We start from the raw sequence: 144,179 nt of genomic DNA, 5'->3' as shown, positions 1-144,179 counted from the left end.
GGCCAGGGAAGAGTCAGAAAGTATTTGAAGCATACGTTGCAGTATAATTTCAAGCCATCTAACATCATTGAGTCAGAGAATGTCAGAAAAATAACCTAGTTTTGACAGAAAGAACCACAGAGACAAGACATCTGAGGCCCCAGCGAGATCTGGTTTTGTCATCAGAAGCTTCACTGCTGTCTAGCTAAGCATTCGGGCTGGCTTTCACATGCAGTAGATTGTGTAAGATGGAACATTAGGTCATGGTCAGTTTGCCAGTCAGTCAAGTGTGTTCTACATTTAGAAGAAGAGGAAAAATTTCTGGGCCCCCGCCCCCTTAAAAGGCCATAGGACAGTCTAAGGTCAATGAGAATGACAATGTCTCGTTTTTTACTTACCCTTTTATGTACGGAAACTATCTCCAGCGTGATATAGGCCACATTTTTATTATCTAACTCCAAAAGCATCAATAATAGCAGAGTATTTTCTTCACTCTCACAAAGATGAATATTAAAGACCTGCTTAATTGTGACAATTCACATACATAAGGGTACCTTTCATCAATGTGAATTGTTTGCTATATATATACTAATTATAAAATGCAAAGATGTGATGAAGGGGCCAAAGAATAAATTGGTTAAAACATAAACATGCAAAAGTAGAAAGGTTTTTCCTAAACACCAGAGGATCTGCAAATAGCATTTTAAAATGTGAGGGGACATGTGTACCATCACATTGATAACTAAAGGTGTGTGAAATAAAAATGCAATGAGTTCATTTTTTTACTGCTAATATTAAAAAAAATTATAATATCTAGAGCAATAAAATATACAGTGAGCTTTCTCATACTTAGCTGATAAAAATAAGAATTGCTATGAGCTCTCTGGAAAGTAATTTACTAGTATATTATGAAAGGCTTAAAATATTCATACTGCCTTCAAAAGTACTCTGGGGTGGGGTCAGGCAACCTTGCTTTAACAAGGTTACCAAGAGATTCTGATGCATAAGTTTGAGAAACACTGCCCAGGGAAGTCTCAACCACTCCCATGGTTTAAAGACAACATGTAGGCAGATGACTCCTGAACCTACATTTATACCCCAGGTGTACATTCTAAATTCCAAGCCCCGATAACCAAGTACCCACATGACATATACTATTGATATTTCATAGATGCTTCAAAATAAATTACATTTACGTTCAGATATATTGTGCCCAAATCTCGCTGCCCTCCAGTGGCACTGATGATAAGTGATAAATGGCATTAACATTCTATTCAAGTCAGAAATGCAAGTATCATCCTTGACTCCTCCCACCTTCTACCACCTCATCCCTACATCCAATCAAGCATTATTTCCTAAAGATTTAAAACATTACTATGGATTGAATTGTGTTCTCTAAAATTCATGTGTTGAAGCCCTAACTCCCCAATGTGACCGTCTGGAGACAAAGGTTTTAGGAGTAACTACAATTAAACGAGTCCAATAGGACAATGCCCTTATAAGGAGAAGAGATGGAGTTTCTACCATGTGAGGACAGAGTAAGCATGTGGCCATCTGCAAGCCAGGAAACCAACCCTGTGGACCTTGAGATGGGATTTCCCACTTGCAAAACTGTGAGAAAATTAATTTTTGTTGTTTAAGTCACCAGTCTCTGGTATTTTGCTATGGCAGTCTACTACAATTATCTATAACCTGGCCATTTCCTTTTATCTCCATTGCTACCATCCTGTACAGACTATTATCATCTTTTGCCTGGACTATTGCAATATCCTTCCTTCTAGCCATTTTCTATCCAGATTTGTCTCACCTCCTTCAAAGCATTCTCTACATTGAACTAGGGTGATAACATCATATCATGACTATTTAAAATCCCTCAATGGTTTCCCACTATCTTCCACATAATGCCAGGTACTTAACATAGTTTTGTCAGGATGAAGTAAGAAATATTAGCTTAAGGATTCCAAGCCCACCTCAATATACTGCTCCCTGGCCCATTCTTCTATAGACTCTTGCTGTCCAGTATGTATATTGCCTCAACAGCACCCTCCTGGTAGGCTGCTCTTAGTGTCATTTTTCAGCCATGCTAGAAAATATCTGGTAGCCCCCCACAGCTCCCTGAAGTCACCTTTATCTATGAGGTTGTACTCAGGTCCCACCTCTCAGGTACCCCCTGCAGTCCTTGGGTGTGTACTCTCACTTGGCAAGTATATTTCACAATTTTTTCTAATGCCCAGCTTGTTAGTTTGCTGGTTTATATTTAAAAGTCAAGAATTTGAAGTTTTGGGCCTCCCTGGTGGCGTAGGGGTTAAGTTTCAGCGCTATCAAGCTATCACCACTAGGACCTGAGTTCAATCTCAAGGCAAGAAGTTAACCCACACGGCACAGCAGAACTCTCCTGTCTGCCTGCCGCTCCCCTTACCAGTGTATTTCATTGGATCTGCCTGTTTTGCTCCCCACTCTGTCTCTGGTAGATCCTCTCATCCCTTGCACCTCTGGCCTGCATCCCAGTTCATCTATGCATAAATAAATAATTTTTTTAAAAAAAAGAATTCGAAGTTTTTGTTCTTGGTTTTCGTTGTGGTACCCTCTCTACTTCTTGGCGGAATATCTCTTGGCTTATAGTCCAAGTGATGGAGGGCTAAAGGTTATTATAGTACTAGAAAACCATCTAATTGAGAAAAGATGTGTGAAATTAGTGTGACTCCCTTTCTCAATATCCATACCATCTATACTGTGTTGGTAAGTATTCTGGTGAATTACAGAGACTTTTCTACTCTAAGCTAATACACTATAGGGTGAGAGATCAGGGTCAGAGAGGGTCTTTTTCTTTAAAAGATAAGATAATGGGGCAGATGTGTGAAAGAAGAGGTAAAAGTATGTCCTGGGATAGATCTTTTTTTAAAAATTTTTCCAGCTTTATTTAGTGTTATTGACAAATAATATTGTAAGATGTACAACATAATGATATCTTATATGTATACACAGTGAAAAGATTTGTCCCATTGTGTTAACGAACACATACATCACCTCACATATTTACCTTTTTGTTTTGTGAGACCACTTAAGGTAGTAAATTTCAATTAAACAACATAGTATTATCAACTATAGTCATCATGTTATACATTGGATCGTTAGACCTTATTCATATTATAACTGAAATTTTGGTTGGTGATATTTGGTTGGTGATATTTGAAAATACTTTTGGTTGGTTGGTGATATTTGAAAATACTTTTCTACTCTCTTTTCTATGAATTAAACCTTTTTTTAAGAGTCCATAAACAAAGTAACATGCAGTATTTGTGTTTCTCTGTGCTTTGTTTGTTTATAAAGGTAATGTTGTTTTACAACACTATGTATTTTTTTTTTTTTAAAGAGTGTTTTTTTTTTTTTTTTTTTAGAGGCATGCTTTATTTATTTATTTATTTTGTTTGTTTATACATGCACTGGGTACAGTCAGAAGCGCGGGAGGGTGAGAGAATTCACCAGAGCCAGAGCGGGGAGCAGTACAGGCAGAAGGACCGAAGTACACTGCTGAGGGGAGCAGCGGGCGGCAGGAGAGGTCTGCGCGCCATGTGGGACCCTCTTCCGGTGGCCAGGGAGCAGCCGGGGATCGAACCGGCGCCGCAGAGGCCGCGGGCAGCTTCGCAACCCAGCGCTCAACCGCTGTGCCACCGGGGAGGCCCTACAACACTATGTATTTTACAGGTAACGGTTCACACCTCTACCATTGTATGTTATCATACCACACTCACCACCAAAGTCCCAGTAATTCTCCACCACAGTCCATTTAGCGGCCTCTACTATTTGTTCCCACCACCACCATCCCCTCCTGGTATCCTCTTCCTGGCTTATACCACTTAGCATAATACCCTCCAGGTTCACCAATGTTGCTGCAAATGTCAGGACTTCGTTCTTTTTCAAGACTGAATAATATACATTGGGGGCGGAGAGAGAGAAAGAGAGACACTACATTTTCTTTTCTATTCCTGTCCACCGACACTTAGGTCTATTTCATACCTTGGTTATTATGAATAACGTTGTGGTGAACATGGGAGCATAAATGTCTGTCTGTGACAAAGACTTTGTTTCCTTTGGTTATATCCCCAAATATTGGATTGCTGGCTTATATGATAGTTCTAGTTTTTAAATACTGAGGAATCTCCATAGTGTTCTCCATAGTGGCTGCACCAATTTACATTCCTACCAACAATGCACAATGGTTCCCATTTCTCCATATCCTCTCCAACACTTGCTATCTTTCGTCTTTTTGATAAAAGCCATTCTAACAGGTAGGAGGTAATATCTCGTGGTTTTGATTTGCATTTCTTTAATGATTAGTAATGTTGAGTACCTTTTCATGTACCTGTTGGCAATCTGCATGTCTTCCTTAGAAAAATGTCCATGCAGGTCCTTTGCCTATTTTTAAATTGGGTTACTTCCCTTTGTTGCTATTTAGTTGTATGAGTTCCTTGTATGTTTTGGATATTAACCCTTTATCAAACATGTGGTTTGCAAATCTTTCCTTCCATGACATAGGTTTCCTTTTCATTTTGTTGGCGATTTTCTTCACTGTGCAGATTTTTAGTTTGAAGTTGTCTCATTTTTTTTTGCTTTTGTTGTCTGTGCTTTCGGTGTCAAGCCCAACCTTACTAACATGACCAGTATCAAAGAGTATATGTCTCTTTGATTTCTACTAGGAGTTTTATGATTTTAGCTCTTATGATTAATCAAATTTTTAATCCACTTTGAGTTTACTTTTATGTATGGAATAAGTTAGGAGTCCAATTTCATTCTTTTGTACGTGGTCACCCAGTTTTCCGAAACCATTTAGTGATGATACTATGTTGATTAGCTATAGTTTTGTGGGTCTTGTGGATGCAAGCCCAATTTGTTTGCAGATCTAGGTATAGTATGAGCCAGCTAAGTAAGAGTCTTAAAAGTTGCAAACCCTTTCTTTTTATGGAGAAACTGGGAGTCAGGGTTTCCCTCTTTACTGTTCAGGGCTGTGCCACAGATAAGGTTTACTGTGAGAGTGTGTTTCAGCCTTTCCTACCAATTTTGATGTGGGTATTTTCTTATCTGTCTAATGTATAGGAGTTGATGGACAAGTTTGTGGATCTCTTCAGTGGGAATTGCTCCCTGTATAGGTGTAGTTCCAGTGTGTTGAGTGGAGAAGGGGTACTCAAGAGACTCCTGTGTTGCTATCTTGGTTCTCCTTTCAGAAATCATTTTTACAGATCAGTTTCAAGGACTGTAAAGGATTCCTTTAAAGGCCTCCCTAGTCTTCATATCTCTAAATCTTCCCATACCATACCATAGTATATGTATAGGTATGGTCTAAAGATGGCTATCTTTAAACAGCACAACTTGCCTACATAATCTCTCCTTATCACCATACAATACCCACAATGTGAAAAAAAAAAAAAAAGTGTTAAAGGATGAGAATGACTAACTATTTGAATCTGTATTTTAAAAGAGATTTTTATTAAGTAAGTTGACAACTGGTAAATGTGTATAATGTCACTGTTTCCTTGATTCTAGAACTAATATTTTTGCTTTAATAGTTCTAAAATTTTGGGCCTCCCCGGTGGCGCAGCGGTTGAGCACTGCCCGCAGCCTCTGCAGCACCGGTTCGATCCCCAGCTGCCAGGCAAGGGTCTCACATGGCGCGCAGACCTCTCCTGCAGCCCACTGCTCCCCTCAGCGGTGTATTTCCTCACTCTGCCTGTTCTGCTCTCTGCTTTGGCTCTGGTGAATTCTCTCACCCTCCCACACCTCTGACTGTGCCCAGTGCTTGTATAAATAAATAAATAAATCTTTAAAAAAATTGTTTAATAAAAAAAAAAGTTCTGGGCCTCCCCGGTGGCGCAGCGGTTGAGCGCTGGGTTGCGAAGCTGCCCGCGGCCTCTGCGGCGCCGGTTCGATCCCCGGCTGCTCCCCGGCCACCGGAGGAGGGTCCCACATGGCGCGCAGACCTCTCCTGCCGCCCGCTGCTCCCCTCAGCAGTGTACTTCGGTCCTTCTGCCTGCTCTGCTCCCCGCTCTGGCTCTGGTGAATTCTCTCACCCTCCCGCACTTCTGACTGTACCCAGTGCATGTATAAACAAAAAAACAAAACAAACAAACAAACCAGCAAACAAATAAATAAAGCATGCCTCTATAAAAAAAAAAAAAAGTTCTAAAATTTTACCCCGAAATGGAAGGTTTCTTTTAGTATGAAGACCTATTGCTAAATCAATGTGTATCTTACAATTTAGAAAGTCCCCTTCTAAAGGGTAGGAGAAAAGTGGGGGTTTATTGGCCCTACCATTCCATGGATAAAGAGAATTACCTCCCATATTTAGTAGTTAGTCATTAATGTACACTAGAACCCTGTTTCCAGGCCTCAGCTCCAGAGATTCTGATTCAGAAAGCGTGTGTGGGGCAGGGCGGGGGGGAGGTTTGGGGGAGTGGGGAGGGGCAGTATTTCAAGCACTCTAAGTGCTTCAGACACAATTAGTCTTTTGGTCTAAATATTGAGGAACCTCCACACTGTTTTGGGAAACATTCACCTAAAGAGAGAAATGTCCTAGAAAAATGTATAATTTCAAATTTGCAGAAGTGATCTATAAATCAAAAAATTCAGTACTAGGAGTGTGTTAAGTTGTATTTGGAGCCTGCAAAAGCATTACAAAGTGCAAAATGTGGATTAGAATTAAAAAAAAAAATCCAAATATTATGAGTTTAGGGTTGACATTAACAGGAAGAACACACCTTGCCTGCAGTAACTGTTCATGCCCTAGGACTCTCTGAGCTCCCCTACCTGAGCAAACCCTGGGCTCTGGAGTCTGTGGGCTTTCCCAGGGAGGATAAAGACCACAGAGTCAAATTGCCATTCAAATAACAAAACATTTCATATTCTGGAAAGGGGCTAAAGACATACCACTATACAAGGTACATTATAAACTAAGCAAATTGAACTAAAGAGATGCCTGATTTAAACAAGATTTTACTGTTCAAAAATGCCTGGAGGTGGGGGCCTCCCTGATGACACAGGGGTTAAAGTCTCAGCACTATAAAGCTATCCAGCCACTGAGGCATGAGTTCAACTCTGGCCAGGCAGCTAACCCACATGGTGCAGCAGACCTCTCTTGTCTTGCCTGCTGCTCCCCTCAGCAGTGTATTTCAGTAGATCTGCCTTTCTGCTCCCCACTCTGTCTCTGGTGAGTCCTCTCATCCACCTGCACCTCTGGCCTACACCCCAGTTCTTGTATGCATAAATAAATAAAAATAAATCTTTAAAAAAATGACTGGAGGTTTAAAAAATATCTTTTTTAAATAGGTGAAGGATAGCACTATAAAGAGGGCAAATAGGGCCTCCCTGGTGGCGCAGAGGGTTGAGTGCTGCTGTGAAGCTTTCTGCAGCCTCTGCAATGCGGGTTCGACTCCTGCCACTGAGAATCCCACATGGCACAGCAGACTTCTCCTGTCAGGCCCACTGCTCCCCTCAGCAGTGTCTTTGGTCTGTCTTCCTGTTCTGTTCCCTGCTCTGCCTCTGGTGAATCCTCTCACCCTCCCGTGCCTCTGGCCTGTACCCCAGCTCTTGTATAAAAAATAAATAAATCTTTTTAAAAAAATTTTAAAAAGAGGGCAAATAAATCAAGAAAACTTGATATCGTATAACAGAAAAATATCTCCATATTTACATTTGATAATATTTATTCATTAGTGTTAACAGTGTTATAAAAATAAAAATCAATGAATAGTTAAAATAAGAAGTGATGCAATCTTCAGAGTAAAAGGCAGTATTTTAATAACATTAATTTATTAGACTTGTAGTGTGTTTTGTTGCCTAGTAATCATGATTTATCTACTTAATGAATGTAAGTTAAAATTCTTTATAGAAAAACATTTTAGAAGTTCTTATAAAGAACTTAGATTGTTCTAAGCCTAAGAGGGCATAATGAATGGGTGGGTTAAAGTGTCCTATATAGCTTTATATTTGTGGCAAGGGTTATTTCTTGCTCATTTATGAGTACAAGATGAAGTCTGACTGTAATGAAAGGAATTCTTTTTAATTTTCTATTATGCATTCAAAGATATGCACAAATAGATTACTACAAGGGACACCATATTTCTATCCACTAGTATTATTTCATCTATACTATCCATGCTGCCTTCTCTTCCCAGAACTTAATTATTTTTTTTAAGATTTATTTTTATTTATTTATGCATGCAAGAACTGGGGTATAGGCCAGTGGTACGGGAGGTGAGAGGATTCACCAGAGACAGATTGGAGAGCAGAACAGGCAGATCTACTGAAATACTCTGCTGAGGGGAGCAGCGGTTGAAATAGGAGAGGTCTGCTACACCATGTATGGGTTAGCTCCCTGACTAGGGATTGAACTAATGCCACAGTGACTGGTGATAGCTTGATAGTGCTGAGATGTTAACCCCTGCCCACCAGGGAGGTCCCCCAGAACGGAATTATTTCAATGCAATTCCCACGTCATTTCATTCTTATTATTTCAGTGTGTATCTCCCCCCAAAATGACTTAAACAACAAAACCACAATATCAACATAATACCTAGAATATTAAGAATATGTGACTATTTCAAAATACACTAGAATTTGTAAATCCAAAGTAGTATTCTCTTGAGAGAATCATCTTAAAAGACCGTAAGTGATGCTAGTATTTCTCAAAACATTTTTTGAATACTTCTCGGGATTATTTTCAGGACTTGCAATATCTTTATTTTATTTTTTAAATAAATTTTATTTTTATATTCCCCATACAATTGCAACCCCCTTATTTTGACCCCAATCCCTCCACTCCCCGCCCCCCACCCCCCATAGAGTGTCTCTGGTTCATAGTTTTTTGTTGATTTTGATTTTCACTTTCCTATAGTTATTCATTTTCCTGGTCCTTTATTTAAGTTTTCTAGATTCCTGCTATGAGTGAGGCCATCTGGTATTTTTCTTTTTCTTTCTGGCTTATTTTGCTGAGCATGATCCCTTCCAGGGCCATCCATGTTGCTGCAAATTGCATGTGTTTATCTTTTTTGAATGCTGAGTAATATTCCATGGTGTATATGTACCACATCTTCTTGATCCAGTCATCTATTTTTTGGGTATTTGGGTTGTTTCCAAAGCTTAGCTATTGTAAACAGTGCTGCTATAAAAATAGGGGTGCAGGTGCTCTTTGGAATTGATGTTTCTGTGTCCTTTGGGTAAATACCTAGGAGTGGAATTGCTGGATCATATGGAAGCTCTATGTTTAGTAGGTCCAGAAATCTCCACACAGCTCTCCATAGTGGCTGGACCAGTTTGCACTCCCACAAACAGTGCAGGAGAGTTCCTTTTTCTCCACACTCTCGCCAACATTTGTTGTTGCTAGTTTTTTTAATATGTGCCATTCTCACTGGTGTAAGATGGTATCTCATGGTAGTTTTGATTTGCATTTCCCTGATTCCAAGTGATGTTGAACCTTTTTTCATATGCCTGTTGGCCATTTGCATTTGCTCTTCAGAGAAGTTTCTTTTTAGCTCTTCTGCCCATTTTTTGACAGGATTATTTTCTTTGTTGTTGAGTCTCATCAGCTCTTTGCAGATTTTTGTGATCAGTCCTTTATCATTAGTGTTGTGTGACTTGCAATATCTTTAAATGTCCCAAATGATGACAAACTTCAAGGATAGATTTGACTTGAAAATGGTCAGAATTCTTTAGGAATAAATCCCAGTAAGGAGAGGACATAAGCAAACTGGGCAAGACTGGTTTTGTTGAAGAAAGTTAATGTACATAGAGTAGGTCAAGGTGTGTCTCTTTCATGAAAAGAGTCTGATGCTCATAAACTAGCTGAGAAATTACCTACTCATGGACCAAAGATGCTGGGTGAGAGAAAGAGAACTCTGTTGTATTAGGAGCTGAACAGATGTGAAACTAGGAGGAGAATGTGAGAAGCAGCTGAGAAAGCCTGTCAACTGATGAAAAGAAGTTATGCTTAAACTTTGTACCCTAAATTCCAGTGATTCCAGCCCACTTTAAGGAATTATCTAGCATTTCAGGCTTCTGTGCCTTTGGTAAACAATGTTCCCTGTGATTGGAATGCCTGCTCCCACTGGGTGGACCCATTGGGCGAATCTCTGGTCATCCTTTAAGACCTTCATCAAATATTACCACATTCCTTCACTCTCTATGGAACAATTATTTGTTCCATTGTCTAGTCCTAGTTGTACATTGTAGATAATTCTTTAAACATTGCTGTACTGAGCCTTCGCGGACAGTCGCCGCGGTTTCCTGCTTCAACAGTGCTTGGACGGAACCCGGCGCTCGTCCCGTCGTCCCCCCCCCCCCCCCCCCCCCCCCCCCCCCCCGCCGCCCGGCCGCTGCCGCCCGCTGCTCCCGCCCACAGCGCCGTCCGATCGCCCCCAGCTCGCCGCCGCCATGACGACCGCGTCCACCTCGCAGGTGCGCCAGAACTACCACCAGGACTCGGAGGCCGCCATCAACCGCCAGATCAACCTGGAGCTCTACGCCTCCTACGTCTACCTGTCCATGTCTTACTACTTTGACCGTGATGATGTGGCTTTGAAGAATTTTGCCAAATATTTTCTTCACCAATCTCATGAGGAGAGGGAACATGCTGAGAAACTGATGAACACAACGAGGTGGCCGCATCTTCCTTCAGGACATCAAGAAACCCGACCGCGATGACTGGGAGAATGGGCTGAATGCAATGGAGTGCGCCTTACACTTGGAAAAGAGCGTGAATCAGTCACTACTGGAGCTGCACAAACTGGCTACTGACAAAAACGACCCCCATTTGTGTGACTTCCTGGAGACTCATTACCTGGATGAGCAGGTGAAATCCATCAAAGAACTGGGTGACCATGTAACCAACTTGCGCAAGATGGGGGCCCCCGAATCTGGCATGGCCGAGTATCTCTTTGACAAGCATACCCTGGGAGACAGTGACAAGAGCTAAGCTAAGCCTTAGGCTGGCTACTCATAGCCAGGGGGTGACTTTCCTGGTCACCAAGGCTGTGCATGCATGTTGGGGTTACCTTTACCTTTTCTATAAGTTGTACCAAAACATCTACGTATAGCTTTCATTTGTACCATTCCTTCAAATAAAGCAATTTGGTACCCGTAAAAAAAAAAAAATAAAAAAATAAAAAATAAACATTGCTGTACTGTTTTATAATTATTCAGATACATATATATATTTTCCTAATTAGACTAGTAGTTTTTCTATCTTTGGTACATAGACAGCGACTGTCACAAAGTAAATCCTCAGTAATCATTCATTTATTACAGTGATATGATGAATAATCTGTATAATCTTACATGCTTTAGACCCTGAGAAGTCCTCATCATGCAGCAAAGTTGTGGAGAATAAAGTAAAAAAGAAAAAATCTTAAACAAGAGCAGTTTTTATAACAGAAACCCAAAGAAATGTTAGCAATTTCCTTCCCTCCTTTTAAAAATAAAAATTTCAAAACCATTTTTTGAGAATCATAGTTGTTTTGCCTTTCTTTGAATGATTAATACCCAAGAAGTTAATTACCTATATGTTAACAATGAGTTCAAACTTAGTTGATCCACATTTTTCTCAAAATAAATTTGAAGGCAAAACACAAAGGATAAAAATGAATCACCCACTTCAAAGGAAATAAATGGCTGACTCTGAAGGTCCCTGGATAAAAACTAAAGAAATTTGAAGAGATTAAAACTAGTACTTAAAAGCTCTCTTGCCAGAACTATTCGAATATTCTGGTTTTCTCTCCCACTCTCTGCCCCAGAGCAAGAGCAGCTACATCTGTTCCTATTCTAATGACCTGGCGTTGGGCCTTGGTGGGAAGCAGAAGTATATGTTCCAACATTATGCCAGTGGCAGAGTCACACCCAACACACCTGTGGTGCAGTCCTAGGTTGGGAAATAAAGGAGTTTGTGAATAGCGCTGGTGGGTAGAGAGTCACCAGTAAGGAAAAGTTGCATTTGATGTCACCTATTCTTGGTTGCACCTGCATTTTATCTAGAGTAAAGCCTGTTCTTCAGATTGCCTTCTGAGCTCCATCTGATTAGCAGCATATTTTCAAACAATTTTTTTTTTTTTATTCAGTAGGTCCACATAAATTTTTACAATCCTTGTCAGGAGGTAAATATTCTAATAAACCATGTTTGTATGGAAATAACTTGATTTAGATACAGAAGAAACAGGATTAGAGTAGTTGAGCAACAGGTTTGCTTGGTTTTAATGGTTACATTGCACCACCTGGGCAAGGCATCCCATGATTTGAAAGACTGTTCTAATTCAACCCGGAAATCCGGCCAGACCACCCAGAGACTTACGAAAGTCTCCACAACATAGGAACAATTTCACTGACCTCATGACTCATAGCCTATTAGATCTTGTGGCAATTCTCAACCTGGCAAATAGATGAAATAAACTAACACTTGCTTTTAGCTAGTTTTACAAAGGCAATTCATTTTTTTAAAGAAAAGGAAAAACAATCAAAATTATAGCTTAAACTAAATGTATACACATGAAGTTGAGAATATAATAATGATGCTAATACAAACAACAGTAACATTTTATGTTGCTTGAAAAGAACATATTTTGATTGCTATCACATAAAGAATTTCACATTTCTAACAAAAGAGGGGGTAAGTGAAGCTTTCTATTTTGAAATATCAAAAACCAACAACTAGAATTTAACCTTGTTTTCAGATTTCAGAGAAAGTTATATGAGAGATACTTTCTTAAGTGCTCAGAGAAAACAACTTTAAAATATTTAATTTCATTTTCAAAAATGTATATGTCAATAGTTTGCTCTGAAAATCAATGTGCTAAGTTGAGACATCTCTCACATAAATTAATCTTAATTAATACAGGAATCTTAACAGCATGCTAAGGGCAGACCCTGACTTGTTTTTATTAACTTTTTCTATGTAAATTATACTTAAAAATCGGGCCTCCCTGGTGGCACAAGGGGTTAAGACGCAACCTATGAAGGTATCCGCAGTCATTGCAACAAGAGTTGAATCCCAGGACAGGGAGCTACCCACATGGCGCAGCAGACCTCTCCTGACTCGCCCACTGCTCCCTTAGCAGTGTTTTTCAGCCAATCTGTCTGTTCTGTTCCCCACTCTGTATCTGGTGAATTCTCTCACCCCCCCACACCTCTGCCCTGTACTCCAGTTCTTGTGTGAATAATAAAATAAATCTTTAAAAAAAATCAACTAATTGCATAAAGACGTAGTACTATCTATGAAACAAGATAAATTATTTTTGAACTTTTTATTTTTAAATTATTTCAAATTTATAAAACAGTTGCAAGAATGGGATACAGAATTGCTTGACAGTCTTCACTCAGATTCACCAGTTTTTAAGTTTTTGTGCTTGTTTGGTCTGTCTTGTTTGGTCTATCTATCTGCCTATTTATCAATCTATCTATGCACATATGTATGTATTTATATTTGTATGTGCTCACTTATATAATATAGAATTTTAACATTAGTACAATATATTAGTCTAATGTCCTTATACAAACTTCACCAACATCCCAATAATGATTGTTATGGCACAATTTCCCCTTATCTACTATTCAATGCAGGATCACACATTGCACTTAGTTGTCACAACTTTTATCTCTTTTAATCTGGAAAGTTTCTCAGTTTGCCTCTCTCACAACATTTATATAATTTTTAAATATAGTCCATTTGTTTTTTACAGAATATCCCCCAGTACTATTTCTTTGAAGTTTCTTCACCATTAGATCAAAGTAGGTATTTTCAGCAAGAACTTTTTTTTTAAAAGATGTATTTATTTATGCATACAAGAACCGGGGTGCAGGCCAGAGGTGTGGGGTTGGGGGAGAGTTAGAGGATTCACCAGAGACAGAGTGGGGAGCACAACAGGCAGACTGACTGAAATATACTGCTGAGGGGAGCAGCGGGAGAGACAGGAGAGGTCTGCTGTGCTGTGTGGATTAGCTCCCTGGCTGGGGATTGAACTCATGCTCAGTGACTGCCGACAGTTTCATAGTTTGACACTTAATCCCTTGTACCCCCAGGGAGGCCCTCAGCAAGAACTTTTTAATAAGTGATGTAGTGCCCTCAGTGCATCACATGAAGGGCACAGGATAATTTTCTCATTAGTGATGCTAATTTCATCACTTGGTTAAGATGGTGCATATTAGCAAAACAAGATAAATTACTGGTTGCAAAAAGAAATAATTAGATGAAGATTTTGAATTATTTTGTTTGAATTGTTTTCTAAATATTAAAATTTCATGTTTAAAGACAAAATATCAAGCACACAAAATAAGGAAATACACAGCCCCTGCTATTAAATGAAATGCCACGGATCCAGACAAGAAATATTACTTATTATGTCAATGACTAATTGGACTACATGATCTAATAAAAAATGTTTTGATTCATTTTATGCATAATACCTGAAAAAAACTGAGGCAAAAGAATTTATTGATTCTCTTGGGGTTAACACGTAAACTGAAAGCGATAAAATTTGAATCCAAATCTACCTGGACCTCAAACTCCTGCTTGTTCTAGCATATCAGTACTGTAGTTCTTTTAAATGAAAACCCTGTTTTTATGTCTTAGCCAAAACCAAATGTAAATATCATTAATTTTTATGCATATAAAAATACATTAACATTGAAAGAAAAAAATTTAAATGCTAACAGTAAATTTGATCTGATGTGCCAACAGTAAGATCTGTTTTGTACATATACTGAAATTTTATTTAGTATTGAACTTTGATCTACACATATCAACCTCTTTAAAATAGACTTTTCTTCTTTTTCATATTCTCTTATTTAGCCCTATTATTTATCTATTGTTATATATCTTTTTAGGTATTTGGATCTCTGGAGATCTCTCTCTCTCATTCTGGCATCTTTTCATTTTCAAGTATTCCCCCCCTTCCAATGTTTCCTCTTTCCATTATATATTTACAGCAAATTGGGATTTGGACACTGAAGATGATTTTAAAGGATCAGTCTGAACTCTAAGTCATTTTGCATTTCCACTAATAACTTGAATAATGATAATTAAGAGTAATTCCAAATTGGTTGGGGTACCTACAATCTAGGAAAATTGCATTAATTCTAAAATTTCTGACAAAATATGAAAATGAGAAGATCCTTTGTGGCCAGTAGTGTAATTACTTTAGGGAAGAAAAACAATCTGTCCAAACACAAGTAAAACAATCTGTTCAAGGATGGGCTTTATACAATTACATTAGGAAGGAATAGAAAATTAGAGTGATTCCCATTTTAAATATGACTCAAGAAAGTAGCACATTTAAAAATATGTCTAATATTGTCATGTATGAACAATGTTACAAAATTGACTCTGAGGTTAGCTTTCCTTTGTGTATAGCATTGGCTGGTTCTCACAACAGTGCTTCTATTTTGGTTGTTCACATTTAAAAATATATGTATTTTATGGAAATGTTGGAAAAATAAATGTTTATACATATATTACAGATTAATTAGTCATTCCAGGAAAAAACAACCCAAAACTTTACAAGATATACACAAAGTACAATCAAGCTTATAAGGACATATTTAAGGAATCGAACTTTATTAGTCAGAACTGTTGATGTGGAGTGTATTGAGGCAGAAAACTTTCCAGATAAGGCATGGAAATACTATTATAGCATCAAAGACTATTTGGACTATATGCTTTAATAATAATATATACTACTCATGTTGTTGAGACAACATGCATTCTATTACTATTTCTAAACTTTACATAGGACTGAAAAATATTTGCTTCAACTTCTACTATCTTTATTAATATGCATTTTATTCCTTAATTAATAGGCACTTTATTTTTTAAAAGATTTTTATTTATTTATGCATACAACAACTGGGGTATAGGCCAGAGGCATGGGGGGGAATGGTCAAAGAATTCACCAGAGACAGAGTGGGGAGCAGGAGCAGATCTACTGAAATACACTGCTTAGGCCACTGACCCTAATTGCTTTAGACAACAGAAGTACTTTCATTTGGAAATAGGAAAAGGGTAGACAAAATTTGAGGAACCTCATACTACTAAAATATGTTGTTATAACATCTCTAAAGTCCCATATGGGGCCTCCCTGGTGGCACAAGGGGTTAAGACACAACCTATGAAGCTGTCCACAGACACTGCAGCATGAGTTGGATCCCCCAGATGGCAGGCCACATGGTACAGGAGACCTCGCCTGACTTGCCCGCTGCTCCTCTCAGCAGTGTATTTCAATCTGCCTGTTCTGTTCCCCCACTGTGTCTCTGGTGAATCCTCTCACCCCCCACACCTTTGGCCTGTACCCCAGCTCTTATATGCATAAATAAATAAATCTTTAAAAAAAATAAAGTCCTATATGCTCTCAACAAGTTTATAAGCACATGACTGGAAAACTGGGGGGTGGGGTCAGATATGGGTGGGGATTACAGGAAAGCTTAAGCACCTGGATTTTGTTCATTTAGTTCACTGGTGATTGTCCCACTCACTGCCAGCAACATTCTTTTCTCAAAAAAGAAAAAAAAAAGTAAAGCTAACAATTATTACAGTGCCCTCTGGCTTAGTTATTAATATGTGAGTACCTATGGCATACTAGGCAAAGAATTAAATTGTTCCAATAGGGCCTCCCCGGTGGCGCAGCGGTTGAGCTCTGGGTTGCGAAGCTGCCCGCGGCCTCTGCAGCGCTGGTTAGATCCCTGGCTGCTCCCCTGCCACCGGAGGAGGGTCCCACATGGTGCGCAGACCTCTCCTGCCACCTGCTGCTCCCCTCAGCAGTGTACTTCGGTCCTTCTGCCTGTTCTGCTCTCCGCTCTGGCTCTGGTGAATTCTCTCACCCTCCTGCACTTCTGACTGTACCCACTGCTTGTATAAATAAATAAATAAATAAATAAATCTTTAAAAAAAATTGTTCCAATAATTTCACATCTTATCCTCTTTGAAAGATCATTAATACTGTTATACTTCAGTTTCCTCATGTGTAAAATTGGTGTGGTAGAGGACATTGAACTAATTAGTTGATCTGTGAATTTATTCAAATCTAGAATGGTATGTGTCAGTGGTCTCCAGGCTGACAGTGTTGCTTATAGAGTATGGAGTCAGATCCTATCTCTGCCACATACTTAGGGTGGGACTTTAGGCAGGTTACCCAACTTTTTGGAACGAACTTTCTCATGCTATTGCCATCATTACAACCTTCACTTGGTGACTTTATCAGTCAAGTTACTTATCCCACATCCACTTCCCCATTTATTAGATGGCATGAACAGGACATATGAAAACGTAATACCTATAAAAAAGGCCTAGCATAATGCTTCACAATGCCTCTCACAGAGGAGCCTCAATAAAGTTAATCTCATCCTTTCTATGGTCTTCAGAGAGGTTCACCCATTTTAAACTAATGCCGCACACAATTTCCCTTTATAACAAAGGACAGAAGTTGAGAAAATTGTTCAGTTTGTACTTTAGAGTCTGACACAGGCTTTGCAATCTTTTTACTGTTCTTCCTTTATCACCTTCTATGATCAAAATCATCTGGCATGAATACTTTGCTGTCTGTATTACTACAGCCAACTCTCTAAAACAAATGCATATGAATTAAACCAGAAACACCTGCTTTTATCAGAAATACAAATGGCTAAACAGTCTGGTAAGAGTCTACATAGCGTTAAAGCATTAATCCCTTGTCCATTATTTTGTTTGTATTATTAACAATTTTTAGTATCCTCATGGAAATATGATAAGTTTCTTTTTTTTTTAAGATTTATTTATTCATGCATACAAGAACCCGGGTACAGGCCAGATGTGCGGGAGGGTGAGAGGATTCACCAGAGACAGAATGGGGAACAGAACAGGCAGACTGACTGAAATACAATGCTGAGGGGAGCAGCAAGCGAGACAAGAGAGGTCTGCTGCACCACGTGGGTTGCTCCCTGGCTTGCCGGGGATCGAACTCAAGCTGCAGAAGCTGTGGACAGCTTCACAGAGCTGCGCTCAACCTCCTGCACCACCAGGGGAGGCCTGAAAAATGATGATTCTATACAACTTGTCCCAGTCTCATGGAATACTTTCCTTGAAGTTTTTTTTTTTAACTGCATAACCTCACCTTACTGTAGGTAAAAATTACCTCTCTATAGATCTCATGAAAACAGTATTTGAATATAAAATTCAATATATCTGCATCTGAAGACATCACTACTACGGAGAGTGAGTTGACATTAAGTACAATCTTTCCTTAGAATCAAGTGAATAAATACAACTATCACATAGATACTTAAGGACCATCTGAAGATGAGATGTTCAAGAAAATTTCAAGGGCACATATAGAACAATTATATGAATTGGACATATTTCTGGGTGTGGGCTCTGGAAATCTTATCCCCTTTGACTTTGACTAGCTAAATATTTGAGGCCATTTTGAAATATGAGCCTTGTCAGTCCAGGAGCTATGTAAATTTCATACTGTTGTCCTATTAAGAAAGCCCTAATGAAGATGACTGTATTAGAGCATTCTCATCTTACCCTTAATGATATGCATGAATCAAAAGAGCATAGGTGTGGAAGCTGCTGTTTAAGAACTGGCATTCCCATGCTTCCTTCCGTAGTCATTTCAATTGTACTCTTTGGTTCTTACAGAACTAGGAATCAACCATCTTTTAGACATCATTATCTATGAACTCTGAGTTGGTGACATATGTGTAAGAAAATATCAAGCGTTAATTTTCAGTACTGGGAAGGATAATGCCAAGAACAAAAATGAGGGAAAGTGCCCTCAGAATGCTGCCACCTGGTAATTTTTCGTCTCTGTGAAATAAACTAGGCCTCTTCTGGATTATTTTCAAGTATAACAAGGAAGAAAACCAACTCTAAATTAACATTCTGTTAATCATTTAATCACTTCATGAAAATTAAGAAGGAATGAATGAGGTGCCTTCTCTTCCTTTTTGCCTTTTATTCAGGAACCTACGTTATTGAAGCAATACCATATTTACATGAGAAAGTTAATCATAACTTTTAGAAAACAACTAGAATAAGTACATGTGCTGAGAAGCATATTCATGGGAGATTATCTGAAGGATGGGAAGTTAATTCATGCCTCTGGATAAGCAGTCACAACCTAAGATCAGTTTAGCTCACAGGAATATTTTGTTTGGCCCACATGGGTTTTTTTTTTAATTGAGCCAACATAGAAAAATTGTGAATTTTCAAAAATGAAAGATCTGGCAATACTGTATGGTGTCCACATATGGCAACATCAGCTGGAGCAAAGAAATGGTTGCTGCTCCCTTTTGAGGGCAGGGACTTCGGAGATGATCACAGGCCATACCCATCTGCATTTACAATACCTACAAATATTCTAAAATCAGTACAATGGAGAGCTGGATGCCAGTTCACATCATGCTGCTTAGTGTCGATTTTGCTTTTACTCCGGTGGCTGTGATCAGTATACATTTAAGCATGCTATAAAACAGCCTCAGAAACTGTATTGAGCTGCAGTAAGAATATGGATTGCACATTCTTGACAAAGCAAAACCTTGGTGAGGACCAGTAAAAGAAATTTTCTTTTGGCTTCATAAAAAGGACTAGTTATGCTTGATCTATGCAGTTGGCTTGCTTTCCTCTCATAAATTTGATATCATGTGTATATTACTGGCTTAGTTTCTTCTTATTGATTGCTAGGAAGTCTAAAGACAAATCTGCAGTCCTTTGGAGTAACTTCACAGGGCTTATTGTGGTATGTGCACTCTTAGCTTTATCTTATTTATGCTTTCTCTTGTCCTTTGCCACAGACCTCTCTATAACTTTATTTAAAAGAATATTTTAAATATTCTCTGGTGACCTGGGGTTAAGTCTCAGCACTGTCACCGCTAAGACCTGGGTTTGATCCCTGGCCAGGGAGCTGACCCACATCTGGTGCAGCAGGCTGTTATTTTCTTGACTTGAATATTATAATTCTTTTATAATAATTCACAGTACTAGATTTTCTTTCAACTAAAAGAAAAGTTCACAAAAATATTATTTATAGGACAATCAGGAAAAGAAAAATGACTAGATGATGATGCTAAAAAGTTACTGTGTTTTGAATCTATGATGATTTTCTGATTATATTTAAAGGGTAAGGTCCTTATATTTTAAAGTCATGTACAAAACATTTACAAAGGATAAAAATATACTTAACTATAAAATTATCTGAGGTATAGAGAAAACAAAAATGGTCAATTGATAATTGTTGAAACTGGGTGACCGATACATAATTAACTCCAAAACTTCATATACTGTTATATTTACTTAGAATATGATGAAAATGAATTTTGAAAATATCACCTACCACCTCCCTGAGTCTAAACTTTTTGAACATTAGCCAAGAGAAATATAGTTTCTCAAATTACAGAGGCATTAGTTTATCATTCTAGCATATAATTGTTTTTATAACAGTTTTACTGAAATATAATTCAAAAACCAAAAAAATGTATAAAGTATACCCATTAGAGAAAGACAAATACTGGATCGTTTCACTCATGATTTTTTTTAAAAAGATTTATTTACTTATACAAGAACCGGGGTACAGGCTAGATGAGCGGGAGGGTGAGAGGATTCACCAGAGACAGAGCAGGGAACAGAACAGGCAGACTGAAATGCACTGCTGTGGGGAGCAGCAGGCAAGACAGGAGAGGCCTGCCATGCCACGTGGGTATCTCCCAGGCCGGCAGGGATAGAACCCACACTGCAGAGGCTGCGGACAGCTTCACAGTGCTGTGCTCAACTGTCTGTGCCAGCAGGGAGGCCCTCACTCATGATTTTTTTTGGCAAAGATACAGATAAAATTTTTTTTTAAAAAGATTTATTTATACAAACAGTGGGTACAGTCAGAAGCGCGGGAGGGTGAGAGAATTCACCAGAGCCAGAGCGGAGAGCAGAACAGGTAGAAGGACCGAAGTACACTGCTGAGGGGAGCAGCGGGCAGCAGGAGAGGTCTGCGCGCCATGTGGGACCCTCGCCCAGCGGCCGGGAATCAAATCAAACCAGCGCTGCAGAGGCTGCTGCAACCCAGCGCTCAACCGCTGCGCCACTGGGGAGCCTGATACAGATAAAATTAAACTAAAACATAACTTAGAAGTCTGACTATAGAATTCAGGCTACCAGAGGAGGAGTGGTAAACGGGGTGGTAAACAGGGAAGGGGTCTGGTGGACTGTGTTAGATTATTTCTGTTTTGATGGTGGGCATGGTGTGGTAACAGTTATTTGAAGAAGTGTGAACCTATACCCCTAAGTCATATACAGTGCTATACAGTGCTGTAAACCAACATTAACTCAATAAAAAATAATGCAATTTGGAAAGAAAGGATGGGAGGGAGAGAGTGGGAGAGGGCAGGAGAAAGGGAGGAGGGAGGGAGTAGGAGGGAGGGAAAGAGGGATAGAAAGACAGAGAGAGAGAGAGAGAGAGAGAGAGAGAGAGAGAGAGAGAGAGAGAGAGAGAGAGTATTCTCTCATTGCCTTCTAGTATCTTCACAGAGTTGTGCAACTATCACCGGTATATAATTTTAGAAAGTATTTATCACTCCAATAAGAAACCCAGTACCCATTAACAGTCCATCATGCTAGTTGATTGCAGACTCACTCCACTATAATCTAGCTCTTTCTTTCAAGATGTCAATACAAGCAAAGCCTCTATTTTTCTGTGAAGATGGCTATTTTTAAACACTATTCCTATCCTATCAGCAGAATAAGATCCCAATTGTGACACTTCCTTTCTTCACACCTCCTTATCACATCCAAAACATGAAAAACACAGTCACATTTCACAGTAGACAGGACAAGCAGTGCTTTTCCCCAAGTATAATCTTCCTGAAAGAGGATTATGTATCTCCACCCACTGATGTTGGGTTTGACCAAAGGAATGTGAGCAGATAGGATATATATGTCTGCGCAGAAACTTTAAAAGATATTGTGAGTTTCCACCAGCCATCTTTTTTCTACCCTCTGTAATGAAAAGGGAATGTCCCAAAAAAAAAGAAAGCTCTTTCAGCATTAATCCTTAAATGAGGAGTCATGTGAAGCCTACTTGAAGGTTGGTAGAGGCTCCATGGTACCCCTACAACCTACATGCAATGTGAGCAAGTTAGTGAATCATAACCTATTGAAATTAGTTCATCTTCACATGGCATTCAAAGGCTGAATAACTGCCAGCACAATGTTGTTTTACTCAATATTTCTGAGTGTTCACAGAGAAAATGAGCTATTAATAAGGAATCACAAAACAGAAGATTCCCTGCCTTCTGAGAACTTACAATATTATAAAATAATATAAACAATGGCATTTTAGAGGCATTTTGACACTTATTTTCCAAGAGCCTTCCTAAGTCAGTCCTTTGATATCAGGAGTGATCGGAAAATCCTGCTCAGACACACAAAAAGCTAACAGACCTAGGGATAAGGATAGTGCTGGACAAACTAAGAGAAAAACCTTTGTCTTTGCCAGAAAGTAAGTTTTTCTGAATCCCTTGACTGTACCAAGTACTACTGAGGCACTTAGACGATCCAGGAGAGTTATCTCTAACCACTGATGCCAGTGAGCTAAAAGAGAAAAATAATAGTTTCCCATAATGTTGTTTAAAGCAATTGGATAATTTTAAAATAAAGGCTCCAATTATTCTGATTATAGGATCATACACACAATTATTATGAGAAAACAGATGTTAACAGAATGAGAAAATACACTAAGATTGATTAGCCATAAAGTTCATTTAAGAATTGAACTGTCCTTGTAAATTTAACATACTGTTCCACTTTTAAAACTCACCCAAACACAAGTATTCAAACAGACAATTCTTGTATAAATCCAGGTGAACTTGCTGCCTTAATACAGTGCTTACACTCTAGTTTGGGGCTGGCTTCATTTTGGTTAAAATACCAACATTAGTCTTACCGGTGAATGTGGCTAGCTACATGTGGTAGTCTGCTTATTTATTTACTTGATTCCTCCTTTTTATTGACAAGGCAGGGTAAAGGGTGTTTCTTATGCTTTTCTCATTGACAATAAAGGGAATTGTGTTTTATCCTGGTTCTATTTCCTGTTTATAGGCTAAAGATGGAATCATCATTATGCTGTGGAAAAAGCTTATATTCTTTTCCTACCACTCTCATGAACAAGATATAACATGGAGGAATTTGTGATTTGTCCTGGCATGTTTGAATATTTATTATGAACAACCATGATCGGGAAAGCAATTTGGTAGTACCTTTTAAAATTAACGTATATGTATACATATCCATTTATGTAACAAATTATAGAAATTTATCCTACAGAAAACTTTCATGTTTATTCAAAGATGTATAGAAAAGTATGCTCACCAAAAAAGAAAAGATCTGAATGTCTTTCAATAGGAATATGGTTAAATAAGTTATGGTATATCCATTCACATTGTAAAATACTGGTAAACTTTAAAAGGCATAAAGTAGTCATCAGGCTAAACATGACCAATTGATCACACTAAAATCTCACTGAAACAACAGCACAGGAATAAGACACCACGTAAACCTATGATGACAAAGTAAACAACAGAAGAGGTAAAACTTTTTTAAAAAGAGACTATAGAAGATAGAGGACAAATAACCAATGTAGCAACTTTAAGGAGAAATGACAGCTTAGAGTAAGGGATACGGCAAGAAGGAAACAAGTTGACTGCCTCACCCCCCCCAAAAAAAAAAAAAACCAGCACAGAGTATGAGTTAAAACTTCCCCCTACTCTATCTTAGGAAGCAATTTGAATATATGCTCAAAAAAATTAAAAAGTAAAGTGAGAAAGAGAAGAGATGCTGGACTTAAGTAACATGGGAGCTACCAAGGCAGAATAGGCAAATCTCAGGATGGCAGCTGTGCAGCAGACCTTGAAGCAACTAGTTGTCAGAGAGATCTGGGAGCAAAATTTCCAGGAAAAAGATGAGGATTCAACAATTTAACTACTATGTTGGAGAATTTAGGAAAAAATAATTAGGAGATATAACTATATAACTAAATAAGTATATATAGCACAGTATAAAAACAAGGAGGGAAAGGACAATTAGAAACTCCAGGAAGTGATATTTTTTAATCAAAGGAGGCAAAATAAAATTTGTTGGTAAAATGGACTTAGGATTTACAATGTATATATGGTAACACTGAGAAATGTTTTAGAATTAGTAGTTACAATAACATGCTCACAATAGCAGAATAATAATAATAGTAGTCTTTTTTTATAATCAAATATTAGATTACTAATTTCTACATTAAAAATAATCAATGCATAGTGAAGGCAAAGATAAACAGCTGGGACTACATCAAATTAAGGAGCTTCTGCACAGCAAAAGAGACAATAACAAAAACAAAGAGAAACCCCACCGACTGGGAGAACATTTTTGTACACAACACTAATGATAAAGGACTGACCACAAAAATATACAAAGAGCTGATAAGACTCAACAAAAACAAAGAAAATAATCCAGTCAAAAAATGGGCAGAAGAGCTAAAAAGAAACTTCTCTGAAGAGGAAATGCAAATGGCCAACAGGCATATGAAAAAATACTCAACATCACTTGGAATCAGGGGAATGCAAATCAAAACTACAATGAGATACCATCTTACACCAGTGAGAATGGCACATATTAAAAAAAAAAAAAAACTAGCAACAACAAATGTTGGTGAGGTTGTGGAGAAAAAGGAACTCTCCTGCACTGTTTGTGGGAGTGCAAACTGGTCCAACCACTATGGAGAGCTGTGTGGAGATTTCTTGACCTACTAAACACAGAGCTTCCATATGACCCAGCAATTCCACTCCTAGGTATTTACCCAAAGGACACAGAAACACCAATTCCAAAGAGCACCTGCACTCCTATGTTTATAGCAGCACTGTTTACAATAGCTAAGCTTTGGAAACAACCCAAATGCCCAAAAATAGATGACTGGATCAAGAAGATGTGGTACATATACACCATGGAATATTACTCAGCATTCAAAAAAGATAAACACATGCAATTTGCAGCAACATGGATGTAGCTAGAAGGGATCATGCTCAGCGAAATAAGCCAGAAAGAAAAATGAAAATACCAGATGGCCTCACTCATAGCAGGAATCTAGAAAACTTAAATAAGGGACCAGGAAAAAGAATAACTATAAGAAAGAAAATATCAAAATCAACAAACAACTATGAACCAGGGACACTCTATGGGGGGTGGGGGCGGGGAAAGGAGGGATTGGGGTCAAAATAAGAGGGTTGTAATTGTATGGGGAATATAGAAATAAAATTTAAATAATAAAAAAAAGTAAAAAAAAAATCAATGCATGCTTCTTCCATATCAGTTGAGCCAAGAGAGGACAAGTGGGGGGAAGCTGCAGTTCTTTTTATGACATAACGTCCACAGTTACACATTGTGAATCATTCCATTTGTTTGAAGTCATTAAGTCTAGCCTACACCCATAAGGCTAGACTGTAATTCTTTTTTTATTTTTGTTTTTGTGTAGAAGAACTGGGGTATAGACCAGAGGGGTGGGATGTGAAACCAGAGACAGAGTGGGAGCAGAACAGACAGATCTAATGAAATACAATGCTAAGGGGAGCAGCAGGAGAGACAGGAGAAGTCTGCTGCGCCATGTGGGTCAGCTCCCTGGCCATGGATCTAACTCAGGCCATAGAGGTGATAGCACTGAGACTTAACCCCTAAGCCATCAGGGAGTTTCCTAGACTGCAATTCTTGAAGAAAGGAGTATCAAAGAATTAGAGGAGACAGACTTACATGAGCTCGTAGGCATTCAATTTGAATTTTAAAAATTCCACACCAAACAAAGAAAATCTGTGGGCAACAATTTGTACAAATTTTCTACAAATTTGCAAACCTTCTTTATTTACTTTCTGATATCACAGACGTAGATTTAGTGTTCCTACACCCCCACTGTTGTCTGTTCTTCTCCCATCTACTCAATAGAGTTAGATTTCTTCCTTTGATTAAATATAGAGTCAGTGTTTATACTGTTATGATCATATAAGTAGTGTTCACTACAGGGCCTAGCAGGAGCCTATGACTACATTTTTATTATATAGTGTTAATTTTTCCAAGACAACAATATAATTTTTATATCCAGTGACCATATGCCCCAGATTTTCCAAAACACTTCCCAGTTTAAACAATACATTTCATTGTTACCATCAGGATATTTCAATATGTCATATATGTATCTTAATTTGTGACATAATATGTCACAATCTTTATAGGCACATAGAAGACAGTTCTAAAAGCTTGGTGATTCCATGTAGGTATCCCTGATGGCCATGAAGTGAATGAACTCTTAGTAACCATGCTGCAGTCTTTCCCAAGGAAGTTTATGATTTATATATCAAACAAAACTTTCTGTTTTTTCCATTTTGGGTAAATGCCAACATCACTCATCTACTAGGAGGAACCTGGGGATCATGATTCTTGCCTCTTTCCCTGCCTCCTCATTCAGTAAGACTCAATAGTGTACAGCGTGTCACCCTGTGACCTCACCATTCACCATCCACAGTAAGTCAGAATGGTCTTCTTGAAACAGCAATCCATTCCTGTTATCTCTGCTTTAAAATATTCTTCAGTGATTCCCCAGTGATGTAGAAGAAATAAACTCAAGTGTCAGCAGACATAGGAAATCTAAACATGTGACTAGTTGGGGCAATTATAATATGGAGAGGTGGGCTGAAAGAGAGAAGACAGAAAGATTTACATTTGCTCGTAGGTGTTCAACTTCAATTTTAAAAAATTTACACCAAACAAAGAAAATCTGTGGGCAAGATTCCACCTGTGGGGTGAGAGTTTTAATCCTGTTTACTTACTATCATGGTATAACAAACCTCTTCATTATCTGGTCCCTACAAGCATCCATCCTGCTCTTCAGTTATTCTTAGCTATGCAGAGCTCTCTAAAATTGCCAAGCACAACCCAGTAATTACACACCTGAAAAAATAAAAAATACTAGTTGAAAGGAAACGTGCACTCCCATGTTTACTGCAGCATTATTTACAAATGCCAAGCTACGGAAACAACCTAAGTGCCCCAAAACTGATGAGTGGATCAAGAAGATGTGGTATACATACACAATGAAATAATTTAGCAATCAGAAAAGGTAAAAAATGCCATTTGTGGTAACAAGGATGGAGTTGTTATCTATGATTCTCAATAAAATGGTCAAAAAGAGTGTTACAAATAAATTGTGTAACACCATAGTCCCCACCATATGGGATATGTTCTAACGCCTATAATTGTGGCTAGTACCGAAACCTATTCATCTATCCAATGTTGTTTCCTTACATACTTATGATAAAAGTTAATTTATAAATTAGGCACAGAAAATGATGAGCAACAATAGTGAACAACAAAATGAAACAATTATACCAATATACTGTAAAAAAATAAAATCAAATCACCAAGCACCTTTGCCCAGTTCACTTCCTCTGTCCAGAATGTCCTGCTAGTGAGTTTCTACCCTTCCTTGAAGGTTGAAATGTTACCTCTAGGAATTTTTTCCTGATATACCTAAGCTTAGTATTTCTCTTTCACATTCCAGAACACATAGTTCATAAGCTGTTTAGATACAGAGCTTATCTCACTGCTATAATTACTAGTTTTTATGTCTGCACCATCCAAACAGTTTATGCAGAATATTTATCTTGGTATTCCCAGCATCCTATACAGTACCTACAGCATAGGAACTTGGAAAACATTTGCTGAGTAGAAGACCTGCTTAACTAAAGGTCTGCTTCAGTCAGTATTTTAGAGCTGTAGTTTTAAAATTTTCAAGCACACAGAGTAGGTCTGCCAAACTACAGTCAGAAATATTTTAATGAACAGATCATCTTAGTATCATTTGGCATATTCATTCCTGTGAGCAAATGAAGTGAAAGGAGAGCATCCTTAGACCCACGTAGAAAGAAACTGAATGGTAAAGGTCAAAAGCCTGGGCTTCCCAGACAAATACATTCCTGGTAAGATCCCAACTTTGCCACCAACAAGTTTTGAGACCTCAGGCAAGTTACTTAATCTCTCTAAACCTGAACTCCTTGTTGTAAAAGGAGTATAATGATAGTAGTTTGTTCATAGGTTATTGTAAGGATTCAGTTAGATAAAATATTTAGAACATTCATTATAGCATCTGGTACAGCTTAAGCACGTAACACATATTGATAATTTTAGTAGGGTAGTATTTTCAGATATTCACATTTATTTTTCTCCCCTCCATTTTTTTCCTTTTTCCTTCTCCATAACGCAAAGCTCAATCAGAGAGCCTGTGTTCACTGTAGCAGGGATGGGATTATAACATAGTACAAAGCACAGAAACTTCCAAGTTTTCTGACTTTCATTTTTAAAAGTCCTGGAGAAAATGAGAAGATTGAAGTACAAAGTATTATGGCTATAAATGTGGAGAAGGATTTCCCCAAGATAGGAGTAAATACATCCAGGCTAAGGATGAAGAATAGGTCTACAAACAGGCTTACATTTCTAGGAAAAGAGGAGTCTATTGCTTTGTTTCCTGAAAAGAGAAATTAGGAAGGAAAAATTCCAGTGAAGGAATAATGATATGGTGTGTTGGGTAAACAGGGTCATAGACAACCCCACACAATATTTTCCAAGAGCCTCAGAAAACAGCAGGAGAATCCTGGGCTCCTGCAATATCATGTAAGCAAAAGACAGTGTTTAGATGTGACTGAGTCACGCTGTATTATATGTTATGTATTTTGTATAACAAATTATGTCTCCAAAACTTAGTGGGTTAAAGCAACAATAAACATTTATTATCTCACATAGTTGCTGTGAGTGAGGAATTCAGGATGGCTTAGCTAAAGCTTCTGGCTCAGGGTATCTCCTGGTTGTAGTCAAAATATCAGCTGTGGTTGCAGACATCAGAAGGACTGATTGGGGCAAGAGAATCCCCTTCTTTCTTATCTTACTGAGTGGCACCATACTCCTAATGAGGCAACACAGAAAACAGGAGTCATCCTACAACAGGGCTACAATCCGCTGATTTTACTGAAGTTGTGGATTTGTGTTTTGCTCGTCTGGGTTTTTTGCTGTTGTTCAGGCAGAACTTTCTTAAAACTTTGAGTCTACATTTAAGATTTAGGACATATCACGTAGAAGTAAATTTTGAGCTTCTCTTTTAAAATAAGTTGAGGCAACACCAACATGGAACAACTGAGTAGAGCTAGGCAGCGTCCCATCTAGACTCAGCTGAATTCTTGGTTCAAGTAGTATTCGTAATGGCTGCAATGCATGTGAGGCCCCTTCCATTCGTGTCACTGTCTAGCTTTTGCCGCATATGAGCTTTTGAGTCTTTTCCTAACTCCTTTTTCTCCCTATTCCTCCACTGCAATCAATCAAAAAGTCCTAAAGATTCTAGAATTTGTCCATTGTCTCCCTTCTCTCCATATGAATGGCTACATTCTTACTTCAGGATCTCAACCATTGCTCACCTTGACTACTGTTAACAGTTTCACTATCTCTAGTTCCACCTGTCTAATCCATTATTGACACACCAGTGAAGTGTTATTGTCCTATCTATGGGACTTCACTGGCTCTCCACCATCTACAGGATGAAGTTCAAATTCCTTTAGAATATGGTACCAGGCCATCCATGCCCTGACCCCTGCCCACCACTCCAGGTCTATCTCACTTTACTCCCACAGTGGTAGTCTGTGCTCCAATCTTGCCAAGCAGGTCTGCTAATTAGGTGGATGATTTCAGACCTCTGGATCATGGCTCTCTTTATGCCTAGAATATCCTTATCTTGTTCATTCAACCCAAAGAACAGCATTCTTAACCCTTGAGATTCAGCTCAAGAGTTACCTTCTTTTTGAATTATTCTCTGCCCCATCCCAATTCTGAAGGTAGATATGACCACTACATATAATCACTATTCCCTTCTGTCCCCCAGAAGACTGCTATCTTGGCAGTCTTACCAATTTGTTTACTTACATGTATTCCTATTTATTAGATGGTAAGTCCTGTAAGGGTTGGAACTCTGTCTTAGTTGTCCTTATAGTTCCAGATCCATGCTCGCTGCATATAGTTGCTCAATAATTTTTGGTTGTATGAATAAATATGACTGGGTCAAATGATTACTAACAAGTATGATATTCTCTTAAAAAGGCTGATCATTTTCCTATAACCCTCCTTGCACTACTTTGCTTTTATTTAGGGATTATGGAAGGGTTAAATATTTCAGCTCAGTGCAAACAAATTAACTCAATTCCTGAAATAATAGTGACTTAAATCAATGAGGTTTATCTGTATTAACAATGTTACCCCAGTTTTGTTCTTAAGATACCATATATTACCTCTGACACTTAGGGGCAAATGATTGATAAGTAATTTATGACTCAGGTTAATTATACCATAAGTAAGACACACATCAGTGTGCCTTATGGGTATGGCTTATAAATAACACTAGGTTATAGCTGTCAATCCTCTTAATGAGGAAAAGAATACAATAGAATCTTTAGAGAACCAATTATGAATCAACCAACTTTTATAACATAGGGAAAATAAATGGCACTTCTCTAGGAAATAGTCTGTTTTATTTTCTAGAAAATCATGTTAACATAGAAGTAAAAAAAAAATCAAGTTTTCAAAATTTCAGATAAAATGATACAAAAACATCTTCTCTGGAGTTCTAAAGATATTCATTCATTCAATAAATGTTTATTGAGTACCTACTATGTGCTAGGAACTGTTCTAAACTCTAGAGATACTGCTGCCCTTGTAAATAGGACTAAAGGAAGCCATTACAATATGTCAAGCTGGAATATAAGAAGGAAGCTCAGGGTTGACTATGTAGCACATCAAATAAAACAATTTTTTTCCACCAATACCAATCCACATTTTTTCAAATGTCCTCATGAAGTTTACACTCAAGTATGGTGAGCAGAGAAAGAGTAGAGGACAAGTCAACAGACAAGAAAAAAATAAGTAAAATATTAAATCTTTCCAGAGGGTAATAAGTTCTATATGAAAAATAACAGGGGGAGGGCCTCCCCTGGTGGCGCAGTGGTTGAGCTTGGGGCTGCGAGGCTGCCTGCAGCCTCTGCAGCGCCGGTTAGTTACCGGGCCATGGGCAAGGGTCCCACCAAAAAAAAAAAAAAAAAAAAGAAAAGAAAAGAAAAAGAAAAATAACAGGAGGAGTGGAGGGAAAGCTTCCCTGAGAGGGTCGCATTTAAACAGAGCTGAGGCGGGCCTCCCCAGTGGCGCAGCGGTTGAGCGCTGGGTTGCGAAGCTGCCCGCAGCCTCTGCGGCGCCAGTTCGATCCCCGGCTGCTCCCCAGCCACCAGAGGAGGGTCCCACATGGCGAGCAGACCTCTCCTGCCGCCCGCTGCTCCCCTCAGCAGTGTACTTCGGTCCTTCTGCCTGCTCTGCTCCCCGCTCTGGCTCTGGTGAATTCTCTCACCCTCCCGCGCTTCTGACTGTACCCAGTGCATGTGTAAACGAACAAATAAACAAACAAATAAATAAATAAAAAATACATGCCTCTTTAAAAAAAAAAAAAAGATTAAAAAAAAAAAATAAACAGAGCTGAGGGAAAGACACACATGGACACCCCAAGGAAGGGCATTCTATCAAAGGAAACAAATGAGATCCAGAGGTGGGTATATGCCTGGAACGTCCATGGAACAGCTGAGGAGCCAGTGTGGTCAGCGTGCTAGAGCAAGGGATCAAGAATAGTAAATAGTAATTCACTCAGACAGGGACCCCAGGGAAGAAAGGGAAGGAGCAGAATATGGAGAGCAGTGCTACTCTAATCAAACAGGCCCATTGCTCTTTTTATAGCAAATATTTTGTATTCTGAAATTAAATGTAAAGATGATACAACCCATCTACATACTTAACTTCAAAAGAACCAATAAGATGCTGGATGTGACATAAATGAGAAATAAAATATTATCTTTCAATATGTAAATGTTCATATATGAACACTGCAAAAGACATGATGAAATGGTTGAAATCTTTATACTGAATCACGTAAATGGGACAGTTACAAATACAGATTGATAGAGTTGTTTTCTCTCAGAAACTCAGATACCACAAATGGTGATGGTGGTGCTGTCTCTGACATGATATTCCAAAATGGCAAACCTCTGGTAAAATTCTGAAAAGAATTCCCCTCAACCTTCATTCAATTTATGTGATAGTTGTATTTCTGGAAACCAGGAGTATATTAAAACCATACCCCCCAAAATCTGTACTTACATGTAAATGAATTTATAAATAAATAGGCTCAGATTATTATAAACAGGTTTTTCACCCTCAAGAGTATCCAAATGGGCAGTCAAAAGTCATTCAAAGGCACACAAAGGAACTTTTTGTAGTGATGTAAATACCTTGATTGATGTGGTGGTTTCACAGGTGTATACACTTGTTAAAACTCATGAAACTGTATGTTTACAATGGGTGTATTTTCTTTTCTACAAATTATACCTTAAAGATTGATTTTAAAAAAGAAATGTATGCAACAAAAGAGGTAATCCTTTATAGTGAGGGAACTTGCAGGATGGACTAGTGTGTAGCTCAGGCTCCACACTCTAAATGCCACTCCATCATGGTACAACCCAAAATATCGTCACAAATTTCTAAAACACACACTTGCTAGCAATTCTATTCCTATTCCCATTGAGAACATTGCATGCCACATCTTTGTAGGATGTGAAACTACAGGAGGTTTCTGAGCAGAGGAGTGATGTGATCTGACATGCTTTAAAAATTGTTCTGACCTGAGGGACAAAGGCAGGCAAGAGCTGATGCAGAGAGTCCAGTTAAAAAACTATCATAAAGGCTCATGAGAAATGACAGTGGCGTGGCCAAGGGCAGCAGCAAAGTGGTAATCATGAGATGTATCATTGAAGATTTTTGTAAGTTTCAAACAGAATCCCAAAGGGCATGTAGAAAATAGAAAAAGCTTCAAAATGTCAATTATATTATAAGAAATAAAAGAGCAATAACTTTCAATATTCTCAACAATACTCATACACTACTACTTCATTATTCAATATAATTTAAAAAACACTTAAAGGTTCTGTCATTTTATATCTAAATATAATATAGCATTATTTTCTGATGAAGTGAGATTCAACAAACACGTTTTTTTAAAACTTTACTTCAGAAAAGTATATTTCTTGCCTAACTAAAATATTTTCTCTTAGCCTTTTCTTTGATAATTTAGATCTTGCAATAATACCTTAGGCTCACTGTAACAAATACCAGTTTGTCATCTGAGACTTTTCCTAAGTGCAGAAATCCTAGAGCTTATGTTGGATTTGTTTTAAGACTAGCACCTACTAAAATGAATTTTTTTAGGCTCTGAGATCACAAATAACTTCTCAAGTTTTGTCTTATTTGCTTAAAATTGAAGGATTGTTAATTGAGGGTTATCATTAATAGATCCCAGATAAAGTTTTATATTTAATGCGCAAATATTTCCCTTAAAAATGCCAAAAATGTATACATCAATGAAGTGATTTCTAAAGTTTGCTTCAGAATAATCCAGTGGGAGAGGGAGTGGAAGGGAGTTAGATGAAACAAGATTGGCCCTATGTTGATAATTATCAAAGCTAATTGATGAGGAATGGGGTGTCATTTAACTATTCATACTTTTATCTCAATTTAAAAATGTTTATAATAAAAAGTTGGAAAAAATATCCAGGATCTGAAGATTCATTCTATATCTGTTGAATAACAGCTATGTGCCAGATGTTTACTAGGAGCTTGGAGGAGATTTATTAGCTATAAGCATAAGATCTCTACATGAAGAAGTTAACCTCCTAGATACATAAACAAATAATGATAAGGCAGTGTACAGCCTATAATATTGGTTTAATGGCATAAAGTGCTCCAGGAACAAAGAAAGGGTGAATGATTCTGCTTGCTGAAAGCAGAGAATCTTCCCCGAGGACTGATGTTCTGATAGGCTCTGAAGATTAAGGAGAACTTTTCTGGGCCTAAAGAGGGACAGGAAGCCGACAAAGAGAAGGCATCATAAATTGGAAAATGATAATAACAAGGCAATAAGAGAAGGATAGAGAAAAGTGAAGAAATTAAAAGGTATGAGAGAACAAGTAATATTTGTATTTTTCTTAGCAGTACCTAAAACGGCGCCCGGCAATGTACAGGGTGCTCAAAATCAACCTATTGAGTACATCAACTATTTGAAAGAAAGAGAGGAGGAAAATAGCAGACAGCAGTTTTTAAAATGCAACGAAGGAAACAACTTATGGAATGACAAAAAAAAAAAAAATTTGCACAATTCATACATCTGATCAGAGTCTAATATCTAGAACACAGAAAGAATTCTTATAACTCAACAGCAAAAAGATAAAGATCCAACTAAAAAATGGGCAAAGGACTTGAATAGATATTTCTCTAAAGATATACAACTGGCCTATAAGCAAACCAAAAAATGCTTAATATCATTAGTCATTTGGAAAATGCAAGTCAAAACCACAATGAGGTATCACTTCACGCCCACTAATGTGGCCAATTTTTTTTTTTTAAGTTAAAAAAGGAAAACCACCAGTGTCAGTAAGGATATGGAGAAATTAGAACCCTATGCATTGCTGATGAGAACACAAAATGATGCAGCCACTATGGAAGACAGTCTGGGGGGGTGTGTTCCTAAAAATCCTTAACATAGAATTACCATATAACCTAGAGCTATTGTTTCTGGGTATATAGCCAAAATAGCTGAAAACAGATAAAAAAAAATACATGTATACACAAGTTCAGTGTACCATGATTCACAACAGCTAAAAGGTGAAAACAGAAAGAAAATAGAAAGAGATAACAAAATATGATATGTCTATATCTATCTATCTATATATAAATGGAGTACTATTCAGTCTTAGGAAGAAAAGTCCTGTCACATGTTGCAACATAGATGAATCTAGAAGATATGCTAGTGGAACAGGCCAGTCACAAAAAAGACAATATGGTACAATTACACTTTGTGTGAGGTATCTAAAGTAATCAAATGCATAGAAACAGAAAGTAGAATGGTGCTTACCAGGGGCTTTAGGGCAGGGTAAAGATGTTTTTGTTTTCTAAGATGAAAAAGTTCTGAAGCTATGTTTCACAACAATGCTCATATACTTAACACTATTAAACTGTATACTTAAAAAATGACTAAATTTTATGTTATGCATTTTTTTAATCCCAAGTTTTAAAAGATACTACTCAATATAACACTGAACACTGAAACAATAAAAATTCAAGATAATATTTATGGGAGAGAAAGGAATTATAAAGGCATCTACATTGTGTAATCTTTTGTATTTAAATAAACTCTAAATATAGCAAATATTAAATAAAATATAAGCAAATATAGCAAATATTGAGAATTGAAATAACCCCTCCTAAAAAAAGTTACTCTATGTTAAAGAAACTGATAAAAGAGTCATATATGATTCTACTTATATGAAATAATCAGAATAGAAAAACCCATAGTGACAAAGCACAGATAGTTGTTGCCAAGGGTAGAATTACTTATGGATAAGGTATTGGATTTACTTTTTCTGGGACAACACTGTGACAGTACTAAATGCCACTGAATTGTTTGATCAAAAATGTTTAATTTTATGTTATGTCAATTTCACCTCAGTTTATAGAATACTTTATTTATTTATTTTTTTAAAGAGGCATGTGTTATTTATTTATTTGTTTGTTTGCTTGTTTATATAAGCACTGGGTACAGTCAGAAGCGCGGGAGGGTGAAAGAATTCACCAGAGCCAGAGCGGGGAGCAGAGCAGGCAGAAGGACAGAAGTATACTGCTGAGGGGAGCAGCGGGCGGCAGGAGAGGTCTGCGTGCCATGTGGGACCCTCCTCTGGTGGCCGGGGAGCAGCTGGGGATCGAACCGGCGCGGCAGAGATCGCGGGCAGCTTCGCAACCCAGCGCTCAACCGCTGCGCGACCGGGGAGGCCCAATTTCACCTCAGTTTATAAATAAAAAATGAGAATGAGAAAATTTCAAGAGGAATTCATTAAAAAGGGTCAAATACTGCAAAAAAGTCATAAACGAAGAGGTCATTATATCCAGCAAGCAGGCGATCCTTTTAGGAGAAATATGCCATGTTGCAGGTCACAAACAATGGGTTTGTGGAGCAGTTGATGGGAATCTTGAGCATTTTATAATATTGGGAGTCAGAAGAGAAGGAATGCTGAAGATATAAAGGAGACATTCACACAGCAAGAGAAGTAAGAAAAGAGGACAGAGAGGAGACACGAAAAGAGACTAGCCTCAGAAAGGATTAAGTAGCTTACATGTAAGTATAGAAGTTTGTGATTTCCATATTTTGTTTGGAAAGAGGAGAGACTGAATGAGTTGAAACTTGGTAACTCCTATATTCTCTAGGAATGAGGAAGTAGGGTGTAGGGCTTGAGGAGTCATGGGAGTTTATCAAGAATGAATAATAGGGCTGCCCAGGCAGCTTTGAGGGCTTTAGTGGACATCATAAATCAACCACACACTATCTCTCCCTCTCTCTCTCTCTCTCTCTCTCGTACACACACACAAAACCACAAGTACAAATTCTGTTAAAAGTATTGCATAATTAATATTGCTCATCAGAAATAAAACCTCTGCATACTATTATCTGTATGACACATGATAGGAGATACGTGACATCTTTATGAACATACTTTTAAAAGTCTTTATGTGCTATGTAACCAAAAGATCAGTTGGGTAATTGGAGAAAGAGAGCAAAGTGAAATCCAGTGAAGACACATTAAATATCAGATATTCAACTAGGAAAAGAAAGTGAAAGTTTCACAAGTTACTGGTGAAGAGAGAGATAAGCAAATACTTCATAAGAATTTTGAAATAATAGAAATATTTAAAAATTGATGAGAGGGTAGATAATAATTGCTGTATTAAAATATATAGCTCATAACTTTGATAAAGAAAATACATAAACCTTAAAGTTTAAAATGAGCTATTTTAAAAGTATACTTTTAAAAAGTAAACTGCTGGATACAAAAATCAATACACAAAAATCAGTTGCATTTTTATATGCAAACAATAAATCAGAAGAGAATTTTTTTAAAATATCATTTACAATTGCACTAAAAAGAATGAAATACCTGGAAGTAAATTTAAAGAAGGAGGCGAAGAACCCATATACTGAAGACGTTAAGATATTGTTAAAGGAAATTTAAAAAAAATACAAAGAAATGGAAAGATCCTGTGTTCACCGATTAGAAATAAAAACACTGTTAGTGTGGGCATGTTATATAAAGCGTTTTACAGGTTCAGTGCAATACCTACCAAAATCCCAACGACTTTAAGGAAACAGAACAAACAATTCTAAAATGTGAATGGAACCACAAAAGCCATGAATAGCAAAAGCAATCCTGAGAGAAAAGAAGAAAAATGGAGGTATCACATTCCTTGAGCAAACTATACTATACAGAGAGTAATCAAAACATTATGGTATTGGAACAAAAACAGAAACAAAACCAATGGAACAGAGAGCCCAGAAACAAACCCACACAAATATGGACAATTAATCTGACAAAGGAGCCATGACCACACAGTGGGAGAAAAAAGAGCCCCTAACAAATGGTGCTGGGGAACACAGCCACACCCAAAGGAAAAAAGAAAAAAGAAACTAGATCCTTACTTAACTCCACACACAAAGATTAATTCAAAATAGATGAAAAATTTGAACGTAAGACCTGAAAATATAAAATACTTAAAGAAAATACAGGTGATACATTCTTGGGCATCAATCACAGAGAAATATTTGGGGATACAACTCCTATGGCAAGGGAAACAAAGGCAAAAATAAATAGCATTATAACAAATTAAAAAGTTTTTAAACCTCAACAAGAAACCACCACAAAAAAACAATAAAGCACCCTATGAACTGGCAAAGATAGTTGCATATCACTCATCTGATGAACGGCTAATTTCCAAAATACATAAAGAACTCCTACAACTCAACAACAAATAATCCAACTCAAAAATGGGCATAAGAGGGGTCTCCCTGGTGGTGCAAGGGTTAAGTGTCAGCACTATGAAGCTATCTTGGCATCCACTGCCACATGAGTTTGAGCCCCAGCCAGGGAGATAACCCACATGGTGCAGCAGACCTCTCCTGTCTTGCCCGCTGCTCCCCTCAGCAGTGTATTTCAGTAGATCCACCTGTTCTGCTCCCTACTCTGTCTCTGGTGAATCCTCTCATGCCCCACCCCCCGTCCTCGCCGTGCCTCTGGCCTGCACCCCAGCTCTTGTATGCATAAATAAATAAATCTTTTTAAAAAATGGGCATAAGAAAGGCCTAAATAGACACTTTTCCAAAGAAAACATTCAGATTGCCCGCAGACTCATGAAACAATGTTCAACATCACTTATAATAAGGGAAATGTGTATCAAAACTGCAATGAGATACCACCTCACCCCGATGAGAATGGTGTATATTAAAAAAAAATGGAATCAATGTATGATGGCAAGAATGTGAAGAAAAAGGAACCCTGATACGCTGTTGATAGGAAAGTAAATTAAATTGGTACAGCCTCTTTGGAAAACTGTATGGAGATACCTTAACAAAACAGAAGTGAAAACACCATATGATCCAGCAATACCACTGCTAGATATTTTACACAAAGAATATGAAAACGGACACAAAAGGATCTATGCACTCCTGTGTTCACAGCAGCAGTATTCACGATAGTCAAGTGCAGGAACCAACCTGAGTGTCCAAAGAGAAAATTGGATGAAGAAATTGTGGAATACATACTCAATGGAATACTACTCAGCTGTTAAAAGAAAAAAAGCTAAAAGCATGCTCTGGGGGACAAAATGGATGCATCTTGAGGTGATTATGCTAAGTGAAATAAGTCAGAAGTAAAAGACAGATCCTGAATGCAATATACTGGTTGTCAAAGGGGAAGGTGAGAATAAGGAGGTTCAGTTAGGGGAAGGTAACGTACCTGGGTGGGAATTTTGGTGGAGGATGAAAGAAGCATGTGCACACATGGCAGTGTGAAAATGTACCCCCAAAAGATATAATTATGTAAATTAATGACATTAATAAAATTTAAGAAAACATTTAAATAAAAAGTAACTAGAAGAGCATATTAAAAGGAAATTTATAATTTTAAAATAATAAATGCTTATTAGTTGAAAGCTAAGAAAAATGAGCAACTAGCTATTAATAGTAAACACATTTAATTAAATTTTCAGCTAGTGGATGAACTTGAATAGGGCTACAAAATGGACATCTTAAAACGTGATAGATACTGATGAGACAAGGTATTTGTCTAATGACTTCACTGAATAACATAATACAGTGTGCATGATAGTACCTTGTGGGATTCTATGGGCATTAAAAGATTTTTGCATAATGTTATGATGAATCTTGGAAATGAAATTTCCCTCCATAGATTAGTTTAGACTTGAATAACTCTATAAGACCATCAATTACTTATATTTGACCATGGGCCTAACAATCGAGGGGGTCAGTTGCTGAAATATGAAATGGAAAGTTTTTCACAGAATAGTGAATGTGACAAAAAGATAAAACCACATTGGAACTTTAAAAACAATATATATTTTTTACTTTGATAAAATATCCCTAACATAAAACTTACCATTTTAACCATTTTTAAATATACAGTTCAGTGACATATTAAATCCATACACACTGTTGTATAATTATCATTACCAGCCATCTCCTGTACTTTTTCATCATCCCAAGGAACACAATTGATGTATTCATATGACAATGAAAAACACAAAGCACAAAATTTGCCTTCTTATCCATTTTTAAATGTATAGTTCAGCAATGTTAAGTATATTCACATTGCTGCGAATCAGATCTCCAAAACTTTGCCATCTTGTAAATCGAAACCCTATATCCACTAACAAACTCTCCCTTTCTGCTGTCCTGCAGCCCGCCACTGGTGACCACAATTCTATTTTATGTTTCTATGAATTTGAATACTTTAGATACCTCATATAAGTAGAATCACAATTTATTTTTAATTGTAAATCTTAGCCATCTCTCAATGAAAAGGATTTTTGACTTGTTTTGGTTAGAGTTTTTGCTTGATAGTTTGATCTGAGCCCAATCAATGCAGTGGATGGCTTTTGTATGATATAATATTTCATGGCATAATATTTCATGGCATATCATATTTTGTATGATATAATATTTCATGGCGTATTTCTCCTAAAAGGATCGCCCTTGTTAATAATCCAGTTCTGCATACAGCAACTAAACACCATTAAATTGAAGGATCACTGATTAGATGCTTAGGTAGTACTTGACTTTGAAGTTATTTATAAAATTTTAATTTTTCTCTGAATATTAAACCAAACAGCATAAAAAATGAGATGGAAAAGTTAGAGAAGAGGGCGGATTTAACTACTGCATTCTCCGCAGTAAGCATGTATTATTATACTAGTTAGCTTTTTTTTTTTTTTAAAGTCTCTGCTAATTTTTTTTAATCTTTTTTTTTTTTTTTAAAGATTGATTTTATTTAGACATGCACTGGGCACAGGCAGAAGCGCGGGAGAGTGAGAGAATTCACCAGAGCCAGAGCGGGGAGCAGAGCAGGCAGAAGGACCGAAGTACACTGCTGAGGGGAGCAGCGGGCGGCAGGAGAGGTCTGCGCGCCATGTGGGACCCTCCTCCGGTGGCCCGGGAGCAGCTGGGGATTGAACCAGCGCCGCTGAGGCTGCGGGCAGCTTCGCAGCCCAGCACTCAACCGCTGCGCCACCGGGGAGGCCCACTAGTTAGCTTTTGTTGTGTAACACTCTGAAGTTTTCATTCAGTGAAATGTCACCTTTGTTTTGGTTCCAGTTCTGTATGACCTTGGGCAAATAATTTAATTTCTCCAAGCTCAGGTATTATTATCCCCACCAATATTCTAATGCAAAAACAAAGATGGGGATAATAATACCTGACCCACCTACTTTAGGGTATAGTTATTAGAAAATGGAATATTATGTGAAAAAGCTCTAAAATACGGAGATCTAGAATTATATACTAGGTCTGAAGCTATCTCATTCTTTGCAAATGTCTCTCCATTTTTATGTATTTCTAAAAATCTTATGCTCTTCTAAACTAAAAAACTATGCTCCTTTTCCCCTTGTCCCCTGCCTATTAGAATACATATTTCAACAATAAACACACAGATTAAAAAATGTTTAACAGCTTTTTTGCTGTGACCAGATCTAGGAATGAGGGAGTAAGGGATACCAGGAGTGAACTAGAGAAGAATTTCCCTCCCTTCTGTCTTATTCACCCTCCCATAACTTCTTAGCTATGAATCCATTAGTTTGAGAGTAGAGAGAGGACTGAGGGATGTAGGATGAAATGACAGCTTATTTTTAGAAGTGCTACTTTAGGAGAATCTCAGGAATGGCTTGAATCTTCATCTGTAGTTTTACTTAAATTACAACAGGTATAAAAGTGTTGTGACTCAGTGGTTTATGCAACAAGCTGGAAACTCAGGACCTGTGGGTTCTGGCTATGCGTCTGACATTTGTTTTTTTACAAGTGAACTAGCCATGTTCACTCCTACATTTTATTTAGTTTTTCATCTGTTAATGAGGACAGTGATACCAAACTGCTTCCCAGGATTGTTAAAAAAAAAAAAAAAAACAGGATCTGTAATGCTATGAAATGCGTAACAAAGGTAGCTCTTAAGAGAGAAAAGCTGTAAACACACTCTGTTTTTCCACAGATTTAAAGTATTACTTTAAAGCATGACTTTCACCTTGCTGGGGGGAAAGGGATACTGTGAATATAAAACCAGGTAGATAATCCTGAAACTTCTTTTGGATTATTTGCTTTAAACTTTCCCACAAGTATTAAGAGGAGAGATTTTTTTAAAATGGTATCTGGCTTTCTTCTCATGTATTCATCATGTATTACCCAGAGCAAAGGCAGTGAATAAGAAAAAAGCCTCAAGAAGACACAGGAGGTGAAAAAGTAAAAAGTCCAGAAATCATTGATTCTTTGTTTAATCAGTTCTTATTTTTATGTTTTTTTTTTTAAAGATTTATTTATTTATGCATACAAGAGTTAGGGCACAGGCCAGAGATGTGGGGGGTGAGAAGATCCACCAGAGACAAAGTGGGGAGCAGAACAGGCAGACTGACTGAAATACACTGCTTAAGGGAGCAGCGGGTGAGACAGGAGAGGTCTGCCTCACCATGTGGGTTTCTCCCTGGCCGGCCAGGGATCAAGCTTGGTGCTGCAGAGGCTGCGGATTGCTTCATAGTGTGGTGCTTAACCCCTTGCACCACCAGGGACAAGTGTGATGTGTAGTATATTACTCTCAAACAGCACATTGAGACACCACCAGGCAGCTTCCCTCTATGGAAACTAACTCTTAGAGATGTTAAATGACTTGCCCTGAGTAAAAAATGGAGCAAGTTTTTGAACCTTCATCTCTCTGAGTTCACAGCCCATGCTTTTTATTATTTCCCCAGTCTGTTTCAAGAAAAGCAAAATTTATTCATGGAATAAAAGTCAACCAAATCTATCCCAAAAGGCTATGAAAAAGTCATAGGTTGCTCTGGGTATCCTCTTCGGCAATCCCATGGCCACATGGTAATAGCCTGACATCTCTAACTATCTCTGCATGTGTGCTTAATTATCTTTTTCTTTTTTCTTTTTTTTTTAAGATTTATTTATTTATTTATACAAGCACTGGGTATAGTCAGAAGCGCAGGAGGGTGAGAGAATTCACCAGAGCCAGAGCAGGGAGCAGAGCAGGCAGAGGGACAGAGGTACACTGCTGAGGGGAGCAACGGGCGGCAGGACAGGCCTGCGCGCCATGTGGGACCCTCGCCTGGAGGGCCAGGGATTGAACCAGCGCTGCAGAGGCTGTGGGCAGCTTCGCAGCCCAGCGCTCAACTGCTGCGCCACCAGGGGAGGCCCATAATTATCCTTTCTTGACTCACCAGATTCTTTACACTTTCTGCTCTTTCATGAGAATTCAGTGTGCCAAATCCCTCATTCCACCCCACGACACTCAGCTTCAGTCCTTGCCGTTTAATGACTTTTTCCCTCCAGGTTTCTAAGTTCAGATTCCCAACAGTGAGAACTGATTGGTCTAGATCATATTTCGACACCAGGCCATGGGTCACTGGCCAGGCTACATGGATTGGTTAACTTGGGTCAAGTGCCCAGACCCTTGGGTGAGGCTGAGGTTAGGCAGAGCAGTCAGGTTCCTCAATAATTTGGGTAAAAGTAGGGAAGCATTATGAAACCTAACCTGTCATGTGCCATTTTTTTAAATTTCCCAACAAGATTTACTTCCCCCTTTTTTTAAATTTGCCTGTTTCTGTGAAAGGTACTGCTATTCTTCCTACCACCTAGATTGAAAGTCAAAAAGTTTTTGATTAAGATTTATTTTATTGGAAAAGTAATACTTGGATATAATAAAATATTTAGCATATTAAAAAGTATACACATTGAAAATTGTTTATTAAAAATTTTCAAGGCCCTCTAAAGGCAAACCCAGCAGTTTTTGAAACTTCCTCCAGGAAAACTGTTATGTTCAAGCATTTTATCCACATTCTGATTTTTCATAAATGGAAAAATTCCATAAACATAATGCCTGGCCACCTTCTTTCATTTAATAAATAGAGCATGGGACCTATTTTATATCAACATATATCTTTTTCATTTTATAATGGCATTATAGAACTTAGGTATGTATATCATCTTGCTGCTTAATACCTTTTGATAGACAGATGCATTGTTTCCACTCTTGCCATTACAAGCAAGGCTGTAATAAGCAAATATGTTTGCACACAGCTGTAAATATATCTATACATTTTTCCATCATAGCATGCATGATGTTTCTATTTTGATACCTTTATGTCCAAATTGATTCCAAAGATGTGTCCATATCTCTTTCCATCTGTGTGTGAAAGTGTTCAATTGACTATGTCATGCACACTACCTTGCATTTAGTCAAACTTCCTGACCTCTCCCGATATGGTAACTTCAGTCATTTTTAATTCTACCTTCTTTCTTGCCCTCTAAATCAGTTAGTCACCTAATTCTATGAGTTCCTTCAGACTCCTCTCCATCTATATCTTTGTAATTGTAGCACTATCAGCTTTGTGTCAGTTTTTTTTTTTTTTTTTAGATTTATTTATTTATTTATACAAGCACTGGGTACAGTCAGAAGCGCAGGAGGGTGAGAGAATTCACCAGAGCCACAGCGGGGAGCAGAGCAGGTAGAAGGACCGAAGTACACTGCTGAGGGGAGCAGCGGGCGGCAGGAGAGGTCTGCGCGCCATGTGGAACCCTCCTCTGGTGGCCGGGGAGCAGCCGGGGATTGAACCGGCGCTCCAGAAGTTGCAGGCAGCTTCGCAACCCAGTGCTCAACCGCTGTGCCACCGGGGAGGTCCTTCGTGTCAGTTTTTGATGCTTCATATATTGACTTCCAGTATTTCTCATTCCTTTTTCCCCATTTAATCACCTTTTATCCCAAAAGTACTAGATCAATATTTTCCTAATTTTGATTCTATACTCAAAAACACCTTTGGTATTTCCCACACCAACAATATCTAGTCCAAATCCTTACCCAGGCCTTCTACACACTCCAGATTCTAGCCAATCTACTCGAACGCCTTCACACATAATCAAAAGTTCTGCTCCAAACTTCTGATTTGTCACCTTCATACTTTCAGTTACATCACTTCCCTTGCCTAGGAGTTGTTCTTCCTATTTAAACTTACTTAATTTTATTTATACTTGAAGGTCCATCTGTGTGACCATCTCATGTTCTGACAATTTGGTTCAATTTTTTCTTCTCAAAATTGTACCACTCATTCATTTTCTGTATTACTTATTTGACATTTACAACTTAACTAAAAGGTTGTTTTTTCTGTCTCCTGAACTAAGGTATCCCTAAAACATATTTGTATATCTTTCACACATACACGTATATCGCAATCGTTCTAAATCTGTGGCATGCTTAAAAAATATCTGTAGATTGAAGCACGACCTGAAAACTAAATATTAAAAAGTAAGTACTGCTAAGACTTTCCAAAACAGCTGAAATCTATAACATCAGATGCCAAAGGTGGCTGCTAAGAACTCAAAAAATATTCAAGAGTGGCAAGAAACAAAAAGTTTGCCAATAGGAGAAAAGACTAAAGAAAAAGATCACTGTTACAACACTAGTCAAAACAGGACTCTAGTGCAAACAAGTAACACTTCCCACCAGATTGTCACTAGACTGTTAAACAATTTGTCTAGTATATAGCCTTTATTAGTTACCATCTGGTTTGCACATTCTTAGTCATATTAAAAAGTCATATTCTTAGTCATATTACAAGTGGCACACTCCTGAGCATCTACCCATTTCTTGGACTAGAGTCTAAATTACTCCCAGGTCTGAGAGAAAAGGGGTCTCTTCAATGAGCTATACTGGTAGGCAATCACGCAAAGAATTTAACCCTTTCATTCATGCAATGAAATTGAGTCTAAGTATCTGGTTCAAGCAAAATACTCCAGACCCGTGTTTCAAATAAACTATTGGAAATTAAGCTATTCCTTTAACTGAATTTTTAAAATGCCGAACAAAACTTGATCTATTTACACACATACCTGTACATAAATGCAAAGAAGAGACTTGGAAGGTCACATCCTGAACTGCCTATTTCTGAGGAGAGGAGTGAATTGGTATACATTAGTTGTATTAAACAGAAATATTGTTAAAGAGCAAATTGTATCTTGCTAATCATATGTATTTACCATATACATTTTATTTAAAGAGTTTATCATTAAATCCCATGGTGTTTGCAAACATTCATTTAGGGGAAGGGGGACCTACCACTGATATTCCTGTCTAAACCAAATTCCCTGATCAACCCGATCTGTAAGTAAATATTGGCCGTGGGTAAAAGTGACCAAAATAAGTCCTCGGATCAAATCCTTCACTTGTCATTTTATCCCAAGTCTACATTCCTCAGTGAGAGGCAATAGGGTATTGTCATGAGTTAAAGGTTTTGATTTCTAGTTTTGGGCTGGGGGACCCTGGGCAAAGTACTTCCTTTGCAAAATTAGCGAATTAGTCCATCCTGTGATAGAAAGTCTTTTATTCAGTTCTTAAGTGTTGCCAATCTAAAGGGAACAAGAAAAATTCCCTCCCATCCACCAAATACTAAGTCCCTCCCCCCACGTATATGTATTGGGGCGCGCCTAAGAAGCTGAGGAGCTCACTTGCCAGGGTTTAGACGGCTTCGCAAAAGGCAAAAGTCCTTTCACTCAAGAAGTATTTCGTTTTCTTGGCCGCCGTCATTCTCAGACATGTCAAGGTCTAATTGCCGCCAACCCTCAATGAGCCACGAGCAAGACGAAGACACACCAGCGGCGACCGTCAAGACGCTACTACAGCTCCCAGCATGCCTCTCTCTCCACGGCCGCTCCCCCGCCCCCCCCGGTCGCCCCCCCGTCACCCCCCTCCCCCGTTCCTGGACTCCTGCCGGCCGGGACTTCTAGTACCAGCCCACAACTAGGGGCGGCGCGGGAGCTCTAGAAATACGCTCTCCCTCCTAGTAGGCAGAGACTTCAAGTGTCCACGACAGTCCTACTCCGACACACTAGCGTTTCCACCGCCCAAAGCCGAATCCCCTGCGCCCTCCGCCCCTCAGAACGTCGCGCTGCCCACACAGGGCCACGCCCCGGAAATGGAGTCACGTCGCCCAGCCTAAGGCCGAATTACGTTGGGGCTGGGACCGGCGGGACGGGCTGGGGGGCGTGGCCGGGGGCGTGGCGAGCGGGGGCGGATCCGTGCGGCGTTGCTTTTTGGGGGCGGGGCCGCGGCGCGGGGCCGCGCGTCTGGTGGCGGCGGGGGCGCGCCCGTGGGGAGAGGCGGCCCCGGCTGCTAGTGGAACGGGGGGGCGAGGAGGAACCGGGAAGGGGGGGCAGGGCGAGCGGAGAGCCTTGTTCCTGAGGCGGTGGCTGCGTCTCCGACCGTGGAGGAGAGGGCGGGGAAGGAGGATGGGGCAAGCTGGGGGCTGGGGCTGGCGTTAGCCGCAGCGGCTCGCGTCGTCCTGTGGCGCGGCGGCTGCCCCTGGAAGTTGGAGTGTCGGGAGCCGGGCGGGTGCAGCCGCGGCCGCCGCCTTGAGCGGCGGGGAGCAGCGGGGCGCAGCGGGGTTGGCGGGGGTCGGGAGGGGGGGGCCGGGCTGGGGGAACGAGCTGGGGAAGACGGAGCGGGCTCTGCGCCGGGCAGGCGGGCGGCGGCGGGGGGGCCAGCGACCGCAGCCGGGGGGCCGCGGGAGGATGGAGCAAGTGGAAATCCTGAGGAAATTCATCCAGAGGGTCCAGGCCATGAAGAGTCCGGACCACAATGGGGAGGACAACTTCGCCCGGGACTTCATGGTGAGTCCCTCCCCTCGCCGGCACCGGAGCCCCCCGCCGCCGCCTGGCCCGGCCGGCCCCGGCCGCCTGCGCTTTGTGTGCGGCCGCGAGCCGCGGGGCGGAGGGGGCGCACCCCAAGCCGGAGGCCGGCGGGAGCTGAGGCCGCCTCCGCGCCTCGGCCTCCCTTCCCCTCCTGCGGCGTCCGCGGCCCCCTCCGCGGGCGCTCGGGACGCCCTGGGAGCGGCCGAGCCCGCACCCGCAGCGCCGCCCGTGACCACCTATTGTTTCTCGGGCCGGGAGCTGCAGGCGTGTGAGGTGCAGGCCGGAGGGGGCTCGAGTCTCCTCACGTCCCCGTGCACCCTGCCCCTCCTGGGAGGGTCGAGGCGGGGTGTCTCCCCCGGGCGGAGCGCGCTCGGGCTGGCGGAGGAGCGGGAGTGCCCCGGGTGGCTGGAACTCGTGGGGTCCCTTAACGCGGGCTGGCCGCAGAGGTGGACCAGGTGGGACGTCTGCAGTTTCTAGGTTCGAAATGATCCCCAACCTTTGGGAAAGCATTGCCCCTCAGGAATCTTGTGGTTTGCCAGATTACCCTTTCTCTCCGTCCTGGCTCTTCTCTCCTGAGACCGAGGCTAGAAGTGGTGTTGGGGTGAACGTGACTTCAGGTTGGGGGGGGGATGGGGGTCAGTGTGAGTCTGTGGGGAGGGGGTGGCGATCCTGAGCGAAACCTACTTAGGACTCCCTAGGGAATATTGCCGAAGGCGGAGGGGATGTGACTATCACTTCCTATCCGGGGTGGGGGTGGGGAACATGGGAACAATAGTCCTGGTGGGGCGGAGGCGATGATTCGGGCCGAAGCCCTGAACTAGGAGATAACCTTCCCAGCCTCCCCCCGCCCCCCCTTTCCGCCCTCGGCTTGTGCAGGCTAGCAGGAGAGGAGGTTAAAAGTCTTGTTCGTAAAATTGCTCTAGACACATTATTGTGAGAGGGGGTCAGGTCCGAAGGCGTGGGACCAGAAGTCGACTTCCTACATTGCCCCCCCACCCTTTATTTTTCTACTGGACAATGTTCCCTTTAGGGTTGTTTCCCGGCTTAGGAGGCGGTGGTTGCGGCGGCTGCTCCTACGGATATTGCGCAAGACTGGGGCGTTGGAAACCCTGGAGGTCTGGGGAATGGAAAAGGAAGTCGGACTTTGGGAAGTGGTTGCTCCTTCGCTTTGGCGGCGTAGGGAGATGGGAAATAAGCAAGGGCAATTTTTGTACCGGAGCAAGATACACCTCCAAGAATAATCATTTGAGTCTGAAATTCTGGGTAATGGATAAAAATGAATGGGCAGCAAACATTGGCTAGTTTTTGTTTCAAAGTACAGTAATTGTTTACAAGGTGCAGGTGACATGACTGCTGGAATACTTTTTCACATTTTAAAGAGACTTCTGTCTAGTAAAGGTTTAGCACTAAAATTAACAGCTTATAAAAATAGATCATTAACCTTACACAATATTCTGATAGTATTGTTGAGCTTGTGATAAAGGATAGGAGGGAGGTTTTGTTCGTATCTTTTTTGACGATGGAAAAATATAGATTGAATGATTTGTGCCTTATTTGAAACACTTTCTCTTGGTATTTAACGCACATATTTTTTTAATTTAATTTTTGACCTGAGAAGGTTAAGGAAGTATTTCCCTTCCTACTATTGAGAATTTTGTGTTGGTATCTTTGAATGGTGTCATTTACCATAGTTGTAGGGAGTCCCCTTTTTACTACTCTCTAGCAAAAATAGAAGTAAATGTTTACTTAAAATGTTTAAAGCTGGTCTTTATGTTCTTATTTAAACTGGAAGAAGAGGTGGTGTGATCCCTGGCCGCTTCTTGTTTGCATGCTAGTCATCTTGTTATCCCTAGGCATATCCTGTCAGGAAAGAGCATTGTTTGGTGATGCAGGCTATCAAGCAGGTGCCCAGTCTCTGAACTCCTGTACAGGGGAAGTAACCTTAGATTCGTGCTTTAGGGATGAGTCAGGGATTCCTGTTGGAGATTTCTTTTCTCAAGGATCATTAAGAGTTTCCTTTTCCTTCCATAATGCCTAGGGATAGCTAGGTGATTCTACATTCAAAATTTGATGATTAAGGGTATTCTCTTGCTGTCCTTGTTTTTTTTTTTTTCTTTTTTTTAAATTCTGTGACTTGGTAAGCAATAGCTGTAATTTAGATTGCTGCTTGGTGCCACTTTTCCCTTTGACTGGAAGGCAGGAGGGAATCTGTCACCTCTGCCATGGAAAGAGAATAGAAAATCAATTAATAGGTTCTAATTGTACTTTTGTTCTTAAATTCTAATGTGAATTAAAAATGCAATTTTAGAACTGAACCTTCCAGATAATCTGGCTATTACAACTGTGTTCGGTTGTAGAATAGTAATGCCTTGCCCTGGGAAACTAGTGGTCATCCAAACTCTACATTATTCTCTCCAGCCTTTCTACAATCCCATCACTCCAAAGCTACTCCCTCTTAGTGTTTTTAATGCTGCTTTGTGACCATACTGCTTATATCATTTTATATTCTTGGGTTTTTTTGTTTTATTTTCAATAAGTGCTTTTTGTTTGTAAAAATAAATGGAAGTGGATGTATGTAGTATTTAGCCTGGTAACTTCTATAATTTAACCATTTCCTGATGGTTGAATGCTTAGGCCATTTATTTTCTATTATATATCATAATTCTATTATAAACATGTATGCAAGGAATTTCTTTATTTTCAATTATTGCATGAGATTTTTTTTAGTAGTAGAAGTACTAAGGTGGAAGGACATAAACATTTGACATGTGTTATAAATAACCTTCCAAAGAAGTGTCCATTTATACAACTGTCAGTAACGTATGCGTTTTCATAGAATAATTATCTTTGATCATTTGTTGGTTGAAAAATGTTATTTTAATTTGAATTTCTTGATTATAATAAGGATAGAAATTTTTCTGCCAGTCACTAAATATTCTGTGAGTTATCTATTTTGGACTGTGGTGTGTTGTGTCATTCATTCTCTTAAAGGGTAGAAAACTGAGGTATGCAGATAGTGTAAATTACAATGCAGAAATGATTACTTCTATGTTATAGACAGTGATCAACACAAATAGTGTGTGCTTGGGTGGTATACATTCACGTGTGACGGGCCTGGGCTGTGGTCCCATTGCTACCATTGGCCAGCTCTCTGACCTTGGACAGGCTGCTTAAAGAGATGAGTCTGTTCATCTTTAAAAAAAGAAAAATGCTACTTACGTCCAAGGCTACAGTTAGAGACTAATTTTTAAGTCATGGCTTACAAATTATTGTGCTAAGGTCTGCATATTCTTATATAGCCAATTTATGTAATTAATAGAGATGGAAAAGAGCTCGCAATAGGAAAGAGCTGGCAATCTCTTTTCATTTTAAATCATCTTCTTTTCCTTTATTAATGCTTTATCACATCTAATTAAAGTGTTGAAATAAGTAGAGTCAGTCTAATCAGGCTAAAATTTACTTAATGTGCATTAAACACTTCTTCCTAGAAAATGACACTTAAACTGCAAGTAAATATATGACAGTTTCAACTTAAAAACTAGTTCTTACTCTATTTATGAAGGTGAAAACAAAAATTTAATGAGTGGGCTCAGTGAAGTATTAAACAGGATGTGACAGAAGTATAAATTATAGTGTTTTTTGGTAGAACGTTGGCGGACAGATGTACGGACATTTACAGTCACACCCGGGTATGATAACAAACCATCCTTTGTTAAAATGCTATTTTAAATAACTTGATGTTTTAAATTAATCTGACCAGAGAACTACCATAGAAGTGATGCATTTCAGGGGATTTATTATACCATTAATTCAATATTACACAATATTCAGTATTACAATTACAATAGTGATCTTGACCAAGCAGCTCAAAATAGCCAGTTTGCTCGGCTAAGAAATTGTTATATGTTTTTATTTTGCTATACACTAAAGTTAGTGACTTTATAATTTATTTTAAGTAGAAAATAAGTTAACATTTTTCATCTCTACTATATGGTAAAAGCTGTTTCAGATATTTTACACTGTTATTTTAACATACCAACAATTTATGAGTAGATGTAACCTGTAATTTACAGATAAGGTAATATATTTTGAGAAGCTAAGTATCTTACCTGATTTCAAAATCTTTATTTATCCCATTTCTCCAAAATAGAACTGAGATTTTTGAGGTGGATTGGACTAGGCTATTGGTGGGAGGTGCATCACCATGCAAAAGGATGGAGATTTTAAAGTTAAAAATGGTTAATGAATAGCAGATAATCTACTATAGTTAATGCAGCACTTCTCACACTGTTTGGTGACAAGAGTCCTTTACTCCTAAAAATTATTGAGCATATCAAAGACCTTCTGTTTACCATATTAAAATATATTTTTCAAAAATTTTTTTAAAATAATGGAAACCATATAACCTGTATACAGAAATAATTAGAAGCATTATTTCTGTATTTTTGCAAATTTCCTTAATGTTTGGTGGATTCTCTTACCTACTACAGTCAGAGTGTTGCAATGTCATGTTTCCTACATTATCATCTGTCATGTCCCCTCTAGTCATTGTGTACGCCTAAGAAAATGAAAGTGATAAAAACAATTAATTACACTAAGGTCTGTACTTTTTCATATTTACAAATGAGGACACATAGTATTATAAGGAAAAGAGTTTTAATTTCATAGACACTGAAATGAAATGATAAGGGGATGTCCTGACGGGATAGGAGGTCTTAAGACATCTTTTGTGAACATTAAGGTAATGTATAGTAAAGCCTAAAGGTGAACTTGAAAAAATTAGGTAGTGGTCAGTTTGGGAAGGGGCTTGTATCTGTGCTGTATTTTATTCTATGGACTAATAATAGCAGTTTCGGAACAGTTTTACACTACAACTCTTAGAGTCACAGGAAAAGCCGGCAGGTGTTAATAGATTTGCTAGCTGTATACTCCAGCAGTGGTTTCTTCCCCACTTCAGCCTCACACTTCCCTCCCTCCAGCCTGCTTTACTTTAAGTTTTCTGTTATCATTCGGCTCGGTTATGGTAGAAAAACTGAAAATTGCTACTGTGGGTCTGTGGAGAGCCATTTCATATTTTATGAAAAGTAAGTAATTATTTGATAGATTTATGTTATATGTATAGTTGATTATGATGGCAGTACAAAGGATGGACTAGGGGGGGATGGAGAGGATTTTGGAAGCTGTTGACATTAAAGAAAAAGTGAGATATGGGGGCCTGATCTAAACCAGGACAGCAGAATAGAGTGTATTAAAGGGTCCAATAAGGATTAAAAAGAAAGTCTGAATGGTTTGTTAAATGTGGGTAGTAAAAAAGAAAAATATTGTAGTATGAATCCAAGTTTTCTAGCTTGGTACACTACCACACAAATTACAATGTGCTATTTGGTAGAGAAAAGGAGTAAGGGAGGAAAAGAACCAAGGAGAAGATGGTGGGAGGAAAACTTTGAAGGGAGAAGAGAATGAATTTAGTTTTGTACATATTAAAACTGAATTGCCTTTGAGACATCTAGTAGAAATGTAGAGCTCAAGAGAGCGGAGAGGATGGAGTTAAAGACTTGAGAGTCATCTAAGAAATAGAAGTCATGGTGGTGGATGAGTTTTTTTAGGCAAGCAGATAGGGCCACCAGCTTTTAGCTTGAAGAGCATCAACGTGTAAAGAACATCAGGAAGAGGAAGTGCTAGTGATCATTTTAGAAAGTGTGGTCAAGGCGAGGAAAGGGAGACCAAAGGATGTCAGAAAAAGCCTGGGAGAGTTAGGAAAGGAGTAGGTATCCAAGTCAGATGACTCTGGGAGGACTGGTAAGGGAAGACTGAGAAAGTTCCCATTGTGTTTGCCAAGTGGGAGTCATTTGGTGACTAGAAAATGCAATTTGGAGTTGGGGTATGAGAAGAAGCCAGATTATCATGGGTTGAAGAGGAAATAGGCGCGGTGGATATAGGATTCCTTCTGTTTAATAATTTGAAAAATAGATGGCAGAAACTAGAGGAAGACACATATTAAAGGAGAGTTCCCCTCCTGTCCTCTTTTTTTTTTTTAATGTTAGAGACAGCATTTCCTATATTTTTTATATATACCTATGCCCTCTTTTGAAATGACTACTGTTTAAATATAATTTTAAAAGATAAAGGAGCATCGTCTTTTTGTTAAGTAACATCTCCGAAGTTTTTTTACATAAAGTTTGGGCTTGAAATGTTAGAAAGCAGCAGGGGAGGGAAAAACTGCAATCCTGGCAAGAGCTTATGCTGCAAAGACTAGATAAGGATAAAAATTTTCATTGTTTGTTAAACTATTCAATATTGTGGCTTATAGGTATTCATTTAGGTTGTATAATTTAACTTTTTTTATATTTCACAAAATTGTGTGGCCATCACAATTTTTTTTGAGGTATAGGTGCCAGATTACATTTTCTTACCATATTTGCTACTGATACCCAGTCACCATCCACTGCCATCCAGGCCGCCCCTTTAACCCATCCTCTTACCCTATGGAAACCACCATTCTGTTGTTAGAGTCTAAGGGTTTGTTTTTATTTGCTCTATGTTAAACAAGTAAGTGAGAACTTATGGTATTTCTCCTTCTCCTTTTGTTTCACTTAGCATAATCCCCTCAAGGTCCATCCATGTTGTCAATATGGCAAGATTTCATCTTTTTTTTTTTTTTTATGGCTGGGACGTATTCCATCATGTGTCTATACCACCTCTGTATCCTTTTGTCTGTCCTTGGATACTTGGGCTGTTTCCATATGTTGACTACATAATCAATTTTTAAAAAGATTTATTTATTTATGCATACATGAATGGGGGTACAGACCAGAGGTGTGAGGGGTGAGAGGATTCACCAGAGACAGAGGGGAACAGAACAGGCAGATTTACTGAAATACACTGCCGAGGGGAGCAGCGGGCGAGTCAGGAGAGGTCTGCTACGCCATCTGGGTTGCTCCTTGGCTGGAGATTGAACTTGTACTGCGGTGGCTACAGTAAGCTTCATAGGTTACGTCTTAACCCCTTGTGCCACCAGGGAGGCCCTACATAATCACTTTTTATTACCCCAAAAAGAATCCCCATATTAATTAAATAGAAGTGTTCCTCCTCCCTTTCTCTCCCCCCAATTCTAGGCAGCCACTAATCTGCCTGTCTCCATAGTTTGGCTTCTTATGGTCATTTCATATAAATGGAATCATGTTATATGTAGTGCTTTGTGATTGACTCCGTTGACTGAACATGTTTTCCAAATGTTGCATAGATCAGAAATACTTCATTCAGGGCCTCCCTGGTGGCACAGGTGTTCAAGTCTGCGGGGCTCAAGTCTCGGCACTGTCAAGCTATCACCAGCCACTATGACGTGAGTTCTGTTCCCTGGCCAGGGAGCTAACCCACATGGCACAGCAGACCTCTCCTGTCTTGCCTGCTGCTCCCCTCAGCAGTGTATTTCAGTACATCTGCCATTTCTGCTCCCCACTGTATCTCTGGTGAATCCTCATTCCCCATACCTCTGGCCTACACCCCAGTTCTTACATGCATAAATAAATAATAAATAATCTTTTTAAAAAATTCTTCATTCCTTTTATGACTGAATAATAATCAACTTTTATGGAGATACCATTTTATGCATTGGCTGATGGATATTTGAGTTGTTTCTATTTCTTGGAATATTTTGTATAGTATAATTATGTTGCTATTTTTGAACATTTGTATACCAATTTTTATTATAATGTATATCTTCTGTTATCTGATATATATATCTAGGTGTAGAATTACTGGGTCATATGGTAACTCTGTGTCTAACGTTTTGAGAAACTGTCTAGCTATTATCCAGAGCTGCTGTACATTTTACATTCCTATCAGAAGAATGCACATTTTATATTCCCAATTTGTATACATCTTCACTAACACTTGTTACTGTCTTTTTGATGGTAACTATCATAGTGGGTGTGAAGTGGTATCTGGTGGTTAGTTTCAAAATAAGTTTTCAAAATATACCAACAAATTTATATAAATAGTATTGTATGTCTATCTTTCAATGCTGAAGTGATAGGAAATATTTTCTAATCCTTGCATTTGAGCTAATCTAATCTTTGTGCTTTCCCAATGCCGCTAGTGCAGTTAAGGTTTTCTTATCCACCCTTTGATCAATGTCCAGTCAAACATATTTATATTTTAAATAACTTCACAAATGGGAGTGACCTTTTAGGTAACTCTCTAGACATGACTCTGAGACCGCACACTAAAAATTTACCTGAAGTGTTAAATCTCAAGAATGTTTTACTGTATTTGCTTTTAGAATATTGTCTTTTTCCTTTAGTACTTGACATTTGGAAAAGGTTTTGGAAAAGGTTTTTGAAAGGTTGAAACTGAAAGTAAGACATTAACATTTAGATAGATTAAATTTTTTGTTCATATGTTAAATACTTCTGTGTTTCTTTAGCATTCAGTTCATTAGTGTCATAAACATTTACATTTTGACTTCCCCAGATTGAAAACCTCCATGGCTAGAGATGGAACTGTAATTATCTCTTTATCCCCATTGCTTAATACAATGCCTACCACTTACTAGGCATTAACGGCCATTGCACAAACAGAAATTATAGGCAAAGCTTAATGCTGTAAGCAATTTATTCTTTAAGTAGATTCTTCAGATGGTCTATGGGACTTGTCACACCAGCATGAGACATGCTTCTTCCCATCCAATTGCAGATATGCTTATACAGTTGTGGTTGTATTTTTGGTACCCACCAAAAAAGGAAAATAAAAGATAAAAAAAAGTACCAGGCTGAATTCAATAAAACGTTTAAATAAATAGTTAATTAATTGTAATATCTTCTACATAAATATGAAAAATACTGTAGTACAGATATGTCTCTACACACTAGTTGACGTGCATAAGGAAGGATTCAAGGAACCTCTTAATTTCTCAGTTGTCTTCCCTGCACCCCATGCATTGTACTTTAGGGAAGTCATCTGAGAATATTACTTTTAATAAAATGTTCACTTTTATTTTTTTTTTAATATTTATTTATTTATACAAGAACCAGGGTAAAGGCCAGATGCATGGAGGGTGAGAGGATTCACCAGAGACAGAGCCAGGAACAGAACAGGCAGACTGACGAAATACACTGCTGAGGGGAGCAGTGGGTGCAATAGGAGAGGTTTGCTGTGCCATGTGGGACCCTTGCCGGCTGACGGGGATCGAACCGGTGCTGCAGAGGCTGCAGACAGCTTCACAGCGCTGTGCTCAACCGCCTGCGCCACCAGGGGAGGCCCAAATGTTCACTTTTAAATGTGTTTCGATTTAATAAAATCTAGGTATTGTGTCACTGCCATCTCTTAAAAAAAATAGTGTTTCTTTTCACTGGTGGGTGTTTGGGAATGATTACAGCAATAGCTGTTGTTCTGTTGGTGCATCTAGTTTCTTGCTTCATCTAATCCATTCCATATAGCATACTCACTTTCCTAAAATACCACTTTCAAGTGTTGGCATCTGTGGGATAATGGGAAGCATACTGGCTATAAAATCAGAATGTGTGGATTTGAGTCTGTATTGCTGTTTAGTTGTATGTTTTCTTTGATACATTTATATAGAGCCATGTTGGAAACATGGTTTTATTTTTGCTATCAAAAATTTAAGTGTAAAAAAGAAAAACAACTACAGACTCCCTTTGATGACTATTAAAGTTATTGGAATTTTAAATGTCTAAGCCAACTCAGAGCATCAGATCCAAATTGTCTTTTGTCAATATGTAATTATATATCTCTCTTCCCAACTTTCCTTTCCTTATCCTCCCCCCTAGTTTTGTGACTTATGCTCCAGTTAAGAATCATAGGCCAATAGAATAAATGCTACTTCTTAGCCTAACATTCCAGAGCCACTTTAAAGTCTCACATTACCTTACCAGAGTTAAAACTCCTACACTCGTTAGTATATAGCCTCTCTTCCCTCTGGAATAAGCTATTTCTTTCTTTTCTTTTTTCTTTCTTTCTTTTTTTTTTTAAATGAGCAGAAGAGTTTTTTATTTATTTTTATACAAGAGCTGGGGTACAGGCCAGAGGCGTGGGAGGGTGAGAGGACCCACCAGAGACAGAGCAGGGAGCAGAACAGGCAGACCAGTGAAATACACTGCTGAGGGGAGAAGCTGGCAAGACAGGAGAGGTCTGTTGTGCCATGTGGGAATCTCCCTGGCCAGCCTGGAATCGAACCCACGCTGCAGATGCTGCGGACAGCTTCACAGCGCTGCGCTCAATCTGCTGCACCACCGGGGAGGTCCTATTTCTTTCTTTTCTTTTTCCGAATGTTTCAGAATTTATTTCAGGTCATACCAGAGATAATGTGTTGGATGACTTTTTCTGTTAGCTTTTTTATTATTGAGATAACTTTTGTTTACAATGCTGTATATGATTTAGGGGAATAGGTTCATACCTCTTCAGATGTGTATCACCACACTCACTACCAAAGCACCCTGATCCTCCACCATTTGGTCCCCTTCCCCTTTTTCTCCCCACTTCCCAATCTTCTCCCCACTCCCCACTCTTCTCCCCACTCCCCACCCTTCTCCCCTCTAGTTACCACAATTACGCAGTCTCTTTCTAGGGTTTAAGTTTTGTTACGTCTGTTCCTTTACTTTTATTCTTTATGGAATAAAGCTGTTTATTATCCTTAAATATACCCATTGATTAAATGAAATCTTTCCTGTGGTTGTACTGTTGAATATATTTTTCCCTTTCCTAGAGAACATTCTTTATGTTTTGAAGATTGAACACAAAAATTTAGAATGACTTACCACCTTCACCCAGAACTCAGAAGCAAAAATATAATTAATTCTTACTTTCTGGGTTTAAGTATTTAAGCTAGTTTATCTTAAAGTACTTGCTCTCCATTTTAAAATTTTGTTTTTAATACCATGGGGGAAAAGCCTTTTGTTAGATTTGTTTTAAAGACTTGCTAAGGCAAGTCCACTGATACACAATTGTTCTAAACAACTAGTCTCTCCAAGTAGGAGTTTAACTCCTTTGTCAGCATTTCATACTTCCTGTAGTATTTAAATATTTTAGATTCATGCAATCAGGCCTTTGACAATTATATCCTTCCTTGTCAAATCACACAAAAATCTTGTTTTCATTTGTACAATATTAGAGAATCTTTGAGCTGGCTTCTGGTAGATAGAAGTAGCTGCTCCTTAAAAGTTTTTTCTATGGAATGTGGATCATGTTAATCTCAGAGGCTTTGAGATGTATGCTAATATCTATATTGACTGTAATAACTTTTGAGATGTAATCTACATTTGAAAAGCTATTTAACAACAATTTGACTAGCTACTGTGGTCGTCTCTGAAGGAATGTAAAAATGTGTCACTGTCATCAGTCCTTGGTGCCTACCATCTACCATTCATACAAAAGATATTCTTTGAATGCCCACTATGCCCTTGGCACTGTGTTTACAATTGGCATTTGAAAATATGATAGTCATTTTCCTCAAGAAGTTTACTATGAACAGATTTATGAGATAGTAGAGGGGACTTCTGGGCTTTGAGGGGACAGTTTGCCCTTTTAAAGTCTATATAATATTTTGTGTATAAACCCTGGGGGCTTGGTGAAGGTTTGTAACTCTTTGTTTCTCAAGAGGCTTGTGTTCTGAACACCTTAGAACCTCTAGAGTACTACCAAGATAATGAATTTTAGAGCCATAAAGAATTAATTTCTATCCTGGCCTATTATGATTAAAAGCAGTGGAAATTTGGGATGTAATAGTTACTTGACAGGACTAAGACCAATATAACATGTATGTAAGTCCCCTAATTTGATACGTAGGATATATCTCAATAATTTAAGATGTCTTATTACTTTAGTGGAAATGTATTCAAGATTTAAACCATAGTGGCAGGAGAGTATATATCACCTCAGTAGATATGAACACTTTCAGCAGAGAGGCCACACTGGAGCTGACTCTTGATAAGTTTTTTTGTTTTTTTGGTGGGTTTTTTTTTTTTTTTTTTTCTGTGGGACCCTCGACAGTGGCCGGGGATTGAACCGGTGCTGCAGAGGCTACAGGCAGCCTTGCAACCCAGCGCTCAACCTCTGCGCCACCAGGGGAGGCCTTGGAGCTGACTCTTGGAAAAAGAGTTTGTCAGGTAGGCTAGTTGGATAAAAATATAGAAATAGTACTTGCAAAGACAGAGATAAGAACTGTGGGTTTTAGATAAGTGGAACAGGGTGGCAGTATATAAAATAAGCAGAGCCCATATACCAAAATAATAGAGATTCTCAAAGGGAGATCACCGTAAATGCTGAGTTTGAGATGAATATGAAGTTGGCCTCTGCATTCTTGAATGTTTCAGTGAGAAGTGTTTTGGTGTCTCATTGTTATTACATAGTTTAGTTAGGATGTTTGGTGTGGTTGGTATGAAGGATCTTTTTTAAATGGAGTTCTAGTCACATGGTTAGTATTTTTAAATTTGGCAATTTTCTTTCTCCCATATATAAAGTATTTTTCTCCCTTTGTGTACTTAGGTGATTAGATTGATGTTTTTAATTGGCTTCTGTTAAAAGTGCCTTTAAAAAAAACTACTTAGAGTCTTTAGAACCTAGGCATATTATTTATAATGGTAAACTTCTTGTTAGTTTGGATTCCTCATCAAATTTGAGTTTCCCATGGCATGACTGAGAGGTTTGAGACTACACATTTGTGACCAGAACCAAAGAGAAAAAGGAAAAGAATTCTAGATCTCATGCTACAAAAATGTTGAAAATATCTTTCCTGGACACCTTCTCTGCACATTGTATGTCATGGATTTATTCATAACTCACAGACCCTTTGATGTTAAAAGGAACATTAAAATTGTTTAGAAATTAAGGACCCTTTTCCAGATTTTACAGTTAGAATGTGGGAGAGCTGAGTTTGCTCCAAGTTATTAAAGCAGATGCTTTTATCTGTGATGTGACATTGTCCAGCCAACAATTGCATTCTTATTGGTTAGGAGAAAAGTCAGTGAAAAACAAAATGGGCATAAATATCCTGATAATTACATTAAATAAAATTGGTCGGTGTGTAGATTGTTTGACTGTAGTCTATTTCCAACCTAGCCTATGTGGGGGGAGATGTATTACCTAGAACTGCTTTAAGCAACCAAGAAATGCAGAGCCATTTGTAACCTAAGTGAGTTTTCTGTGTCTCGTCAGGCTGCTTGGATACCTGTCTGTGCTTCTCTGTATAGGTGCTCTACTCTTTACCCTTATCATTCAGCATATTGACTTTTACCGATTTGGGCTGTGTGTCCTGAATCGATCACCCTTGTGGTGATCAATGTTTATCATTCACTTTATATTACTATAGGAAAATAGCTCAGAATACCTAAAATTACTGTATCTCACTTTGACATTTCCTGAAAGAATCAATTAATTTGTCAGTGAAATTGGTGCTGTGTGATATGTGTGTAGAGTTGACCAAGATGAGGGGAGACGGGAGCTTATTCAGATATGCATCTAGCATTCAGCACTGTTAACTGTCTTCTATATTTTAAGGTTATTTCTCCCCTAAATATTGAACCATCATTTTATTTATTTATTTATTTATTTATCTATCTATCCATTTATTTATTTATTTATTTATTTATTTATTTATTTAAATAGAGGTATGTTTTATTTATTTATTTATTTATTTGTTTGTTTTTGTTTATACATGCACTGGGTACAGTCAGAAGCGCGGGAGGGTGAGAGAATTCACCAGAGCCAGAGCGGGGAGCAGAGCAGGCAGAAGGACCGAAGTACACTGCTGAGGGGAGCAGCGGGCGGCAGGAGAGGTCTGCGTGCCATGTGGGATCCTCATCCGGTGGCCTGGGAGCAGCCGGGGATCGAACCAGTGCCACAGAGGCCGCGGGCAGCTTTGCAACCCAGCGCTCAACCGCTGCGCCACCGGGGAGGCCCATGAACCATCATTTTATAACTATTTTTTTTAACCTAATTTCTTAGTCTGCATTACTGCCTTATATACCTTCAGTTTTTAATACCCTTAGGTCTTAAGGGAAATATAACTGAATGCTTGAATATTTAGAAATATGGAAAAAAATCTTACTAACCTTGTAAAACTGACTGCAGTGACATTCATAATCCTAAAACTGTTTCAAGAGTTTCACTAAATAATAAAATATTGATATTTTTTCATGCCTACATTGTTGTGATAGTTGATGACTATTTTAAAAATATTTTTAGAAGGGGCCTCCCCTGGTGTCGCAGTGGTTGAACGCTGGCCTGCGAAGCTCCCCGCAGCCTCTGCAGCGCTGGTTCGATCCCTGGCCACCGGCAAGGGTTCCACATGGCACAACAGACCTCTCCTGCTGCGCCTGCTGCTCCCCTCAGCAGTGTATTTCGTCAGCCTGTTTGTTCTGTTCCCCACTCTGGCTCTGGTGAATTCTCTCACCCTCCCGTGCTTCTGACTGTACCCAGTGCTTGTATAAATAAATAATAAATCTTAAAAAAATATATTTTTAGAAAATGCATTTTTTTTTAAAGATTGATTTATTTATACATACAAGAGCTGGGGTACAGGCCAGAGATGCAGTGGGTGAGAGGATTCACCAGAGACAGAGTGGGGAACAGAGCAGACAGACTGAAATACACTGCTGAGGGGAGCAGTGGTCGAGACAGGCAAGGTCTGCTGCACAATGTGGGCTGCTCCCTGGCAGGCTGGGGATCAAACTTGTGCTGCAGAGTCTGCGGATTGCTTCATAGTGAGGTGCTTACCCCTTTGCGCCACCAGGAACGCCCTAGAAATGCAATTTAAACTAGAAGTATAGAATGACTTTTTAACCAATACATTTGATTTTTTGCAGTTGCTTTATTATGTGTTTTTACATTGTTTATAAACCATATATTGTTCGCAAGGCATAGCTAATATTTTCTAATATGTTCCAAAGTGATTTCACCATTTATTTATTGTAATTAAAGAAGGTTTGAATTTTTAAAAATAGATTGTGAATTGGGTAAACATGTAAATTGTCACTATCTTGAAAGTATTTAACAGAAAATGGAAGAAAAATAATCTTTGACTTTAGTGGGAGGAAATGTTAATTATGAACCATTAAAAGGACGGAAATTCATACCTAGCAGGCAAGAAAGGACCAGACGGAAGTAGCATACTTTAAAGTTGAAACTTACATAATGTTATAATGCAGTGTTACTTGAATAAAAAAAATTTTATTAAAGAAGTAGTATACCTTTGTGATACATTTAATTAATAATTTGGGTACCTGTTATTACACTGGATATTCCAAAGTTGATGTGGATCACAGCAGCTGTATCTAGATTAGACATAGTCATTGCTTGCTGTCTGTGTAATTTTGAATAAATCATCTAAGCTACTTTCAATCTTGGTTTCTTCATCCATAAAACAGGAATAGTTTGCAGTGTGAGAATTAGTAATAAGATGAATAAAAAACATAGTTTTTGGATTTTACAGTTTGTGAAACGGGATTCAGAAGGCTGATTCTAAGTTTAATGGCTTCCATGTATTAAAAAGATTTCTAATAAAGATATATAGAGCCAAATGTAATTCATCATGTTCATTGTTTTTTGAATGCCTGCTACATGCCAGGCATTATCCTAGAGCTATCCTAGATTACAGCTCCTCAGTGAGCTTACATTCTGTTGGCAGGCGTTTGAGAATAACCTAATAAAGACATATACATGTACTGTAGATCAGATCTTAAGTGCTGTGCAGAACAATAAAGCAGAGTAAGAAGGGAAGGGAGTAGAGTTACATATTACCACAGTTACATATTACCACCATAATGTTGTATAAAAGCCACAAAACCTTACTGTCATACAATAATAAATATTTTTACATTTACATTTTGATTGTCAGCTAAGCAGTTTTGAGATCTTGACTGGATTCATTCACGTTTCTGGGAGTTAGCTAGTTGTTAGCACATCTAGACTGGCTGTGGCTAGGATGACTGGAATTACTTGTTCCTGCACCACGCTTCTCATTTGCTAATAGGCTACCTGGCATATTCTCACAGCAAGTGAGGGGGAAATTCGCAAGACCTGTTTAGGCTTGGACTTGGCACATTGTCACTTCTGTCACATTCTGTTGGCTAAAGCAAGGTATGACACCACTTCTACTTCAAGAGTTTGGTAAATAGATACCACCATTTAAGTCAGAAAAACTGCAAAGTTACATGTGGTTTTAGTTTAGAGAGGATTGAGAAAACAGGCTGTTAATATGATCTATCTACCATATTACAGGTGTAGGGGTTGTTAATCTATTGAGAAGTTAAGACACTGGGTCAAGACCAAAAATAGTGAGGGAGTAAGCCCTGCAGTTGTCTGCAAGAAAAGCATTCCAGGCAGGAAAAACACGAAGTGAACACAGACCTGAGTTAAGAGTGTTGTTGAAGGTTATGAAGGAAGTCAGTGTGCTTGAGCAGAATGGTAAGGAAGAGAGTAGTAAATTTGCAGTTGGGTTGTAATTTTTTCTTAACTTACATGTTAACAGGACCTCCTTGGCTGCTGTATGAAGAACAAAATGTAGAGGTAAGGACAGATGCAGAGACCTCTTAGAAAGCTATTCTGATCTATCAAGCGGGAGGCCCTCAAGGCAATGACAGTGAATATAAAGGAAAGGAGTGAATTTAGAAGGCAGTTTTGAGGTTGTTTTGATAAGATTTGGTGATATTTGGAGGATGAGGAAGAATTTACCCAGACTAACTTGGACACTCAGGGATAGTGATGAGGTAAGGAATACTGTAGGAAACATGAGTTTGAAGGATTAGACATTGAGTTGAGTTTAGAGCTGGCTAAGTATCATCATCTCAAATATTTTTGTGTATGAGTGATTGCTAGACTCATGAAAGATGTGATTTCTGAGTTGAATATATGCTGAGAATATCAGAACCTGCAGTGTAGTTAGAGGCCAAGTGAGTTGAATAGTTTGAAATAAAATTTATATTTAAACCTAGATTTGGCAAATAGGAGTCATGACCTTGACAAGAACACTGAGAAGGTAGGACAAGTTTGTACTTTTTTTTTTTTTGACAAATGGGAGATACTAAGGGGGTTTTCAGCAGTTGTTTGTAGATAAGAGTGGATTTTACTTTTTAAAGCCATGGGAAAATTCACCTTGTCCATGAAATCGTATCATACATGAGTTGTCCTAAAAGGTAAATCTGATATCATTTTAGGGATGGGAGTGAGGACAAGTCAAAAATCTATAGTCTATTGATATAACTTCTTATTGTCGTCTCCATTTTTAACCCTGGACACCCCTCCTCCCATTTCTCTACCTTCTATGCTGTCACCTTGTGCTACTGTTTATCTCATACTCTAAAGCAAGATGATTGTCCATTGCAACCATAGTTGGCTTAAAGTTCAAAGATTATGGAATCAAGGACATTACTTAAAAACCTTGTAATTATTGAATTGATTCTTAAAAAGATTTATTTATTTATGCATATAAGAACTGGGGTACAGGCCAGAGATGTGTGGGGGGGGGTGAGAGGATTCATCAGAGACAGAGTGGGGAGCAGAATAGGTGGATTGACTGAAATACATTGCTGAGGGGAGCAGTGGGTAAGTCAGGAGAGGTCTGCTGCACCATGTGGGTAGCTCCCTGGGGTCAAACTCGTATTGCAGTGGCTGTGGATAGCTTCAAGGTTGCATCTTAACCCCTTGCACCACCAGGGAGGCCCTTGAATTGATTTTTAATGAACTCTCATAATTCTTACTACAACCCAATAAGCAAGATACTAATTCCATTTTGTAGATGAAATAACAAATGACAGTGTTATCCTTGAAGTTGGTGGGGACATTGGGAAAGGTAGAAATCAAATCGTAGGTTATATGGTGTGGACAGGATGGCAGGATGGCCACATGTGATACTGCAGGAAACTTGATGAAATTAATTGGGTTGGCCAGAATAAAGGTATAACATCCTTACCTTGTCTCAATTTTCCTTTCATAGCACTTTGTATGTTTCTCTGTTACAATTCACCATATCATATTGCAATTATGTATTTATTTTTCTGTTTTTATTACTAGGTTATCAGGTATTCAGTAGCTAGAGATCCAGACTGAGAGATTCAGAGATAACAGTGACATGGATTTGTCTTGTCTTTTATACCTTGATACCTACCTGTGGCCACATGATAGGTGCTTTGTAAATCTTAAATCATTATAATGTGTTTATGATATATATTTAATAGACAATACAAATAATGTGCATACAGTGCTATATGCCTTGTTTATAGAATAAGTTCTACAAGGAATGTTACTTTGGATCCTCAAATTAATCCAAGTTCTATTTTTACAAATAAGGAAACTCAGCTTGCCCAAGGTCATATAAGTGACAGAACTGTTCTGTTAAAACTATGCCTTAACTCCTATGTTTTGCTACTTCTTTCATTGTGGTTATGGGTACCAGCAGCATGATCATCCATTCCTAACTTGAGAGAGAATGACTGGCAGAATTTTTGAAAGAAGTGATTGCCTGATATTGTAGAACTTCTTAATATTCCTGATGGCTAGCAACTATTTGTTAGAATCTTTTGTGTTAAATATACTTGAGTTGGATTGAACAATGTCAATATCCCTTGTTTGTTTACATGAAAAAAAGTTCTGATTCTGCATGTGAACCATTTTAATCTCAGAATTGGAGAAGGCAGTAACTCCAACTATGCAAATTTAGCAGTCAAAACATTTTTGTTACTATGCCTTTAATACTCTATTAATTAATATGTATTTTGATACGTAATATGGCCTTTCCTATGTTTTAAAAGTCTGTTTTATTGGTGTAACAACTCCATTGAAATGAAAAACTCCATTAAAGGTACAATTTGTGTGTAAAAGTAAGCTTTCACCTACTGAAGTTGCAACCATGTGTTTCTTATCACATAAGAACTAGAGTGAGTTGTTTCAAAGAAAGTTATTCTTATATGGCACTTATATGGCAAATTCAACTGTGTTAAATGGCAGTGGAGGTTACATGATCCCTTTCCTGAGGAAGTTTTTAGTAGAGGTGGGGAAATAAAAATGTACACAGATAACGAATACAAACTGGACACAGTACCATGAGAATTCTGTTATTTTGGGGGAACTTTTTGGTGGTGTAAAATATACATTCCATAAAATTTACTGTTTTAACTCTTATTATGTGTATAGTTCAGTGGCAATAAGTATATTTGCATCATTATGCAATGAGAATTTTTCAAAAAGGAAAAATCCCATACTGTTAAAAGAGTGGAATTTTTTTTTTAAAGATTTATTTATTTATACAAGCACTGGGTACAGTCAGAAGTGCGGGAGGGTGAGAGAATTCACCAGAGCCAGAGCGGGGAGCAGAGCAGGCAGAAGGACTGAACTACACTGCTGAGGGGAGCAGCGGGTGGCAGGAGAGGTCTGTGCACCATGTGGGACCCGGCGCTGCAGAGGCTGTGAGCAGCTTCGCAACCCAGCGCTCAACCACTGCTCCACCGGGGAGGCCCAAAAAAGTGGAATTTTTAAACAACTTTCAGATGAGCTCAGAAGGATAGATGAATTTTGATGGAGGGACTTCACAAGTAGGGGAAATCTTTTAAGTAAATAGAGGCAAGACCAATGAAAAGACTTCAGGAAAAAACAGTAACAACATTAACTAAATAGAGCAGTCAAAAGGAGTATAGAAATGAGTATTTCTATGACTAATGGGACTGTTGGTGAATTTATAAGTATTAAGACAACAAACAAGGAATTGGTTAAAACTGAATTTTTAGAATACTGGGTCAATTTTTCACAAGTAAAAGTGAATTGGTCTTTGTTACTCATTTAATGTTCTGCACAACAAAAGATTTATAATTTAAATAATGTTACTTGATTACTGGGGATATGCTCTAAAATAATTTAATCCTAAAGATTGTCAGCATACCACGATACACATTAAGTTCCAACTCTTACAGAAGCAGTGCTTTATTATCAAAGAAGTCAAACTGACAGTGACTTGTTGAGTCACACTGATAGTCCTGATCCTGTTAGAAATTAACTAGTACAATTAACTAGTACCTAGGAATTGTCACTTCACAAAGTGGTATAAGACTCACTTTACCTAAGACTTCCTTTTGTAATATAAAATGATAGTTGAATAAAGAAACAAGATTTCTTTATTTTAAAATAAGTAAGTCAAGAAAGAGTTCCACTGTATTAGGTCAACTTCTCTTCTGTAATAAAGAGATGGGTAAAAATTATTTAGGGACAAAGTCAATCTGAATTAGAGTATTTTTTTCTCCTGATTTTATATTTCAAGCACAGATTTAACAGTAATAATGATCAGGTTTGACCTCTTAAAAATAAAAAGCATCTGTAACACCAAAGGTAATTCAAAGATAAGCAATAGAATAAGATAAAATATACTCAACACAATTAAGATGAAAGATTATTATTTAAAATGTAAGTAGTTTTTACCTATCAATATAAAGAGTCCAATAGGAAAAAAAAAAACAAACAAGTGCTATGAGTGACAACAGGAAGAAATGTAAATAATTACTGAACATTAAAAAAAAAAAAACCTCACCAACCATTAGTCATCAGAGAAACTAATCAGCATTAACTTTTGAGGGGGGTCCTCCAGATTCCAGTAAATATGGCAGTATCCAAAATTTGATCATTTTGACAGTTCAGAAATTGATAATAGCAAATGTTAGCAAGGATATAAAAATGATATTCTGGATTTGCTGATAGGAATATCTTCCTTGTTTATCAACTGGTGAAGCATTTCTTGGAAGTTTGGCCACTTAATGTGTATATTCTTTGACCCAGCATGTCAATTTCTAAGAATCTTTCCTTTAAAATATTTGCATATGTGCATAAAATTGTATGTTCATGCATATTAGCTGCTGCGATTTTGATGCAATAATAGATAAAATATCTATCACTACAGAGGATTAATATGGTTGACTACTTCAAAGGAGAGGGATATGGAAGAGAGAGGGAGGGAGTTTAACTTTTCATCTTAGAATTGTATGCAAAAGAGTTAACACTACAAGCCCTGAGACTGCTATCCTTAGAAAGGCTTGTGCAAGATTGGCCTCTGGTTGGCATCTGGGTATATGGGCTTTTGGGAGGGATTCCGGTCATTCTCTCATAGCTACGGATCTGCTGAGTATTTTTAAATATATGTACTACCTGATTGATTTATTATGTTTGTGTTCTCCCTGATGATGAAAGATTTAGAGTATCCTTGGTAACTTTGTAGGTAAGATAATAAAGGAGCAAAATCAAAAATAGTGTCTTCACATTTGTTGCTTAGGACTGGGAAATATTACTGTAGATAAATTATTTTAAAATGTACTTCTTTTTTTTTTAAAGATTTATTTACTTATTTATGCATAGAAGAACTAGAGTATAAGCCAGAGGTTCGGGGGTGAGAGGATTCAACAGAGACGGGGGAGCAGGACAGGCGGATTTACTGAAATACACTGCTCAGGGTAGAAGTCTGCTATGATATATGTGGGTTAGCTCCCTGGCCAGGGATGGAACTCAGGCACAGCACAGCAGTGCTAGCATGATAGCACTGAGACATAACCCCTATGCCACCTGGGAGGCCCCTATACTTCATTTTTTATCTGTTTCATGTCAGTATGATTGTAAACTACAAATTCGACTTAGCATTTACTTAATGCATGCTTTCCACTTATATGAACTATATTATCTCAACTGTTGAACTGAATGTGTTATAAATGTGATGATAGAGTGCCAGTTCATTAAATGATTGATGGTCTGAATTTAGTTATCCATGCCCATTGTGCTTAAAAATGCCTTTTTTGAATGTGTGATAGTTAGAAGACACTAAGCACTGTGGGGGAATAAAGAGAAATAAATGATCTATAATAGAGAGTTATAATCTCAGGTGCCAATTTATAAAACATGTAAACAGATGATAGATATAAAAGGCAGGGATAATAAATAACCATATCATGTGGACATACTTTTAGATTGTATGCTACATGAGGGCAGGGTTTTGGACTATTCACCACTGCTCATAGGATAAACTATAAGAAAATGATGTGAGACCAGTAAGGTGCTAATTATCCTTAAAAAGGTGATAATTATTTTTTTATTTTATATATATTTTACATCATTCTTTATTTTTGTACAATGTATGCTTTCTCTTCTCAGGTGTAATAGTCCCCGTGAAATTTCCACCAATTCACCCGTGTCCCATCACCATAGTCCCTTGTGCTCTTCCCTCCCCTGTTTTGATCCTTGTCCCTCCTCCTCCCCTGCAGAATATCTGATTGGTAGTTGCCTGCTGATTTTTATTTTTAATTTAATTACTTCTCCCCAATCCCTTATTTGTTTCCTCTACATTCCTGAAGGTGATAATTAAATCTTTTTCCTTTTATTATAAATGTGTGAATTCAGCATGTCAGAAAGTATATGATTTTTGTTCTGTTTGAGTATCAAAACAATTAATTCCTGAGTAGAGTAACACTAATGTTATATGCATGTCGGGTAGCCTGGTAATGTGAAATACTTCAATGGCATTTTCTCACCACTAACTGGCCCACTTCTTTGATGGGATATTTCTTTGTAAACAACTACAAAGGGTTTCTTTTACTTTCTTAAAAAAATTCTAAGATGCAAATAACATAAAACCATCTTAACACACTGATAAGTGTCCATTCGGTAATGTTAATTACATTCACACCATTTTACAGTCAGTCTCTAGAACTCTCTTCATCTTGCAAAACTAAAGTGTGTACTATTATCTTTCCATTCTCCTCATCTCCCAGCTCCAGGCACTCACCATTCTTTCTATGAATTTGGGCACTCTAGATACCTCATTTAAGTGGAATCATACAATATTTGTCTTTTTGTGACTGGCTTATTTCAACTAGTATAATGTCCTCTCAGTTCATCCATGTTGTAGCATACATCAAAATTTCCTTCCTTTTTGAGAGTGAGTAATAATAGATTATATGTATTCCACATTTAGTTTATCCATTTGTTCAGTGATGGACTCTTGGGTTACTTCCACCTTTTAGCTAATGGGAAAATGCTGCTATGATGCATGTACGCATAGGTGTTTGAGACCCTGCTTTCAGTTCTTTTGTGTATAGAACTAGAAGTGGAATTGCTAGATTATATGGTAATTCAAGTTTTGAGCTTTTGAGGAATTGCTTTGCTGTTCTCCATAGTTACTATACAATTTTATATTCCCACCAACAGAACAAAGGTTCTTATTTTTCCACATCCTCATCAGCACTTACAATTTTGGTTTTATGAGAATAGCCGTTAAAAGGGTGTGAGGAGATACTTCATTGTGGTTTAGATTTTCATTTCCTCATTTTTCGGTGATGTTGAACATCTTGTCATGTGTGGCCATCTGTGTGTCTTGGGAGGTATCTTCTCAAGTCTGCCCATTTTTTAATTGTTATTTGGTTTTTTGTTGTTGAGTTGTAGGTGTACTTTATATCAAAGTGTTTATACTATACATGACCATCTAGCACAACGAGAAGCATGAGTTTATAAAAGTTTAATGATCATAATAAAACAAAATTTGTGATTCATTTTCAAAGTGAAATGCTCTCACAAGATAATGTGGCTTCATGGTTCCAGTTTAATTAATAGTTCTTACAACTAGCAGACATCTCAATTATTTACCATTTTTCCTCCAACATTGCTGCCCAGTTTGACATATATTTTGCCTGTGTAAGTGAAGTTTCTGCTGGAGGAAATACTAGTACATTCTCTTCAATGAGTTTGACCATGGTTTTGAAAGCTGTCAAAATGTTACTCTTAATTGAGAATCTTGGCTCATTTTGATTGAGGATTCTAAAGTATCTTTTTTAAAAAAAGATATTATGTTATTTTTAGATGTGTAGTTCCTCTATATCATCTTTGCGTTTTTTATTTAAAATATTGCAGAAATCTTTATATGTCCTAATTTTTTTAACACAAGGAGGCTTGGGGGTTTTTGTTTGATTTTTCATTTTGTAAGAAAGGGGAGCACTGTTTATTATTACAAAGAAATAATTGACAAAATCATGCCCTTAATAACTTGGAGTGCACATATCTGCACAGTGCTATGATTGCCCTTTAAGGACCAAATCTAAAGTAATGCTAGAATTAAATGCTTTCTTGCAAGTAATTTGAATGTTTGGTATCAGAAATAACCTCCAATTCATTTCCTCAGAGAAAAATACTAAAACTTTAAGTAGTCTTGATTGCTGGTCCTTGATTATAGGGTTACAGAATTTGGATTAATCCTGATCATTAGGTTACCGATATTTCCCTGGCCCCTACATTTTCTTATTGTTTTCTTCTTAAATATCTAGTCTTCCAAATTAGTTATTTAACTTCTTTATTGTTGCTTGGGCATCAACTCATCTTAAAAGTGTATACGTATGTTTTATCTTTCCCACTTATTATATTGACCTATCCTTTCCGAAAAAGTTACATATTAAAGGTTCATTGGCCAAAGTTTCCTATAAACCTTATTGTTCATTTGTATTGTTTTCATATTACTTTTATTTAGATCAGATGTGTGTTCTTATTATGTCTGGCCATGTGGGATTAATGTTCTAATAAAATTGTCTGCAATAAATAATATAGGTTGGAGTAATAATCAACTTAAGGAGGGTAGACAATTCTTATTACATAGTAGTACTGATGTGCTTTGACTAGCCCACTCTGAAATTGGCATAATTACTATTCACATATCCATTTTAAAAATAGATCTATTTTAAAATCTATTTGAAATTCCCCCCCCAAATCTGGACCTCCCTGATGGCTTAGGGGTTAAGTCTCAGCACTATCACCTCAAGGCCTTAGTTCAATCTTTGACCAGTTTGCTTACCACATAGAGACCAGTTTGCTTACCACATACAGCGCAGCAGACCTCTCCTGTCTTGCCCATTGTCTCCTCAGAAGTGTATTTCAGTAAAATCCGCTCGTTCTGCTCCCCAGTCTGTTTCTGGTGAATCCGCTAACCCCAGCATCTCTGGCCTATACCCTAATTCTTCTATGCAAAAATAAATAAATCTTAAAATCTTAAAAAAATGTTTTCACCAAATTGATTTTTTTTTAAATTTTTAAATAGCTTTATTGTGATTAATTCACACTAATTGAGATTAATTTACATATCATAAAAGTCACCCCTTAAAATTGTGCATTTAATTGGTTTTTAGTATAGTCACAAAGTTGGGCATCTATCGTCACTGTCTAATTTGAGAACATCTCCATCACCACCAAAAGAAACCCCGTATCTATTACCAGTCAGATCTCATTTCTCCCTGTCCCCTACAACCTGTTTACCAGGTTGTAAACACATTAGTGATTACCAGTAATTTATTTTCTAACACTATGCACATGCCGATTCTGGACATTTCTTATAAATGGAATCATGTGCAATTTGTATACTAACTTCTTTCACTTAGCTTAATATTTTCAAGGTTCTTCTATTAAGCATGTATCAGTACCATATTCTTTTTTATGATTGAATAATATTTCATTGCATGAATGTACCACAATTTATTCATCAGTTCGTACACATGTTGTTTTCACTTTTTGATTCATGAATAATGCTGCTGTGAACATTTGTGTACACTTTTTTATCAGTTTGTTTTCAGTTCTCTTGGTTATATACCTAGGAGTGAAATTGCTGAGTCTTATTGTGACCGTTTTTAATTGTTTGAGGAATTGCCAGTTATATTTCTATTAAGAACTTAAAACTGAATTCTGTAGACCAAAGTTTGGGAAACTAACTTGACTTTATATCTGCTTAGTCTCTCCATTTTGAAAGAGTAATGACTGTTAAAGCAGATCCTTGGGCCTCCCCGGTGGCGCAGCGGTTGAGTGCTGGGTTGTGAAGCTGCCCGCAGCCTCTACAGCACTGGTTTGATCCCCGGCTGCTCCCCGGCCACTGGAGGAGGGTCCCACATGGCGCGCAGACCTCTCCTGCCGCCCGCTGCTCCTCTCAGCAGTGTACTTCGGTTCTTCTGCCTGCTCTGCTCCCCGCTCTGGCTCTGGTGAATTCTTTCACCCTCCCGCGCTTCTGACTGTACCCAGTGCATGTATAAACAAAACAAACAAACAAATAAATAAATAAAACATGCCTCTATAAAAAAAAAAAAGCAGATCCTTTATTGCACTTAATTTTTTTGTATTTTTAAAAGCATAGATAACTTATATTAAACTGTTTTTATGTTATTGATAGGAAAAAGTGGCACAGCAAATCCCAGAATAGTAATGATTTATTTATGTGTTACTAGACTTGGAGAGTTGGAGTAGAAGGTGCAGAAATGGCTTGTTAACTTAATCTGGTTTGTCAGGTAATTTGTAGGTTTTTGGAGGTATAACAGGATTTTATGTGGTGTCCATATAGATTGATAATGGAAGGAATAAGGAGAACATCAATGCCAATTTATTCTATTTTTCTAGAATTTGGTCCATGAACTAGAGCTTGTAATGAGCTTGTGATCTCAGGTATCCAACTCTTGGGTATGGCACTAAATCTTAGAGCACAGGTTAAAAGGAATTAAAATAAATTTTAAGAACAAAAAGCTTGGCAGTATAAATCAAGTTTAGTTTCTGCTAGTTTTAATAACAATTTAGTTAATCTATGGCAGATAATTAAAAATTTCCTTTACTGGGCCTCCCTGGTGGCGCAGGCGGTTGAGCACCGCTCTGTGAAGCTCTCCGCAGCCTCTGCAGCTTGGGTTCAATCCTGGCTGGCCATCGAGAATCCCACACGTGGAAGCCGACCTCTCCTGTCTCGCCCTCAGCAGTGTATTTTGTCAGTCTGCCTTTTCTGCTCCCCTTTCTGTCTCTGGTGAATCCTCTCACCCTCCTGTGCATCTAGCCAGTTCTTGTATAAATAAATAAATCTTTAAAAAAAAAAAAAGAAAGGGGCTAAACTATTTTTAAAAAATCCTTTAACTTCCTTATTTGTTAATATATCTTATGTGCTCATTTCAGTTTTTATATGTTAAAAGCCATACTCTATGTTAGATGTTGTATAGTATGCTTTACGTGCATGGTTTAATGAACATAAATGCATTTTTTCTCTCTGCTCAATATACATTTATCCATTTTTTTTAGTATTTGTTATAATCTTTGAGGTTTCATAAATATTTAAGTTTCATAAACAGTTTCATAAATTTTTTATTTAAAGGACAGTATTGAAGAAATGTAAAGAAATAAAAGTGCATATGGTCCAGTACCGACATGGTCTTTCATCATTGGCAGAAGTACTAGAAGTCAAGTTTGAGAGATGTTTACTCAGGTGAACTCCACACAACTGGAAACTGTTTGGATGTGAGAGCAAGTGCACATACAAAGGGGGAAAGTCCAAAAACTACAAGAAGGTTTTAGGTTTGAATGGGTAAACACGGCAAAGGTACCATGAAAATAAGAAGGGACATCGAAACATTTTTATCAAATTAGGTTTGAATTGCTATTGGTGATGTGAATTGCCGTTGGTGATGGAACTGAAGAGAAAAATTAGGACTAGAAACAGATTTTGGAATCTCCATAAATGTAATTGAGAACGCATACATTTTAGAGGCTGGGAAGCAGAGGAAACAGAAAAGACTCATTAGTAGGAGAATCCAGAAAGTTGTTTCATGAAATCTAAGAAAGGACTTTTAAAAGAGGATGAATCATTTATGTTAAATACTCTTAGGAACTGAGGCTTCTGAGATTTTTAGTGCCTTTTGGAGATGATTAGTAACTTCTTAAAGTTTTAGTGGAAGTGATAAAGGGAAGTATGAAATTTTCAGGAGGTTCAGGAGTTAATGGTTCACCAGGAAGTACAGGTTTCTCTTTAAAAGTTTGGTCTGTTAACCTTGGCTTTGTGACAGTCTGGCCTAACAAAAAATAATTTATTTCCATATAGTGGTAAATATGTATTGAGTTTTCATACTTGAAAAGTGACTCTTTTGTTTTTGCAGAGATAAATATGAATTTTGCAACCGTGCTTAACTTCAGGGTCTTAATTGTTTTTTTTTAGTTGGACAGTTGTTGTTATTTTGACTTTGTGTGTTAAAACTGGAACTTAACAGCCTTAAGTTTACTATATGTTGATATTATATATTATGGGATAGTGAGATTGATGATGAATTGCTTTGGAACACTTCGAGATGACAAATTTGTAGCATATTCCCCCAATGGAGACTACAGGGTAAAGGAGACTAGTAATTGTGTCTTAAATGGAGATGCACTGCAGATGAAGTGTGCTATAAATTGCTCAGAGGAGCCATAGTTTTAATTCCCAGATTTTTGGATTTCTGAGCAATTTACTGTTGGGAGAATGGGGCAAAATATAGCAAATTGAGATTGATCCATAAAATGTAGAATCAGTAGTTACATGAGTTAAATTGCTGGAGGGACATTAGATAGAAGGTGATGAAATGGATGAAAGAGGTAAAGCCCTTTTGTGTAAGAACAAATAAAAATGATCAAACCTTGGAACACTTCCATTTCTTGTATTAAATATCTTCATTTCAATAAAATTAGTATATTTGACAAAAATTTTATTGTCCTCTTAATTCAAATGGATTCTTCTTTATTCACATAAACATATAGCTTGGAGGTTAGGAGAGGATAAACTTGGATTACACTGTCCTGACTTGGTTTGATATTGAAAAGCACACTATTTTCCAACTATAGAAGTGGAAGGAACATTTCCTTTAAGGAAAGTATTTGCTTGTTGTTGCTTGTGAATTTTTTTAAATTACCTTTTTTTCTCAGTCTTTATGCATTAACTTATTTTTAAATAATAAATTTAAAGTATACAGTTTTATTTAAAAACTGATTCTTGAAATTAAAGTCTATTGATATACTTATTATGGGGGGAGTATAAAGTTGTTGTACTGAGATCTACTTTGCTAATAGTTGATGGAGTAGGAATTGAGCCCTGGCTTCTCTGACTCAAAGCTGTCTCATTGTGAAATAATTAAGAAATGTATAAGGGGAGGGGGGAAAATCCTTTCTTTTATAATTACCACCTGAGAAGATCTAAATTATATATTGAACTCCCTACTTTTTATCATAGACTATGCTGGTAGTAGCTGGTTGGTACTATGGAATGAGATGAGGTCTGCATCTTTAGGGCTTTAGTGTTCTATCAGGGATGGTTTTGTACAGATAAAAATAATTCTACATTTGGTTTTGTCCTAGATTAGAGGTGATACAAAGGACTGTGGGTAGAGATGAGGAAGCAGTTTGGGAGGAAGTAGAAGATGGAAGTGGTTGCTACTACTTGTGGTCAGGAATGTTTCAGCAAGATGATTTCTGTACTGAGTTAGAAGGAAACAAGGAGTTTTCTTGACAGACTAACAGGAAAATAACTGAAGCATAGAAATCAGCATGAACAAAACAAAAAATCTTTTTTTTTTTTACCAAAAGGTCCATAAAACCGGTGGCCCTTCAAAGTATATCGTTTTAATATCAGTCCTGACTTAGCTTCAAATAAGGAGACATAGCTACACATTTCTGAAAGAGAATGGCAAATTAGTCTTTAATGCAACAGTCGGTAAAGTAGGAAGATGAATTTTGAAAGACAGTTGTGTACTTCAGTTTAAGGTAGATATTGCAAAGACCCTTTGATGGTTTTAGTTGCTTATAACATTTGCTAATGGTATACATTGTTTTTATATAATGGTTTTTATATAAGGATATGTAAAGGTTTCAGAACAGCCAGCTAGAGGTTATACTCAGATTTTCCTAGCTGCTATTACCTTGTGTTTGGAGTTTAAAATGTTTTTATTGACTTCATGATCATCCAGTTTGTATGATAGCATTAAATTAGTGATATTACAATTGAATGGCTGAGGACAATTAAACCTTTCAGGTTTAAAACCCAGTGGATTTATTAATTTAACTATTAACAACTGTGCCAAGGCTACCTTTTAAGATGGATTCTGCAGTAACTACTTCAAAAATTTTGAGAACAATGGCAAATGTGTATGATATTATGGATCAGGTATTCTTATATTTTGCTAAACTTAAAATAACTTAATTTTTATTTCTTTCTAAGGTACAGTTTTAAAATTTGTACATTCTCCTATACATATTTATTAAAAGTACTCTTTTATGAAGCTTCTGCTGGTTTTTGTGTCATGATGTTGAGGAATTTGAGGCAGGAGTGTGTTGTCTAGTAACAGGATGATAAGTCTTGAACACCAGTATTTATTTATATCCCATCTTATTCCAAAAAGGGTTTGAGTTAATCTCCATTTTCCCACTGTTACTTTTTGTATCCTGTTTTCTTAAATGTCCTGAATTAAAATCTACCCAACAATTAATTTAATAATTGTCCCTGTTTAAATGTACTCTGAATTCTAAGTCTGTATGTAAATATGAATGACAATTAGATATATTTTAGAAGAGTAGCTAATTTGACTTGCTTATGGATAGGTTATTGGGGGGTCAGGGCAGGAATGGGAAGGAATCAAGGATGATTCCCAGCTTTTTGGCTTGAGCACCTGTTCAGTATTGGTTATTTGGACATGTTTGTCATGCCCATGAGACACCCAGTGGCCAATCCATTAGACAGCTCTTTGGAGAGAAATTCAACAAACATCACATTACACTTTCTCTTTAGCTTCGTCCTTATATAAACAGTGAAGCTGGTCCGCCCTTTTAATGAACTCAAATCTTGACACATATATCACAAAGAGAATAGTCATTGTGTGTGACTTTTAGAAATCTTTGAAAATTGGTATATTGGTTTAGAAAAATATTGTGTTTTAAGAAATAGAGAAAATCAATACTTGACTGGCAGAGGAAATACCATGATAACAAAGGTAGTTTTCCCAGGGCAAGGCTTAATTCCATTGAACTTGGGATGCGATGGCCCTGTACTTTCCTCACTTGAAGGCAGAATTTCCGTTAGTGGGGGACTACATTCCTACTCTTCTCTGAAAAGGGCTGGGGGGCAGGGAGAGAAGAAAATCTATAGAAACTTTAAAGCAAATTGGTTATTAAACTCAGTTTTCATTTGCATCAAAAATTCTAATGTTTTAGAAATATCTCCGTGACTTACCTGAAAAGGCTCAATTAATAATTCTTGAGTTCACCTATTTTTCATGTGATTACTATTGCATTAGCTGTTCGTCTGTAAAATCCATAAGAGAGTCCAGTTTTTGCCTTCACTTTTCCAGTCTACTATAGACTACATGGACAGACAAATATTAAAATACTTTTCACATGGTAATAGAGCAATGTATTGTTGATTATTCACTGCTGGAGACCTAGGAGTGGTTAAGAAAGCAAGGTTCAAAAAAGGCTCCCCAAAGGAAATAAAACTTTAGCCAGTCTTACAATTAATTTTGCAAGAGCAAAAATAGTAAACAGAGATGTTAAGGTGCGGCGGGTGGCGGGAGTTACTAGTGGTAGTGATGATTCTATAATGACTGAAGCATCAAACTGTGAAGACTATTTTAAAAAAAAAAGCTAGGCAACTGGACAGACAGCATTCTGGATATGATATAGTTAAACTGAGGAATTCATGGTTTATCTTGTAATTGATAGACACTAGTGGAGGACTTTAAGAGTGGAACTAAAACAATCAAATTTGTCTTTAGGACAGTAAATCTGAAATAAGAGTGGAATTCCTTATTTAAGTTTACTATGTAACTTGATTTCAAGACTTTTAAGGGTTGATTCAATTGGGAATGTATTTCTACTAAAGGGCTTTTGTTTGCTTCGTTTTAAAAAGTCAAACTGTTATCTATAAGCTTATATAAACATACCATTTAGCTATATTTTTGTCCAGTTAGAATAGCAAGTGACTCAAAATACTTTAGGATCACATTAAAAAATCCTATGTAACTTAATAAATGAATATTTTATTAGTGATAGTCACAGTCTGTTACACAGCACTGTTTATGAATAAGGTTCATTAGTATATCATGGCTTGTTTCTCACTTTCCTACTAAAAGATTCACTAGAGACAATGGAATGGTGGAGGAAGTTAAAATGAAAGTATATGTATACTTTCTGTTTCATTTAAACTACAGTTCATATAGTTGCATGTGATTATTGGTGCTACCTCTACTTGAAGCACCATTTGGACATTAATTTTGATGTGGTATTAGTATTAAAATAACAAAATCTTTTGTGTGTAAGCCAGTTTTCTAATCTTAGAATAAGATTAAATATTTAACATAAATATTTAATGTGCTCTAGGGATATATGATACTATAAATATTAATCAGTCAATAAATCTTGTACTCACAGAGTTTAGAGTTTGATTGGGGAAGTGAGATGTATACTCCGTGTATTTTTCGTGAAGAGAAGGAAATGGTATTTTAAAAATAGATGCAAAGTCTAAAAAGAACTTAGACAGGAAAGATTATTTTCACATGAAGGATGATAATAAAGCTATGAAGGAGCTAGGACTTAAAAGATGGATAAGATTTTGGAAGTATGTAAGTGGAATCCCCACTGAGAAGCAAAGAAAATGCATACTCAAAGATACAGAAAGATAATTATCATGGGGATTTTTAAAAGTAGAATTTTGAAAGTGCCTTTCTATGGTGTTTTTGTTTTGTCTTTTTTTTTTTTTTTTTAAACTTGGCACACTGCTGGTGTCAAGTGCAACCACGCAGGTCCATAAAGTATTGTATTATTTTGATGTTTTAAGAGCTAAGAATAGTTCTGATTTTCCTATTTGCTATACCTCCTGGTTTATCTAGGATCTAATTGCAAAACCTTTAATTCTTTAATTTAAGCTCTTTTTCTTTATGCCTGGTACATTTTTTATTTTCACTTGCTGCTGAACCATCATTTCCCCTCCCTTGTTCCTTTTTTTTAATACTTGATAATTAGATTTTTCCTTATTTGTCCCTAATCCAAACTGCAGTTCCCAGTGCAAATCCTTACTTGTCAAAATTATTTAATACAGCCAGCATGTTCATAAAATATAGAGGAACCTACAAATTGTTGAAAATCCACCTGTATTCTTCCATGCAAATGGATCACAGTACTCCATCTTGAACCCAGATACTTTATATTGGTGGTTCTTAGTGTTGTTCCTAGAGAACAGCATTACCTGGGAATTTAAATGACCTCCTCACACTGCAGTCAGTCTTACTGAATCAGAAACTCTCAAGATGGGCCACAGCGATAAAAGCCCTCTAGGGCCTCCCTGGTGGCACAAGAGGTTAAGTCTCAGCACTATGAAGCCATTAACAGCCACTGCAGCACCAGTTTGATCCCAGGGCAGGGAGCTAACATGTCGCAGCAGACCTCTCCTGTCTTGCCTGCTGCTTCCCTCAGCAGTGTATTTCAGTCGATCTGCCTGTTCTGCTCCCCACACTCTGGTGAATCCTCTCAGCACCCCCACACCTCTGGCCTACACCCCAGGTCTTGTATGCATAAATAAATTTTAAAAATAATAATAAGCCTCCAGTTGATTGCAAAGCATGCTCAAATTTGACAAACAGTATATGAATGAACCAACCATGTTCAACACTCCTAGGCAGACAGAATATATAATTCCTTTTGATGTCTGATCTGGTTAAGGTTTTAAAGAAAAAAATATTTAGGGGCATATAATTAATTGGCTCAAGTCTTCTTATGAGTATAGGTATTATCCTCATAATTACAGATGCTCAGACATGAGGTAAATATGTTCAGTGTTATACAACTTGAAAGTATTAAAGAATTTTATTTCAAATAGCTGAATTTAAAGCTGACATCTTTTTGTGGTGGTGGTGGGTGGTTAGGAATTAAGTCCCTACTGAGGAAATTTGTATTATATAGTTGGGTAAAGATTTTTTGATATTTAATTTTTCAAATGTATAAGACAGATTTTTTAAGTTTAATGGATCATATATGTAGTAGAACAAAGATTATTATCTCTGATATATGAAAATCTCTAACTGTAACTACTTATATGGATTACTTTAATAGAATATTCTTTATTGCACGCTTGAATGTATAAAGCATCCCAAACTGTGCTGGGCCTTAAGAAAGCTGTGTGAATAAAAGTCAAACTCAACTTAGATATTCATTTGTACACAGAAAGTGTTCTCAAGGTTCATTATAATAAGAAATGAAAATTGATGTCATAAAATTTTGTTTTGCACATTTTTCAGTGACCTAATTTGTCATGTAAAAGGAGAAATGTTTGAAGAGATTATAGCAGATATTCCAGAAGTACATTCACATTTTATAATTAAATTCAACCCTCTTCATTTTCCCCTTGAAGATTTTTTTTATTTATGTGTATATATATATATTCCAATTTCAATTTCGGTTACCTAAGTTACATGTAGCTCCCTGTGTTTATGGACCTGTTTAGATTTATAGCTTTCTATAAGTCATACACAATATTTTATATTCATTAAGATACTATAAGTATCTGAAAACAAAAACCTTTGAATAGAGAAAATAGGAAAATTTTGATTAAATATGAAAGATGATATGTAAATAACTGGGATGATAAATTTTTGTTATGGAGTACTAAAATCATGAGCAATCTTTTCTCTTTCCCTTTACTTTTTACATTTAATTTTTGAATTAGCATTATGTTCTTATAGTAGAAAGAAAGTGTATAATGTTTTTAAATTTTTTTTATTATTTATTTATGCACACAAGAGCTGGGGTACAGGCCAGAGATGCGGGGGTTGAGAGGAGCCACCAGAGACAGAGGGGAACAGAACAGGCAGACTGATCAAAATATACTGCTGAGGGGGGCAGTGGGTGAGACAGGAGAGGTCTGCCTCGCCATGTGGCTTACTCCCTGGCTTGCCAGGAATCAAACTTGTGCTGCAGAGGCTGTGTATTGCTTCAGAGTGTAGTGCTTAACCCCTTGTACCACCAGGGAGGCCAGAGAAAGTATGTAAAAACATACAATAGAAATGTTTCCTTCTCAACCATTTCCTACAGCAACCCATTTCCCTTCCCCATAGCCAACAACTTTTGTTAATTTACCTTCCAGAGATATTTTCTGCACATGTACAAACAAATTACAAATATATATTTAACAACAATAGTGTATTACATATGCTGCTGTGTTCCCTGCTTTTTACAATTAATATGTATTTTTGAGATATTTTTGTATCTTGTGCAAAGAATTTTCTCATTTATTTTCAACTGTATCATTTGATTGTAAGAAGCATTTAGCGGGCCTCCCCTGGTGGCGCAGTGTTTGAGCGCTGGGCTGCGAAGCTGCCTGCAGCCTCTGCAGCTCCAGTTCGATCCCCGGCCACCGGCGAGAGTCCCACATGGCGCGCAGACCTCTTCTGCCGCACCCGCTGCTTCCCTCAGCAGTGTGTTTCTTCATCGGACTGCCTGTTCTGTTCCCCGCTCTGGCTCTGGTGAATTCTCTCACCCTCCCGCGCTTCTGACTGTACCCAGTGCTTACATAAATAAATAAATAAATCAATAAATCAATAAATCAATAAATCTTAAAAAAAAGCAGCATTTAGCTAGTTATCTACTAAAACTTTTGATTGTTTGCAGCTTTTGCTTGTATAAATAATGCTATAATAAATTACCTTGTACTTGCATTATTTCGTACGTGTACCATTTATCTAGATGACAGATTTGTAGAAGTATAATTTCTAGCTAAGGGATCATGTGTATTTGTGATTGCCAAATTACCTACCCGCTTTAGAGATTGTCTGATGTTCTTTTTTGTCATTGTATGGAATTTCTGGTTTTCCCACACCTCACCAACAGCCTATTTACTTTTAAATAAAATTTCCCCTCTTACACACTTACATACTTTGAGAAGTCTATTACTACAGGAAATAGCACCATAAATGTGGGAGATTTTACTTTGGCAATGGGCCAATGCAGAGCTAGTCTTTTTCATCTTAAAGAAAAAAGTGTATATTTCTGGTTTTGTGAGGATAAAATTTAGTAGTCTTCCAAAGAAAAACAAAAGGTTCACTATTAGTATAGTATGTATGTGCCTGTTTGTAAGATTATTTCAGATACTGCATGTTAAAGTTTATCATAACAAGAATCTTGAAGTTCTGTGATATTTAAAAAATACATAAGCATAATATCCTTAGTTACATAAATACCAACATCTCACAAGTAGCAAAATAAAATGGTGAGAAAGGTAAATGTCACCATAATTATTTTTCATTTAATTTGATTTAGTAATTTGTTGAATAGTGAAACCAAAATGCTTTCAATATGTCTTTAAGCCTGGAAGAAAGTAAGTTCCTTTGGAATTAAATATCAGCAATGTAGTGGAGTAGTGAATTTAAACAATTCACAATGCTGACTTTCAGTGCTTCTGAAAGCAGGAAGTGTATTACTGACATGCAGAAATATTCCAGCCCAAAGAACATCCCTACTGCCATATGTGGTAAGAATTTGTCACTAACTCACAAACCACTTCTGTAATGCAATGAATAAGCAGAATTGGTCTTTGTTGGACATTTCCAATTCAATATGAAAGAACTTTATTTTGCAGTGTCTTGTAAGTAACTATTAGTTTATGCCTTGGAAGGAGCCTGGCACATCATGGGTGCTCAAGGTTTATTGAGAAAAGGAATAAAGAAACTTGTACATAAACTTCTAGGCATGGTTTTAAAACTTGGTTATTGGAACTCTTAGTGAAAACACAAAAATTACTTGAGTAAGTAAAGGACTGAGTTAAATATTCTGGCTAAATTTATTTATTTATTTTTAAAGATTTATTTATTTATTTATACAAGAACCGGGGTGCAGACCAGATGCATGGGAGGGTGAGAGGATTCACTAGAGTCAGAGTGGGGAACAGAACAGGCAGACTGACGAAATACACTGCTGAGGGGAGCAGTGGGCTAGACAGGAGAGGTCTGCTGTGCCATGTGGGACCCTAGCCTGCAGGCCGGAATCTAACCGGTGCTGCAGAGGCTGTGGACAGCTTCACAGTGCTGTGCTCAACGCCTGCGCCACCAAGGGAGGCCCCTGGCTAAATTTATTAATGATTTCTTTAAACTAAAGTACTTTTATTCTACTGTCCCCTTTCACTGTTTATTTGGGATATCAATCTTATGTTTTCACTTAGGCTAAAATAGAATTATCCTTGGGTTAATCATTAAGGGGTAGGGAGATACTATGAGCTTAGAAAAACAGGAAATTGAATTGTAATTGAGGTCAGCAAAATTCAGTGAAGAGCTCTTTGTAAATCATTAAAATTTTTGAAAATATTAAGGTTTCTAAACCTAAACTTTCTCTTTTTTTTTGTATTTTAAGCGATTAAGAAGATTGTCTACCAAATATAGAACAGAAAAGATTTATCCTACAGCCACTGGAGAGAAAGAAGAAAATGTTAAAAAGAACAGATATAAGGACATACTGCCTTGTAAGTTTGAAATGCCCTTAATAGAACAAATGGAAATGATAATCAGCAGTTTGTTGCCTAAACTACTCTATTCTTCCTAATGAGTTTGATTGGCAAGTAGATAGTAATTAACCTATCTTTGAAGGTACACTATGAGATAATTTGTAATTGTGCTTCTTGTTTTTCCTTCTGATGGTAGTTTTTATTGCTTAGTTTTTTTGCTTTAAACACCATAATTTTAAATACCAAAATATCCAAGTAACCATGACTTTTGTGAACTTCCTGTTCAAAGAAGTTATTTTATTAAAATAATAATAAACAGTTAATTCAGTCTGTGAATATAACAATAAATTTTATAGCATACTGAAATATTAACTCATCTATTCACGATAAGAAATTTAATTGATTAAATATATAAGAAAAAATGAATCATAAGATGATTCATGTCTATGTGTCGGCTGTTGTCACCAATCCAAATATATATCTGACAGTATGCCTTAGACTGATAGCATTATATTCTAATAGTAATATCAAATTTACATTCTTAAATAACATAGTTTTATTACAACATACTTTTAACTTTTAAAAAAGCAGGCTTATTTGTGTTCCTGTTTTATAAAATAAAAAGTTCATATCATATCCACTGTCTCTTAATGTTGCTTTCTCTCTTTTCCTTTAAGTACATTATAATATCTACTTTCTGTGACCCCATCCCCTCAACTCTCAGTATATGTTTCTGTTTCTGAAGAGGTGACACTGTTTATGTATTTCTTTTTGTTATCATAGATTGTTGATGTTTTTTCAGAAAGAAAAAGTTGTGGCTTTAAAGAGCTGCTTGTGTTGCCAATACAGCTTTATCTGTTTGAAGTTGGGTTCATGGAAGATTTTAGAAGCAGTGAGCAAAACCATGGATAGGAGTTACTGCTTTCATTTTTTTGATATTCTTTAACTTCTTTCTATCCATGTTTATGCTTAATAGACATAACAATAATAAATAAGAAAATGCACATGATATCATATAAGTAGCATAATACTGATTTTATACTTCTCAATATTATGATTATAAAGTTTACAGCAACGAATACAAAATTTGCGTGTGCTATAGAACTTTCAGAAAAGCCATTTCTGTGCCCCATCTTGAACTTCCTCTATCAGACTTAGGTTTGAAAATGGGACTCAGAAATCTTGTATTTTAATTTGCTTTTCCCAGCCCTTTACTGCTGTATGATTAAGGGTAGATGAAATAGATTGGTAATTATTGATACTGGGTAATGGATATGTGGGGATTCATTATGCCGTTATATTTGTGTATGTGCAAAAAATGCACCATTATAGAAAATTTAAAAAAAGAAATCCCAGCTTGCTGTAGCACCAATATTGACTATTTTTTGGGAGCTGTTGTTCTCAGGAGTCACAATCCTCAGAAACATTTACTGAGAATCTAATGGTAAACCAACAAAAAAATCTGCCTTTGAGATACTTTGAATGGAATCTAATATGCCATATGACTAGGATAATTAATTGGGACCCCTCATTACTGGCAAACAATGTGAGAGAAATGGCATATAGTTACTTAACCATCATTACCCTATTCTCATTTACCATAAGCACAGCATTTTTAAAGTTTTTATTTATTGAGGTAACATCCGTTTAAGACACAGTATAAGTTTTAGGGTTGCAGGTTCACACCTCTACATATATATGTTATACCACTCCCACCACCAAAGCCCCAATAATTCTGCACCACAGAATATTGCTCTGTGTGTGTTTGTGTGTGTGTATGTATTTCCTATCCTGGATGGCTTAAAAGAAAAAAAGAAGACATGTAGGATAGAGTGAAATAAGAAACAGAGCATTGAAAAACATGTAAACATTCTCCCCAGAACATGGTAAGGAGATAATTTCAATTGGAGGGTAATATGTCTTATATGTCCTTTTAAAAAATTTCAACAAAAACAAATAAAATCAGCAGAACTGGAACTTTACACTATGTATAAATTTTGGGTCATTAACAAGTAAGTTATTCATTAGTTGTCCTTTATGAACTTGCTAAGAAATGTATTCCTGTCATTACCATTTCTGTATTTATCCTTTTGTGTTTTAATTGCCTTTAATATCATTTGTCCCTGGATTAAGCAGGAATGTAATACAGTAGAGGCATGTTACATGTGTTGTGCTTTCTGTTGTAGAAACCTGAAATGTTAGGCAGTGTCCTATTAGTTTAGTATTTCACATCTTGAACAGTAACATTACAGTGGCGACACCAGTGGGACAGCATATTAACCAAATGACCAATGTTAATATCTTGCCAAAAATACACAGCCTTGTTCCAATCTTAAGGAAAAAAATCAGTCAATAGAACTTTTATAGACTGGAATAGACTAAGGAGAAATATTTAAGCAACTAGTAAAATTTGTGCACAGTTGGCTGCTTAATTAATAGTATTGTAATAATACTAAATTTCTGGTTTGGTAATTGTGCTATGGTTGTGTAAGATGTTAATGTTAAGAGAAACTAAGAGGGATATAAGGGAATTACCTGTATTAGTTTTGCTTTTCTGAGAATTTAAAATTCTAAATAAAATGTTTTTAAAAATCATTACAACCTGGGAAAAAATGTTTGCACCATCTCTAACAAAGCAGATTTTTTTTTTTTTTAACATAGATTGCAGATAAGTCAGTAGAAAACAGGCTTAGAAAAAATGGGTGTGGATATAAACAAGCAGTTTATCATAAAAGAAATATTAATAACTTACAACTGAATGAAAATGTGTAACCATTTGCATAGTTCAAGAAATGCAGATCTGATTTGTACCTTTTAGATTATCAACTATTAAAAAGTATGATAATAGCTGGTCACTCTTAATGAAAATACGTCTATATTAGCATACACCTTTTAGAGGTTAAGGAGCAGTCCCTCTGTTAGGAACTTACTTAACTAATGCTGCTAAAAGGTAGATGTACAGCAGTGTTCATTGTAATAGTATTCCTAAAAAAGGAAAAGAAGCCCATCAGTAGTTTAGCTGATTAAATAATGAATTATCCATATATGTTCCATATAACATTTAGAAAATATTTATTCTGGGCCTCCATGGTGGTGTAGGGGTTAAAGACACAGTGCTATCAAGCTATCACCAGCCTCTGCAGCACAAGTTCGATCCCCAGCCGGCCAGGGAGCTAGCTACCTGCTTGACACAGCAGACCTCTCCTGTCTTGCCCACCACCCCCCTCTGCGGTGTTTTTCAGTAGATCTGCCTTTTCTGCTCCCCACTCTCTGTGGTAAATCTTCTCACCCCCGTACCCTTGGCTTACATCCCAGTTCTTGTATGTATAAATAAATAAATCTTTTTTAAAAAATAAAAATATTTACTCTGAAGGACTTCCAGAATATATTATTAACTAAAAAGTAAAAGCACAGAACAACAATGTATAGTATGGTTGTGTTTCTATAATTTTTCAAAGTATATAGGTATGGCATAAATACTACTTTTGAAAGGGAAAAAAATCTAAATAGTGTCTTTCTTAGAAAAGGAGCCCAGGAAGTCAAAGACAGGGGTGGATTAATTTTCATTTTATGGTTTTCCTTTATGGTCTAGCTTTTGGTTTTTTTTTTGTTTGTTTGTTTGTTTGTTTTTTTTTAAAGATTTATTTATTTATTTATACAAGAACCAGGGTACAGGCCAGATGCGTGGGAGGGTGAGAGGATTCACCAGAGACAGAGAGGGGGGCAGAACAGGCAGACTGACGAAATACACTGCTGAGAGGAGCAGCGGGCAAGACAGGAGAGGTCTGCTGAGCCATGTGGGACCCTGGCCCGGCTGGGCGGGATCAAATCCCTGCTGCAGAGGCTGAGGACAGCTTCACAGCATTGTGCTCAACCGCCTGCACCACCAGGGGAGGCCTTCCATCACATTTTTTTTTTTTTATGGTCTAGTTTTTTAAAGTCATGTTACTTTCATCTAAAAGCTAAAACTATAAAAAATAAGTAAAATGAAGTTATGCATTTTATAAAATTAATAAACTTTAGATTTCTAGACTTTATTACGATTTTTTTTAACTGCAAGTTGATATTACCTAAAAATAAATATTATTGGTGGGCCTCTCTGGTGGTCTTACGGGTTAAGTCTCAATGATATCATTGCTATGGCCTGATTTCGATCCCCAGCCAGTGAGCTAACCCACATATAACACAGCAGACTTCTCCTGTCTTACCTGCTGCTCCCTTTAGCAGTGTATTAAAGCAAATCCACCTGTTCTATCTGTTGACTCCTGTCACCTCCTCTAACATCTGGCCTACATGCCAGTTCTATGTAATAAATAAATAAGAATAAATCTTTAAAATTTTTAAAAAATAAATAATATTGGCTAAGTGAAGTTTTCAACTTTTATGCATCATCTTAATTATTTTGTCATAATTTTTGTAATTTCTTGTGAAATGTAAAAATTAAATTTCCTAATAAAAATTTTAGCAAGTAAACTTGTAAGTCAATTAGTGTTCACTACCTGGTATGCTTGTTAAAAACTACTGAGGTTTAAATGTAGGGCAATAGCCAGGAATTTTTATTTTTAAAAGCACTCCTGAGATTATTCTGATTGCTACTTTAAAATACAGCTTTATATCATCTATTTGTTTTTAAAGGCTTTTTATTTTCTGTCCATATGAGATTAGAAATTACCATTATAGTTAATTTTCATTAAGTGTTTTTTGAAGTATTTTAAACTATTTCTTCATATGATTCATCAAAAAACACCTGTTTGCTAAGAGATGTCAATTTATGAAATCCTTTTTTTTCCCTTGTAGTTGATCATAGCCGAGTTAAGTTGACGTTAAAGACTCCTTCTCAAGATTCAGACTATATAAATGCAAATTTTATAAAGGTATGTATTAACTTTAAGTGTATTTATCTGCCATGCTTAAATGTCTTCCTCTATACTAGTTTTATTAAAAATTTCTAATTGCCTAAACATGCCAACAACAAAAATAAAATAAGAATCATCGCCCTGATATTGTACATTTTTTGTGTGCTTTACTTCTAAGCCCCCTCATTCATATAAAAAAGAGTTTTGCTTAGTTTTAGTTAGTAAAGTTTTCTGTTTTGTTCTTTTGCATTGAAAGCTCATTTATACTACTTATTGCTAAACTGTCTTCTCAGTTGCCATTTGAGTTTATTTATACAAATGTTCATGGTCATTCCCTGTTGTTGACCCATATAGGTTGCTTCCAATATTTCTTGAGGCTGACATTGCAGTGAACATTTTTATTCATTTGAATAATTTTTTTAGGATAATTTACTAAGGCTGTAATTACTAGGTAATACTAACTTAAAGTTATAGACTATAAACTTAGATTAAGAACTTTTGCCATTTACCAATTTTAAAGTAGCAACTTAAATGCAAGATTAGATAAGTCTTAATATAGATGAACTTTGAACTCTCATCAAAAGCAATCAAGTTCTGATATAGTTATCAATAGAGACATATGCAGACTACTATTTTTATCCATTAGATATTCTGTTTTTATTATTTATTTATTTATTTATGTATACAAGAGCTGGGGTACAGGCCAGAGATATGGGGGGTGAGAGGATTCACCAGAGACAGAATGGGGAACAGATCAGGCAGATTGACCAAAATATACTGCTGAGCAGAGCAGCAGGTGAGTCAGGAGAGGTCTGCTGTGCCATGTGGATCACCTCCCTGGCCAGGGACGGGTAGCTTCATAGTGCTGCGTCTTAACCCCTTGTGCCACCAGGGAGGTCCCTAGATAATTCTGTTTTTAGTCTTTTTAGTCATGTGTCAGTATAATTTCAGTTATTTTTTGATATATTTACATATATTTTAATATATTTTATTGGCAAAAATTTTAAGGTGGTAAGATTAATATTATGTGAACATTAAAGAATAATGGTTTCGATACTTTTTCAACAAAGAAAATTTTATTATGTGTCTGAAAAAACCCCAAAATTATAGGTTAAATAAAAGCTCATACATAGGTGGCTTGCTGTTTTAGGTGGTATTGCTGTTTAGATTCTTTTGTAAGGACTTTTGTTAAAAGTTCTAGTTTTTATTTGTATTTAGTAACAATAATTCATTATATGATTGGTTATGTGCTGATTTAGTATTTTAATTACCAATCTTGTTTGGTATATATATTTGGGTTTATTATTAGCCACTCAAACTTTTATGTGAATAGATAATTGAAAGTATCTGTGGAAGAATTTAGCTAAGAAAAAAACCAAGAAAACTAGTTTTTATATTGTTTTTAGAATCAAAACATGCTTTTTATGTTTATGCTATAATTAGCTTTGTTGACTAGATATTAGGACTTTTGCTTTATAATTCTTAGGTAAGTAATTTTTAAATTTGTATAACACAGTGTAGTCACCAAATCTATGTACTATGTCTAATAAATTTATAGAAGTAGTTAATATTTCATTAAAAGCTAAAGTGATTATCACTAAAAGTCATGGATTTTATGTAATATGAAAGAAAATTTTAGAAAAGCTGTAGGTGAGACTATTACTAATAAAATTTCAAACTGAATTTAGTTAGAAAATTATTATTTGCAATCATAATAAATATGAAATTTGCTTTTAACCATTTCAGGGTGTTTATGGGCCAAAAGCATATGTGGCAACACAAGGACCACTAGCAAATACAGTAATAGATTTTTGGAGGATGATATGGGAGTACAATGTTGTAGTAAGTAATTATTTTTCATAATATATTTTGGGAACTATTATATATGATGACAAAGATGTTTTACTGAATAAGGGATGAGAAGACTTTTTAGTGATAATGATTTATTAATTACAACTAATATTTACTTAAAAGGCAGAAACTGATGTTATTAGTATGTTTCATTAAATTCTCATAACTGTTTAAGGAAATTGTGATATGAAGGGTGTGATCCTAGTTATATACAATGTTGCAGACCAGTGTTTTCTCAGTAAAATTAAAGAAATAAAGAGAGGTTGTAATGACACTTTATATAATGTCATAAATCAGTAGCAAGTAAGAAAGCTACTAAACAAGATAGATTGTTGGATAGAGAGATACCTATAAAACAAGTAGTGAAATGTTAATGGTAGAGTAATAGATGTTAGCTATATGGTATTAAAAAATTCTTTCAAACATTCAACAAATTTGCTTATAAGTTTATAAAATGTTGTGGTGGGGAGGTAAATGTAATAATCTTTATGTTTAGAGACAGTGTTAAGTTTTAAATACATTCAAGCTTAGATAATTTTATTAAGTGTATTTAAAATATTCAGTGGTGCTGTTTGGGTAGTTATACTAAATAAAAGTGATATTTTAATATAATCTCAAAAGTCAAAAGTAACCCTTAGTATTAATAAAATTTAATTCCAATAAAAGGTAGCATGTAAATTGAAGCCAATTTAATTTGTTCCTATATAATTAGTCCTTGTTTGGAAATGTGGTTTGGTGATTTCTTTAACTCTTACTTTTAATATTAAAGGTACTTTGAGAAGCCAGCCATTCTTTTGCTCATAGTAAAAAGTAATTCTTGAAATTTACATTTTATTTAAGAAGTAACATTATGTTTAACTGATATTTTTCATCTCTTTCTATTACCCTCCCACCACCACCATTGTCTTTAGATCATTGTAATGGCCTGTCGAGAATTTGAGATGGGGAGGGTATGTATAACTATTAACACTTAAATAATGCGGAGTGTCCTTAATATAAAGGAATATATTTTGACCCTGAGATGTTAAAGTAGTTTTTTGTGTTTGTGCTTAGCTATTTCTTTTACTTGATAAAAGAAACAAAATAATTATTCTCTTACTATTTTTTTCATTTCATAACTACATTATATGATTTACTTAAAATCATAGATTTTGGTATTATTTATTTTATATTTTTTACATCTTTGTTCATTCTCCTCTCAGGTTTAATCCCCATAAAATTACCACCACCAAGACACCCGTGAATTGTCACCTTAGTCTCGTGTTCTTCCCTCTTTGTTTTGACCCCTCTTCTCCCCTTCCCCTGCTGAATGTCTCTGATTTATAGTTTGTCTGCTAGTTTTGTCATTCCCCTCCCATTCCTTGTATAGTTTCCCTATGTTCTTCCCATAAGCGACACCATTCGATAGTTTTCTCTTTACTTCTGACTTATTTCATTGAGCATAATCCCTTCCAGCTCTGTACTGTTGCTGCAAATGGCATGAATTTATCTTTTTTGATTGCTGGATAGTATTAAAATAATAGATTTTGTATTGTTAGTTTTCATTTTTTTTAAAGATTTGTTTTATTTATGCATACAAGAGCTGGGGTGTAGGCCAGAGGTGTAGGGGTTTAGAGGATTCATCAGAGACAGAGTAGGGAACAGAACAGGTGGATTGACTGAAATACACGCTGATGGAGCAGCGGGCAAGACAGGAGAGGTCTGCCGCGCCTTGTGGGTTAGCTCCCTGGCCAGAAATTGAACTCGTGCTGCAGTGGCTGCTGATAGCTTGATAGTGCTGAGATTTAACCCCTTGCGCCACCAGGGAAGCTGTTTTCAAATTTTTAATGGTGTTATAAGTAGAATATTTTGGACCAAGGTAAAGGTATTTTAAAAATAGGAATAAAGTTTAGCATTTGAAAAGGAATTAGCTAAAATAGTTCTTATATAAACATTATTTAGTTATAGATTAAATATTCTGATTCCTCTGTGAATAGTGCTACATTTTGTTAGTTCGCTTATACTATTTTCAAAGCAAAGAGAATTCTTTTATTTGAAATATTAGCATTGGGGCCTCCCCGGTGGCACAAGGGGTTAAGCAACAGCACTGTGGAGCTGTCCTCAGCCTCTGCATCGCGAGTTTGATTCCCTGTGGCCCCGGGAGCTACCCACATGGCATAACAGACCTCTCCTGTCTCATCAGTTGCTCCCCTCAGCAGTGTATCTCAGTGGATCCTCCTGTTCTGTTCCCCACTCTGTCTCTGGTGAATCCTCTCACCCCTGCACCTCTGGTCTGTACCCCAGTTCTTGTATGCATGGATAAATAAATCTTTTCAAAAAAGTAAAACAAAAAGAATTTCCCATTACATTCAAATTAAAGTATTTTTTTATTATGTTTATAAGACCTGGGGTGTAGGCCAGAGGTATGAGGGGTAAGAGGTTTCACCAGAGACTAGAGTGGAGAACAGAATAGGAGGGTACACTGAAATACAATGCTGAGGGGAACAGCAGGCAAGACAGGAAAGGTCTGCTGCACCATGTGGGTTAGCTCCCTGGCTGGGCATCCAACATGTGCTGCAGTGGCTGCCATAGCTTCATAGTGCTGAGACTTAACCCCTTGCACCACCAGGGAGACCCAGTATTGGTAGTTTTTAGTTTCCAAACTATTGTGATCTCTTGCAGCATCAATTCCTAAATCCTCATTGGAGGTGATGACATTTTTACAGAGAATAGGTGTTACATAGAACTTAAGTATCACCTTCAGTAAATGTCACACTCAAATTTATAAAAAAAATTATGTGGTGACTTGAAGTTTCCTTATAGTAAGGTGACTCATTCAAGTAAAAATTACTTTTATGAGAATTGTTAAAATTCTTTGTAATTCCCTAATAAAGAATACATTGCATAAAGCAAGATAATTTTGAGTTACATGAAATGTTGCATAAATCTTTAGAAAGAGTAACAAACTGAACACCAGGATACAAAATATTTCTAGACATTTAAAAAAATCACGTGGATTACTTACTTTTTTTTTTTTTTTTTTTTGCGGGGGGACAACAGAAAAAATGTGAGCGCTACTGGCCTTTGTATGGAGAAGACCCTATAACATTTGCACCATTCAAAATTTCTTGTGTAAGTACCTAAGTTTATTTAGAGTGCCTAAGTTTATATAGAGTCTAGTACATCAGGAAATGGTGTACTAGACTGATAAATGTTGTAATATGCTAGGAACCCAGATTTACATCAACCAACCACTCAGTGCTTCCATATAAATCTACATTAAGTTATATAATAAATATTAATAATAATGTTTGCATTTTATGTTGCCTTTAAATTGAGAAGCTTTGACAATGTATACATTCCTTGTACCTTATGTTAATTCTGTTAGTTTTTGTGTATCAGTTGATAAGTGTTTATTTATATGAATAAATGAAGTAGTCATGCATTGGTCTATTTTAAAATTTATGGAAAGTATTCATTTCACACTATATAAATGGGTAGGACCATTGATAACTAAAGTATAGTTAATCGTGTTCATTTTTAATATTCATTTCATGCTTCTCACAATTATATTCAAAGGTCGGTTTTAGAACTATCTTCCTGGAAATATCTGCCTGATCCTCTGTGGCAGATAATTTCTTATGAAACAATGTATTTATTTAATGTGGAAATAATTTATTTAATGTGGAAATAATCTGGAAATAATTCATGTTCTAAAACTAACACAGCACAAATCTGAGAAAATGAAATTAAAAAACAGTGACGGAAAAAAAGGAAAAAAATTAGATATATAAATGAACATTTGAACAGAACCAATAGCTTGCTATGGGTGACATAGGATGGCACCTTTCTTAATCACCTGAATGAAATATATTGTCCTATTTATTCAACCTAGTCCATTGCCTATTTTGTAAAGTTTTCCTGAAACACAACCACGACCATTTATTTCTGTATTTGCCTATCACAGCAGCATAGTTGAATAGACGGAGACTTTATGGCCTACAAAGCCCAAAGTTTTGATTATATTGCCCATTTTAGGAGAGAAAAGTTAATTCTTCGACCAGTGTTTTCACAAATACTCCTTTTTTTAAAAAAAAGATTTATTTATTTATTTATTTATTTATTTATTTATTTATTTATTTATGCATACATACAAGCATTGGGTGCAGTCAGATGCACCGGAGGGTGAGAGAATTCACTAGAGCCAGAGCAGGGAGCAGAACAGGCAGACTGATGAAACACACTACTGAGGGGAGCAGTGGGCATGGCAAGAGAGCTCTGCGTGCCATGTGGGACCCTCACCAGCTGGCTGGGGATCAAACTGGCGCTGCAGAGGCTGCAGGCAGCTTCGCAGCCCAGTGCTTAACTGCTGCGCCACGGGGGAAGGCCCCACAAATACTCCTTTTTTTAATTAAAGTAAAACCATACTTTCTCCTCAATGTTATTTTTTTGAAAGATTTATTTATTTATGCATACAATAACTGGGGTACAGGCCAGAGGTATGGAAGGGTGAGAGGATTCATCAGAGACAGAATGGGAAGCAACAGGCAGATAGACTGAAATACACTGATGAGGGAAGCAGTGGGAGAGTCAGGAGAGGTCTGCTGTGCCATGTGGGTCGCCTCCCTGGGGATTCAACTCCTGCTGCAGTAGCTCCAAATAGCTTCATAGTGCTGTGTCTTAACCCCTTGCGCCAGGATTCCCTCTTCTCAGTTAAAAATTAAAGCAGAAATGATATTGAACATCCTTTTAATTAATAAAACAGCACACCTTATTGCTCTTGACAGTTATCGTCCTACGCTATTTGTGGTTTTAACAAACGTGACAAAAAGAATAGTTTGTTTGGGGGCCTCTCTGGCGGCGCAGGCGGTTGAGCACTGCACTGTGAAGTTGTCTGCAGCCTCTGCAGAGTAGGTTCGATCTTGGTCGGCCGGCGAGAATCCCACATGGCGCAGCAGACCTCTCCTGTCTCGCCCACTGCTCCCCTCAGCAGTGTATTTTGTCAGTCTGCCTATTCTGTTCCCCATTCTGTCTCTGGTGAATCCTCTTACCCTCCCGCGCATCTGGCCTCTACCCCAGTTCTTGTATAAATAAATAAATCTTAAAAAAAAATAAGAGAATAGTTTGTTTAATGAAAAGTAGATAGAGTATTCATTCGAGTACTTCGGTTAAATGACACTGAGATTTTTTTAAGATGGTTATGTTGTCATCAACTGAAGTAATAATTTGTTACTTTCTGATTGTATCCACTTCCTTCCCAGATTGACATCCATTTAATTGAGAGTTTAGTGTTAGGTTGGGAAAAACGCAGCTTTACAGAAAGATAGAAAAGATGAACATGGTGTTAGATACAGAGGAATGAATTTTGTTTGAATTTTTTTTATGTGATTCTGAGAATGGTGGTTATTTTGCACATATTTTATTGGATGACAGATTTCTTAGCTAAATAATAGGTTAAGAGGCATTTCAGAAAAGAAAAAACTAAAGTATTAAACTTAGTTGAGAACTTTTAGGGTGGTTATTTTTCTAATACTAGGTAAATCTGGAATTTTAAAGGTTAATTTTATATTGTGGATTTATATTGTGGTTTTTTGGTATTATATGTTTTTGTTATAGTTCTCTTTATTTATTTATAACAAGTGTTCCCTTTATTTAGGAAGCTGAACAAGCAAGAACAGATTACTTTATTAGGACACTGTTACTTGAATTTCAAAATGTAAGTATTTGCCTTTTACAGACAATTACCAAGAATAGTTTTTAAAGAGAAGCTGTATAAATAGCATATTATCTATCTTACATAGTTATGGACATTTGTTAGTTTTGGTTATATAAAATAATGAGCAAGAAAATCAAAGAGCAGTGTTTTATTTGGTCTTTTGAGCCTTAAGATTATCAAATTAGATAATAAAATTATCAAATGAGATAATTTATTTATATCAATTTTAACTTAACATAAAACAACTTTCCTTTAATTAAATTTACTGTATTTGGAGTAGTTATTTGCTGCTATTATTTTTCCTCAATTGTAGGAATCAAGACATTCCTTACATAATTATTACCCACTCTACTAGTTTAAAACTTTTTACAAAGAGACAAATCACCATCAAAGATAAATCTTCTTTTAGATAGTGATTTTGAGACCTTTGACTTATTTCAGAGCTATGTAAATTCCTGTGGCAAGGAATCAAGGAAAAAATCTTACTGCCATTAGCGATGCCTGTCAACTATTTTCTCATCACTATTCTTATTATCTTAATTTTTTAACTATGGTATTTCAGGTTGGCTGGAAGTGCACTATTCTCTCCCAACTAGTGCATTTGTAAACAACCTCCTACCTTTCTGTTTACAATTAAACATGATATCTCTTTGATGAGTCATTTATTATACTAAGCTTGCTAAAATTTTTATGTATAATAATATGACAAATACCCTATTGAATTTCATTTGTGTTTCATGCAGCTCAGTCCTTCTAATGGTAGACATAGTTATATCCGGTGTACATGGAGGACAATGTAGAGTCTTTGAGAAGTAAATTAACTTAGCTAAAGTTACTCAGTAAATGGCAGAACTAGAACTTGAAGTAGAAGTGATCTTTCTGTTAAACATCTATAGTCATTCTCAAAGCATGTCGAATCAGGACTCTTTATATTCTTGAAAATTATTGAAGATGCCCAAGAACTTTTGTATATGTGGGCCGTATCTTTCAGTATTTAATACATTTGAAATTAAAACTGAGAAAATTATTTTAAAACAGTGTGGGAAGCATACATTCAATTAGCTGTCGAAGTGATGACATCATAAGTCATGCAGTCTTTGAAAGACTTTTCTGTACACTCATGAGAGAATGAAAATGAAAAGGGCAAATGGCACCTTCGTATTATTATGAAAATAGTTTAAAACTCCCAGACCAAAGAGTTAGGAGATTGGAAGGCCATGGGGTGGGAGGTCTACACCATGCATAGAATAGCAGATCAGCAAGTGAATTTGACATTAGGCAGGTTTGTCTATAATTTTCTTTTTCAGTTTATCTTTTTATCTTCTAATTACAATGCATGTTGATACAATGCTTGTGATATATTGCTCTTCCATTTGTAGTATAGATTAGAGAGTATCAATAGTGTAAGGTTAAAGTGTACACCTTGAAAGTAAGATACCAAGGTTCAGATGCCACAGTTATTCTCATTTGCTGTGAAATGTTAGGTAAGTTAATCTTTCTCTTTCAGTTTCCTTACCTACAGAACAAGGAGAGTGTTAACAATACCTTCTTCTGTTATTACATTGGGATTAAATAAATTTTACATGTGAAGCCCACATCAATACTTGGCATGTGATACTAAGTAAATATAGATTATTAACTACTTGGGTTTTTTTTAAGACAATGCTAACTACCATACAAATATCTTAGAAATGGCAGTAAAGTGATAGCTGCAGCATTTTTGTAAAAAGTTTGAAAGTATATTTTAATAATTGCTGAATTTCTGTTATTTTTGAAGGAATCTCGTAGGCTATATCAGTTTCATTATGTGAACTGGCCAGACCATGATGTTCCCTCATCATTTGATTCTATTTTGGACATGATAAGCTTAATGAGAAAATACCAAGAACATGAAGATGTGCCTATTTGTATTCACTGCAGGTACACAATTTTTCAGATATTTAAATACTTTGGGACATAGGTGATGTTATAATATGGATGATATATGGTATTTTGAAACTTAATTATTGGAATTTCACTAGATAGTTTACTATAAGGATTTACAAATAGTAAAAGCTATCTGAATCCTGAGGCAATCTCTGTTTCGTTTTATTTTACATTAGATTCTTCAAAACACTTACAGTGTATATTTCATAAAACTATCAATATATCCGCTTTAAGTGGCTTGTTATTTGCATTCACATTTGTTATAATAAAAAGTAATTGGAATTTCTCAGACTTAGAGTTTTACTGGTTATCTATATAAAAGACTTTAATGGAGATGGAAGCCATTAGTAGTAGTTTTCTTACCCAGTTAGTCTGATTGTAATGCCCATGTTAGCAACACTAAAGGACTGCTCTTAATTTATGGGCCAGAAAAGTAACTTGCTAGTTGAAATGTGGGAATCACTTAAAAACTTGGTTTAATTAATTGAAAAATATTACAATTCCACTAGAGATGACCACTGTTAAAACTTTAGTATATGTCGAGGGGGCGGAGCAACATGGCGGCGAGAAGACTCTGCGAGTAAGATCTCCCATTAAAAAAAGTTAATAGGGAGGAAAAGCGGCAGGTCCCAGTGAGAACTGGGACACGGAAGATAAACGGACGACTCCAGCAAACTGCCCGAAGAAGAAAGTTGCCATAAAAGAGGACCAGAAGGGAGGAAAGCGCAGAACCCTGCTCCCCTCCCCCGCCCACAGAGTCGGCACTCTCCGACCAGCTGAGAGGAGGGAAACAACAAACCAAAATGGCCAACAAGAACAAAGGACGCAGCAAGCGGGACTGTGAGTGGAAAGGAACTATTTCAGCCACCACATCCCGTGAACGGGAGCTGTGGAGAACCCTGCAGGATCGCCGCGGAGGTGAGCTCCAGGCGCACCATTAAAGAGAGCCCCGCCCCCCAGGAGGAGACCAGCACCAGCACACAGCCCCGGGCCGTAAGCTTGCGTGAAAAGCGGCGCGCTGGAAAAGCAGATGCGGATCTGGATTGCACGGAAAAGCTGCGCGGATCGCTCTGGAAAGCAATGCGGTTGAAAAGCAAACGCGGTTCAGGATTGGATCGCAGCTGCCCAGGTCCCCGCGCCTGCGACCCAGGCTTGCGGGGAGACGCACGGAGGCCCTCCCTGAGTGAGCAGGAACCAGGCGCCCAGGCAGGGGAGCGGGATTCAAAAGGCGCCATTCCCGCGCCACTGATCTGGGCTACAGCCCGCGTCCTGGAACTGAGGGCTTTGGAACTGAGACCCGGGGCACGAAATTAGGGGCGTGGGTTCCCCACGACGATGGGGCACAAGGCAGACACAGCACCCCAAAGCCGTTGAGGTGTACCCTACCATCCTCGCTCTGCTCCCTGTCCCACAGGGTGGAAAATCAGCTCCCCAAGGGCTCTAGGAGAGATCTCTGGCGCCACCTAGCAACTTGAAGCCAGCAGAGGCTCCTGAAGGAGCTAGTGGCCAGCTGGGGAGTTAGCCCACACCGGGCCCCTTCCGAACAAGTAGTCTGAGCCCACAGGGAGAGCGAGCACCCACAGCCGGGGCAGACCAGGCGCGCAGAAGAGTGTGCCTGAGACCGGACGCGCAGGGAGTGTGTCCCACATCACCATTTTAGAACAGGGACATTTCTTCAGTAAAGACTACCTGCAGAAGGCTTCCTCAGGAGCCAGAGGTGAGCGGGGGAAGTTCGCCCACGCCAGACCCCCTCTGGCCTGCAGTCCAAGCCCAGAGGGGGAGCAGGAACCCACCGCCAGGGCAGACCAGGCGCACAGGGGAGTGTGTCCCCACATCGGCATTTTAGAACAGGGACCTTTCTCCAGTAAAGACTGCTTGAAACTGACAGATGACTCCTGGAGGAACCAGAGGGGAGCAGAGAAGCCCACCCAAGATGCCGGCCAGTCCCAACAACACAGTGTCCCAACGCATACGGCAAATTAGAAAACAGACAGTAGGGAGGAGAAGAACCACACGCAACCTAGCAACTCTCCAGAGAAAAAGCACACCACAAAAAGAAAACCAGCCCCCAGATTGCAACGTCAGTAACTTGGAAGAACTTCTGAGCCTTCCAGAAAGAGAATTTGAAATTGCCCTGATTAAAAAACTGACAGAAGTCATAAAGGAAAACAATGATAAGGGAAAAATAATCAACGATCAGAAGAAAGAAATTGAGTCCCTAAAGAGGGAAGAAAAGAAATGCAGGAGATCAAAGAATTAATGGAAGAACTAAAGAATTCTGGGAAAAGCAATGAAAACAGAATTGATGAAATGGAAGAACGAATAAGTACACAGAAATAAAAAGAACCAAAACAGAAAAGGAAAGAGAAGTACGAAGGAAAAAGAATGAAGAAAGACTTCGGGAACTATCTGACTCCATGAGGAAAGGAAATATAATAGTTATAGGAATACCAGAAGGAGAGGAGAGAGAAGTAGGAACAGAGAAAATATTCAAAGAGACAATTGAAGAGAACTTCCCAAATGTGAAGAAGGAGCTGAAAATTGATATACAAGAAGCAAGAAGAACACCACACTTCCATGACGAAAGGAAAAATACAGCAAGACACATAATAGTAAAGCTCCCAAGAATCCAGGACAAGGAAAAAATAATGAAGCTGGCAAGAGGGAAGAAACAGATAACATTCAAAGGAAAGCCAATCAGGCTGACATCAGACTTCTCCGAAGAAACACTACGGGCAAGGAGAGAGTGGAGGGACATAGTCAACAGACTCCAAGAAAACAGATGCCAACCAAGAATACTCTATCCCGCAAAGCTCTCCTTCCTCTTTGAAGAAAGAATATGGACCTTCCCAGACAAACAGAAACTCCGGAATTTCATTGCAACTAAACCCCCACTCCAAAAAATACTACAAGGAGTCCTAAAGCCAGAACCTCAGAGGGACGAATAACAATGAAAGAAGGCCAAAAAAAAAAAAAGTTATTAAAAGAATAAATAAATAAAATCAAAGGAAAGACAAACACAATGGCAAATACAGATGTTAACATATCAATATTAACTCTAAATGTAAATGGACTAAACTCTTCAATAAAAAGACACAGAGTTGCAGCCTGGATTAAGAAACAAAACCCAACCTTTTGCTGTCTCCAGGAAACACATTTAGCTACAAAAGATAAAAATAGGCTCAAAGTTAAAGGATGGAAAACAACCCTACAAGCAAATGGACCAAAAAAGAAAGCAGGAACAGCTATACTTATATCAGATAAAACAGATTTCAAACTCAAAAAGATAAAAAGAGACCCCAATGGTCACTACATTATGATCAAGGGGACAATACTTCAAGAAGAAATAACACTCATTAACATATACTCACCAAACGAAGGAGCACCAAAATATATCAGACAACTGTTGTCCTCTCTGAAAACAGACATCAGACAAAACACATACGTAGTGGGAGACTTCAACACACCACTATCAACAATGGATAGATCAACAAGAGAAAAAATAAGGAAAGAAACCAAAGCTCTAAATAAGGACCTAGAGCAATTGGGCTTAACAGACATCTATAGAACACTAAACCCCAAAAAAACAGAGTACACATTTTTCTCAAGCGCACACGGATCATTCTCCAGGATCGATCACATACTGGGGCACAAGACAAACATCAACAGATACACCAAGATTGAAATCATACCAACCATCTTTTCTGACCATGAAGGCATCAAACTAGAAATAAACCATAAAAAGAAGGCAAGGAACTTTCCTACCTCATGGAGATTAAAAACCACACTACTGGAAGACCACTGGACTAATGAGGAGATCAAAGAAGAAATTAAAAAATTTTTTGAATTGAACGACAAGGAGGACACCAATATCCTAAATGTGTGGGATGCAGCAAAAGCAGTAATAAGAGGAAAATATATAGCAATAGAAGCTCACATCAAGAAACAAGAAAGAACGCAAAGAAACAACCTAATCTCGAAGCTCAAAGATCTAGAAAAAGAACAACAAAAAAAACCCAAAACCAGTAGAAGAAAAGAAATAATAAAAACCAAAGCAGAAATAAATGAAATTGAAACTAAAAAAACAATCCAAAAGATCAATGAAACCAAGAGCTGGTTCTTTGAAAAAATCAATAAAATAGACAAACCCCTAGCCAGGCTCACAAAGGAAAAAAGGGAGAAAGCACAAATAAACAGGATCATCAATGAAAGAGGAGAAATCACAACGGACACAGCAGAAATCAAAAGAATAATCAGTAACTACTATGAACAGTTATATGGAAACAAGTTTAACAATCTAGAGGAGATGGACAAATTCCTACAACTCTACAATCACCCAAAGCTAGATAAAGAAGAAATAGAACACCTAAACAGACCAATTACAATTAGCGAAATTGAAATGGTAATCAAAAACCTCCCCAAAAACAAAAGCCCAGGACCTGATGGATTTACAAATGAATTCTACCAAACATTCAGAGACGAATTAGTGCCTATCCTTCACAAACTCTTCCAAAAAATTGAGAAGGAAGGGACAATACCAAACACGTTCTATGAAGCCAACATTACACTAATACCAAAACCGAACAAGGACAACACAAAAAAGGAAAACTACAGGCCAATCTCCCTAATGAACACTGATGCAAAAATCCTCAATAAAATTTTAGCCATCAGAATCCAACAATGTATCCATAAGATAATTCACCACGACCAAGTAGGATTCATTCCAGGGACACAAGGATGGTTTAACATCCGAAAATCAATCAACGTTATCCAACACATCAACAAAAAGAAATATAAAAACCATATGATAATATCAATAGATGCTGAGAAAGCTTTCGACAAAGTGCAACACCCATTCATGATTAAAGCCCTTGAAATTCTTGGGATACAAGGAACATACCTCAAAATCATAAAGGCCATCTATGACAAGCCAACAGCCAGTATCATTCTCAATGGTGAAGAGCTGAAAGCAATTCCATTAAGATCTGGAACAAGACAAGGATGTCCACTCTCACCACTGCTTTTCAATATAATACTGGAAGTCCTAGCCAGGGCAATAAGACAAGAGAAAGACATCCAAGGAATCCAAATAGGAAAAGAAGAAGTCAAAGTATCACTATTTGCAGACGATATGATATTATACATAGAGAACCCCAAAAACTCCACAGAAAAGCTAATTCAACTCATCAATCAGTTCAGTAAAGTGGCAGGATACAAAATCAACACGCAAAAGTCAGTAGCCTTCCTATACACAAACAATAAATCTGAAGAAGAAGAAATCAAAAAGACCATCCCTTTTGTTATTGAAACAAAAAAAATCAAATATTTGGGAATAAATCTAACAAAAGAGGTAAAGGACCTATACAAAGAAAACTATAAAACACTGTTAAAAGAAATAGAAGAAGATACAAAGAAATGGAGAGACATCCCCTGCTCATGGATTGGAAGAATAAACTTTATTAAAATGGCCATCCTTCCAAAAGCAATATACAGATTCAATGCTATTCCAATCAAAATTTCAATGTCATTCTTCAAAGAAATGGAACAATTATTGATGAAATTCATATGGAATCACAAAAAACCCCGAATAGCCAAAGCTCTCCTGAAAAAAAAGGAAGGGAATGGAGGCATCACACTCCCAGACTTCAAACTATACTACAAAGCCATAATCATCAAAACTGCATGGTATTGGAACAAGAACAGACATACAGACCAATGGAATCGAATAGAAAATCCAGAAATAAACCCACAGATTTATGGTCAACTAATCTTTGACAAAGGAGCAAAGACTATGCATTGGAGCAAAGAAAGTTTGTTCAATAAATGGTGCTGGGAAAACTGGGTCGCTACATGCAAAAGAATGAAGCTTGACCACTACCTCACACCATACACAAAAATCAACTCAAAATGGATTAAAGAACTAGACATAAGACCTGAAAACATAAAATACCTAGAAGGAAATATAGGCGAAACACTACGTGATTTGCACATCAAAGACATCTTTACAGACACATCACCCAAAGCAGTGATAGTGAAGGCAAAGATAAACAGCTGGGACTACATCAAATTAAAGAGCTTCTGCACAGCAAAAGAGACAATAACAAAAACAAAGAGAAACCCCACCAACTGGGAGAACATTTTTGCACCCAACACTAATGATAAAGGACTGATCACAAAAATCTGCAAAGAGCTGATGAGACTCAACAACAACAAAGAAAAGAATCCAGTCAAAAAATGGGCAGAAGAGCTAAAAAGAAACTTTTCTGAAGAGGAAATGCAAATGGCCAACAGGCATATGAAAAAATGTTCAACATCACTTGTCATCAGGGAAATGCAAATCAAAACTACCATGAGATACCATCTTACACCAGTGAGAATAGCACATATTAAAAAAACTAGCAACAACAAATGTTGGCAGGGTGTGGAGAAAAAGGAACTCTTCTGCACTGTTGGTGGGAGTGCAAACTGGTCCAACCACTGTGGAAAGCTGTGTGGAGATTTCTGGACCTACCAAACATAGAGCTTCCATATGATCCAGCAATTCCACTCCTAGGTATTTACCCAAAGGACACAGAAACATCAATTCCAAAGAGCACCTGCACCCCTATGTTTATAGCAGCAGTTTTTACAATAGCTAAGCTTTGGAAACAACCCAAATGCCCAAAAATAGATGACTGGATCAAGAAGATGTGGTACATATATACCATGGAATATTACTCAGCATTCAAAAAAGATAAACACATGCAATTTGCAGCAACATGGATGGCGCTGGAAGGGATCATGCTCAGTGAAATAAGCCAAAAAGAAAAAGAAAAATACCGGATGGTCTCACTCATAGCAGGAATCTAGAAAACTTAAATAAGGGACCAGGAAAATGAATAACTATAAGAAAGTGAAAATCAAAATCAACAAAAAACTATGAACCAGAGACACTTTTAGGGGGGCGGGGGCGGGCGGGGAGGGATTGGGGTCAGAATGGGGGGGCTGCAATTGTATGGGGAATATAACAATAAAATTTATTATCTAATAAAAAAAAAACTTTAGTATATGTCCTTTCGTGTTTGTATAGTACTTTAAAAGAATGTTTCCTGTTTAATATGTCATATGCATCTTCATAAATCATTTTATATATTCTTCTACAATACATTATGATTGCATTGTACTATATGTTTGCCTCTATTCTTGGTATTTAATTTTTTGCCCCACTCCCATCCTTTTTCAGCTATTGTAAATAATCACTTATATGTTCTGTGGCCAGTCTTACAGGAAAATCATTGAGCACATCTGTTATTATTTCATTATGATAGACATTTGAAGTGGAATTTTTAAGTCAGAGGACATGAACTTTCTCATGGTAATTTTAACGTATATTTTAAAATGTATAGTCTACTAAATTGATGCTAATTAATCCTACTACTGGTAGTTTGTGGGAGTGCCCTTTTCCCCATACCCTTTTCCTGTACTGTTATCTTTCTTGGTTTTAATGCCCGTGTAATAGACAAACTTTTATCCCTCATGGTCATTTATATTTTTTATGAAATACTTGTTGTATGCTTTGCTAATTATTTTATAGCAGGCATTCATCTCTTAATAATTAGACATTACAGGTTCTTCCTGTATCTTTTATATTAAGGATGTTAGCTTGTAGTCATGTTGGTTGTTCATGGTTTTCCATTGTTTTTATTCTGCTTGTTTTGCCCTACATAAGTTCTAAATTGTTAGGTAGTGAGAGTTGTGAATCTTTTTATTTATGACTTCTGTCCACTTAGATATGTTTAGAAAGTTCTTCCTTAACATAGTAGTGCATAAAGTTTAGCCTGTACTTTTTAGCACTTTTGTAGGTTTTCTCCTTAGCATCCTACCTAAAATGCTTCTGGAATATTTTTATGGTAAAGGTATGAGGAAAGAATCCAGTTTTTGCTTTCATTACTAGCTAACCCATCTGGTACAATTTATGGAATGACTTATTCTTTCCCCTTTGGCGAATCTACCATTTCATAGTGCGTATCCATATTAAATACATATCACATAGATATGCATAGATTTGTTTCTGAATTTTCTGTTGTCTCATTTTACTGGTTTCTTTAGTGTGAGGAAATCAGTGGTCTTTGGTATTTTGGTGAAATCATTGCTGGTGTTCAGAATAGTTTCTAGAACTTGTAGCATTTTTCATTTTTCCTATGCCATGTTAGATTAAGTGATATATATTGTTTTCTTCTCTACTCTGAAGCACCAGAGCCATCTTGAAATAGAAAAAAATTATCTGTGTAAGATTTTTTTAGCAGTTAGACAAGGTTTTCTGAGGTAGAATTATACTTCTAAAGTGAGGATTCCTAGGTATTCTATGAGTCACTTACTCTTGAAAGTTCCTTAAATTTAATAATAATGTATTAATACTGATGTTAATAATATTTGCCCATAATTACATTTTAAGTTGTTTTTATTTATAGGATTTTGACGTATTTCTGAAATGATTGTTTTGCTTCTGAATATGAATGTGTCCATTCACACTTATTTTATAGTTATTTTTATTACAAAAATCAAATTGTTTTTCAAACTTTATATCCACAGTGCAGGTTGTGGAAGAACAGGTGCCATTTGTGCCATAGATTATACATGGAATTTACTAAAAGCTGGGGTAAGAATAATTTTTATGTAGCATTATATCCAATTGATCTTTTAAGATTTTCAAATTTAATAATTAATTGCAATAAATTGAGGCATATGTTTTGTCATATGTGTTACTTTTTTTAACAAGTAACTTTGCTATATAAGAAATAAAGGAAGTGAAAATGTGTTCTAGGGCATATTATCTTGAGATAATGCAGTACTCAGCACTGATAAAATAAGCATGTTGCACCCATATGTTCTATGAGAATACCTGTATTAAGGATACAGGTAAACTTTGTATTGACTTTTCCAAATACAGAATCTTCCCTGTTTTTTGTACCTCTTTTAGGTATAAATAAAGTCAATTCAGTAAATATTTATGCCTGGAAGTATCATAGATACAGTGGATGAGAGTAGAGCCAAACTGCCCAGATTAAAATTCTGGCTCTGTCGTTAACTAGTTCTGCAGTCTTGGTTGAATTAATCTCATTATACAACACTTTCTTCATCTGAAAATGAAGACAATAATATCAATAATTCTTAGGAATTAAACTAATTAACATTTGTAAAGTTCTTGAAGAGAACTAGGTGTGGCCTGTAACAAATGCTTAGTTTTACTACTGTTGATGTTGTTACTGTTGTTGCTACCAATGCTATTAACAAGGAAATATGTTTGATGCTATGTAGGACATAGAGATAAATAAAATAGAATCCTCCTTATAGATTGTAAAAACATAAGTTCCTCGCTGTATGTAATTTGGTTCAATTGCTGGTTTGTAAATGTTCATTTTCTATGCATTAGGGAGAAATATACTTCTGCATAACTTTATGATTCCTTTGAATATGCTGATCTATGTCATACATAAAACAGTATTAATAAACTATTAATTTCTTTTTTTTTCTTCTTTTCTCATTCTATTCTTTATCCTTTTGTCCCTGTCTTTCTGTTTGTCACTTTTGCTAGGTAATATTTAAATTTTAAAGTTTCTCAAAAAATCCTCTTGAGTTAAATTTTATTTTTATATTCCTCAAAAACTGTAATCATCTCCTAATACTCAAATGAAAATTTATAAATGGACAAAATTTAACTACAGGGCCTCCGTGGTGGTGCAGGGGTTAAAGACACAATGCAATCAAGCTGTCACCAGCCACTGCAACATGAGTTTGAACCCCTGGCAAGGAGATTAAACCACATTACGCCTCAGTGGCAGACTTCTCCTGTCTTACCCTCTGCTCCCCTAAGCAGTGTATTTCAGTAGATCTGCCTGCTCTGCTCCCCACTCTATCTCTGGTGAACCTTCCCATCCCCCCCACTCCTCCCCACACCTCTGGCCTACACCCCAGTTCTTGCATACATAAATAAGTAAATCTTTTTAAAAAATTTAACTACAGTTCTATCACAATTTCACACAAAGTTGAAAATTAAAATTGGGATGAAAAGAGACATTTGAATGAATGCCAGCAAACCAAATAAATATGTAGTCATTTCAGGAGTTGTGTATTTTCACAGATGTCTCCATTTGATTGATTTCGGTATAACATAATCTTAGCCCTTGGGTTGGAATCTTTTTTTTTTTTAAGCTACTCTTTTTTTTTAAAAGATTTATTTATTTATTTGCTTGCTTGCTTATCTATCTATCTATCTATCTATCTATCTATCTATCTATTTATTTATTTATGCAAGCACTGGGTACAGTCAGAAGCGCGGGAAGGTGAGAGGATTCACCAGAGCCAGAGCGGGGAACAGAACAGGCAGAGTGACGAAATACACTGCTGAGGGGAGCAGTGGGCACAACAGGAGAGGTCTGCGCACCATGTGGGACCCTCACCAGTGGCCGGGGATCGAACTGGCGCTGCAGAGGCTGAGGGCAGCTTCACAGCCCAGGGCTCAACCGCTGCACCACCAGGGGAGGCCCTGGAATCTTTTGATGTAGAAATCTTTTGATGTTATGAAAGACTGCCAAAGAGTAAACCTGGGAATCATACTTAAGCCTTCTATCTTCTTTACTACTTCAAAATATTCTTGTTAAATGTCAAGTTTTAATAGTTCTGCCACAGGGCCTCCCTGGTGCGCAGGAGGTTGAGCATAGCACTGTGAAGTTGTCCACGGCCTTTGCGGTGCAAGTTTGATCCCCGGCTGGCCGGGAGCAACCCATATGGCACAGCAGACCTCCTGTCTCGTCCGCTGTTCCCCTCATCAGTGTGTTTCAGTACATCTGCCTGTTCTGCTCCCCACTGTCTCTGGTGAATCTTCTCACCCTCCGTGACTCTGGCCTATACCCCACTTCTAAAAAAAACAAATAGTTCTGTCACAGAAATGTGTCTCAAATCTGTATACCTTTTTATTTTTTTTTAAAGTTTTTTTATTTATACAAGAACTGGGGTACAGGCCAGATGCTTGGGAGGGTTAAAGGATTCACCAGAGACACAGCAGGGAACAGAACAGGCAGACTGATGAAATACACTGCTGAGGGGAGCAGCAAGTGAGACAGGAGAGGTCTGCTGCACCATGTGGGTTTCTCCCCGGCCAGCTGGGATTGAACCCGCGCTGCGGAGGCTGCGGACAGCTTCACAGTGTAGTGCTCAACCGCCTGCGCTACCAGGGAGGCCCCTCAAATCTGCTTACCTTTCTATATATATTTTTAGATTGCTTTAGCATACCCCCATCAACTTCCCTCCCTTGACATTTCATGTTCCCTCCTACAAAAGTTGCCTGAATATAAAATCTGCTCATATCAGGGCTGCCTATTGTGTAGTTCTAATTCCAGATGTACAAAAAAAATTGTCTAGGAGGGTTCACAGTCCATCTTCAGAGATGTAACTGAGGGATCTGTGTTTTTACCTAACTTCAGCTAGGTAGCCAACCTAGGAACACTGGCCTATAGAATGAATTCACACAGTCTGATCCCAAGAAACCTTCTGTTCTCCCTTGCATACCTCTTCTGTCAGTCTTAACCTTTATCCACATCAAACTTCTCAATTCCCCAAATAACTTATACATTAATTTTCCAAATCTCTGTATATTTCCTTCACATTTCACTCCACAAATCCATCAGAGTTAGTCACAACATCTTTATTCCCCCAACACTGCTGTCATGTCTTGATTGGACATTTATTATCTCTGGCTCACCAGCTCAACTACTAAATGTTGAGATATGCTTTGTATCCGCAATGCCAAGCACAGTGCTGATATGCAGTTGGTAGTGCTCAATCAATGTTTTCAGTTATCCAGCATGTCTAAAGTCTATATGAAAAGCTAAAGACTATTTCACCATCTTTGAGCAGTTGATCAGAGTTCACACAGTAAATTCTCTGTTGTAGAAAATACCAGAGGAATTTAATGTATTTAATTTAATACAAGAAATGAGGACACAAAGGCATTCTGCAGTACAAACTAAGGTAAGGTTTTTTGTTCTATTTTATGAACTACATTTTAATAATACCTTGTTGTTTTTTTTAATGTTTTATTTTCCCTTGTTTATCAATTCATCTTCCTAATAGGAGCAATACGAGCTTGTTCATAGAGCTATCGCCCAACTATTTGAAAAACAACTACAACTATATGAAATTCATGGAGTCCAGAAAATTGCTGATGGAGAGGTAGGGGTTCTTGGCTTATTAATTTTCAAAATCCTTTTCTTTTTACAAGAATGTAATATTTAGATTTTTAATTGTCCCTTGTATTTCATCTAACATAAGATGAAACATCTATCTTATGTTATCCATAAGTTATTTTTTTTTTCAATTTTAATTTTTTTTTTTTTTTTTTTTTTTTTTTTATAGAGGCATGCTTTATTTGTTTTGCTGGTTGGTTTGTTTGTTTTGTTTATACATGCACTGGGTACAGTCAGAAGCGCGGGAGGGTGAGAGAATTCACCAGAGCCAGAGCGGGGAGCAGAGCAGGCAGAAGGACCGAAGTACACTGCTGAGGGGAGCAGCGGGCGGCAGGAGAGGTCTGCGCGCCATGTGGGATCCTCCTCTGGTGGCCGGGGAGCAGCCAGGGATCGAACCGGCGCCGCAGAGGCCGCGGGCAGCTTCGCAACCTAGCGCTCAACCGCTGCGCCACCAGGGAGGCCCCATAAGTTATTTTTTAATATGATTTTTTTTTAAACTCTTTTCCTTCTTTGTGCTTGAATCTCTGTTACAATGGATATTTAATGACACCAGTGTGAGTTTAATATTCTAAATAAAATATAGGCAGAAAAATATATCTTAATGTCAAAAATACTATTCTTTGTTTCAAATATAAATTACTTAAAAAAAAAAAAGGGCCTCCCCTGGTGGCGCAGCGGTTGAGCGCTGGGCTGTGAAGCTGCCCACAGCCTCTGTAGCACCGGTTTGATCCCCGGCCACAGGACGAGGGTCCCACATGGCATGACAGACCTCTCCTGCCTCATCCACTGCTCCCCTCAGCAGTGTGTTTTGTCAGTCTGCCTGTTGTGTTCCCCACTCTGGCTCTGGTGAATTCTCTCACCCTCTTGCGCTTCTGACTGTATCCAGTGCTTCTATAAATAAATAAATAAATCTTTAAAAAAAATACTTAAAAAAAAATTGCATTCTATTTCCTCCTCTTTTCCACACCACCTAAGTAATTATAAGTTGATTTCAGATGAATTATATTTTGGCTTTGGACATGATGATATCAGATTTTGTCATTTTGTGCATGATTATTAAATAAAATTACATGATCTATTAAATCCCTTTTTTTCATTGGAGTTCAATCTTATTTTAGCCTTAAAAGAGCTTAGTGGATATCACACTTCTGACCTCACAAAAGTACTGTTTTCTCATTTCTGCTTAGTTCTTTCCTCTTTCTTGCCCCTAAAGGTCTTTGACTATTTTCTGGGTAAATTTCCTTTATGTCTTTATCACTGAACCTAAGATAACTTAATATAAACCAACTTAGTCCCAATAACTGAAGTGAAATGAAGAAATGAGCTGTAACACTTGTAACCTTTATTTAGTTTTTTTGGCAATTTGCCAGACTACTTGTTGGAAATTTCTGGGTTTTACAAATGATTTGTTACCAAATGTCGATTTTAGTGTGGTCAGATGAGTTTTAGGAACTATGTATTTCATTTATTAGGCAAGTGACATTGCATATTTTTAAGATTTCATGTCTATGACCTCATTCTTCCTTCCTTCCTTCACACAGTAGTTGTTGTGTAACTGGGCCTCTTACGTTGCCTCTTTTTCCCTTTAGTTTATTTAAAACCTGTTGAAACCTGTGCTGAATGTGGCCAAATATTTTACAATAAAGAATACAATATATGTTATAGGCATAGTTTTATCTATATTGAGATTCAATTAATATTTCAAAAAGTTAAGAATGAGATAGGCATTTTTCTTTAAAATTTAATTGAAAAATATTTTTTCCCATAAATGTGATTAATTTCAAAGGTAAGGTTTTTATACTTCATATATAGAGATGTTTAAGGCTACTATTTCTTAGTATATAAGAAGTGAAAAATATTCTAACCATACATTTAAAAATCTATAGAAAATTTAATTGATTTTTATTGAGATACAGTTAACAGAAGACATTATATTATTGATAGTTCAAGTCTTTAAGGTAATGATTCAGTATTTGTATATATTGTGAAATAATCACCAGAATAAGTCTAGTTGGTATCCATAACCATACATAGTTATAATACTAACTATATTTATTTTATAACTGGAAGTTTGCTGTGAAGTCCAATGACCAGGAGATTTTGTTCAATTTTGTAGGCAGTAGCTTTCTATTGAGTTGTATTTCTGCACTGCCACATTGATTCCTTTCATCAGATAACAAAAGTTCAAGAAGCTTATAGCCCCAGAAAGTCTTCCTCTTTTGACACCTTTTGTTATTTGCCCCAATGTTCTCTCACCTAGAATGAGGAATCTTACATGACACCTTCTTTCCTTTGTCACTGTAGTCATTTACCTGTAAAATGCCCTTATTTTCCTTTTCCCTTCCCAGGTGTTCCTTATTCCTATCCTCCATACTTTTTTATGCATCAAAATCTCACCATCTCTTAATGCCATGCTATGTGTTACCTTAAATAGCCTCAATTTCTTACTGTTTTTAGTTTTCATTTTTTGCATAGAAGAAATGAGGTGTAGGTCAGAAGTGCAGAGGCTGAGAGGATTCACCAGAGAGAGTGGGGAGCAGAGCAGGCAGATTTACTGAAATACACTGCTGAGGGAAGCAATGGCGAGACAAGAGAGGTCTGCTGCACCATATGTGGGTTAGCAACCTCCCCAGGGATTGAACTCAGGCCTTCGTGGTGACAGTACTAACCCCTAGGCAACCAGAGAGGCCCTCTTACTGTTTCTTAATGGTATTATTTTCTTACTTTATAGCATTCCTTTCTGTTATTATAGATTTATAGTACTGATTTTGTTACTTTATATTTTTATTACAATCCTTTTACCTTTTGGTTTGATGATATTTCCAGACTACATTTCTTGAAGTTAAGTACTGTGTTCTTTACATTTTTGTATCTTCACTATTGCCAACTATTCAGTGCATTTTACATACAGATCTGTAATGCCTTACTGTTGTTCCAAAGTCCAGAGTGCTCTGAAAAGCTAAAGGGGTGTTGTGTGTGTGTGTGTGTGTGTGTGTAAGAGAGAGAGAGTTTAGATAGAATTTGATATTATACTCTTTTGGAACAAAACTTGATGACATGAGACTATATTATAGTACAAAAAAATTGCTGTTTTATAGGTTAGAAATAGTTCAATAGAAGCAGTTCCATATAATTCACCCTTAACATTTAACCTACTCTATGTGAATACAGATTTTTTAACAAAAATTCTATTGTAAATGATATTATAAGAATATATTTGATTTATAGAAATATTAATTGCCAACATATCACGATGGAGTCTCTAAATTCTGGTGATGTCTGAAGATTTAAGTATGGTAACAAAAGGTTCTGACTTATCTGAGGCAAATACCAGCTTATACTGTTGTCTAGGTATAATAATTAATAATTCTCCTTTCATTTTCTAAGAGCCCTGATTTGAATAATAAATTATTTGTCACCTTACCTATAGGTAGATATATTCCTGTAACAGATTCCTCCATTTTGGTAGGTGACTTGAGCTAAAGATGAAAACTTCCATCTTATTATGTAATATCTCTGTTGTTCTGATCAGAGTAAGATGCATAAAACTCTTCTGATACATCTCATTATATATCAGGAGATAGGGCACATTAAAAATTGCTAGAAAGTTGAGATTTCTATTTTTGTTAATTAGACTTACCAAAAAAGGATGCTAGCAAGTATAAGTTACAAAGACAGAGAAGTTGCCATGATGGATAAGATAGAAATGCTTTTTTTTAAAAAAAAAAAATATTTATTTATTTATTTATTTATACAAGCACTGGGTACAGTCAGAAGTGCAGGAGGGTGAGAGAATTCACCAGAGCCAGAGCAGGGAGCAGAGCAGGCAGAAGGACCGAAGCACACTGCTAAGGGGAGCAGCGGGCGGCAGGAGAGGTCTGTGTGCCATGTGGGACCCTTGCCCAGCAGCCGGGGATTGAACTGGCGCTGCAGAGGCTGCAGGCAGTTTTGTAACGTAGCGCTCAACCGCTGCGCCACCGGGGAGGCCCAGAAATGCTTTTTGATTTTGTTTTTTTAGGGCAACTCCTATTTCAGGGTTCCTTTATTGGGCATAATATATGCAAAGATGGCTTTTTCTATTTTTAATCCTCTGAAACTATCTGAGAGTTAGGCAAGGTTGAAAATCATTTTTATCCTCTAACCCAGATTTAACATTCCTAACTGGATAGAAATCGGGTACTTCCTGAGGCTGAAACAAATTCAAAGTAATGCTTTGTATAATAATTTCATAGCTCCTCTACTCACAATCTTAAACACAACCTAAGATTCTTATAGTTGTATTAACTCTAGAACATTCATGTTAATCATAGCACTGGTTCTTGTGACTAGCAAGATCCAAGGATAAATCAGGAGAAATTCTTCCTACTCTTTTTTTGGGGTGTATAGTGTTTGATATAGATACCTTAAGGGACATATACCTTAAGGTGTTGTATGTGTATTGACATACTCAAAGACATAGCGCGTGCGCGCACACACACAGGCGCGCACACACACACACACACACACACACATACACCCTTATCTATTTCACTTTGTGACAGGAATGGTGGAACAAGGAATGATTAAATGAAATCTGAGACATGTCTAAAGTACTAAACAGCCTAGAAGTCCCGAAAAAGATTGGGAAAGGTAAATAAGCCTCATTTTATTGTTTTTTTTCCCCCTCTTAAACATGCTGTTTCTAGTAGTGATATTTGGGGAAAGCTATCTTCTTTCATCTTTATTTTTTAGGAAAACTGTTTCTTTATAGTAGCATTTGAAATGTGTTAAAATGCTGCTGTACTCAATTGATTTTTCAGCAACTGGAGTTGGCTGTTTTCTGATATGAACCTCTCATTGAAATTTGTTCCTTCAGGCTAAAATACAGAGTATAAGACCCATTTTGTTACTTGACAAAATTGGCATTATTTGAAACTGTAGTGAGGGAGAAAAATTATTTTTTCTCCAGACTTATAATGAAGCGTTTTTGTTTTTTTTCTTGGCAGAATGAAATTAACACTGAAAATATGGTCAGCTCTATAGATCCTGATAAACAAGATTCTCCTCCTCCAAAGCCACCAAGGACCCGCAGGTATTGTACGTCATCTTTTCTTTGAAAGGATACTTTTGTTTTACTCACTGTTAATTAAAACAGCAAATCCTGAATAGTTCTAAGTTATTTTTATGACTTTTGTTATTATTTTATTATTTAGGATCTAGCATCTATGTGGCAATTAATTTGTTACTAGTATACTAAAAAAATTTGATTCATGTTGGATAAACTTTCATTCTTATACTGTACCAGAAGACTGGGCATAACCATGACTTGGCCATAGCTCATATTTTGGTATGTGACACAACTAAAATTTTAGATATTCTAGGGTCTCCCCGGTGGCTCAGCGGTTGAGCGCTGGGTTGCGAAGTTGCCCGCAGCCTCTGCAGCACCGGTTCAATCCCCAGCTGCTCCCCGGCCACCGGAGGAGGGTCCCACATGGCGCGCAGACCTCTCCTGCCGCCCGCTGCTCCCCTCAGCAGTGTACTTCGGTCCTTCTGCCTGCTCTGCTCCCCGCTCTGGCTCTGGTGAATTCTCTCACCCTCCCGTGCTTCTGACTGTACCCAGTGCTTGTATAAATAAATAAGCAAACAAACAAACAAATAAATAAATCTTTAAAAAAAAAATTTTAGATATTCTACAATTTTAATTTTTTCATAATGACTAAACAAGTAATATGATTGCAAAAAAGTGTATGCACAGTGGAGATGTTATATGAGTAATAACATTACTAGCAAAGATGAGTATTTCTTTTTATATTTTCTTGCTTTTATGCCATGCTTATTTACAGTAGTTAAAATCATCATTTATTCTTAATCTCTCTTCCCCCCTTCTCTGTTAATAATAAACAGTTATCATTCTACTTCACTGTTTTTAAGAAATACTAGTTTATAGAGTTAACAACTAGGAAATAAATCTTGTTATGGATTATTTTAACATATACTAAATAGAGGGAAAGAAAAGCGTTATTTATTAAATCACATTTTTTTAAGATTTATTTACCTGTGCATACAAGAACTGGGGTGCAGGCCAGAGGTCCAGGGGGATGAGAGGACTCACCAGAGATAGAGTGGGGAGCAGAACAGGCAGACTGACTGAAATACACTGCTGAGGGGGTGCAGCGGGTGAGATAGGAATGGTCTGCTGCACCATTTGGATACCTCCATGGCCAGTCGGATATCGTGCTGCAGAGGCTCTGGATAGCTTTACAGTGCTGTGCTTTAACCCCTTGCACCACCAGGGAGGCCCTCCAAAGTGTATTTAGAACCCCAGATTTCTTCCATCTAGTTAAGTAGATAGAGGACTGTTTCTCCTACACCTGGGCACATAGCAGAAGGGATTTACTTTGGAGTGTTTGACCTACAGAATCTTTAAGTCCAGCTGATACTGGGTGGTATTGCCTTACTGAATACAGAAGTCTGCATGCTGAGTGGTGAGATCCTCCAATTCCCTTGCTCCCACTTACTTTTTGGCTCCCAGAACACTGATAACCACTTTTGGTTGGAGGTACAATCCTTCTCTTAAAAAACCAACCAGCCCAAGAGAAGGGAACTACGGTTTATTGATGGCTGTTATAACCCGCCAATGATACAAGGACTGTACACCATTACCATGCAGTGAGACAACCACTGAACCACATGTACGTACACCTCTTCCAGTCATTAAAAACATTCCAGTCTTCAAATACGCATAGAAACGGGAATGACCAGACACTTGACAAAGCCTCTAATGTGAAAGATAGAACCAAATAAGCAGGAATAAAAGAGATAATGCACGATAGAAAAAAGATGAAAGGGAGGAAATAACCAGAAATTTTCTAGTATTAACATGAATTTTCATGTAGAAATTTCCCAATTTAGTGGATTAAAAAATTGTGGTACAATGGGTTTTTAGTTTATTTTTTTAAGATTTATTTATTTATGCATACAAGAACTGGGGTACAGGCCAGAGGTGTGGGGGGTGAGAAAATTCACCAGAGACAGAGTGGGGAACAGAACAGGTGGATAGACTGAATTCATTGCTGAGGGGAGCAGCGGGCGAGAGGAGAGGTCTGCTGCACCATGTGGGTAGCTCCCTGGCCGGGGATTGAACTCATGCTGCAGTGGCTGTGGGTAGCTTCATAGGGTGCATCTTAACCCCTTGCGCCACTAGGGAGGCCCAGTACAATGGCTTTTAAAAGTTAAAACATAGTAACAGTACAAAATACAACAAAGCAAAAAACTATTATAAATCAGAGACATACTGCAGGGGAGGAGGAGGGAGAAGGAACAAAGGGAGGAGCACAGGGGACTGAGGTGATGGTGCACTGGTGCAGGAAAGTCTGTGGGGACTACACCTGAGGTGAAGCAAATACTGTTTAAAAATGAACAGTGATGTAAAAAATTTTTAAAAATTAATATAAAAAAGATGTATATGGTAATAGCACAGCAAAATTTAAACAAACAGCAATTAAATTATATACTATACATAGAAAAAAATAAAATGAAAGTTAAAATATGAAGAGTAAAAAAGAACCTAAAACTTCCATGAGAGGAAAAAGTAGCTGATATCCAATGGAACAATATCAAAATTACCAAATTCTAAAGGAAGAAAAGTTCTAATTTAATCTAAAATTTTGTCTTTTTAAAAAAATCAGTAACTTTGAGACTATAATACTGAAATGTACAAAGCCTCAAGAAATTTGCCCCCTATATATATATTTCCCAAGAAACAAATTGAGGCTGTAACCCACCAAAACAAGAGTGTGTACCTAGAGAAAGGAAGATGGAACCTGGGAACAGGAAAGTCCGACACAAGAGAGCATGTCAGTTTTGCAGAGACCTTGAGCTGGTAGTCCACGCAGAACCAGCGGAGGTTTGTGGTATTGACACCTTGTATGTTTGACTTATTGAAAGGACTGTACAGTTCTACAGGCAAGTTAGGGAAAAGGCTGGGTTATGATGATATGTAAAAAAAAGCTAAGCCATCAGAAGCTCAAGGCAGTTATTAGGCGGAAACAAAAAGTTATATATGAGATCACAGTGTCATAGGAACAAATTCAGTCACAATATTGATCTAACCGTAAAACAGTGTACAGGTATTGGGAAAATGGAGAAGGTACTTACATAGTAGGAAGACATAGAGAAAGTGTGAACTAGAAAGATCAAGAAAAACAGTGTATACACATTTAAAAATATTTAGGTAAATCTTAGATGCAGCTGTTAAAGAAAAGTTGAAAAGTTGATATGGTGGGGTGACTAGAGAGCTCTGGGAAGGGATTGCTCATTAACACTCTTATATTTGGCTTTTCAAACAGTGTACGTATATTAAACATTGAATTTAATCTGACAAATTGTAATTATTATTCATAACCACAGATTCTATTGACTTAGCTACATAATTGTTACCTGTCAACTTATTTTCCAAAAAGAGAAACACTGATATGACCCTTTTCTTCATATTTGTTTTTCAGTTGCCTGGTAGAAGGAGATGCTAAGGAAGAAATACTGCAGCCACCTGAACCTCACCCAGTGCCACCCATCTTGACACCTTCGCCCCCTTCTGCTTTTCCAACAGTCACTACTGTGTGGCAGGACAATGACAGATACCATCCGAAGCCAGTGTTGCACATGGTTTCATCAGAACAACATTCAACAGACCTCAACAGAAACTATAATAAATCAACAGAACTTCCAGGGAAAAATGAATCAACTATTGAACAGATAGATAAAAAACTGGAGCGTAATTTAAGTTTTGAGATTAAGAAGGTGCCTCTCCAAGAGGGACCAAAAAGTTTTGATGGGAACACACTCTTGAATAGGGGGCATGCAATTAAAATTAAATCTGCTTCACCTTGTGTAACTGATAAAATCTCTAAGTCACAGGAATTGAATTCAGGGGATCTAAAAGTTGATGACATTTCTCAGAATTCTTGTTTGGACTGCAGTAATAAACAGTTAAATAAAGCTCCAGTTATTCTACCAGAAGAATCACAGAAGAATTCAGAGACGCCTCCAAGGCCAGACCGCTTGCCTCTTGATGAGAAAGGACTTACATGGTCATTTCATGGAACTGAAAATGCTCTCTCCATGCTTGATTCATCTGAACGCAAATCCTCAGAGATCCACTGTCAAACAATGAAAACTGTGAGTTTAACACCAAGCTCCACAACACAAGTTGAAACCTGTGATACGCATCATCATAACAGAGCACCCATCAGTTTTACTAACCCTCTTCACTCTGATGACTCGGACTCAGATGAAAGGAACTCTGATGGTGCTGTGACCAAGAATAAAACTAATATTTCAACAGCAAGTGCCACAGTTTCTGCTGCCACTAGTACTGAAAACATTTCTACTAGGAAAGCATTGCCAATGTCCATTGCTAGACATGATATAGCAGGAACAATACATTCAGGTGCTGAAAAAGGTAATAATAATAGTATCTAACAAATATTTATACCATGTGCCACTCACTGTTCTTAGCACTTTAGCTATATTAATTTACTGTATTCTTTACTTAACTACAACCTACAGCAAAATTTCATTATTTTAGATACTATTTTTTTAAAGCAAACTTTTATTTATTTCCTTGTATTGAGTCACATTGTATTACTGAACTTTGTATTTCCAACAATTTCAATTGTAACTAAAAAATGTTTCTTCTGTATTACATCTTTTAGTACTTTATATGGGTCAAAGATTTATCTGACTGAATAATTATAAATAATTTGAGTAAGATAATTGCCTAAAGTAATAATTATACAAATAATGTAGACTGTCTTGATGGGCCATTTAATTTCACCCATGTTTTATCACAAATATTTTCTCTTCTTTTTAGGTTCTTTTAGCTACCAAATATCTTTTTAAAATTCTGTTGGTTCTTGAAACTCCTTTGATCTGTTAAAAATAATCAGGGTTACCTTCTTAAAAGACCACAATGTTGAAAGCAAATACAGAAACATGAAAGTTGTTTACTGATCAACAGATTATCAGTAGTCATTTACTTGTCAGTCAAGTGAATGTGTGGTAGTAACACATTGTAGACTGGTATTTACAATGTGTAGGCAAAATAAGTATTGTCAACCTGAATAATGACTTACTTTTCCTATGTCCAACCCAGTAAGTACCATCTATACTGATATGGTACTGTATTTTTATTTCCCCAACTGTATTTTTATTGAGAATATATTTTGCAGATTACATGAGAGTCTGAGCTAGTTTCTTCTATTTACAAACCCTGTAAATAGAAGGATATTTGAAGGATATTCAGAAAATAATAATTACCACAAATAGATATTATTTTACCTATTTTCCGTCATTTAAAATTGTTACTACCCTTTTCTTCCTCAATTTCAGGGTTTGAAAAATAACTGCCAGTTTGTAACAACATGAGAAAATGTATAAACAATAAATTTCATTTCAGGTTTTTCCAGCATATCAGGCATATGTCTTATACCTAGGAAATATATCGATTTAACCATTACTAAGAATTTGGTGAGGGCAGTAAGGATGCATGTTGTATGTGCTCATTAAAAATTGTTACCACATAACCAGTATTCTGGTGATAAGGAGAAGGAATTCCTTTAACACAAGATATATTATACAAGGATAGTTGAAAGTATCTAACTGTATACCAGCTCACATCTGTTTTCCTCGTTTTGATGATCTTTGGTTTCTTTTTAGCCTACCCTAACTATGCTAAATGAGTTTGGTATTAGCTGAAAGCTTTCCTGTTTAAGTATTCTGTGCTACATGTAAATCACTACAAGCAGTCCTATTTTTAATGTTATTATTACTTTACGTTGTAAGCAACGGTTCTGTTTTTGTCTGTTTTTGTTTCTTTGTGAACTAAGCAGAATAATTTTATTTTGCTATCTTTTGTACAAAGTACTGCCTGACCAAAAAAAAATCCTGGCTATGAATTCTGATTTTGATGTTGACTGAAAGATTTTTTAACTTGGCGATCCTGGGTCCCCATATAATGTTTGATTTGCAAAAACTAATATAAAATTTACAGTCTGTGGTTGGATAATCTGTAAAACAAAATATATGCAGGAAAAATGAGGCGGCGATCCAGTTGAGAAGCAAGGGCAATAATTAGAATATTTAAAAATATTTTAAGAGCTAGGATTGTCAGAAAAATTATCAAGTTTTTTAAAGATAACTATATAATATGTAATGTAAGATTGCCATTTAACAAAAAGACGGGGAAGGACATATGATGATGATGATTCAGTCTGATTGACTGTAAGGTAGTTCTTTAGTGGTTTAACTTTATATGCAAGAGAGTGTTCTGACACTCAGTAGATAAATAATCTGTTACACTGAAACTCTTTTCTTAGTGGCACCTAGAGTTTGCATTATCTTGTGTCTTCAGTATAATATATATAAGACAGACAGGAACAATGATACCTAGCTCATGCTCGTTGAAATTTGAAAAGGCTTTACTTGATTTTCAATCTCTCTTTTTTTAAAAGATTTTATTTATTTATTTATACAAGAACCTGGGTACAGGCCAGATGCGGGGGAGGGTGAGAGGATTCATCAGAGACAGCAGGGAGCAGAACAGACAACCAAAATACACTGCTGAGGAGAGCAGCAGGGCGAGACAGGAGAGGTCTGCTTCGCCATGTGGGACCCTAGCCGGCCGGCCGGGATTGAACCAGCACTGCAGAGGCTGCAGACAGCTTCACAGCGCTGCGCTCAACTGCCTGTGCCACCAGGGGAGGACTGATTTTCACTCTCTTTTAATGTACAGCCAGACATGTAAAATAGCAGTGAGTCATAGCAAGATTGTTAATTTTCTTTACTAGAGCAATTGTCAAAATCCCTTGTTTTTTAAAAGATTTTATTTATTTATGCATACAAGAGCTGGGGTACAGACCAGAGATGTGGGGGTGGGAGGGGAGCAGTGAGAGGATTCATCAGAGATAGAGTGGGGAACAGAGCAGGCAGATTGACCAAAGTACACTGCTGAAGGGAGCAGCTGGCAAGTCATGAGAGGTCTGCTTCGCCATGTGGGTTGCTCCCTGGCTGGCTGGGGGATTGAACTCATGCTGCAAGGGCTGCGGACAGCTTCACAGGTTGCACCTTAACTGCTTTTGCCACCATGGAGGCTCACATTACCCTTTGTTATACTCCATCCTCCCTAAGAAGACTCCCTGAGAGTTGGGGATTGTATCATATTTTCTTTTCTAAGAGCTACTTAGCTCTTCCAAGAAGTAATTTTGTTTCAAATGGTGAAAAACGTTTATCATGCTTTTTAGGACTTCTACTTTTGTGAAGACCAATAGGATTATATAGCTCAGATGTTCACAGGATTTTAGACAATAAACAAATGAATAGCCAAGAAATTTTAATAATTATATATTTAATGTGTTTGAAAAATAGCCAACACTCCAAACCTATTATTTTAGTCATTACCATACAAAATACAACTGAAGTACACAGTTAAAAATGGGATTTAAAAGTTAATAGGTTGGGTCTCCCTGGTGGTGCGAGGGGTTAAGCACGGCACTTTGAAATAATCCGCAGCACAAGTTCAATCCCCCGGCCTGCCAGGGAGCAACCCACATAGCTCAGCTGAACTCCTGACTTGCCCGCTGCTCCCCTCAGCAGTGTACTTTGGTCAATCTGCCTGTTCTGTTCCCCACTCTGTCTCTGGTGAATCCTCTCATCCCCCACACCTCTGGCCTGTACCCCAGCTCTTGTATGCATAAATAAATCTTTAAAAAAAAAAGTTAATAGGTTGATAGGACAGTTGGCAGAGTGTATGTCAAAAGTCAGGAAAGGAGTGTATCCTGAATCCAGTTTGGGGTACGGGCTTATGACTAAAACTTTCCCTTTTGGGCCCAAAGCCTCATCAGCAAGCCCAGAAAATGAGTCACTTGTCCACTGACTTTTCTACTGAAGACTGCCTTCAAACTCAGAGAATGGTGATTAATGTCTCAGGGTATCTGGAAAGTCATTTTCTCTATGCAGCAGTGATGCATTATTCTTTGCTCAGTAAGCTTCATAATTTGTATAACAAATTGAGTGGTAAGGTTTTCTTGTTTCTTTCTTAAAAAAACAAACTGGTTCTCTTAGATACTTGCGTCAGTGGTTTTTAGAATGTCAAAGTTCTCATTGAAATAAGTTCATTTTTAATAATCTAAATTTTATGTATTTAATTTAGATGTTGATGTTAGTGACGATTCACCTCCTCCCCTACCTGAAAGAACTCCTGAATCTTTTGTATTAGCAAGTGAACATAGTGAGTGTCTCTTCTGCTTTTACTTACTTAAACTGTAATACTAGACTCTGAAAAATGACTGATTTTAATTTAGTTATCGAATTGCATAATTAAATTAAAAATAGGTTTTAATTGATATTGACAAATGTTTTCGTTCCTTGCAAGAAAAATACTTTGAAATGGCATTTATTTTAACTTAGGATTGTTAAAATGGCTGCATTTATTCTAGATACTAGAATTCAGTTAAATGCAATTATAAATTTTTGCAATTTGGTGTTTTGTCATTTATTAAAAATAGCACTTATTTATGAAAAGAATTAATCATTTCATATGGTGCCAGTTTAGGTAAGTAAACATTCAGTTGGGTTGTAGATCAACATCAGTCAGTTGATGTTAATAAAGAGACATTTAAGACCACTGGAGTATCAGTGAGGACTTGCATATTTCACAGCATTGATAATATATTTCTTCTCCTTAACCCTCTGATAGAGTACAGAAATAGCTTTGATATATTTATAGTGTCTTGTTCTCAGTGGAGGTGCTCACCAGTCTAATCTGAGTTACATATTACCAGTATTTTATTAATTTTAACTGATTTTAAGGATGTTGAAAACAGCAATTTACTGCAATAGTGCTACATGCCACATCTGTAGATTACAATGAGTTTATAATAAATTGATTACTGATCTTTGAATTAAATTTTAAGGAAGGAACTTAAGTTTTAAGGAATTTCTTAAATTGACAAAACTAGAACTTTTTAATGGAATTAAGTTTCTAAAACTAGTCTGTTTTTATATACTAATGTAAGAAATTTTAAGAATTAAAGATGTTAATTTTCATTGTAAGATTTCATTTTTCTCAGATACACCTGTAAGATCTGAATGGAGTGAAGCTCAAAGTCAGGAACAGTCTGAACAAAAAAAATCTGAAGTGAGTCTTTTTGGAATTGGAGTAGCTATATAGCTAATAATTTTGGCTCTTTTGTTAATTTTTCTTACAGTTGTTACAATAACTGTCATCTTAAAACCATTAAAAAAATTTTTTTTAAAGATTTGTTTATTTATTTATACAAGCACTGGGTACAGTCAGAAGCGCGGGAGGGTGAGAGAACTCACCAGAGCCAGAGCGGGGAGCAGAGCAGGCAGAAGGACCGAAGCACACTGCTAAGGGGAGCAGCGGGTGGCAGGAGAGGTCTGCGCGCCATGTGGGACTCTCCTCCGGTGGCCAGGGAGCAGTCGGGGATCGAACCGGTGCTACAGAGGCTGCGGGCAGCTTCGCAACCTAGCGCTCAACCGCTGCGCCACCGGGGAGGCCCTAAAAAATTTTTTTGGACATCATTTCTTGTGCGAATATTTCAGATGAAAAGCCTATATAAAATGTGGTATCTGAAATTTTTTTTAAAAAGACAATGTGATCTACATATAACCATCACTTCAGAGTTTCCTCTAAATGATTTTGAAATTTTTAAATTATGCTACATTCTGAATCATTTTGGTGGTATGACTGGAACAGGAAATTACTATTTTCAGGGCCATAGTATTTTTCTAGATTTTGTTCCTTATGTTATAACCTAGTACATAGGCCTTCCCTTTGGTTTTTCTGGTCACAAAGGTTTCCTTTTGGTTTCAAAATGTTTTGGTAGCTAAATAGTTTAGTGATGGGAAATACTGTTTTTCACCAACATTAATATTTTTTCGTATTCCCTCCACATTTTAATATCTCTGAAATTAAGGTATATATTACAATTGATTTCAAAACATTGATATAGTTCGAATGGCCCATGAACTAGCAGTAACTTGTAATACTGATGCTGTGTCTTATAATCAAAGATACTATAATTTGATGACCATGGTGAAGGACTGGCAAAATGCAGATATTTTGTGTTCCTTTGTGTAGTAACTCCAGTATTTTTAGTTTCTATCTACAAGGAAAGTGGAATTTCTATATCCTTTTACTCCCCAAAAAATAAAGCATAAATTAAGGAATTCTTAAGCCTAATAGAAAACCATTGTTACCCTTCCCTTAGACTGAGATTCTTAGTCTTTTATTTCTTGGGCTATATATTCATAATATACCTTTTTTTTGGGGGGGTGGAATAAAAGTAATGTATTGTAATAGCTATTGCATGTCTTCCTTTTAGGGCTTGATAACCTCTGGAAGTGAAAAATGTGGTAAGTTAGTTGATTTTATTCCATTTTCCTATCAGTTGTATAGATTAATTTCCTTGGTTGTCTCATGATACATGCTACTTATTTGGTTATTTCTGTATGTGAAAATATGTAGGACAACTCTTTTAGAACCTGAATTATGTAGTTTAATTTTTGCATATTAATTATTATACCAGATATTGATCTGGAAGATGACAGCATTTATTACCAGTAGTTACAGACTGATAGGGAAATTTTTTTTAATGTATTTCCTTTATTTTCTGTTTTTTTATAAATCACTTAGAATCTAGATCTGACAGTGTTTTGAATAAATGCCCCAAATTAACAGATGATTGAATTGGATCACTAAAATCAATTGTTTTCAAAATATTTTTTCTAGGGTTGTTGTGATTTAAGTAAATCACATAATAGAGTATCAAGTAATTGTGGCTATTAGCAATTCTAGTGTTTGGTTGTTTTTTTTTTTTTTTAAGATTTATTTTTATTTTTATGCAAGAACTGGGGTACAGGCTAGATGCTTGGGAGGGCGAGAGGATTCACTGGAGACAGAGCGGGTAACAGAACAGGCAGACTGAAGAATGAAGAAATACACTGCTGAGGGGAACAGCGGGCGAGATAGGAAAGGTCTGCTGAGCCATGTGGGATTCTCACCGGCCGACCGGCCAGGATCAAACCCGCACTGCAGAGGCTGCGGACAGCTTCACAGTGTGGCGCTCAACTCCCTGAGCCACCAGGAAGGCCCTTATTTGTTTTTTTAATGCATACAAGAACTGGGGTGTAGGCCAGAGGTGCAGGAGGTGAGGGGATTCACCAGAAAGTGTCGGGGGCAGAACAGGTGGATCTACTGAAATACGCTGTTGAGGCAAGCAGCAGGCAAGATGGGAGAGGTCTGCTGCCCCATGTGCATTAACTCCCTGGCTGAGGATAGCTTGATAGCTCTGAGATTTTAACAAGGGAGGCCACTGCTATTTTTTTTTTTATTACTGCTGCTATTGCTGGATCCCACGATTTATTCTTAAAATCCTTATAATCTGGCAACTCCTTTGTAATTTCTCTTCCTTTACCATTCAATTTAGATACCATACTGTATCATCTGGTTACATTCATGATTATTCTCAAGAGTCTTGTTCCTAATTCCCAAACCATTTTATTTAATCTGATGGTATTACTGATTACTACAGAAACCACTGTTTTATAGACTGAACCTGCAATTCTGGGTCTTTATTCACAGTTAGCTTTCAGCAATGCTTCTGTTTTATAGTCTAGATGGTGTCCTCTCTTTCCCCCTGATTTTTCCATGACTTTACTTCTAAAATTATTACTCCATTTAACTCTTGCTCTGTAGATGACCTTCATTTTGCTGAGGAAATTGAAACCTTTAGACCAGATTTTTATTTCCTCTTTAAAACTCTCTCAATCGGGGCCTCCCTGATGGCGCTTAACGTCAGCACTATGAAGCAATTCTCAGATACTGCAGCGCAAGTTCTATCCCTGGCCAGGGAGGTGACCCACATGGTGCAACAGACCTCTCCTGCCCAGCCCTCTGCGCCCCTCAGCAGTGTTTTTCAGTAGATCTGCCTGTTCTGCTCCTAACTCTGTCTCTGGTGAATCCTCTCATTCCACACCCCTGGCCTGTACCCCAATTCTTTTATGCATAAATAATCAATCTTTAAAAAAAAAAGAAAAGAAACACCTATAAATACACCCATATTAAGAAATTTAAAAAAACAAAACAAAAACACACATCATCATTTTCTCCTAGAAATCCTGAGTACCTCGCTACCACAAATTTTATCTGTGTGCCTCTCTTCATTGGCCCCGTTGCACTGTATGCATAATTTTATTATGACATGTACTTTTAATGTACAACAATTAATGTACTTGTCTGTCTTTCATGCTAGACCAGGGATTGGAAAAATGTATATTAACAAGCCTGATCCTGCTCTTGACCTGTCTGTTTGTTTTGTCCTGCCTTTGAACTAAACAAATGGCTTTTACATTTTTTTGTTTACCTTTTTAAAGAGTTTAAAAACAACAACAAAAGTCAATGAAGAATATGTGACAATGACCATATGTAGCTTGCAAAGCCAAAATGTTCACTCTCAAGCCCTTTACAGAAAAAGTATTCAGACCTATTAAGACTAGAAGCATCTAAAAATAAGGATGGGGCCTCCCTGGTGGTGCAAGGGGTTAAGTCTCAGCACTATGAAGCTATTGGCTCCTCTGCCAGGGAGCAACATTCATTGTGCAGCAGACTTCGCTCTCCTGACTGGCCTGCTGCTCCCCTCAGCAGTTTATTTCAGTAGATCTGACTGTTCTGCTCCCCACTCGCTCTGGTAGGTCCTCTTACCTCCTCCCCCAACACCTCTGACTTACACCCCAATTCTTGTATGCATAAATAAATAAATCTTTAAAAAAAATCAGAGGAATCTGCATGTCATATTACAAATGATAGTGATTAACAGTGGCTTTGGGGCCTCCCTCGTGGTGCAGTGGGTTGAGTGCCGCGCTGTGAAGCTGTCTGCAGCCTCTGCAGCGGTGGTTCAATTCCCTGCCAGCCAGGGAGAATCCCACATCCTCGCCCACTGCTCCCCTCAGCAGTGTCTTCGGTCTGCCTGTTCTGCTCCCTGCTCTGTCTCTGGTGAATTCTCTCACCCTCCCGTGCCTCTGACTGTACCCCAGTTCTTGTATAAATAAATAAATCTTTAAAAAAAAAACAAAAACAATGGCTTTGTTTTGCATTTTAGATCATCCAGCCGGAGGTATTCACACAGAGACTTGTACAGAATATCCACGTACTTTCAGTAACAAGAAAGATCAAGTATCAGAAAGTCCAAAAGAAGCCACAGATATTGGTAATGTAAATCTTTATGTAATTTGAATGATGGAAAGACAGAAAAAAGGTCAGTTGTCATGGAATTTCCTCAAGGCAAAGTTTATCAAACTTGTGCTATGATTTATTCAGGTTCATAAGTGAAACCTAAAGAATAAAATGTGATTAAAGTTGCTTAGAATTAATTAGGAAACAAATGAAATATTCTATTCTCTATTGAAGTAAAATATAAGAAGCTATATAACAAGTCTTTTGTGTTGGAAAGACTATCTTTAATTCTTTTCCTTACATTATGGTAGAATTCAGCTTTATAAAAAAACAATTATTTTCAGTTGCCCAGAATAAATGAAGAGTTGATTAATGTGCACATTTTCACTTAAATTCTAAATTCCCATATAGAAATTTTTATATTCCAGAAAATGAGGGCACACACAGACATGGTTTTAGTAGTATAAAAAATTTCTGAACATTTACCAACTATTGTGGTATTTTGATTATAGGTTTTGGTAATCGATGTGGAAAACCCAAAGGACCAAGAGATCCACCTTCAGAATGGACATGATTCAGGGAGCTAAAAGACACTTTAAATTATACTGGAAAATACAAGTGCCACTGAAAGCCAGATTTATAGTATTCCATCTTAAAAATGTGGAGCTAGCAGCAGTGTAGATTGTTACCTTTGTATTTTTTGCTGGGACCATCTACCTGCCTTATACTACACTTAGGAAGAAGTATTACATATGGTTTATTTTGTAACTTCAAGTATTATTGCCTTAATGTCTTTTAACCCTGTTACACGCTGCTTGTAGACTTGTTAATATAGTAATACTTTTATGATAAATTCAGTAAGGACTACTCTTTTCCTAATGTTTTATCATGTATGCATTATTTTGTATATGTACAGGGCAAGTAGATATATAATTTGATAAAGTTGCAGTCATAAAATATTATTAACAGAAGATGTAAGAAATTTCTGCATGGTCTAAATCTTTGTGTACCTTATTTGTAAATTATTTGCCCTGAAGTTTTAGAAAATAATTTCTGAATTTTAAAATTGCTGGAATCATGCAGCCAGCATTGCAGGCTATCAGAAATCAAAGATTGTAATAATAATACATTTTGTAAATTGTAAGCAAAAGTTATTTTTATATTATATACTGTCTAATTGTTCATCCTTAATTGTTCTCATTTTCATGTAGTTATGGAGATTCAGTAAGTGCCTTGGAACAATATTGAATTCTCTTAGCTCATGTGTGTTACTTTAATATTTGAACTCAACTCCAACTAGAAGACTATCGAAATATATGTATGTTTCAGGATATCTGACCTGCCATTAAAAAGACAAAAACAATTTCACAGTGCCTAGTTGTCTTGGCTTTATATTCTTTACTTCAAATTAGACTTAATATTCACCTTCCTGCTGGATCACTTAACTTTAAGTCATGAGTATAATGGAATTTAGTCTTTTTGTTTTTAAGATTTTCTTATTTATGCATACAAGAACTGGGGTGTAAGTCAGAGGTGCGAGGGGCAAAAGGGTTCACCAGAGAGAGTGAAAAGCAGAACAGGCAGGCTAACTGAAATTCACTGCTGAAGGGAGCAGAGGGTGAGTGAGGAGAGGTGTGCTGTGCCATGTGGGTGACCTCCCTGGCCAGGGATCAAACTGGTGCTGCAGTGGCTGTGGACAGCCTCACAGTGCTGCGACCCAACCCCTCACACCACCAGGGGAGGCGCCCAAAATTCATTTTTTGGTAAGATATGAGGTAGAATTTTTTCTTCTTTGACCAATCACCATTTAAAATCCTTTCTCCATTGTTACATAGTTTTGTCATTGACCTATGATTCAATTTCTAGATATTTTGTCTTTTTATTCCCTTGGCTATCTTTTATATTTTTAAGATTTATGTATTTTATTTATGCATATAAGAACTGGGGTATAGGCCAGAGGTGTGGGGGAGTGAGAGGATTCACAGAGATGGAGCAGAACAGGCGGATCTACTGAAATACACTCATGAGGAAAGCAGTGGGTTTGACAGGAGAGGTCTGCTGCACACATGTGGGTTAGCTCCCTGGCTAGGGATCTAATTCATGCTGCAATGGCTGGCAACAGCTTGATAGCCCTGAGACTTTAACCCCTTTGCCACTAGGGAGGCCCTCCCTTGCCTGTCTTTTAAAGATATTTTAAATTATCTTTTTCCAGCTTTAGTTTTCTCCCAATGATTAATTTTTATACTTCCTGGAACAATCAATAAAATTACTCATTTTTACTTTTCCATGTAAAGCACATGTATGGTAAATTCGTTTGTATCTAATATAAGTCACTGCCAGATTCATTATGTCATTTTATTTGAAACTTCTACTTTTTAGCTAAGGCTACAGGGAACTTTAAATCTTTCCTTTTCCATCAAAACACTAAGTTAACCTTCTTTTGGAAACAATTATTCACAAGCAGCAGTTTTTACTATAATAGTTTTCACTTTATTGATATTTTCTCCATGTATTGATAAACTGAGCAACAAAGCCATAGTTTTTTGTCTTTGCTAATCTAGGTTCAGTCATTCCATGACTTGCTCTTATAGAGCAGTTTCATTGGCATGTGGTTAAGATATCTGCCTAAGCAAAATTGCAAATGTTCTAAATCTTCAGGATCATTTAAAAGGTTGAAATTAGGGCCTCCCTGGTGGTGCAAAGGGTTAAGATGCAACCTATGAGCTTACCGCAGCCACTGTAGCACAAGTTCAATCCCTGGCCAGGGTGCTGCCCACATGGTGCAGCAGACCTCTCCTGCCTTGCCCGCTGCTCCCCTTGGCAGTGTCTCTCAGTCGATCTGCCTGTTCTGTTCCCCACTCTGTCTATGGTGAATCCTTTCACCTCCATACCTCTGGCCTGTACCCCAGTTCTTGTGTGCATAAATAAATTTTTTAAAAAATTAAAAAAAATAAAGGGTTGAAATTAGAGCACTCTTCCTTAGTCCTTCAGTGTGAAAGGACATCCAAGTTGAAGAGAAGAACTACCATGACTTCAGGGCTTTGTCAAAACTTAAGATGGAATTAAAAAAAAGAAAAAGTTTAAAAAAAAAAAACAAACTTAAGATGCAAGGTCTTCTGGCTAGACTTCTGGCTAGTTCCATACTGTCAGAGCATTCATTGTATGCCTGGGGGTTGCTGCATTAAGTTTGCTGTGGCTGAACTAAGAAAGAAGGTATACGCAAATTTCTACAGAAATTAGGATTCCATAACAGGCTGCTCTCTTTCAGTATGCAAAGTTATCTTGAAACAAAGAATTTCTTTGACTTGACTTCCGTGGAAGTTTGTCATTTATGTGTATTAGGAACTAGGAAACATGAATATTTGAGCTAAGGAATATTTTCTCTTGTTAAACAAATACTGTGGAAATTGTGAATGTTAAATTTTTTAATGTGAGCACTTATATCCATATTTTTCTCTTTTGAGGTTGAATTTACAATAGGTAAGAAGTTAAACTCCTGCCCCTATTTAGATAATCAGTTGGATATAAGGGAAAGAGGGGGTTTCTTAGTTCCCAGAATGGAAAATTTCAGGGGCTCCCTGGTGGCACAAGGGGTTAAGATACAACCAATGAAGCTGTCCATAGCCACTGCTGCACAAGTTCATCCCTGGCTTGCCTCGGAGCCACCCACATGGCGCAGCAGACCCCCCCTGGCTCACCCACTGCTCCCCTCAGCAGTGTACTTAAGTCAATTTACCTTTTCTGTTACCCACTCTGTCTCTGGTGAATCCTCTCACCCCCCACACCTCTGACCTGTGTACCCCAGTTCTTGTATGCATAAATAAATCTTTTAAAAAAAGAAAGGAAAATTTAATTTTAAATATGTCGAGTTTGAAATAACTGGTACACACAGCACCTAGGCGGTAGCTCACAAGTAGACATGGAGCTAAAACTCAAGATTGGGGTATAATGTAGTCAGGAGTGAGATCATTAGTGCACAAAACTCCAGGGAAAATTTGATATTCAAATTATTTTTTTTTGCAGTAATATGGCAAATCTTTACATTTTTGCTTGTTAAAATATGATTACGTTAAGCATGGGACATTATCCCTTTCTTGATGAATGGTATCATCTTATTCCTATTACCCTTGCCAGTCATCAAATTCTGTCTCTAGGTTTCTGTCTCTTCAATCCAACTTCCTTATTACCACCAGACTGATTATTCTAAAAGGCCAGGCCTCCTCTTGACTTTTATTTATGCATACAAGAACTGGGGTGTAGGCCAGAGGTACAGGGGGTGAGAGGATTCACCAGAGACAGAGTGGGGAGCAGAACAGGCAGATGTACTGAAATACACTGCTGAGGGGAGCAGCAAGTGAGACAGAAGAGGTCTGCTGTGCCATGTGGGTCACCTTCCTAGCTAGGGATTGAACTTGTGCAGCAGTGGCTGCAGATAGCTTCAAAGTGCTGCGCCTTAACCCCTTATACCACCTGGGACGCCCCCTCTTGACATTTTCTAATTGTTGCTGCTTTCAAAAATCTTTTGGTTCTTCATTACCTATGGTAATATTTGTTCAAAATGTGGCTCAGGTTCTGCACTAAAATTATTTAGGGAGCATCCTTAAAATTCAGTTTTCAGGGTCCCATTCTAGACCTGAATTAGAATGCAGCTAAAAGGTATTAAGTGTTTTAGATAAGCATCATAGGTGATTCTAGTGTATAATGAAATTAGAGAGCCAGGCCTACAGTACCAAGTCTAAACTTTCAGTAGATCATGCAAACCCCCATCCAAGATCTGCTGCTGACCACTGTAGCCTTTTCTCTTTTTACACTTTTGCTCCAACCATAACAAACTAGTTTTCTGAGTTCCCCATGTCTTATTTTTACTATTCCCTGTTTTTTTAAAAAGATTTATTTATTTATTTATTTATACAAGCACTGCATATAGTCAGAAGCACAGGAGGGTGAGAGAACTCACCAGAGCCAGAGCGGGTTGCAGAACAGGCAGACTGACGAAGTACTCTGCTGAAGGGAGCAGCGGGTGGCAGGAGAGGTCAGTGCCATTTGGACCCTTGATGGCCGGCCGGGGATTGAACCGGCGCTGCAGAGGCTGCGGGCAGCTTCACAACCCAGCACTCAACTGCTGCGCCACCGGGGAGGCCCCATTCCCTGTTTTGAACACCCTTCTTTGTCCTTGTACTGGTGAGCCCTACTCATTTATCAAGACTTAGTTCAAGTGTCATTTCCTCTATTAAACCCCGATATCATCCTGTTTCTGTGTCTACACCCTGTGTATCAATGTATTTAGACTTTCTGTTTGAGAGAAATGACCATGAAATTTAGTTAAGATGTTGACATATATTTATATATTCTTAAAAGGCACCTAAGTGTGCAAAGTAGAACTAATAATAAACATTGTCCTGATAGAGGAGAAAATAAATGTGGGGTGAATAAACTGAATCCAAGACCAAGCCATGTGAAGGTAACTAGTCCATACCTGGTTTTGATTTATTATTTCCAACCACCTTCTATTAAGTGTACTTTAACATCTTTTGATATATGACTTAAGGAATCTATATAAATATACTTATGGAGTAAAGTTTAACAATAGGTCATTTATCTTTTTGTCCCTGCTTCTGGAATCAGCTCGTATACAAAGTACTCTGCCAAGAATTTATCTGTACTTTCCAAACTAAACATTTAATTCTGGTCTGAAGACAACTATGCATATATATTAAGAACCATCTCATGATTAAACTGAAAAGACAATTTTGTGCTAAATGTGAAGGGGAACAATAAATATGCAATTTGTAATCTGAAGCTTTTGAGAAATCCAAGAAAAGAATAGCATCTTAATTATATTTAGCCTTAAAATGTGTTCTGATTGTAATATACTTGTTGAAATACAAATTTGGTACTCTTTATTGCAATCCAAAAATCATTCTAGTTCAATCCTAAATCTAGGATTAAATTGAATTAAATAATTGTGCTAGTTTGGGGTAAGTTCTTGCTGCTTTTGTTTTCTTTCACAAATTACCTCCTAGTTGCCTATTTTTAGTGATGTTATTTTAGTTGTCAGAAATTCAGATACTATTAATAGCTTCTAAAATAATGAGATGTTAATTAATTTCATTTTTAAAAATGTTCTCCAATTTTGGATTTGTTACACAGCTCTTAAAGGGCAGAAACTCATATTTTCATTCTGGCAGATGGAGAATTGATGAAGATTTTGGCATATAACCACTCAATAAACAGCAGTCACATATAACATTAAAAGTACAAAGTAGATCTAGTTTTGAATATAAGCTATTAACATATTGCTACAATCTGTTTCCTCTTGCTTTTTGTCTTAATGTGCATAAATCTTGTAAGATATGCATATGACCAATATTTACATTGTAAACAATTCAACCACTGAAAAGCAGCTATGCTAGAGTAGCTCAAGATGTGTCTCTGTGTTCTAAACAAAAATCTGGGCTTTGTTGAATTACTGGGGGAAGGGAATTCCAAAGGTTTCAGTCATTTTACATTTTAAGTTATGCTATCCTGACTTAAAGTCATAATAGCATGTTACTTGAGGCGCACCAATATTTCTGCGAGAACATATTTTTACAGCTATCTCAGATTTACACCCAAATAGCCAAATGTTAAACAAACAGTTGTAAATTTTTCCTTAAAATATTTTTTTTCTGATTGAAAAATTATACAATATGGGAACAAATTTAATAAATACACAAATATGTAATCCGTGATACATTTAAAGTATAGTGCCTTCTAAAATTTATATCTACTTAGATACAATGTTAGAATATTTCCAATACCTTGTAAAACTAAAATATGAAAAGGCATTTAAGTAATTTACTATGTAAATATCTAAACTTAGCATTTCTCATTGTATTTGATGCACACAATAACATTTTTATGCAGTTTCTTTGCAACAAATTAAAATACCAATCTAAAGATACCACCACATAAATTTTATAATTTGGAAGATCTGTAGAGATTAGCTGAGATTTACATTAGAAAACCATTTTTTAATAAAACTGTACATGTTTCAGAAATGTGAAATATACTTCATAAAGAATTTCCCATTACATTCAGAATAATAAAGTATTTTTTAACTATGCATACAAGAACTGGGGGGTAGGCCAGAGGTGTGGGGGGTGAGAGAATTCACCAGAGACAGTGGGGAACAGAACAGGAGGATTGAATGGAATATACTATTGAGGGGAGCAGTGGGACAGACAGGAGAGGTCTGCTGCTCCTTGTGGGTCACCTCCCTGGTTGGGGATTGAATTCGTGCTGCAGTGAATGCAGATAGCTAAGCTTCCTTCACAGTGCTGTAATTTAACCCCTTGTGCCACCAGGGATGGCCCCTAATAAAGTATTTTTAAGCATCTTTTTAACCTAAAATGAATTTGTCTACTTTAATATTAAATATTCCATCTGCCAATATCAATTTCTATCTAACAAGTAGGTTGAAATCTATATTTAAGGCTAAATATAATTAAGATGCTATTCTTTATTTGCATTTCTCAAAAGCTTGAGATTACAAATTGCATTTTTATTGTTCCCCTTCACATTTTTTTTTAAAGATTTATTTATTTATACAAACACTGGGTACAGTCAGAAGCACGGGAGGGTGAGAGAATTCACCAGAACCAGAGCGAGGAACAGAACAGGCAGACTGACGAAATACACTGCTGAGGGGAGCAGCGGGAGCAGCAGGAGAGGTCTGCGCGCCATGTGGGACCCTTGCTGGTGACTGGGGATCGAATCGGTGCTGCAGAGGCTGCGGGCAGCTTTGCAGCCCAGGGCTCAACCGCTGCGCCATCAGGGGAAGCCCTCCCCTTCACATTTAGCACAAAATTGTCTTTTCAGTTTAATCGTGAGACAGTTCTTAATATATGTGCATAGATGTCTTCAGACCAGAATTAAATGTTTAGTTTGGAAAGTACGGATATATTCTTGGCAAAGTACTTTGTATATGAGCTGCTCCATATAAATACATACACACACACACACACACACACATATATATATATATATATATATATATATATATATATGGCTTACATTTAGACATTACTTTCATTTGAACTCACTTGAACTTAGGACCAAAAATTTTTAAAGTTGTGTTTTTGACTAAGATTTGAAAATATTAATAGCTTTTATGTTTCAGGGGCTGTAGAAGTTGGAACTTCATCATACTCTTCCCCATTATACCAGAAGGGGGCAGCAAAGCAAACAAAAAGGAAATTTATGAGTCAAAAAATTTTGTAAAGGCTTTCAAAATTTTTCAGAAAGTTAATAGCCCAAAACTTTTGTTTGAGAATGTTTATGAAGAACCTAGTGCTAAGTATCCCACTTTGCAAGAGGCATGAGCAAGACATAAGGGATAATATACCTTCCATAAAGACTCAGACTTATCAGGCCTCCCCGGTGGTGCAGCGGTTGAGCGCTGGGTTGCGAAGCTGCCTGCGGCCTCTGCAGCGCCGGTTCGATCCCCGGCTGCTCCCCGGCCACCGGAGGAGGGTCCCACATGGCGCGCAGACCTCTCCTGCCGCCTGCTGCTCCCCTCAGCAGTGTACTTCAGTCCTTCTGCCTGCTCTGCTCCCCGCTCTGGCTCTGGTGAATTCTCTCACCCTCCCGCGCTTCTGACTGTACCCAGTGCATGTATAAACAAAACAAACAAACAAATAAAGAAAGAAAAACATGCCTCTATTTAAAAAAAAAAACTCAGACTTATCTAATATCAATTATAATTAATAATAATCTGAATTCTTACTATGTGCCAGGTCCTCTAATTCCTGAATACATATTATCCTACTTAATCTTCAAGTGCAAAAGTGGAGTTACACAGCTTCCAAAGTCTACCAATAGTACTTCATGAAACCTTATTTCTCAATATATCATTCCTTTGATTTCTGGCACAATCAGTTGCTCCTTCCATCAAGTTTCCTTAGCTCTAGTAGTCTACATTTTTTCTCCACAGCTTTTGAAATTAGTTGTATATAAATGTCTTCTCCACATTTTCAAGCTTCTTTTGTGCCTAACCCAATTTTTTGTTTACATTATAGATTCAGATGTACATTAGTTGTGATAGAATCATCCCAATAGAGGTGGCCTTCAGCTCAGGGTGCAGACAACACCATTTGCAGACTCACTTGCTGTTAAATCAACTTTAGAGACAAGCAGAGGTGACATTTCTTGCATTGCCTCAGGGCAGTGCCAGTTTGGGGGTAAGGAATAGCAATCTTCTGTTTCCAGTTTAAGCTAAAGTTCTATAGCAATTCCACATAAGCAAGAGCAGAGGTTAGGGGTGGGGGCCTCCCTGGTGGTGCAAGCGGTTAAGACATTATGAAGCTATCTGGAGCCACTGCCCCCACACACACATCTGACCTGTATCCCAGTTCTTGTATGCATGAATAAATAAATCTTAAAAAAAAAAAAAAGCAGAGGTGGGGAGAATCTACAAATATCACACTAACTCTATAAAGAGTTGCCTTGAATCCTTTAAGGGAAATTCTAAAGGGTTTTAGATTGTTTACAGAGCACAAAGTTTAGTAGAGACTAGCAATTATCAGTTAATAAGTTCACTGCAGGTAGACAGTCAACTGGGACTGCAGTTCCCTGTGGGAGATATCCAGTCATCCCTTCAAATCAACTAATTACCAATTCTCCATTTGTCAGAGATGCCACAATTTCATTGGGAAAAAAATGGCATTCAGTGGATCATTTTTGGGAAGACATTGTAACATTTTGATTTTTGTAAGTCATTTGCTATCTGGGGGGAAGGGACCTATATGTGCCTGAGGCAAAAATAATTTTTTAAATATGCAATTAAAAAATAAATGTAATGATACACCTTTCCAAGAATGTTAAAACATGATTTTTAAAAATCACTGTATTCTAAATAGAACATATTTTGGTGTTTGTTTTTAAAGAATAATTTTGGAGTTTCAGAACGGGGTGTAGGCCAGAGGTATGGGGGAGGGGTGAAAGGATTCATCAGAGACAGAGTGGGGAGCAAAACAAGCAGGTTTACTGAAATACAGTTAAGGTGAACAGCAGGTCAGACAGGTCTGCTGTGCCATATGTGGGTCAGCTCCCTGGCCAGGGATTGAACTCAGGCCATAGTGGTGATATTGCTGAGACTTAATCCCTAGCCCACCAGAGTGTGCCCAGTGTTTGTTTATTTATCCCCTCTTTAGGGAGAAAATTTAAGTTAAATTTAATTTCTCCCTAGTGAAAGGAATAAGGAATAAGATTTTATTGGGTAGGATTAAAATTTGAAGAGGCAAAAACCACTGTTATCTACTATTTGTTGTGTTTTTAAAAAGATTTATTTATGCATAGAAGAGCTGGGGTGTAGGCCAGATGTGTGGGAGGGTGAGAGGATTCACCAGAGACAGTAGGGAGCAGAACAGGCGGAGTTACTGAAATACACTGCTGAGGGGAACAGGGGGTGAGCCAGGGATCGAACTGGTGCTGTAGGCGCTAGCTGCACACTGTTTCATAGTGCTGATGCTTAACCCCTTGCACCACCCGATCTATGATTTATTTTTTTCACCCAAGAACAGAATTTCAGCATGAATGGCATGAACCTATTAACAGAATTCTAAGTTCCAAGATTGTAGCCAACTAGTTTGGGGGTGGGGCAGTGATAGCCCTGGTGTCACTCCCTTGGATGTGTCTAAGAACACCAAGACTCTCAAAGTTTTTCTCACACTTACCTCACTGAGGCTGGTGGTATGTTTGCTTTTTTTCCTCTTTAAAAACAGACAATAGCTGCCCTCTGGTAGTTTCATGGACAAATATTTTAAAAAGTTTAAACATCTAATCCAATGTAGCCTGTTTCTTGCACAGTGCTCAGCAACCTCTTGTGCTATCTAGATCTAAATCCTTCATTTCAGTTTATATTACAAAGATACTCAATTACTCAAACCTTTTTTCTTAAGACCCTAAACAGTAAATTCTTATTTATATCAACTGTTCATGCAACAATCTTCGAAGGAAAAATATGTAGGAAAAAATCTTTTTGCGGACTTAATCCCTAACTTTTTTTTTTAAAGATTTATTAATGCATGCAAGAACTGGGGTACAGGCCAGAGGTATAGGGGTGAGAGGATTCACCAGAAACAGTGGGAAGCAGAATGGGCAGATCTATTAAGGGGAGCAGCAGGCGAGACAGGAGAGGTCTGGTGCGCCATGTGGGTTGCTCCCTAGCCAGGGATCAAACTTGTGCTGCACTGGCTGCGGATAGCTTCATAGGCCGCATCTCAACCCCTTATGCCACAGGGAGGCCCAAGATTTATTTATTTTTATACAAGAGCTGGGTACAGGCCAGAGGTGTGGGAGGGTGAGAGGATTCACCAGAGACAGCGGGGAAGCAGAACAAGCAGACGACTGAAATACACTGCTGAGGGAGCAGTGGGCGAGACAGGAGAGGTCTACCACGCCAGCAGAGGTCTGCCATGCCACGTGGGAATCTCCCTGGCCGGCTGGGAATTGAACTGCGCTGCAGAGGCTGTGGACAGCTTCACAGTGTTGCACTCAACCCGCTGCACCACTGGAGGAAGGCCCCTAATACCTAATTTTTACTGAATTGCAACCAATATGGGAAAACAACTAAGACAGCCATAGGTGTAACAAAGCCAAGAGAAATCCAACAGTTATGGTTGGTGTTAAGTTGGATAAGTTTTCTCTATGTTAAAATAAGACAAATACAGTATTCTACTAAGGCATTTATGTGAAAAGGGAGATAAGCAATTATTTTTGCTTTATTTGGCATTGGGCAGGCTGCAGTATTTAATTGGACATACCATGCTGTATAAAGAGAAAAAAATTGGACTCTCTTAAGAGAAGAACAGGAACTGATTAAAGCTTTGTGAAATTAGACCTACAAGAAATTATTAAAAGAACAGGCATGTTCAGTCAAATGCAAGACATTTAGGCATGATAAACGATTTTTTTAATTTAAATTTTATTTTTATATTCCCCATACAATTACAACCCCCTCATTTTGACCCCAATAGAGTATCTTTCCCCACCCCCACCCCCCATAGAGTGTCTCTGGTTCATAGTTGTTTGTTGATTTAGATATTTTCTTTCTTATAGTTATTCTTTTTCCTGGTCCCTTATTTAAGTTTTCTAGATTCCTGCTAAGAGTGAGACCATCCGGTATTTTTCTTTTTCTTTCTGGCTTATTTCGCTGAGCATGATCCCTTCCAGCTCCATCCATGTTGCTGCAAATTGCATGTGTTTATCTTTTTTGAATGCTGAGTAATATTCCATGGTGTATATGTACCACATCTTCTTGATCCAGTCATCTATTTTTGGGCATTTGGGTTGCTTCCCAAGCTTTAGCTATTGTAAACAGTGCTGCTATAAACATAGTGGTGGAGGTGCCCTTTGGAATTAATGTTTCTGTATCATTTGGGTAAATACCTAGGAGTGGAATTGCTGGATCATATGGAAGCTCTATGTTTAGTAGGTCCAGAAATCTCCACACAGCTCTCCATAGTGGTTGGACCAGTTTGCACTCCCACCAACAGTGCAGGAGGGTTCCTTTTTTCTCCACAACCTCGCCAATATTTGTTGTTGCTAGTTTTTTTAAATATGTTAGGCATGATAAACGATTAACTACAGGTATGTGAAAGATGGTTCCAAGTTTGAGGTTTAGGTTAAAAAGAAATTTAAATCATGGGATTAAAAACACAAAGCAAAACAAAACTGAGCAATGTATGCAGAGACTAAGTATCACAAAAACCTTTAAAAAGCTTTAGAGAAAATGATAAATGGAATTACTTATAATTTGCAATTCTTTACATGCTATTGCTATAACAAATTTAATTTTATACTTAAATAAAAATTTAGAAAACAGGAAAAGCACTTGATGGGTAGCATTTAAAAAGTAAAAATCAGATCAAGTGCAGAGAATGTTCTTAAGAAAACATGAAGGGGGAGGGAGGGGAAAAAAAGAAAACATGAAGTATTTGGTGGTCTTCTTTGAGACGCAAGTTGCCCAGAAAGATTAAAGCTCTGATACTAGTTTCTCCCCACTGAATAATGGTAATTACTCTGTGAATACGGGGGAGACTGTGGTAAGCAGCTTCTTACTCTTGGAGTTCACCAGGAATCTCCATCTTGAGATACATAATTCTCTCTAGAATGATTCTAAATTGTTAATTGTTTTTTTCCGTTGACCAGTGGAAATAGTTCTCTCTTTAAGTATCTTTTGCTTTTAGGGAATCTTGCTGGATGAAACTACTAAAATACTGTTCTGTTAGTCTGATACTTTGTTTTTAACTTATAGTCTTTTTTTTTTAAGTCAACTTTTTTTTTTTTAAGATTTATTTTTATTTATACAAGAACTGGGTTACAGGCCAGAGGCGTGGGGAGGGGGGTGAGAGGATTCACCAGAGGCAGAATGGGGAGCAGAACAGGCAGATGGACTGAAAGCACTGCTGAGCGTAGCGGGGGGTGGGGGTGGCAGGAGAGGTCTGCCACGCCATGTGGGTATCTCCCTGGCCGGCCAGGAATCAAACCCACGCTGCAGAGGCTGTAGACAGCTTCACAGCACTGTGCTCATCCTGCTGCGCCACCGGGGAGGCCCACTTATAGGTATTCTGACAGAAACTTCATTTAAATACTCTAGCTCTCTTTGTATTCTATTAGTTTTCTGTTTTATAGTTTTTCTTGCATCCATTTGTTACATTTTTGACACCAAATACAATCAATCCCGGCCCCTCCACAAACACCCCCCCAACCCCCGCCAAGAAATTCTCAGTCACCACCTTGGTGTCCTAGAATTCAGCTCAGTTCTGGCATTCTAAGAGAGGAAGTCAGATCACACAGGTTAGGAACTCAGCCTCACAAGACTGCCTTCCACTTCAGATACCTGTCACAAGTCCAGGTTGCTACCTGTGCTTCTGACCAACTGGCTATAAATCGGAGAGTTCCCTCCCTGGGTTTGACTAATTTGCTAGAGTGGCTCACAAAGTCCAAAGAAATATTTCATTTAAAAGGACATAAATCCACCAGGAATCTAATTTTTGCCTTCTCTTATGCCAGTTCCACAGTACTGCCCTGCAACACACCTGACAAGTGTTAATGATCAATTCAGTTAGTGCTGAGTTCTCATCATTTTCAAACATCATAAAAGGGCCCAGATCTGAGTTGTAAAAACAGGAGCACCCTCAGCTCTGCAGTGTCTTTGAGCATGCCATCCCAGCACCTCTGGTAATGGAGTAATATGCTGCAGGGCTTCAACAGGGCAAAGTCTGATAGGATAATCTGACGAATCTGTTAACAAGATCAAAGTCCCAGAGAGCATTGGGGTCTACTGAGGCCCAGTACAGGTTAGTGGTAGAGCAAATACGTATTTGCAACACATTTTACAACTAGAGGAAAAGTGCTAATACAGGTTTGCTGTACCGAACTTTTTTTTTTTTTTTAAGATTGATTTATTTATGCGTACAAGAGGTGGGATGTAGGTCAGGGGCGGGGGCGTCTAGGGGGTGAGAGGATTCATCAGTGACAGCGAGGAGCAGAACAGGTGGATTGACTGAAATACACTGCTGAGGGGTGCAGCAGGTGAGACAGGAGAGGTTTGCTGCACCATGTGGGTTAGCTCCCTGGCTGGGGATCAAACTCATGCTTCAATGGCTGGTAATAGCTTGATAGCGCTGAGACTTAATCCCTTGTGCCATCAGGGAGGCCCTGTAGTATTTTTCATTAGCAAAATA

General features: G+C 37.4%; 1 protein-coding gene and 1 pseudogene across 4 annotated transcripts; both read left to right on the top strand.

Annotated features, from left to right (window-relative positions):
• Nucleotides 1–10,375: 10,375 nt before the first annotated feature.
• LOC311168043 (ferritin heavy chain-like) lies at nucleotides 10,376–11,420 on the top strand (annotated as a pseudogene). Its single transcript has one exon. The product of its transcript is annotated as a ferritin heavy chain-like (transcript).
• A 35,871-nt stretch (nucleotides 11,421–47,291) lies between these two features.
• Nucleotides 47,292–130,024, top strand: PTPN12 (protein tyrosine phosphatase non-receptor type 12; the record flags this gene model as incomplete). 3 transcript variants are annotated; one of them, XM_084230813.1, is made up of 18 exons in its annotated part: nucleotides 47,292–47,390; nucleotides 84,576–84,684; nucleotides 89,464–89,540; nucleotides 91,269–91,364; nucleotides 92,285–92,323; nucleotides 94,413–94,484; nucleotides 97,009–97,068; nucleotides 98,846–98,988; nucleotides 107,566–107,632; nucleotides 110,926–111,003; nucleotides 111,106–111,201; nucleotides 116,204–116,289; nucleotides 119,702–120,657; nucleotides 124,405–124,473; nucleotides 125,324–125,391; nucleotides 126,602–126,629; nucleotides 129,386–129,484; nucleotides 129,963–130,024. In XM_084230813.1, 18 exons carry the CDS (start codon nucleotides 47,292–47,294, stop codon nucleotides 130,022–130,024), a joined length of 2,304 nt encoding a protein of 767 aa, XP_084086939.1. The 3 variants fall into 3 exon arrangements, with proteins under 3 accessions (XP_084086939.1, XP_084086938.1, XP_084086937.1); XM_084230812.1 differs by having other exon boundaries at nucleotides 129,377–129,484; XM_084230811.1 differs by having other exon boundaries at nucleotides 111,106–111,204; nucleotides 124,405–124,482; nucleotides 126,602–126,632; nucleotides 129,377–129,484.
• Nucleotides 130,025–144,179: the final 14,155 nt, after the last annotated feature.

Source organism: Talpa europaea (genome assembly GCF_964194135.1).
Source record: "Talpa europaea genome assembly, chromosome: 3".
NCBI lineage: Eukaryota > Metazoa > Chordata > Mammalia > Eulipotyphla > Talpidae > Talpa > Talpa europaea.
Note: the sequence above shows the minus strand (reverse complement) of the source record. Positions and strands in the feature narration are given on the sequence as shown.